This window comes from Garra rufa, chromosome 13 (genome assembly GCF_049309525.1).
Source record: "Garra rufa chromosome 13, GarRuf1.0, whole genome shotgun sequence".
NCBI classification, from domain to species: Eukaryota; Metazoa; Chordata; class Actinopteri; order Cypriniformes; family Cyprinidae; genus Garra; species Garra rufa.
Window position 1 is genome coordinate 7,941,382 of NC_133373.1, and position 144,179 is coordinate 8,085,560.

The window sequence follows — 144,179 nt, forward strand, 5'->3', positions numbered from 1 at the left end:
AAGGGCACAGAGTTCAACAAGGGTACCCAGTTCAACATGCACTAGAATGCCAGAATGCACCTGTTCATTAATAGTTTCACTTTAACCATGACGCTTCTATGCAAATCTAAAATGTATATGGCAAAATGGAAATATTTACCAAATCAGTTTCAGGATTGTCACACTCGGGACACAGCACAAACTTGCGAATGAATCCATCTAGCATGTCTTGCAGTTTGTTTGCCTCATGAGATCCATTGACGATGTAGCGGTCATTCTTGCTATCAAACTGGGTTTGGGCGCCCAACTCACAACCAAAGAATTTGGTGGGATCTAAACAGAGGTTACAGTATAATGTAAATGAAAAAATATATTTAAGGAAATTAAAGCGAAATAGCTTTTAAAAACAATGCTTACATGTTGGAGGCCTATTCAGAGCCTTGGCAACATCAACCATGTTGACTATGACGGTTTTAATTCCATTCCCCTTGCCTTCCACCTGAGAAAAACAAACATGGTTTAGGTTGCTTATGTAATCTGGAAATAAATAGGTAAATAGCGGTCAAAACTTATCAAAATAACCTTTGCAAAATTAATAAAGAGAAGTATTTTGTATAAATATATTTTAATAATAATAAACGCATAGAAGGAGAGTGATGTAACTATATCAATATCGTGGTATTGCGATAAAACTGTCTTGATATCATCATGGTCACATGACTATATGAAACGATATAGGTCTTCCTGGCAGGAAGTGAAGATTTAAATATTCTAACATAAAAGATCTTAAAAAGTTGTGTTTTGGGCCATTATGCTTAAGCATCTGTCAAACAAACTAAAACCGAAAGGAAAATTAGTTAATTCCTTCATCAAGTCTGTTTTCGCTCCACGTTTCAAAGCAAAAGCGTGCACTTTAAGACAATCAGCTCGTGATCCGGTGTTTTCCTTGCCTCAGAACAGCTCAGTTCGGAGTGAACTTGTTTATTGAATGTGCTGTGAGTTTAGCGCATTTGAGAATGCAACGTGCACATGATTACAGCATTTCACTAGATTTGTAGTGAGACGTGTTTTTGTAAGCCTGTTTTCACTGAATCTGGAGTTTTTCTTCAAAATAAAAGCTCCACTGCTATTTCTATCAAAATAAAAGCTTGAAAGCGCAATATGAATTGCTGACAGCTACTGGTTTAAATGGGTAACATTACTGCAGTCCATATTCAAAACATCTTTCAACTGTAGAAATTAGGAAAGCAGTACTGTAATTTCCCAGCTGTAGTGTAAAGACAAAATAATAGCTGTGAAATATTCAGTTATTTTACAGTGCAACTGTTTTACAATATATGCTATTACTGTCACAGGTATAACAATTATATAAAACTGCTATCTTTATATTCCAATTTGTTTGGCTTCTAAAACACCAGTGTGAATGCAATTCAGACTGAGACAGTATATCACACAAATAAAAAGAGGGTTGAGTCCCCTTTAAAAGTTCATGTACAATTCATTCAATTCACTGACTTTTTTTCTGAAGTTTTCTTAGTTAACATAACATAGGTTGGAGCTCTTAATTTTGAACTCTCAAAAGTGCATTAGATAGAATAATTTAACTTTAAAATGTACAAAATGTTCTTTGAAGTCTTCATTTGTCTTTTTTCCTTTTACTATCGCATCATGGACTTCATATCATTATATTATCATATTGTGAGATTTAGACATTACATCCCCATTCATGAATTTTTATTATTAGAAAATATCTAATATTTATGTACATACAACCAATTTACTCTATATTCATATTTATTACCAAAAAATAAAGATTAAGTCCAGAAATATACATTTACCCACCTTAGCAATGATACGGGGCATTTTATAGCGGTAGAACTGGTCTGACACGCTGCGATTGACATTGACAGACATTTTGGCTTCCCGTATGGTTTATCAGCAAGACGAGAAGATCTTGAATTGCCAATTATTAGTATCTTCTGTTTGAAGAGGAGGGGATGACATAAACGACTGCAAGAGTACTTTGTCTCTGACATGAAAAGGGTACGGCCACTGAGGCTCCAGGCTCCGTGCTCGTTGACTAAGTTCCCCCCAAACTGGTTCCGGCAGCTGCACTATAGCACTGCAAAAAGACATGAGAATGAGGATTAGGAGCAGAAAACAAGTATTGCACAGTTTGGCATCATTAGCACACTGATATCAACCACAGCAGACATTTAAATCGAGGTGTGCCCATTTTCAATAAGCTTGGCTAGTTATCTACTAGGACCACCTGTCATTGGAATATTAGGGTATGCATGTCAATGTGCCGTTTACACAAATTGCCGTTAAGAAAAGGCAAAACCAGACATTCGGGTGCAGCATTTACTTGCATGCTGATGGGATGAAACCCCAAACAGGCCTCTGTTGAGCAACCCCATGCTGCAGAGTGCGTCACACCATAGGAGGACGCCATTTTATTCGGTGCAGTATGCAACTCATTCAGATTGATGCGAACTAACAGATCTGATTAAACAAACCAACTATCGCGAGAGTAGACGCGCAAACATGAGAGAGAAAAATACACTAGAGATCACAGAAATCAACGTACCTTTCCCATCCGTAGCTCCTGTCGTCCAGGTACTCACCGTTTTCGCAAAACAAAGACATAAACACACCGCTGGTCGCCCTGAGAAGAGGTGAACTACTGGTTTCAGTTGATCGGTTTAGTTTGAAAAACGCTAGTTAGGGGTCGGGCACGGCGGTGCCTGACTGGGTTACACCTTGCAGAGCAGAGTGATAAACCCTGGAGAGAAAACTCACGACGCCCTCAATACAGGGGACCTGAAATAAAACGGCATCCGTGAGCGAAAATACACAAATATCAACATAATGCTGTTGCGAAGTAACACGACTGACGTATAAATGCTAACGTTAGTCAGCTAACATATGGCAGCATTCGCAGAAACACGCAGTATCTTCTCTAGCCTGAGTTTGAATATATTTATCAAAGTGACTACAATAAAACAATTCCTTATTCAGAAGTATTCCCTAATGAATTAGCGTAATATGTTTTCGTGAAGTTTTACTCACCTCTCGCACGCTTCTGCTCGTATGCTAAACCACAATGAGCACATAAGACCTCGTGACTTCCAATCTTAATTCGGCTACAAACTAGCCCCGCCCCCGTGTCCTAAACGGATGTTTTGATTGGCTTGCGCATCACTTGGTTCTATTTTATTTGTCAAATTTTGCTATCAATCACATTGGACACTTGGCACACCGCTTTACTTGCTAATAGGGAAATATCTCTTTTGTGGAAAATAACTTATTACTTCTGATAGTTTTTATACGTAAATGCAGATGTTTTACTTTATGTTTGACTATGGACAATCTCCAAGTCTAAAAAAAATGCCTGACCCGTACATTTTTCATTATTATGTTGTTTTTTTATTACTTTTATTACCTTTTTATCCGATTCCTGTCTGTTTTTACTGACATAACTGCCTATTTATGTTCTTTTGCAATAATATCATATATTGGATCATATTTGTCTTGATATATTGGCTATCCAATATACTGTATAGTGGTTGTAGAAAATTACAGTACTTTGGCTCAAAATGATGTTTTTTATGGTCAAAATTCAGAATTTCAGTATATGAAACAGATATAACTATATAAAGCTATATGGGCCATTCTACAGAACTGCTGTCTCACAACCAAAAAACACATTTAAGTATTCAAATCAATGTTTACTAAGATCCTTTTAATTATCTATTAAAACCCACAGTAATATTTAAAATATCAGTGAGCTTAATATAAATAAAATTATCATTTATTGAGTACTTTCAATTGGAAGGTGGCTGGCCTGAACCCTAACCCCTAATTTTCAACTTATGAAAATGACAATTTTATTCTATTGTTGTTTTTAAAATATCTTTTTGCATTTTTAAAAAAGTCAAGTTCTTTATATTTTCTTCATATTTATCTCTCTCTCTCATAGCTACTCTGTGAGTAGATAGGCCCCATCATTTTGAGGTAAATCTGTTAAAAAAAATCTGAGAAATCTGTGTAACTTTAAAGAATGTCACTACCAAACACCATTTTTCTATAATTACAGACTTTTATTGGGAGTTATTCTATAACATTTTGTTTGTGTATGTGTACAACTGTTCAGAACTGTGTTGGCTAACCATGTGCTGATAAGCATCTTTGAGCTAGGTTCAAAAGTATCTAAAATTGTCAATACCAAAACAGGTCATGACAGTCAAACATTTGGTGGAGTTTCGGTAGTGACAACTTTGTTTTTTTGGGTGTTGTCAAAATCAAATGATCAAATTTAAAAAGACAGAAATATTCCAAACAGATGCCATGATATAATTGTCTACCTTATGATTAGTTTTCTAAGATTTCCCTCTCCTTATACATATTCTGCTTTCGGAAGCATCATAAATTCCACATGTAGGCTGGGACAGTGACTGACACACAGAGTGAATTCTCTGGATGTGTTTACAAACCACTGGAACAAAAGATTCTTGGCTGAGCACATTATGATGTAGGCCAGTGGAGAGGAATGCAGAGGACAAACAGCCAGTATGGGTTCACTGGATTACCTGTGGCATTTTTAGGGTTCAGAGGGTTTACTGTTATATGCTACAGTGACAAAATCCTTTATCTGTCATGCACAAAAGAATCCTACATTTATAACATTAGAGGACACAGACACATTTTCAACATTTATTATATAAGTGAATTAAGGGTTGTGTTTTACAACAACCAAACAGGCAAATATAGCTTTATTGCAACACTGCAACTCAGCCCACTTGTCCAGAAGTGGAAACATAAATGTGATGAATGAACCTCTTGTTGGCAGTAATTTACGCATTAGATGCTTTTATCCAGTATACACTTATAAACATTTATTCTGTACACCTACAGTACAAGAATTTACTGGGATTTAAACCATGGCATTACTAACAGCATGCCCTATACTAGGAACTTGAAATACAGAAACTCTTAAAGGGATAGTTCACCCAAAAGTGAAAATGTGATGTTTATCTGCTTACCCTCAGGGCATCCAAGAGGCGACTTTGTCTCTTCAGTAGAAAACAAACAAAGATTTTTAACTCAACCTGTTGCAGTCTGTTAGTCATATAATGGCAGTGAATGCCGGAATACGCAAATGCCGGAAGCGATCTGTCGCATGTATTCGACACTCATTGTTTACACAGTGCACAGAGATTGTGGGTATAGCGGCTATTCAAAATGGTAATTACTTGCGCTTATCCTGATTGTTCAAACCGATTTAAAGCTAAAAGATGAAGTTTGCTTGCACAAACTCATCTGGGACTGTTGACTTTTCACCGATTTCCCCTTACGGCATTTGCGTATACACCAGAGTGCATACACAGGTAACACGCCTGTTGCTGAGCTCGCGTTCAGGACCGTTGGATATTGCTGTGTATCAAAGGTAAAAAAATGATATAAATGCTGTTCAGTTTCTCACAAAAACTGATATCTTTGTGTCTTAAGACATCAGTGTATTGTCACGAACCACAGGGTTTAATTTGGATTTGTCTGTGCATGTTTTGTTTTTTTTTACTTTCAAAGGTTTGGTGCCTATTCACTGCTATTATATGACTGACAGACTGCAACAGTTTGAGTTAAAAATCTTCGTTTGTGTTCTACTGAATAAACAAAGTCACCTACATCTCAGATGCCGTGTTTGGGAAGCAGATAAACATCACGTTTTCATTTTTGGGTGAACTATCCCTTTAAAGGGGATAGTCTAGCCAAAAATGAAAATCCTGTCACCGTTTATTTACCCTCATGCCATTGCAAATGACTGTTTCTTGTGTGGAAGACAAAATTAGGCATTTTGAAGAATGTCAAAACCTAAACAGTTTTGGTTCCTATTGACTTTCATTGTATTTTCATGGTTATTAACATTCTTCCAAATATCTTCTTTTGTCTTCCACAGGAAAAAGAAAGTAATTTGGAATGACATGAGGGTGAGTAAGTGATGAAAGGATTTTCATTATTGGATGTCAAAAGTGTTATAGTGTAAATATACGAAGCTGTGTAATTAATGTTAAAATATATTTTTTTCTTTAATAGCATTAAAAATTCAAATGTTAATCGAAAATAAGAGACACTTGTTATTCCTTTACTCAGTTCTGTTTGTGATTTATTTGCACATGCTCCACTGAATATTTGCTCCACCTTTGGCAAAACAGGTGGAGAACATCTGTGGATTTTCTTCAGGAGCTTATTACAGATTTCCCAATTGGATTGAAGTCAGGGCTCTATCGTAGATGTTCCAGAATAACAACCATTTTCTTGCTATTCATAGTTTTTCCCTTGTGTGCTTATCCCTGCTGATGAAATGAATGTTGCCCCTGATTACAGATCTCTGGCTGCAAGGCTTAAATAAGGGATTTGCATGTATTTTGTTCTCATGTTGTTCTCCTGCTAAAAAGCAACCCCAGCTCATTGCATGACAAAAGTAATGTTGCTACCTGGAGTTTTGTTTGGTTTTTCAGTTTTTCGTAATTTGTTCACATTGCTCTTGTTTTCTCAATCCTCAGTGTAGGTCAGCCTGATATTAGCAGCACTTCAGGTGTGCCATATGATTTCCATGCACTTCTGACTATAATCTGAACTGCTGTTTTTAGTTGTGAAACACCAGAAGGTTACATTATAATATGTAAGTAAACAAGTGGCAGAAGGGATATTTATTAAGTTATTTTATTAGATAGCAGTGGGGATGAAAACTTTATGTATAGAGTGCTTTTTTAAGACATGTCATCAATTGGCCATATTCCCTGCTAAAATAAAACAGCTAAAACCAGCCTAGGCTGGTTGGTTGGTCTTAGCTATTTAGGCTGGAAGTAGCCGGTTTTAGCTGGTCTCCCAGCCTGACCCGCCTGGCTAGGCTGGGAAAGTGGCCAAAATCCCTCTAAAACAAGCCAGCTGACCAGCTAAAACCACCCAAACAGCCTAGGCTGGTTTTAGCTATTGTTTTTCAGCAGGGTTGGCAGCAGTGAATGTAAACATTGCCACTAAACAGAACAAAACTCGCATAATTTGCTGAATATTGCTGGTCTGAAGGAATATATATTTTGTTATGGATATGTTCTATGAGAGTGGAAACATGTCTTATTAAGACGTTATGCATGTTCACAACTTTTCCATCCCCTGATGAAGAATAGTGTTAAAGCTATTCCAAATGGGCTGGTACAACTAATAAAAATGAAAACCTCTCTTTTGGAAGCAATGAAAGGATATTTCCAGAATAAAAAAATTATGGTATCGACATATTTTCTTCCTCTTGTGATAATAAAAATATTAGACAATTTTTGCAATCAAAACATAAAATCTCCCCAAGAGGTAAATTCATTTGGAATGAAAAAATGTCTGATATTAATTGGAAAACAACCTCAAATCCTTACAAATTTTGTATTTTGAATATAGTTAAAGAGGTGCAATTCAAAATACTTCACAAAATTTACAGATGGCTTTGTAAATTCATGGACATTGACAATACTTGCAGTTTCTGTAACACACGTGGAAGACTTGTGTCATTTGTTTATAATTGTGATTTGTCTCTTTTTTGGTTTGATCTTAGTGCCTTTCTATTTCTGCAAAGCAATGTTAATTAAATGCTATCTTTAAAAGATGTTATTTGTACTTATTCACATAAAAGTAAAATGATTATGTCATTAACTTTTACATTTTGCAAGGTAAATATTCATAAACGGAAATTTGTCAATTGCTTACCAAAGTGTAATTTATTTTTATCAGAAATGGAAGATTTTAAAAAGTCTCTAATGCAAATTAATAACAAAAAGAATGAAATATTGTTACATTTCATGGATTTTTTTTATGGTAATGTTCCCTCGCTGCAACATTTGAATATGTCTTAAGGAAAAAGGAAGAAATTTTGAACTATTGTTTAGTTATTTCTATGGTTTATTTATTTATTTTCTATGTGGTCATTAGTTTAATTCGTTTATCTTTTTTCTCCAATTATTCACTGTTCTACAGTTTAGGATTGCTCTTATATTTTGTGTATCTGGATTTACATTTTAATATTTTTGCAACATTCAATCCAAAAAAAGTAAGTCTATGGCCTTGCATTTGGGTAACTAACCAAGCCGTGACGTAAGAGCAAACCCTCTATTATGTTAAATAGGGCTGTTCGATTCCAAAATTTTTGGAATTGATTCCTCACTGTTGTTTTCTATTCTTGTTTTTTATATTGGAGGAAGCTAATTTAGCAATGACTGTAGGATATATAAAGGTTGTAGAAAGTAGCTTTCTCATTATATGAAGCTTCATTTGTAAAAAAAAAAAAAAAAAAAAAAAGAAAGAAAGAAAAGAAAAATTCTGTAGCTCTGACTGATTTTAAATTGTATTTTTGTCTGCATTTCCCATGAGTCATGAGTCATAACCCACAACCAAACCGTGACGTAAACCCTCTATTATGTTAAATGTCAGCTGTTAAAATTAGGTCTGTTCGATTCCGAAATTTTTGAAATTGATTCCGATTCCTGGTTCTGGAATCGCTTGGATTCGATTCCAAGAATCGATTCCTCACTGTTGTTTTCGATTCTTGTTTTTTTGGAGGAAGCTAATTTAGCAATGACTGTAGGATATAAAGGTCCTAGCAAGTAGCCCTTTCATTAAATGAAGCTTCATTTGAAAAAATAAAATAAAATAAAAAACATTTCTGTATCTCTGACTGATTTTAAATTGTATTTTTGTCTGCATTGCCCATGAAATGAGTCATAAGCAGTGGACGTGCATTATATGAATAAAACAAGACATGAAGTGTCTCAAATACATGTCTACAGTTCAGCTGAATGATGTTTGCTTAGTGCCTTTCTATTTCTGCAAAGAAATGTTAATTAAATGCTATCTTTAAAAAAATGTTATTTGTATTTTGTATTTGTATATTCATTTGAATAGGTCTCAAGGGGAAAAAAGAACATTTAAACTATTGTTTAGTTGATTCTATGTTTTATTTATTTTTATTTTTTATTCTATGTGGTTATTATTTAATTTGTGTATCTTTTTTCTCCTCTTGTTATACAGTTTAGGACTGCTCTTATTTTTTGTGTATCTGGATTTACATTTTAATACTTTTGCAATGTTCAATCCAAAAAAAGTTAGTCTATGGCGTTGCATCCGGGTAACTAACCAAACAGTGACGGAAACGCAAACCCTCTATTATGTTAAATGTCAGCTGTGAAAATTAGAGCTGTTCGTTTCCGAAATTTTTGGCGTTTGGATTCGATTCCAAGAATCGATTCCTCACTGTTGTTTTCGATTCTTGTTCTTTAGATTGGAGGAAGCTATTTTAGCAATGACTGTAGGATATAAAGGTCCTAGAAAGTAGCCCTTTCATTATATGAAGCTTCATTTGTAAAAAAAACAAACAAAAAACATTTCAGTAAGCATTGGACATGCATTTATTGTATGAATAAGACATGAAGTGTCTAAAATACATTTCTATAATTCTGAAAAGACATGTTAATTATATGCTATCTTTAAAAAATGTTGTTTGTATTTTGTATTTGTATTCTCATTTGAATATGTCTAAAGGGAAAGAACATTAAGAACATTTAAACTATTGTTTAGTTGTTTCTCTGTTTATTTTTTATTTTCTTCTATGTAGTTATTAGTTTATTTTGTTTATCTTTTTTTCTCCTCGTATTCACTGTTCTACAGTTTAAGATTGCTCTTATATTTTGTGTATCTGGATTTACAGTTGAATAATTTTGTAATGTTCAATCATTCTTCTTTAATAATAATAAAAAAGTATGTCCAATATGGCTTCGCATCCGGGTAACTAACCAAACCGTGACGCAAGTGCAAACCCTCTGTATTAAGTTGGATGTATAATTAGTAGTGTAGTTCGGTGATAAGAGAATCAGTACCTGCGCAGAAAGGTAGGAAACCAGCAGACAGAAAGACTGACAAAGACAAAATTAGAATAAAGCCCGGCAAAGACGAAGAAAATCCTGCGTAGTGACGCCCAAGTTGCTTGTTTTTGTCGGACAGGTAACGTAAAGGAAATTATGCAACCGCTATCTAAGACTCACTAATGTCAGTATTATTTACATAAAACTGACAAGACAATCGTACTGGACACATTTTTAATGCTAGCCAGGAAATTAGCAGTTTGTCAAATGTACTGCAGGTGGCAGCATAGCATTTGCTAAATTGTAATGATCTGGCCACATCAGTAAACACATTAGTAAACGCTTCACCCCCTCACTGTCTATGCTCACTGTGACGGAAACCCCCCAAATGACCGGAATAAGGTCAGAGCCCACTCTGAATTAAGACTGTTTTTCATTCGGCTGGCATCGAAACTAAAAGTGAAATAGAAACTGAAACTGTTTCCCTTTGTTCTGTGTTTTTCCACAAGCCTTTCCAGGCATCATTTAAATGCCGATCAGAGAAGTAATTTGTCAAGGGACACAAATTCCCCATGTAGGCATTTCTATATAGCATACACATTTCTTGTCATGCAATAAAATGCTTGTCATGCAACAGTATGAAATACACTGCTTGGTCATTCTACAGAAACGTCCACTTTTCTGTCCCTAGACTTTACAGAAATAGTACACATTAGGTTTACAATTTTTTTATATTTTAAAATGAAACAATATGTTATTTGAACAATTACACCTTCCTGAGCCATCAACGTAGCATAATTTTTAAAAAATTAATTATATAGAATTCCAAGTACCACAAAACTGCTTGTCCCCACAGCCATGTACAGAGGGAAAGTGCTTTATTTTAAGGTCAAAAACAGGATTTTCAACCATTTAAAATACAAAAGTCTATTCATAACTATCAAATATATCATGTAAATGGCATAAAAAAATACCGAATAAATATAAAAAATATATATAATGAAAACAGTGGTCCCCCTAAGCTGTCACTGGTGTTACCGTTTGACAAAAGTGTTTTATTTAGGAATAAAGAAATCACACTGATGGCATTACTTGACTTTCTTCTTCCTATTTCCTGAAGATCTATGAAGGCATGCCCATGTTAAGTCCACTATCTCTTTTCAATTATCAGAAATTTTCTCATTTATCTCCTGATTTCAAATGAAGCTTTTGGTTGAGGTCACTGGTGTGACCTACTTTATTGTTAGGGAATTGTAAAAAACAAAAAACTAAAAAAAAAACTAGAGTACAAATGGATAAAACTACTTAATTTAGTAAGTATACCATTATTGACAACAAGTGGTTTGGTAACTAGCAGCAGCCATTTTGTAAAATGCAATTTTTAATGAAAATTGTCACTGGTGTTACCTTCCTTACGGATAAATAAATGTAAAATAATTAAAAAAAAAATCATTAAGCTGTCGTTTATGCGTATTCATAAAGTCAAAAGGTAATCTAATAATGTGGTCTAAGTTTAAAAGTTCAAAAAAGAAATACATTTCAAGGCATCTTGCTATACCAAAAGTGGACGTTTCTGTAGAATGACCCTGCTATCAAAAGTCTGAAGTCTGGACGAATTTAAGTTTCTCCTGATCATTTGTTAATTAGCTATACAAACAGATATAAATAGAGACTAGTTCTGAGTTTCTTTACAAAACTTTAATGTTAATTATTTTTTATTGAGTAAATTAGACCTGAAGGAAAAGCAGCAAACATGTATCAAAAATCCATTAATTCTATAAAGACAGGCACTTTAAATATATAATATAAATTGAAAAGTTTAAGTTTAAGATACTATATAAAATAATATTGAATATTTAATATATGCTTTTTATTGCTGCATTTCCCATTTGCAATTGCATTGCAAATCCTATTCTTCCATTTATGCTATTTCACATTTTCAGTGACTTTTCTAAACAATGAAGTAATAGTAAGAAATGAGTTTATGTGTCCAGAATTTGGACTGTTTTGTATATTTTATTATTTAAAGAAATGAAGCAGTTCCAGTCAACTGTTGTACACTGCAAAAAATGCTTTTCTAGCTTAGATTTTTTTGTCTTGTTTCCAGCCAAGTGAAAAGAATTTTCTTGTTTTTGCTCACTTTTTTTGAACAAGCAAAATAATCTGCCAGTGGGGTAAGCAAAAAAATTGTTTCAAGCAAAAATGCACTTAATTTTGACCTTTTTTCAGATTTTCACTTCCTTCTTGATTTAAGAATTTTTAGATATTTTGGCTGGAAACAAGCATTTTTTGCAGTGTATGTTTGAAGGCCTCAAAAATCAACTGGTGGCAGTAAAGCCACTCAAGAGCATAGACTCCAGGCTCACACTTATAAATAAACAAAGATTCCTTTCAGTGATACAGTCAGTGTGAGGGAGGCTCTGTTCAGTCACAGTAAACAGGCGAGACGATGTTGTTCAGAACAACTGGAGTGGAAGAACGTCATCAAGGCTAATGAGACTGGTAATGAAGGGCTGACAGGGACAGCGAGGATGAGACAACACTGACTCATTGCATATCACAACATTACATATGCACGTGCACTGCCACCATGATGGTGTATTGCTATAATACACGTCTGACACATCAGAGAAAGGAGGTTTTGTTGAGGTCTTTTATTTAGATCTGTTTTTAAAATACAATAGCTTTCTGTTTGAGACTCAAAAAGTCTTCACATTATGTATTTGTACAAATGCATTGATTTCCTTAAACCTGCATGTAGACAACCAAACAAATCTGATTTGGCTTTAATTACAGAGTAAAATGACCAGCTTGACCACCATTCGGGCAAAAAACAATATAATATAAAAGCTAACATTCAGAATTGGGGATCTGTAAGATTTTTAAACACAGTTATATAAATATAAATAAGCATCCAGTAACTGTGCCTTGGGAAAGTATTCATACCTCTTGGGTTCATTCAGAGGGGTATGAATACTTTCGCAAGGCACTGTATATGCTACAATATGCAATTAGCATAATAAAATGTATGAAAAGTATATCAAATACAGTATTTAAAATATAAAAATAAAAATGTGATGTATTACAAAGCTAAATAAAAATACTGGTGGTTATGCAATGCCAATGCCAGCTTGACCACCATTCGAGTATAAAATTTTTTTTTTTTATATATATATATTTATATATATATAATGTAAAAACTAACATTCAGAAGTTTGTGATCCGTAAGATTTTTAAACACAATTATATAGGTTATTTCTATATTGTTGTCACAGTCAGGCGGGGTTGAGGTGTGGAGAGATGGAGGAGGAGAACCGGAGTAGATGAAAAATACAGTTTTATTAAACAAAACACTGAAACTAATACAAACAAACAAAAACCGGGAGCAAGCAATGATCACATGTAACAATACATCGACGGACACTGGGGAGTGAGCAGACACAGACTTTATACACAGAAACATGGGCGTGGTCACAAACAAGATAACGAGATGACAAGGGGGAAATACAAATATGGGCAAGACTAAACCAAAAGGACTAAACCAAAAGGGGGAGAACAAGGACTAAACCAAATGAACTAGAAACATGGGGAGAAAAACACTTGGAAAACTTTACAGAACAGGACAAAACCCTGACAATTGTAAGACTAATTCTCATATTTAGAAAAAATAAGTATTCAGTAACTGCGCTTTGCGAAAGTATTCATATCTCTTGGGTTCATTCAGAGGGATATGAATACTTTCGCAAGGCACTGTATATGCTACAATATGCGATTAGCATAATAAAATGTATGAAAAGTATATCAAATACAGTATTTAAAATATAAAAATAAAAATATGTGATGTATTACAAAGCTAAATAAAAATACTGGTGGTTATGCAATGCCAACGCCAGCTTGACCACCATTCGGGTATAAAAACTATATAATGTAAAAACTAACATTCAGAAGTTTGGGATCTGTAAGATTTTTAAACACAATTATTTAGGTTATTTCTATATTGTAAGACTAATTCTCATATTTAGAAAAAAATAAGTATTCATACCTCTTGGGTTCATTCAGAGGGGTATAAATACTTTCGCAAGGCACTGTATATGCTACAATATGCAATAAGCATAATAAAATGTATGAAAAGTATATCAAATACAGTATTTAAAATATAAAAATAAAAATATGTGATGTATTAGAAAGCTAAATTAAAATACTGGTGGTTATGCAATGCCAATGCCAGCTTGACCACCATTCTGGTAAAAAAAACGAAATAATGTAAAAACTAACATTCAGAAGTTTGGGATCTGTAAGATTTTTAAACACAATTATATAGGTTATTTCTATATTGTAAGACTAATTCTCATATTTAGAAAAAATAAGTATTCAGTAACTGTGCTTTGCGAAAGTATTCATATCTCTTGGGTTCATTCAGAGGGGTATGAATACTTTCGCAAGGCACTGTATATGCTACAATATGCGATTAGCATAATAAAATGTATATAAAGTATATCAAATACAGTATATAAAATATAAAATTTAAATATGTGATGTGTTGCAAAGCGAAATAAAAAGTACTGGTGGTTAAGCAATGCCAGTGCCAGCTTGACCACCATATGGGCGAAAAAGCAATATAATATTAAAAGTAACATTCAGAAGATTGGGATCTGTAAGATTTTTAAACACAATTAAATATGTTATTTTTATATTGCAAAACTAATTCTCATATTTAGAAAAAATAAAAATTCAGTAACTGTGCCTTGCAAAAGTATTCATACCTCTTGGGTTCAATCAGAGGGGTATGAATACTTTTGCAAGGCACTATATATGCTACAATATGTAATAACCATAAAATGTACATAAAGTATATCAAATACAGTATATTAAATATAAAAATATGTGATGTGTTACAAAGCTAAATAAAAAATACTGGTGGTTATGCAATGCCAATACATAGGTAATCACTTAACAACAAAAAAAGAGAAACCTATATGTAAATGTGTAAAATCATTTGCGAAAACTGTAAAAGAATAATATCAATGAGTTTTCATTTGTAACAGGACACACAGGTGGTATCCTGTTCGATGACTACTTTAGAGAAGAAGGACGTGGAGGACTCGGTGTTCAGTGTGCCTCTGTTTTCACTCAGACATCCTTCGATCCTGCACACATCTGAGATTGAAAGGTTGGTCTTCAGGTTTAGGAGAGCAAGAACATGCTGCTCACTAGTGGAGAATGACAGCAAAGATCATTGATGAAACAAGACACACACAGTATGCTTGATTATCAAATTCTAAACTCATTTTTCATTTTGCCAATGGCATCTATACTGATGTATGTTGTAGGTACATATTTGTATAAAGAACGAGACTGAAGATAAGATATTATGCTATCTAACAGACTCACCTAATGTCAGCATAGTCTCTTGCCAGAGTAACAATCTCAAGTTGCAAACTCCCAAGATCCTGCAGTCTCAGAATCTCTGATAGTTTGGGCAGTATTTGACAGAGCCGTTCCTCTCTGGATCCCTAGAGAAGAGAATGGTACTTGATTTCGAAAACTCTCTTGAGTGTTTAATCAGTATATCTGCAGTGCTTCTGTGCAACTGTTACATTTTGCATTCCCACAATTCATAATGCTATTACAAAGACAATAATGTAAAGAGAAAACATTGATTAGGTCCATATTTTGTCTGGGACTCAATATCATATTGTGTCTAAAACAATAGTATCAGACTGGGTCAGAAATTAACTTTTCCTTTAAGGGACAATATTTGCCCACTGGAATTGATTTCCAGAGGCTTTTTTACATTTGTTAGGGCAATTTTTATAATCACTTTATTATTATAAAAACATATACTATGTTGTCTTTAATGTCAAATATTTAAATGTAATTATTAACTGTAATCAATATTTGAAATGGTTCTCAATAACAATAGACTGTTTAAAATTGTATCTAAATGATTTTTGTTTATTTCTGTGGCATTTTTACCAAAAGCTCGTTAATTTCCGACCCTGTTACTGTACAGGTGTATCTCAATAAATTAGAATGTCATGGGAAAGTTCATTTATTTCAGTAATTCAACTCAAATTGTGAAACTTGTGTATTAAATAAATTCACTGCATGCAGACTGAAGTAGTTTAAGTCTTTGGTTCTTTTAATTGTGATGATTTGGCTCACATTTAACAAAAAACCCACCAATTAGATAAATTAGATTACTTCATAAGACCAATAAAAAACATTTTTAGTGAATTGTTGGCCTTCTGAAAAGTATGTTCATTTGTATATGTACTCAATACTTGGTAGGGACTCCTTTTGCTTTAATTACTGCCTCAGTTTGGCGTGGCATGGAGGTGATCAGTCTGTGGCACTGCTGAGGTGGTATGGAAGCTCAGGTTTCTTTGATAGTGGCCTTCAGCTCATCTGCATTTTTTGGTCTCTTGTTTCTCAGTTTCCTCTTCAGATCTGGTGAGTTTGCTGGCCAGTCAAGCACACCATCACCATGGTCATTTAACCAAATTTTGGTGCTTTTGACAGTGTGGGCATGTGCCAAATCCTGCTGGAAAATAAAATCAGCATCTTTAAAAAGCTGGTCAGCAGAAGGAAGCATGAAGTGCTCTAAAATTTCTTGGTGAACAATTGCAGTGACATTGGTTTTCAAAAAACACAGTGGACCAACACCATCAGATGACATTTCACCCCAAATCATCACAGACTATGGTAACTTAATACTGGACCTCAAGCAACTTGGCTATGAGCTTCTCCACCCTTCCTCCAGACTCTAGGACCTTGGTTTCCAAATGAAATACAAAACTTGCTCTCATCTAAACAGAGGACTTTGGACCACTGGTCCAACTCCATTTCTTCTTCTCCTTAGCCCAAGTAAGACGCCTCTGACGTTGTCTGTGGTTCAGGAGTGGCTTAACAAGAGGAATACGACAACTGAAGCCAAATTCCTTGACATGTCTGTGTGTGGTGGCTCTTGAAGTCCATTCCTTGTGAAGTTCACCTAAATTCTTGAATCGATTTTGCTTGACAAGTCTCTCAAGGCTGTGGTTCTCTCGGTTGGTTGTGCATCTTTTTCTTCCACACATTTTCCTTCCACTCAACTTTCTGTTAACATGCTTGGATACAGCACTCTGTGAACAGCCAGCTTCTTTAGCAATGAATGTTTGTGGCTTACCCTCCTTGTGAAGGGTGTCAATGATTGTCTTCTGGACAACTGTCAGATCAGCAGTCTTCCCCATGATTGTGTAGCCCAGTGAACCAAATTGAGAGACCACTTTGAAGGCTCAGGAAACCTTTGCAGGTGTTTTGAGTTGATTAGCTGATTGGCATGTCACCATATTCTAATTTGTTGAGATAGTGAATTGGTGGGTTTTTGTTAAATGAGAACCAAAGACTTAAACTACTTCAGTCGTCGTGCATTGAATTTATTTAATACACAAGTTTCATAATTTGAGTTGAATTACTGAGATAAACTTCTCCATGACATTCAAATTTATTGAGATGCACCTGTATGTTACTGGCAGCATGTCAAGCACACAAATGTTTTTGATTTACCATTATAACCAATAAACCTTAAAACAAGTAATAAACTAAAAAAAATAACCTTTAATGGTTATGTTTATTAAGCAGGGTTTAGCTTCACCAACTGTGAGGTGAGATTTGGGAACAGTGATTAAACACACACACGAACAGAATTCATTTCCTTTTTGTTTTTCTGCATTAGACTAAAAGTATGATTCAGAGAAACAGAAATGTAGAAGAGAGAAACTGGAGGTTTCTGAGATTCCAAAAAATAATGGCAACCATGTGTTACTATATGAGTCACGAATTCCAGTGGCTTTCCTGAACATTCCAGGGACAAAGCCAAGAGAATGTGTATTTGTACTCTATTCAAATGCGAATGAAAATCTGCATGGGGTATTCTGCGTGTTTTAGTCGCATGCAGTGGCGTACGGGACACCCCCGCAGCCCCCGCAGTGCGTGGGGGCCCCGCCTCTTTGGGGGCCCCCGCCGCAGGACATTCTAAAATGCATTAACAAGTACGGAGCCCCTTACATCACCTGTAGAAGAAAAATAATTAATCCGTGGGGATGGTTTTGCAATTCGTTCCCTCAGTTTATAAACCGTACTCACGAATTCTTAAACTGTTCCCTCGGTTTAACAAACCGTGCCCACGAATTTCCAATCCGTTCGCTCAGATTTTGTAACCGTACCCTCGGATTTTGAATCCGTACCCACAAAATCATAATCCGTGCGCACGCTTTCGCAATCCGTTCCCACAGCTTGTAAACTGCTCTCACGGATTTGTGATTATGCTTTTCACCCAGAGTTAGATGCATGCTGCACTATTAATGTTATTATTAAATAAGGCCTATTACATTGCATTTAGTTTGAGAGCAAAGGAATGGCAACATAACCTGTACATTATTTGTTTTGTATTGCTTTTTACCTTCTCCTCTCTAAAACTCTTTTTTTTTTTTTAATTCAGGTAATTTTATATTTTGAAAAATATTATTAAATAAAACAAAGCCGTTTGAACAGCGCTCTTCACTTATTATTTTATTTTGGTACCATGACCGCACTTACAAAACAGGCTTCTTTTAAGCGTTTATTTTACATTAATAACCAATAGGATAAAACACAAGTGTGGTGTTTTAGCAGCTAATCTATAGTTGATTAATATAAAATAAAGCTAAAAACTCTGTTCTGTCAGTGTTGCATATTCTCATATAGCCTACTGAGAAGTAAAGTTTAATAAATGCAAAACAATGCATCCAGCACTTAAACAGGTGTCCTGGTTGAATTTAGGGGCGGGGCCACAAATCCGTGAGAGCAGTTTACAAACTGTGGGAACGGATTGCGAAAGCGTGCGCACGGATTATGATTTTGTGGGTACGGATTCAAAATTCGAGGGTACGGTTTACAAAATCTGAGCGCACGGATTGGAAATTCGTGGGCACGGTTTTTTAATCCGTGAGCACGAATTGTTAACCCGAGGGAACAGTTTAAGAATTCGTGAGAACGGTTTATAAACTGAGGGAACGAATTGCAAAACCGTCGCCACGGATTAATTATTTTTCTTCTACAGGTGACGTAAGGGGCTCCGTACTACGGAGCTTCATGTGAACGGCCCCTTAAAACATTTTTTTTAAATAAGATTTAGATGTTACCACATAAAGCACATTTTAGATTATTATTAAGCTTAACGTCAAATATTGACCCACTGGTCCAGCGTGCGAGCACCCTCCCCCCACTGGGCTGTTATTGAGAAAAAAAACAAAAAACAACCGGCTAGGCTGACACTTTGCGCTTCACTTAAAGATTAATTTGCGTGGCTAAAGATGAAAAGGAAATATTTAAGTGGTGCCCAAAAAAGGCAGATAAAACAGAAGAGCATAGAAATTATTGCTAAATTAACGAAAATAACATCGTTATTCTTGCCATCACCCGTAGACAGCCCCACACCTCTTGACATGCTAGGTAAGTGTTACCGTTAGTATGAGTGTGCCGTAAGCTAAACAGACAAATACAGATCAAATCAAAAACTATTTTTATTTTTTGGCATTAATTAATTTATTTGTTTATTTATATATCTATTTATCATAAAACGCTAATTTCACCCTCTAGTTACCCAATCGGCCGTCAGCGCAGCTAATCACCAGCTCCCGGACTGTCATGCTCCTTTGACCCTGCCCAGCAACATTGAAACCAACCTAGAATCACTTTCAGAAAACGGCAGCGCTCTCAAACCAGCAAACTCTGATGGTGCGTTCACACCGGACGCGACTTGCGCGGAAAAAACGCGCTATTCGCGCGTAGTTGAACGCTTGAACATTTGAGTTTACTCGCGCCATTCGCGCGGTAAAATTCCCGTCATTCGCGCGTGACATTTTCTTCACAACAGACGCGAATTCGCGTCAAGGGAGGGGCTTCTGCCACTCGTCAGCGGGAAAGTAGTTGTAAAATAGGTGAATGAGCTCAATTTGCCAGCTTTAGCTTGCTTGTAGTCTCAATATGTATGTATATGTAGGTTAAATTGAGTAAAGAGCGTTTTTTAAAACTAACCAGATTGTCCGACCTCTTCACTCACTTTATTCCTAGCAAGATCCCTTTTATTCCTGTTTCTACAAAAGTCCAAAGATGTATCGTACAGCTCCGAGGAACCACAGACAGCAACGGTGATTTTGTCCGCAATTGTTGTTTCGGATTTCTGCCTCCGTCACTACTAGAGCAAGCTCCTGATTGGTTACCGCGGCGCGGAATTCTGCCTCATTCGCGCGTTTCGCACCGCAGGATGGCTATTCGCGTCTTTGCATTGACTTAACATGTAAATCACTCGCGCTTGCCGCTTCATTCGCGTCCGGTGTGAACGCACCTTGAGACTGAGCCTGGGGCATCACCCTGCATCGACCTGCTTCCACCTAGTAGTTCAAAATCAAAACTCACTACTCCCCCACTATCACCAGTGCCAGCGATAGCACTTGCTCTTCAGTATCCACTCCAGTACCCTGCTCACAGTATCCATCAGACAGGGCAAATTACCCAGTGGATATCGCTGATGATGAAATTAACCGATGCATTCTTAAAAATGGGCCGTGCCAGCCCGAGGGACCATTCCCCCGTGATGTAAAGAATAGATGCTTCTCCGCAGAATTTTACTACAGAACATCTAAAAAGGGTAGTAAAATTCCTCAAAGATGGCTTTGTTACTCGCCCAAAATGGATCGAGTTTACTGCGAGCCTTGCTGGCTTTTTGGAGAGAGACAGTCTGCGTGTCATAATCTCTCTTGGACTGTTGGTATAAATGACTGGCAGGGGCTTTCTCGGAAGATAAAAGAGCACAAGCTTACTCGTTCACACTTGTCTGCATGTGTGATATACGACACATGGAAACGGAACCTTACTGTTGATGCCCAAATGTCATCCGCATACGCGCAAGAGGTCAGTTTTTGGACAGAGGTTCTCACTAGAATTGTAGATGTGACACTCACACTTGCATCTTGCAACGCAGCATTTCGTGGTCATCGGGAAAAAATTGGTGAATCAAACAACGGGTTTTTTTTGTCGCTCATTGAACTTCTTGCGCGATATGATCCGGTACTGCAAAGGCTGCTTGAAAGAAAAAGCAAGATAAACTATTTGAGTCCTCGCATTCAAAACGAAATCATAACTATGCTCGCTCAAAAAGTGAAACGCCAAATTGTAAACGAAATAAAAGATGCCGACTTTTACTCCGTTATTATGGACACAACACAAGACATCTCCAAAGTAGATCAGCTGAGCCAAGTGTTCAGATACGTCACCATTGTTAAGGATCACAACGAGACACCGACTGAGATGAAAATTAATGAGAGCTTTTTGGGTTTCCTTGCAGTACATGACCAAAGTGCTTTGGGGCTAGAAAAAGAAATAGTAAAACTTTTAAAGACAGAAGACATATCTATAAACAGGTGCCGAGGTCAGGGATATGATGGTGCAAGTGCAATGAGTGGAGCATACTCTGGCGTTCAGAAACGCATTCTTGCAAGAGAACCACAAGCAATCTACATCCACTGCGCCTCCCACAACTTGAATCTGGTTCTTAACGACGCCTGCCAGAATGTGGCAGAGGTACGTGAGTATTATGACACCATACAAAAACTTTATGTCTTCTTTAGTGGGAGCATAAAGCGGTGGGAACTGTTGGAGGGACATCTCTCTGGTTCATCTGGCCGCACTTTGAAGCGACTATGTCCTACGCGTTGGGCATCCAGAAATGACGCAATTGAATCTTTGCGATTTCGCTATGTGGATGTTTTACAGGCTCTCAGTAAAATCATCCTTCTCTCCAAGAAACCTGATGAGCGTGCAGAAGCTCTGGGTTTGAAAAAAGTAATGGAAAGTTTTGAATTTGTCCTGATGACAGTAATGCAGGGCAAAATTTTGGAGACTGTAAACGTTGCCTCACGTGCCCTCCAAGACAAAAACATTGACATCATGCTGGCCAGCAAACTCCTAGGGAATGCATTAGACACACTCACCAAACTAAGAGAGCCTACAAGCCACAGCAGAAGCTTTGGCAGAATCATGGGGCATTAGGGCTTCATTTACTCACAAGCGCGCAAGGCGCATTAAGACGCACTTTGATGAGTTATGCGAAGACCAGTGTCTGCAAAACGCCAAGGATTATTTCAGGGTGTCCGTTTTTTGAGCAACAATTGACACATGTACAGGACAACTGCAACGCAGGTTCTGTGGAATGAATGAAGTGGCAACGCGTTTTGGGTTTTTGTGCCCTGGTCCGCTGCTGCGCTTCTCAGACAATGACCTGTTAAAAATGTCAAATACTTTAGCGGTTCAGTACACTGACGACCTGTCACCAGACTTTGCCATGCAATTGTATCGTTCAGAAATGAGCTGAAGCCCGAAATACAGGAGATTGAGCGTGGCTCCATTGCAGATCTTGCGCAGCTGTTGTTTATTAAACACCACTCTATCCTGCCCAGTGTCCCTGATGTTGCAACAGCTCTTAAATTGTTTCTAACTTTACCTGTAACTGTTGCAACTGCTGAAAGATCATTCTCGAAGTTAAAATTGATCAAGACATTTCTCCGAAGCACAATGTCACAAGAAAGACTGTCGAGTTTAGCTCTCCTGAGTATTGAGAATGCCCGTGCTCGCAACATTGACATTAAAGATGCAGTGAAAGACTTTGCGCATCAAAACGCGCGGAGAGCACAAAGGATTCGGTAGAGGTTTTGTTTGTCAGTTGATCGTCATTAGGCATGCGAATTTCTTTAAATGTAAAGCAGTTCTTTAAATGTAGCATATATCGTAAAGTGTAGAGTTATTCCTTTAATGTTTTTCTTTTACTGTTAATTTTCTTACTACAAAATAATTTTCTACAATTAGGCATGCTTGTGTATGCCAGCTAAGACTTGTTCTGCACCTTAGCCTACACCAATTTTATTGGGCCTGTACTGTTAAATAAAATAAGTAGACCGGAGTCTTTGTGTATTTTTATTATTAGCCTATTAAATGATCCGTCTGCTATTGATAAAATAACAATCAAATCGAGGCAGCGTCACTTTTTATTGTTTCCACGTTCAGATTTCTAAACCAGTACGCATATTTCCAAAGTTATTTAATAATAAAATGCATCAATGCAATGATAATTTTCCACATTCATTACTGTTAAATCAGTTATGTAAATGGGGAAGACGGACTCTTTTTGCAGCAGATGTAGGCTACCATAAATTTTAATTCGTGGCATGGGATCACCGCTGGTGGGAGGGGCCCCGTCGCCTTCTTTGCGGGGGGGCCTCGGGGATTTGCGGTACGCTACTGGTCGCATGTGAACGTATGTTTATATGCAGGGACTGGTTTGTATCTTACCACTTTGGCAAACACAGAGCAGATTTTATTGCTGTCATCGCAGATGAACTCAGCAGCTGCTTCCTGCTGCTCTTTGTCTTCTAGTTTCAGTTTTCTCTTCATCATTCGTCTCACATACTCAACCATTACTTCTCCATGCAGCTCAGCCAGTAGCTCCTATAAACACATAGACACACACTCTTCAGATACACATTAATTAAAACAATAAAAAAACACCACATTATAGACACCAAAGTAAGATTACACATCTAACTTTACATTCTGGTTCTGACCTCTCTGCAGTCAGGCTGGAGCTCTTTGAAATTGTCGATGTTATTCTCAAGCACCTTCACCAGGTCCTCCACAACCTCACAATGTCCAGCAAACCAAACTTGAGTCCACAGTTTACGGTACAGTGGCTGTGCAGATAAACAAGTCTGGTTAATTTTTTTAATTTATGAAATTAATAGTAAAAGAAGCATTACTAACATGGAAGTAAAGCACATTATGTGATTTATCCAAGTACAATAGGACATATATAACCCTGAAACACAAAACCAGTCATAAGGGTCAATTTTTGGAAAATTGAGATGTATAAGCAAATAACTAAATAAATAAGCTTTTCATTGTTGTATGGTTTGTTAGGATAAGACAATATTTGGCCGAGATTTTTTTAACTATTTGAAAATCTGAAATCTGAGGGTGCATATATTGAGAAAATCGCCTTTTAGCAATGCATATTACTAATCAAAAAGGAAGCTTTAATATATTTATGGTAGGAAATTTACTAAATGTTTTCATGAAACATGACCTTTACTTAACATCCTGATGATTTTTGGCATAAAAGAAAAATCGATAATTTTGACCCATACAATGTATTTTTGGCTATTTCTACAAATATACCCATGCTACTTAGGACTGGTTTTGTGGTCCAGGGTCACATACGTTTCCGTTGTTTACTAACCTTCAGTTTTGTGTGAATTTGACTGAGGAAGTATTTGTGACAAATGTTTTTGAGATCTGCTAATGTGGACCGGCAAGCTGTTCTGGTGTCCTCTGAGAAAGGATGTTCTGGTTTTTGTACATAATCCCTAAATATTTTAAAAGCATATGTAAATAATGCGAAATACATTTTGCTTTTATTTAGTACTTGAAAGGTTAAACCACTGCGATATCAATTTAACTTACCTAAATTGTTGAATGTCAACCAGATTAGCACTGAGAGTTTTAGTAATGTGTTTTTGTTTTCTTTTAACTAGTTCCTCCAGACTTTTCATATAGCTTCCATTGGGGAAAAAAAGCAAAAGCATGTCATTTTAATGGTTACAAGGCAATTCTGTAATGAGACAACATTGATTTACCTTGTTAGAAAGCCATCCAGCTGGTTTAGAAGACACCAGGCCTTATTTTCACATCTTAAAAGTGCTTTGACCTCACTTACAGTTACATTAACAAGCTATAAAACACAAACATTGACACATGTTGAACACACAAGCTAGAAAGAGAGAGAGAGAGAGAGAGGGGGGAGATACATGTTTAAAAGGGTTAGATCACCCAAAAATGAATTTACTCAAGCTCAAGCCATCCTAGGTGTATATGACTTTCTTTTTTCAGACGAATACAATCAGAGTTATATTAAAAATATTTAAAAGCTCTTCCAAGCTTTATAATGGCGGCTAATGGCTGTTGAGATTTTAAAGTCCAATAAATTGCATTTATCCATCATAAAAAGTGATGATAAACTCCACACAGCTCCAGGGAGTTAACAAAGGCCTTTTACAGCGAATCAATGTGTTGTGTAACAAAAATATCCATATTTAAAACTTTATAAACCATCATCTCTATCTTCTGCTGCCATACACGTTCATGAGAGAGTGGTGTTCCAGTGGATGTAATCATTGTTGGGTAAACTATCTCTTTAAGCAAAATGCAGTGAACCATATACTTTTCCTTCCATTGGGGTATATGGGAGTATGGGGGTATATTCACTAAATAAGACCCTTATTCCTTGCTTGGGATTGTGTAGAGCCCTTTGAAGCTGCATTGAAACTGGACCTTCAACTCATTGATGCCCATTGAAGTCCACTATATGGAGAAAAATCCTGAAACGTTTTCCTCACAAACCATAATTTCTTTTCAACTAAAAAAAGCAAGACATTAACATCTTCAATGACATGGGGGTAAATTATCAGAAAATTTTCATTCAGGAGTGAACTAATCCTTTAAGTATGAATCCCTTAAAGTAATACTTAAGTATAGTGATCAAGTATTTTACACTCCTGAGAAAATAGGTCTGACCCAATGTAATGATCCAAATGTATTACTAAAATAGATGGTTAGAGATTCAGTAGAGCTCATAACCTACCGGTAAAACATCTACAGCAAGGTTACCACAGTAGTATCCATTAATTAGCTCTGGTTGGATGCCATCACTCCATTTTTTCACTTCTTTCTCAAGAGCAGTGAATAACCACTTGCTGACTTCGTTCTAGTGAGAAAGTACAAGAAAGTAAAAATCGGGAACTACAAATTTAAACACTTTTTAAAATTATGTTTATTACTCATGCACCGATTCATCTATTTGCTAATAATGTACTGAATCACCTCTTTGTATGTGAAGTACTGTTCTTCTAATCTCTTAAGATCTTCCTCAGGTAACAGAGGTCCAAGTGATGAACTGTTGATGTGCTCCTCTAATTCTTTGTGCTTTAATACATCACTAAGAAAAAAACATTATAAGAATATTTCAGAAACTCTGAGTGTCTGAAAACATTGAATAATTTAGTTGAACATGCTTTTGAATGACAGATTTACTTTGGGTAGTAATCAACAATCCAACTCAATATATAGTGGCGGTCCTCAAAATTTATTTTAGATCTGGCAAGCTCCTGCAGTCTGATGGAAAAGGCTTGATGGTAGAGCTGGGCAGACGTCTTGCAGATGTCAAAGTCTGGTGGGTAACACTTTCTCAGATTTCGGACCACTCTGAGCAGGTCTTTCTGCACTTGTTTGCCCATTCGGCACACCTCTCTCTTTACAGAGGTAGATAGCTTGTCTGCTTTGTTCTCTTTTTCATCTGCATTCTTCATTCGTTGTTCCACAACAATCTTGAGTAGTGTCTTGATCTGTATACACTTCTCAGGACTCCATATTGGACACTCGTCCATAGCGACTTCATTCCAGCATTGGTCCTGTGCCTTCTCTTGAAGTACCGAAGTCAAAGCACTTATGAGTGTCTCCTGGTTGTCCTCACTAAAAGAGTCATGAATGGCCACCCTCAATCGCAAAATCTCATAGTCCTCATCTTCTGCCCGGGCCACTTCAGTTGAACCAGAGAGATGTTCCTCAGCTTCCACATGGTTCTGATCGAGGTTTTCTATGAAATCCAAGTTTTTTAAGTTCAACACAACAATCTTAATTCTTCTGTGCAGTAGAGGGTTTACTTTAGTTTACTTTAAATTATGAAAACATTCTGTTGTACCTGATGGAGTTTCACAGGATTTTGAATTCTTCTGCCGTTTCATGAAGAATACATTTTTAATTTTGTCAGATACTTTCATTTCGTGTTGGCGTTTCTGTCTTTCCACTTCAGAATCACCAAGCAAATCTGCTGTGACTTTAACAGTCTTAAGGTCCGCTTCTAAATTATGAGTAAGAAATTCGAAAATTATAAGAAATTAGCACTATTTTCCCAGAAGAGAAAGACTGTAAACTTGCTAATGTACTCTTGCTATATGAGCTCAACTGCTGGTGTATTGGTACTTTACCAAGTTGTCAATGCAGTATGCAAGAGGACGCTGCTCTTTAATACATGATGTAATACATGATGTAAATGTATATTTTACTGTACCTGATTCAGGAGATTTTGAATTCTTCTGATTTTTCCTGAAGTTAAAAATTTTCATTTTGTCAAATATTTTGCGTTTCTGGCGGTCCACTTTAGGATCACCAAAGAAATCTGGTATGCCTTCAGTCATCTCAAAATCCACTTCAAAAATTCAAAACAGAAATTACAAAATAATAAACTTGCTCCATTTTCCCAGAAGAGAAAGACTGGGTCATTTTATGTAAAAACAAGAAGTCCCTGGTTAAAAATGTTGATTTGTATCATTTCCTTTTTTTTTTTGGTAAAAGTAACACATGAATGAGGAAAAAATCCATAATATGAAATATTCTGGATTCATATTTACTAAGTAACACACTTTTTTGTACTGGGGGTCAAATGCCAATCTTCATGAGATTTGTAATTAAATTACTAGGAGAGATGGCAGCATCACTATTTTATTTTTACACAGAGATTGGTAGGTTTAATCAGTTGACTTTAGTAATATTTGTTGCATCATGTGCCAATGGTGACAGTCCAAAAAGTAAAAAGAAAAACACAAGATGTATTAAAGATATCTAGATATCATTTAAGATTTTGGTTTCTACAACACTTTTCTATTGGGTTATCGTTGCAGTAACGTGTAATTGCAAAACTGGGTTGTCATTGCAGAAACATGTAGTTGCAAAACTGCATATTTGAACTCTTGTCAGCTTCAGAGGCTGATAAAATGACTATCCCTTCTTCTCCATATCCCTGAAACTGATTCACAAATAGAAACTTGTTAAGTACCTCAACTTAACCATTACAATGTATTTTTGGAACTCAAACAAGTCTGTTTTCAACATTATTTATTCTTCAGATTTTCCCCCTTAAAAAGTAACAGCTGTATTTGTACAAAGTGTCCCACCTTTGGTTTTCAAGTGTTGAAAAGGGTCAAATCTAACAATTTGGACATGTAACTGTACTGAGATCAGATATCTCTTGGATTGAACCATATGTCCTTGAAAATGAAAATTGCAAGATAAATATTGAGATATTTTTAATACCTCTAGAATTAAAGGCATGCAAACATTACGAAAATAATACTTATGGCAGACAGGTGTGTTCTATACAATTGTTTTAAAACAAGATACATCAGCTGAATCTAAAGTGACCAACATTTGGTTTTTGACCACTAAATATATGTGACCCTGGACCACAAAACCAGTCATAAGGTTAAATTTTACAAAATTGAGATGTATACATCATATGAAAGCTCAGTAAATAAGCTTTCCATGGATGTATGGTTTGTTAGGATAGGACAATATTTGGCCGAGATACATCTATTTGAAAATCTGGAATCTGAGGGGGCAAAAAAATTCAAAATACTGAGAAAATCACCTTTAAAGTTGTCCAAATTAAGTTCTTAACAATGCATATAACTAATCAAAAATTACATTTTGATATATTTACAGTAGGAATTTTACCAAAAATCTTCATGGAACATGATCTTTACATAATTTCCTAATGATTTTTGGCATAAAAGAAAAATCAATAATTTTGACCCATACAAAGTATTTTTGGCTATTGCTACAAATATACCCCAGCGACTTAAGACTGGTTTTGTGGTCCAGGGTCACATATGAAAATTGAGATCCTAATATCTCTGGAATCAAATCGTATAGGGTCTTTAAAATAAGGATACCAAAAGCAACATTTATTAAACACCAAAATTTTAAATGGTATTAAGACATATTTAATACTCCTTGAGTTAGTCATGCAAACTCAAAAAGTGCTTTTCCCTATTTCTGAATGGTCACCATTGGCATATAATGCAACAAAGATGGCTAAAGTCAACAGACCTACCAATCTCTGTGTGAAAGTAAAATAATTGTGCTGTCATCTTTCTTAAGTCATTTTTGTAATATGGCACCCCCCTTTGTAATACTCAGTAAATAGTCATTAATTATTTTTTGGCTTTTATCACTATTTATGTGATTTATTTCTTTTTTTTTTTTTTTTTTTATGAAATCCAAAATTTGAGCTGGGATATTTCTGAAATTTGGTTAATTTAGTGTATAAACAATATGCTACAAATGGTTTGTTCGTAGTGCAAATCAGTGTTCATAGTAAAATACAGCACTAGTATATAATCATGAATAAAATGGTGTTTACTTACTAAAAAATTATTTACAAATTTACATCATTTTAATTTACAGTTTTGGAAAAGGTTATTGACTATTTAAAAATAAAAAGAATGAAAGAAATTCGTCCTTATTTTACCTAACAGTGGTGTTGGGGTGAGAGGAGTGTCACATTTAGATTTCCAATTGAGTTTTTCTTTCAAGAAGTTGATTTTTTTTTTTTTGGGAACTTTAATTCTGTGCCTCTGCCATTCTTCTCCAGAACAAACAGCCATGCCTTCATTACATCTGATGTCTTCAACGATTTCAATGTCTTCTTCTAAAAGGAGAGAGTAATCAGAAACAACCCTCATTAATCATCATATCTCAGTTTTGGGGGGCATGCACAGCAATCAGACTAGTGGTCAAATGCGAAAGCTGCAAATCGCTCTATACCCAATTCTTTACTTCACTGAATGGCTTCACAGCTAGGGTGTGACATGACCAATGGTTGCTGATACCATAACAATGAATGATTAATGCGGTAAGCTGAATACTACAGTACCTGCACTTACGAAAAAGACGTTTATTTAAGTGTGCTATTAGTATACTTCTTTTAAACTATATTTAAAATATGAAAGTATACTTTCAGTCTACTTTTATGTGCTTCTCAGAAATGTGCTTTATATACTTCTCAGAAATGTACTTAAAATGACATTTAGGTATACTTGACTTTCTATACTATTTGAGCTATACTTTTACTCTGAAAATCTGTGTTTGCATTGTTCTATTACACACATCCTCTGTACCGAATTTCCAAAACACAAGTGAAGAAGAAACCAAAACAACAGATGCACACTTGTAATTTAACACAGTCATCAGATATAAAACAGCATCAAAACCATTGAAAAGGAAAACTGTAAAGTTATGGAATAAAATGTCGACCCATAAAGAGGTAATAATGACTGTCAAGCTTTTTGGTGTTAATTGACTTCATCTACATTTTGATTAACATGACTTTTTTTTAGTTGTTTTTGTTCAAAATGTTGTTTATTGATTTATTCTTTTTTTTAATATACTTACCCACATTCAAGTGTTTATAAAAACGATGTTTTGTATGTTCAGCTATCCATATAACATCGTAGTATACTTAAAGTATAATGTAAAGTTCACTTAAAGAAAACTTAAAACTATAAAACTACTAAGCTTGTAGTTTACTGATACTATATTTCAAAGTTGGGCTGCAAGGTATACCGGTACTACGGTAGTATCGCGATACTAAAGCTTAAAAATACCCGCGGTGCCATTGCATTTTTGAAACGGTAGTATCGTCCACACGGTAGTACTATAAGATATGTTGTATGCACGGCAGGAACACTGTTTAAAACGTTCATTTGAACATGCATGCCAGCAGAAACATTACAAGTTGATTGCTAAAATGTCTTTCTGCTGTGCTTTGTGTAGAAGAGGCTGTCTCTACGCTTCAGTGTTTCCCGACGCTTCAGTTCAGTTTAAAATGAGAAGTTGCACGCGCACGTCGTTGTTCATGCTGCAGCTTATCTGAAGAGAGGGCCTGATTCCGACCTGTTGATGTTATTTTAAAATAGCAGCTCAAGAATCAATTATTCAACATAAAAATATTTTACAAGAAAGTATTTTTGTATTTTTATTCATTTGCCCACTCTTAGAACAAGTATAATAATTCGTTTCTGGAAGCATCTTTGCCAGCATGAATGCAATTCCATTCATTAACGTAGACAGTGGCTTTGCACTTGGTTCTTATCAATCATTGTATATATATATATATATATTTTCAACATTATAAATTAAGAAAGCTGATCTGATCTAACAAAGGGTCTCCCATCCACATCTTGACCAAGCTTGAGCCTGCTTAGCTTCAGTGAGCAACCAGACTCTGACTACTGCATTCAACAATTGAACTTGCTGGGGGCAACTTAAGAAAGCTGATCTGATCTAACGGAGAGGTAGAGTATCCTGCCAGGCTCAAAGTGGCCGGCAGATTGCGCTACCACCCCTATAAATGATGTCAAATTCATGATTGATGAAGGTGATTTCACCCCCTGCTGGCCAGACTGAAACTACCACAAGCAGCAAACTAGATTTTCAGAAAATAGCGCATCCTGTCCGGCTCACTATAGCTGGCAGTAAGCGCTACCATCTCAATGAATGATATCAAAGTCATAATTAAGGTGTGGAATTCATGACCACAGAAGGTCAGGAGGCCAGTTTGATGCCTCATCAGACGGATGCTCCTCTTTACGGTTGCCGGTTTAAGGCTTCATTAAAAAGTCACTATTTTTCGCAGTCCGAAGTTTTGGAACCACATTGTACATGTCAGAAAACGAGCACCCCCTGCTGGTTGGACTAAAACTACCTACAGCAGCAAAATAGATTTCCAAAAAGGGTCTCCCATCCACATATTGACCAAGCTTGAGCCTGCCTAGCTTTAATAAGGAACCAGTCTCTGGCTACTGCATTCAACTTGCTTGGGGCAACTTAAAAAAGCTGATCTGATCTAACGGAGAGGTAGAGTATCCTGCCAGGCTCAAAGTGGCCGGCAGATTGCGCTACCACCCCTATAAATGATGTCAAATTCATGATTGATGAAGGTGATTTCACCCCCTGCTGGCCAGACTGAAACTACCACAAGCAGCAAACTAGATTTTCAGAAAATAGCGCATCCTGTCCGGCTCACTATAGCTGGCAGTAAGCGCTACCATCTCAATGAATGATATCAAAGTCATAATTAAGGTGTGGAATTCATGACCACAGAAGGTCAGGAGGCCAGTTTGATGCCTCATCAGACGGATGCTCCTCTTTACGGTTGCCGGTTTAAGGCTTCATTAAAAAGTCACTATTTTTCGCAGTCCGGAGTTTTGGAACCACATTGTACATGTCAGAAAACGAGCACCCCCTGCTGGTTGGACTAAAACTACCTCCAGCAGCAAACTAGATTTCCACAAAGGGTCTCGCATACACATATTGACCAAGCTTGAGCCTGCTTAGGTTCAGTGAGCAACCAGACTCTCACTACTGCATTCAACAATTGAACTTGCTTTGGGCAACTTAAGAAAGCTGATCTGATCTAACGGAGGGGTAGCGTATCCTGCCAGGCTCAAAGTGGCCGGCAGATTGCGCTACCACCCCTATAAATGAGGTCAAATTCATGATTGAGGAAGGTGATTACACCCCCTGCTGGCCAGACTGAAACTACCACAAGCAGCAAACTAGATTTTCAGAAAATAGCGCATCCTGACCGGCTCATTATAGCTAGCAGTATCCGCTACCAACTCAATGAATGATATCAAAGTCATAATTAAGGTGTGGAATTCATGACCACAGAAGGTCAGGAGGCCAGTTTGATGCTTCATCAGACGGATGCTCCTCTTTACGGTTGCCGGTTTAAGGCTTCATTAAAAAGTCAATATTTTTCGCAGTCCGAAGTTTTGGAACCACATTGTACATGTCAGAAAACGAGCACCCCCTGCTGGTTGGACTAAAACTACCTCCAGCAGCAAACTAGATTTTCACAAAGGGTCTCCCATCCACATATTGACAAAGCTTGAGCCTGCTTAGCTTCAGTGAGCAACCAGACTCTGACTACTGCATTCAACAATTGAACTTGTTTGGGGCAACTTAAGAAAGCTGATCTGATCTAACGGAGGGGTAGCGTATCCTGCCAGGCTCAAAGTGGCCGGCAGATTGCGCTACCACCCCTATAAATGAGGTCAAATTCATGATTGAGGAAGGTGATTTCACCCCCTGCTGGCCAGAATGAAACTACCACAAGCAGCAAACTAGATTTTCAGAAAATAGCGCATCCTGACCGGCTCATTATAGCTAGCAGTATCCGCTACCAACTCAATGAATGATATCAAAGTCATAATTAAGGTGTGGAATTCATGACCACAGAAGGTCAGGAGGCCAGTTTGATGCCTCATCAGACGGATGCTCCTCTTTACGGTTGCCGGTTTAAGGCTTCATTAAAAAGTCAATATTTTTCGCAGTCCGAAGATTTGGAACCAAATTGTACATGTCAGAAAACGAGCACCCCCTGCTGGTTGGACTAAAACTACCTACAGCAGCAAACTAGACTTCCACAAAGGGTCTCCCATCCACATATTGACCAAGCTTGAGCCTGCTTAGCTTTAATAAGCAACCAGACTCTGGCTACTGCATTCAACTTGCTTGGGGCAACTTAAGAAAGCTGATCTGATCTAACGGAGGGGTAGCGTATCCTGCCAGGCTCAAAGTGGCCGGCAGATTGCGCTACCACCCCTATAAATGAGGTCAAATTCATGATTGAGGAAGGTGATTACACCCCCTGTTGGCCAGACTGAAACTACCACAAGCAGCAAACTAGATTTTCAGAAAATAGGGCATCCTGACCGGCTCAATATAGCAGGCAGTATGCGCTACAACCTCAATGAATGATATCAAAGTCATAATTAAGGTGGGGAATTCATGACCACAGAAGGTCAGGAGGCCAGTTTCATGCCTCATCAGACGGATGCGCCTCTTTACGGTTGCCGGTTTAAGGCTTCATGAAAAAGTCACTATTTTTCGCAGTCCGAAGATTTGGAACCAAATTGTACATGTCAGAAAACGAGCACCCCCTGCTGGTTGGACTAAAAGGACCTACAGCAGCAAACTAGATTTCCACAAAGGGTCTCCCATCCACATATTGACCAAGCTTGAGCCTGCTTAGCTTTAATAAACAACCAGACTCTGGCTACTGCATTCAACTTGCTTGGGGCCACTTAAAAAAGCTGATCTGATCTAACGGAGGGGTAGCGTATCCTGCCAGGCTCAAAGTGGCCGGCAGATTGCGCTACCACCCCTATAAATGAGGTCAAATTCATGATTGAGGAAGGTGATTACAACCCCTGCTGGCCAGACTGAAACTACCACAAGCAGCAAACTAGATTTTCAGAAAATAGGGCATCCTGACCGGCTCAATATAGCTGGCAGTATGCGCTACCACCTCAATGAACGATATCAAAGTCATAATTAAGGTGGGGAATTCATGACCACAGAAGGTCAGGAGGCCAGTTTCATGCCTCATCAGACGGATGCGCCTCTTTACGGTTGCCGGTTTAAGGCTTCATTAAAAAGTCACTATTTTTCGCAGTCCGAAGTTTTGGAACCACATTGTACATGTCAGAAAACGAGCACCCCCTGCTGGTTGGACTAAAACTACCTCCAGCAACAAACTAGATTTCCACAAATGGTCTCCCATCCACATCTTGACCAAGCTTGAGCCTGCTTAGCTTCAGTGAGCAACCAAACTCTGACTACCGCATTCAACAATTTAATTTGCTTGAAGCAACTTAAGAAAGCTGATCTGATCTAACGGAGGGGTAGCGTATGCTGCCAGGCTCAAAGTGGCCGGCAGATTGCGCTACCACCCCTATAAATGAGGTCAAATTCATGATTGAGGAAGGTGATTACACCCCCTGCTGGCCAGACTGAAACTGCCACAAGCAGCAAACTAGATTTTCAGAAAATAGCGCATCCTGACCGGCTCATTATAGCTAGCAGTATCCGCTACCAACTCAATGAATGATATCAAAGTCATAATTAAGGTGTGGAATTCATGACCACAGAAGGTCAGGAGGCCAGTTTGATGCCTCATCAGAAGGATGCTCCTCTTTACGGCTGCCGGTTTAAGGCTTCATTAAAAACTCACTATTTTTCGCAGTCCGAAGTTTTGGAACCACATGTATGTCAGAAAACGAGCACCCCCTGCTGGTTGGACTAAAACTACCTCCAGCAGCAAACTAGATTTCCACAAAGTGTCTCCCATTCACATATTGACAAAGCTTGAGCCTGCTTAGCTTCAGTGAGCAACCAAACTCTGACTACTGCATTCAACAATTGAACTTGCTTGGGGCAACTTAAGAAAGCTGATCTGATCTAACGGAGGGGTAGCGTATGCTGCCAGGCTCAAAGTGGCCGGCAGATTGCGCTACCACCCCTATAAATGAGGTCAAATTCATGATTGAGGAAGGTGATTACACCCCCTGTTGGCCAGACTGAAACTACCACAAGCAGCAAACTAGATTTTCAGAAAATAGGGCATCCTGACCGGCTCAATATAGCAGGCAGTATGCTCTACAACCTCAATGAATGATATCAAAGTCATAATTAAGGTGGGGAATTCATGACCACAGAAGGTCAGGAGGCCAGTTTCATGCCTCATCAGATGGATGCGCCTCTTTACGGTTGCCGGTTTAAGGCTTCATTAAAAAGTCACTATTTTTCGCAGTCCGAAGATTTGGAACCAAATTGTACATGTCAGAAAACGAGCACCCCCTGCTGGTTGGACTAAAACGACCTACAGCAGCAAACTAGATTTCCACAAAGGGTCTCCCATCCACATATTGACCAAGCTTGAGCCTGCTTAGCTTTAATAAGCAACCAGATTATGGCTACTGCATTCAACTTGCTTGGGGCCACTTAAAAAAGCTGATCTGATCTAACGGAGGGGTAGCGTATCCTGCCAGGCTCAAAGTGGCCGGCAGATTGCGCTACCACCCCTATAAATGAGGTCAAATTCATGATTGAGGAAGGTGATTACAACCCCTGCTGGCCAGACTGAAACTACCACAAGCAGCAAACTAGATTTTCAGAAAATAGGGCATCCTGACCGGCTCAATATAGCTGGCAGTATGCGCTACCACCTCAATGAACGATATCAAAGTCATAATTAAGGTGGGGAATTCATGACCACAGAAGGTCAGGAGGCCAGTTTCATGCCTCATCAGACGGATGCGCCTCTTTACGGTTGCCGGTTTAAGGCTTCATTAAAAAGTCACTATTTTTCGCAGTCCGAAGTTTTGGAACCACATTGTACATGTCAGAAAACGAGCACCCCCTGCTGGTTGGACTAAAACTACCTCCAGCAACAAACTATATTTCCACAAAGGGTCTCCCATCCACATATTGACCAAGCTTGAGCCTGCTTAGCTTTAATAAGGAACCAGACTCTGGCTACTGCATTCAACTTGCTTGGGGGAACTTAAAAAAGCTGATCTGATCTAACGGAGGGGTAGCGTATCCTGCCAGGCTCAAAGTGGCCGGCAGATTGCGCTACCACCCCTATAAATGAGGTCAAATTCATGATTGAGGAAGGTGATTACAACCCCTGCTGGCCAGACTGAAACTACCACAAGCAGCAAACTAGATTTTCAGAAAATAGCGCATCCTGACCGGCTCATTATAGCTAGCAGTATCCGCTACCACCTCAATGAACGATATCAAAGTCATAATTAAGGTGGGGAATTCATGACCACAGAAGGTCAGGAGGCCAGTTTCATGCCTCATCAGACGGATGCGCCTCTTTACGGTTGCCGGTTTAAGGCTTCATTAAAAAGTCACTATTTTTCGCAGTCCGAAGTTTTGGAACCACATTGTACATGTCAGAAAACGAGCACCCCCTGCTGGTTGGACTAAAACTACCTCCAGAAGGAAACTAGCTTTCCACAAAGGGTCTCCCATCCACATATTGACCAAGCTTCAGCCTGCTTAGCTTCAGTGAGCAACCAAACTCTGACTACTGCATTCAACAATTGAACTTGCTTGGAGCAACTTAAGAAAGCTGATCTGATCTAACGGAGGGGTAGCGTATCCTGCCAGGCTCAAAGTGGCCGGCAGATTGCGCTACCACCCCTATAAATGAGGTCAAATTCATGATTGATGAAGGTGATTTCACCCCCTGCTGGTCAGACTGAAACTAACACAAGCAGCAAACTAGATTTTCAGAAAATAGCGCATCCTGACCGGCTCATTATAGCTAGCAGTATCCGCTACCAACTCAATGAATGATATCAAAGTCATAATTAAGGTGTGGAATTCATGACCACAGAAGGTCAGGAGGCCAGTTTGATGCCTCATCAGACGGATGCTCCTCTTTACGGTTGCCGGTTTAAGGCTTCATTAAAAAGTCAATATTTTTCGCAGTCCGAAGATTTGGAACCAAATTGTACATGTCAGAAAACGAGCACCCCCTGCTGGTTGGACTAAAACTACCTACAGCAGCAAACTAGATTTCCACAAAGGGTCTCCCATCCACATATTGACCAAGCTTGAGCCTGCTTAGCTTTAATAAGCAACCAGACTCTGGCTACTGCATTCAACTTGCTTGGGCCAACTTAAGAAAGCTGATCTGATCTAACGGAGGGGTAGCGTATCCTGCCAGGCTCAAAGTGGCCGGCAGATTGCGCTACCACCCCTATAAATGAGGTCAAATTCATGATTGAGGAAGGTGATTACAACCCCTGCTGGCCAGACTGAAACTACCACAAGCAGCAAACTAGATTTTCAGAAAATAGGGCATCCTGACCGGCTCAATATAGCTGGCAGTATGCGCTACCACCTCAATGAACGATATCAAAGTCATAATTAAGGTGGGGAATTCATGACCACAGAAGGTCAGGAGGCCAGTTTCATGCCTCATCAGACGGATGCGCCTCTTTACGGTTGCCGGTTTAAGGCTTCATTAAAAAGTCACTATTTTTCGCAGTCCGAAGTTTTGGAACCACATTGTACATGTCAGAAAACGAGCACCCCCTGCTGGTTGGACTAAAACTACCTCCAGCAACAAACTAGATTTCCACAAATGGTCTCCCATCCACATCTTGACCAAGCTTGAGCCTGCTTAGCTTCAGTGAGCAACCAAACTCTGACTACCGCATTCAACAATTTAACTTGCTTGCAGCAACTTAAGAAAGCTGATCTGATCTAACGGAGGGGTAGCGTATGCTGCCAGGCTCAAAGTGGCCGGCAGATTGCGCTACCACCCCTATAAATGAGGTCAAATTCATGATTGAGGAAGGTGATTACAACCCCTGCTGGCCAGACTGAAACTACCACAAGCAGCAAACTAGATTTTCAGAAAATAGCGCATCCTGACCGGCTCATTATAGCTAGCAGTATCCGCTACCAACTCAATGAATGATATCAAAGTCATAATTAAGGTGTGGAATTCATGACCACAGAAGGTCAGGAGGCCAGTTTGATGCCTCATCAGACGGATGCTCCTCTTTACGGTTGCCGGTTTAAGGCTTCATTAAAAAGTCAATATTTTTCGCAGTCCGAAGATTTGGAACCAAATTGTACATGTCAGAAAACGAGCACCCCCTGCTGGTTGGACTAAAACTACCTACAGCAGCAAACTAGATTTCCACAAAGGGTCTCCCATCCACATATTGACCAAGCTTGAGCCTGCTTAGCTTTAATAAGCAACCAGACTCTGGCTACTGCATTCAACTTGCTTGGGCCAACTTAAGAAAGCTGATCTGATCTAACGGAGGGGTAGCGTATCCTGCCAGGCTCAAAGTGGCCGGCAGATTGCGCTACCACCCCTATAAATGAGGTCAAATTCATGATTGAGGAAGGTGATTACAACCCCTGCTGGCCAGACTGAAACTACCACAAGCAGCAAACTAGATTTTCAGAAAATAGGGCATCCTGACCGGCTCAATATAGCTGGCAGTATGCGCTACCACCTCAATGAACGATATCAAAGTCATAATTAAGGTGGGGAATTCATGACCACAGAAGGTCAGGAGGCCAGTTTCATGCCTCATCAGACGGATGCGCCTCTTTACGGTTGCCGGTTTAAGGCTTCATTAAAAAGTCACTATTTTTCGCAGTCCGAAGTTTTGGAACCACATTGTACATGTCAGAAAACGAGCACCCCCTGCTGGTTGGACTAAAACTACCTCCAGCAACAAACTAGATTTCCACAAATGGTCTCCCATCCACATCTTGACCAAGCTTGAGCCTGCTTAGCTTCAGTGAGCAACCAAACTCTGACTACCGCATTCAACAATTTAACTTGCTTGCAGCAACTTAAGAAAGCTGATCTGATCTAACGGAGGGGTAGCGTATGCTGCCAGGCTCAAAGTGGCCGGCAGATTGCGCTACCACCCCTATAAATGAGGTCAAATTCATGATTGAGGAAGGTGATTACAACCCCTGCTGGCCAGACTGAAACTACCACAAGCAGCAAACTAGATTTTCAGAAAATAGCGCATCCTGACCGGCTCATTATAGCTAGCAGTATCCGCTACCACCTCAATGAACGATATCAAAGTCATAATTAAGGTGGGGAATTCATGACCACAGAAGGTCAGGAGGCCAGTTTCATGCCTCATCAGACGGATGCGCCTCTTTACGGTTGCCGGTTTAAGGCTTCATTAAAAAGTCACTATTTTTCGCAGTCCGAAGTTTTGGAACCACATTGTACATGTCAGAAAACGAGCACCCCCTGCTGGTTGGACTAAAACTACCTCCAGAAGGAAACTAGCTTTCCACAAAGGGTCTCCCATCCACATATTGACCAAGCTTCAGCCTGCTTAGCTTCAGTGAGCAACCAAACTCTGACTACTGCATTCAACAATTGAACTTGCTTGGAGCAACTTAAGAAAGCTGATCTGATCTAACGGAGGGGTAGCGTATCCTGCCAGGCTCAAAGTGGCCGGCAGATTGCGCTACCACCCCTATAAATGAGGTCAAATTCATGATTGATGAAGGTGATTTCACCCCCTGCTGGTCAGACTGAAACTAACACAAGCAGCAAACTAGATTTTCAGAAAATAGCGCATCCTGACCGGCTCATTATAGCTAGCAGTATCCGCTACCAACTCAATGAATGATATCAAAGTCATAATTAAGGTGTGGAATTCATGACCACAGAAGGTCAGGAGGCCAGTTTGATGCCTCATCAGACGGATGCTCCTCTTTACGGTTGCCGGTTTAAGGCTTCATTAAAAAGTCAATATTTTTCGCAGTCCGAAGATTTGGAACCAAATTGTACATGTCAGAAAACGAGCACCCCCTGCTGGTTGGACTAAAACTACCTCCAGCTGCAAACTAGATTTCCACAAAGTGTCTCCCATTCACATATTGACAAAGCTTGAGCCTGCTTAGCTTCAGTGAGCAACCAAACTCTGACTACTGCATTCAACAATTGAACTTGCTTGGGGCAACTTAAGAAAGCTGATCTGATCTAACGGAGGGGTAGCGTATCCTGCCAGGCTCAAAGTGGCCGGCAGATTGCGCTACCACCCCTATAAATGAGGTCAAATTCATGATTGAGGAAGGTGATTTCACCCCCTGCTGGTCAGACTGAAACTACCACAAGCAGCAAACTAGATTTTCAGAAAATAGCGCATCCTGACCGGCTCATTATAGCTAGCAGTATCCGCTACCAACTCAATGAATGATATCAAAGTCATAATTAAGGTGTGGAATTCATGACCACAGAAGGTCAGGAGGCCAGTTTGATGCCTCATCAGACGGATGCTCCTCTTTACGGTTGCCGGTTTAAGGCTTCATTAAAAAGTCAATATTTTTCGCAGTCCGAAGATTTGGAACCAAATTGTACATGTCAGAAAACGAGCACCCCCTGCTGGTTGGACTAAAACTACCTACAGCAGCAAACTAGATTTCCACAAAGGGTCTCCCATCCACATATTGACCAAGCTTGAGCCTGCTTAGCTTTAATAAGCAACCAGACTCTGGCTACTGCATTCAACTTGCTTGGGGCAACTTAAGAAAGCTGATCTGATCTAACGGAGGGGTAGCGTATCCTGCCAGGCTCAAAGTGGCCGGCAGATTGCGCTACCACCCCTATAAATGAGGTCAAATTCATGATTGAGGAAGGTGATTACACCCCCTGTTGGCCAGACTGAAACTACCACAAGCAGCAAACTAGATTTTCAGAAAATAGGGCATCCTGACCGGCTCAATATAGCAGGCAGTATGCGCTACAACCTCAATGAATGATATCAAAGTCATAATTAAGGTGGGGAATTCATGACCACAGAAGGTCAGGAGGCCAGTTTCATGCCTCATCAGACGGATGCGCCTCTTTACATTTGCCGGTTTAAGGCTTCATGAAAAAGTCACTATTTTTCGCAGTCCGAAGATTTGGAACCAAATTGTACATGTCAGAAAACGAGCACCCCCTGCTGGTTGGACTAAAAGGACCTACAGCAGCAAACTAGATTTCCACAAAGGGTCTCCCATCCACATATTGACCAAGCTTGAGCCTGCTTAGCTTTAATAAGCAACCAGATTATGGCTACTGCATTCAACTTGCTTGGGGCCACTTAAAAAAGCTGATCTGATCTAACGGAGGGGTAGCGTATCCTGCCAGGCTCAAAGTGGCCGGCAGATTGCGCTACCACCCCTATAAATGAGGTCAAATTCATGATTGAGGAAGGTGATTACAACCCCTGCTGGCCAGACTGAAACTACCACAAGCAGCAAACTAGATTTTCAGAAAATAGGGCATCCTGACCGGCTCAATATAGCTGGCAGTATGCGCTACCACCTCAATGAACGATATCAAAGTCATAATTAAGGTGGGGAATTCATGACCACAGAAGGTCAGGAGGCCAGTTTCATGCCTCATCAGACGGATGCGCCTCTTTACGGTTGCCGGTTTAAGGCTTCATTAAAAAGTCACTATTTTTCGCAGTCCGAAGTTTTGGAACCACATTGTACATGTCAGAAAACGAGCACCCCCTGCTGGTTGGACTAAAACTACCTCCAGCAACAAACTAGATTTCCACAAATGGTCTCCCATCCACATCTTGACCAAGCTTGAGCCTGCTTAGCTTCAGTGAGCAACCAAACTCTGACTACCGCATTCAACAATTTAACTTGCTTGCAGCAACTTAAGAAAGCTGATCTGATCTAACGGAGGGGTAGCGTATGCTGCCAGGCTCAAAGTGGCCGGCAGATTGCGCTACCACCCCTATAAATGAGGTCAAATTCATGATTGAGGAAGGTGATTACACCCCCTGCTGGCCAGACTGAAACTACCACAAGCAGCAAACTAGATTTTCAGAAAATAGCGCATCCTGACCGGCTCATTATAGCTAGCAGTATCCGCTACCAACTCAATGAATGATATCAAAGTCATAATTAAGGTGTGGAATTCATGACCACAGAAGGTCAGGAGGCCAGTCTGATGCCTCATCAGACGGATGCTCCTCTTTACGGTTGCAGGTTTAAGGCTTCATTAAAAAGTCACTATTTTTCGCAGTCCGAAGTTTTGGAACCACATTGTACATGTCAGAAAACGAGCACCCCCTGCTGGTTGGACTAAAACTACCTCCAGAAGCAAACTAGCTTTCCACAAAAGGTCTCCCATCCACATATTGACCAAGCTCCAGCCTGCTTAGCTTCAGTGAGCAACCAAACTCTGACTACTGCATTCAACAATTGAACTTGCTTGGAGCAACTTAAGAAAGCTGATCTGATCTAACGGAGGGGTAGCGTATCCTGCCAGGCTCAAAGTGGCCGGCAGATTGCGCTACCACCCCTATAAATGAGGTCAAATTCATGATTGATGAAGGTGATTTCACCCCCTGCTGGTCAGACTGAAACTACCACAAGCAGCAAACTAGATTTTCAGAAAATAGCGCATCCTGACCGGCTCATTATAGCTAGCAGTATCCGCTACCAACTCAATGAATGATATCAAAGTCATAATTAAGGTGTGGAATTCATGACCACAGAAGGTCAGGAGGCCAGTCTGATGCCTCATCAGACGGATGCTCCTCTTTACGGTTGCCGGTTTAAGGCTTCATTAAAAAGTCACTATTTTTCGCAGTCCAAAGTTTTGGAACCACATTGTACATGTCAGAAAACGAGCACCCCCTGCTGGTTGGACTAAAACTACCTACAGCAGCAAACTAGATTTCCACAAAGAGTCTCCCATCCACATATTGAACAAGCTTGAACCTGCTTAGCTTCAGTGAACAACCAGTCTCTGACTACCGCATTCAACAACTGAACTTGCTTGCAGCAACTTAATAAAGCTGATCTGATCTAACGGAGGGGTAGCGTATCCTGCCAGGCTCAAAGTGGCCGGCAGATTGCGCTACCACCCCTATAAATGAGGTCAAATTCATGATTGAGGAAGGTGATTACACCCCCTGCTGACCAGACTGAAACTACCACAAGCAGCAAACTAGATTTTCAGAAAATAGGGCATCCTGACCGGCTCAATATAGCTGGCAGTATGCGCTACCACCTCAATGAATGATATCAAAGTCATAATTAAGGTGGGGAATTCATGACCACAGAAGGTCAGGAGGCCAGTTTGATGCCTCATCAGACGGATGCTCCTCTTTACGGTTGCCGGTTTAAGGCTTCATTAAAAAGTCACTATTTTTCGCAGTCTGAAGTTTTGGAACCACATTGTACATGTCAGAAAACGAGCACCCCCTGCTGGTTGGACTAAAACTACCTACAGCAGCAAAATAGATTTCCACAAAGGGTCTCCCATCCACATATTGACCAAGCTTGAGCCTGCCTAGCTTTAATAAGGAACCAGTCTCTGGCTACTGCATTCAACTTGCTTGGGGCAAGTTAAAAAAGCTGATCTGATCTAACGGAGGGGTAGCGTATCCTGCCAGGCTCAAAGTGGCCGGCAGATTGCGCTACCACCCCTATAAATGAAGTCAAATTCATGATTGAGGAAGGTGATTACACCCCCTGCTGGCCAGACTGAAACTACCACAAGCAGCAAACTAGATTTTCAGAAAATAGCGCATCCTGACCGGCTCATTATAGCTAGCAGTATCCGCTACCAACTCAATGAATGATATCAAAGTCATAATTAAGGTGTGGAATTCATGACCACAGAAGGTCAGGAGGCCAGTCTGATGCCTCATCAGACGGATGCTCCTCTTTACGGTTGCCGGTTTAAGGCTTCATTAAAAAGTCACTATTTTTCGCAGTCCGAAGTTTTGGAACCACATTGTACATGTCAGAAAACGAGCACCCCCTGCTGGTTGGACTAAAACTACCTACAGCAGCAAACTAGATTTCCACAAAGGGTCTCCCATCCACATATTGAACAAGCTTGAACCTGCTTAGCTTCAGTGAGCAACCAGTCTCTGACTACCGCATTCAACAACTGAACTTGCTTGCAGCAACTTAATAAAGCTGATCTGATCTAACGGAGGGGTAGCGTATCCTGCCAGGCTCAAAGTGGCCGGCAGATTGCGCTACCACCCCTATAAATGAGGTCAAATTCATGATTGAGGAAGGTGATTACACCCCCTGCTGACCAGACTGAAACTACCACAAGCAGCAAACTAGATTTTCAGAAAATAGGGCATCCTGACCGGCTCAATATAGCTGGCAGTATGCGCTACCACCTCAATGAATGATATCAAAGTCATAATTAAGGTGGGGAATTCATGACCACAGAAGGTCAGGAGGCCAGTTTGATGCCTCATCAGACGGATGCTCCTCTTTACGGTTGCCGGTTTAAGGCTTCATTAAAAAGTCACTATTTTTCGCAGTCCGAAGTTTTGGAACCACATTGTACATGTCAGAAAACGAGCACCCCCTGCTGGTTGGACTAAAACTACCTACAGCAGCAAAATAGATTTCCAAAAAGGGTCTCCCATCCACATATTGACCAAGCTTGAGCCTGCCTAGCTTTAATAAGGAACCAGTCTCTGGCTACTGCATTCAACTTGCTTGGGGCAACTTAAAAAAGCTGATCTGATCTAACGGAGAGGTAGAGTATCCTGCCAGGCTCAAAGTGGCCGGCAGATTGCGCTACCACCCCTATAAATGATGTCAAATTCATGATTGATGAAGGTGATTTCACCCCCTGCTGGCCAGACTGAAACTACCACAAGCAGCAAACTAGATTTTCAGAAAATAGCGCATCCTGTCCGGCTCACTATAGCTGGCAGTAAGCGCTACCATCTCAATGAATGATATCAAAGTCATAATTAAGGTGTGGAATTCATGACCACAGAAGGTCAGGAGGCCAGTTTGATGCCTCATCAGACGGATGCTCCTCTTTACGGTTGCCGGTTTAAGGCTTCATTAAAAAGTCACTATTTTTCGCAGTCCGAAGTTTTGGAACCACATTGTACATGTCAGAAAACGAGCACCCCCTGCTGGTTGGACTAAAACTACCTACAGCAGCAAAATAGATTTCCAAAAAGGGTCTCCCATCCACATATTGACCAAGCTTGAGCCTGCCTAGCTTTAATAAGGAACCAGTCTCTGGCTACTGCATTCAACTTGCTTGGGGCAACTTAAAAAAGCTGATCTGATCTAACGGAGAGGTAGAGTATCCTGCCAGGCTCAAAGTGGCCGGCAGATTGCGCTACCACCCCTATAAATGATGTCAAATTCATGATTGATGAAGGTGATTTCACCCCCTGCTGGCCAGACTGAAACTACCACAAGCAGCAAACTAGATTTTCAGAAAATAGCGCATCCTGTCCGGCTCACTATAGCTGGCAGTAAGCGCTACCATCTCAATGAATGATATCAAAGTCATAATTAAGGTGTGGAATTCATGACCACAGAAGGTCAGGAGGCCAGTTTGATGCCTCATCAGACGGATGCTCCTCTTTACGGTTGCCGGTTTAAGGCTTCATTAAAAAGTCACTATTTTTCGCAGTCCGGAGTTTTGGAACCACATTGTACATGTCAGAAAACGAGCACCCCCTGCTGGTTGGACTAAAACTACCTCCAGCAGCAAACTAGATTTCCACAAAGGGTCTCGCATACACATATTGACCAAGCTTGAGCCTGCTTAGGTTCAGTGAGCAACCAGACTCTCACTACTGCATTCAACAATTGAACTTGCTTTGGGCAACTTAAGAAAGCTGATCTGATCTAACGGAGGGGTAGCGTATCCTGCCAGGCTCAAAGTGGCCGGCAGATTGCGCTACCACCCCTATAAATGAGGTCAAATTCATGATTGAGGAAGGTGATTACACCCCCTGCTGGCCAGACTGAAACTACCACAAGCAGCAAACTAGATTTTCAGAAAATAGCGCATCCTGACCGGCTCATTATAGCTAGCAGTATCCGCTACCAACTCAATGAATGATATCAAAGTCATAATTAAGGTGTGGAATTCATGACCACAGAAGGTCAGGAGGCCAGTTTGATGCTTCATCAGACGGATGCTCCTCTTTACGGTTGCCGGTTTAAGGCTTCATTAAAAAGTCAATATTTTTCGCAGTCCGAAGTTTTGGAACCACATTGTACATGTCAGAAAACGAGCACCCCCTGCTGGTTGGACTAAAACTACCTCCAGCAGCAAACTAGATTTTCACAAAGGGTCTCCCATCCACATATTGACAAAGCTTGAGCCTGCTTAGCTTCAGTGAGCAACCAGACTCTGACTACTGCATTCAACAATTGAACTTGTTTGGGGCAACTTAAGAAAGCTGATCTGATCTAACGGAGGGGTAGCGTATCCTGCCAGGCTCAAAGTGGCCGGCAGATTGCGCTACCACCCCTATAAATGAGGTCAAATTCATGATTGAGGAAGGTGATTTCACCCCCTGCTGGCCAGAATGAAACTACCACAAGCAGCAAACTAGATTTTCAGAAAATAGCGCATCCTGACCGGCTCATTATAGCTAGCAGTATCCGCTACCAACTCAATGAATGATATCAAAGTCATAATTAAGGTGTGGAATTCATGACCACAGAAGGTCAGGAGGCCAGTTTGATGCCTCATCAGACGGATGCTCCTCTTTACGGTTGCCGGTTTAAGGCTTCATTAAAAAGTCAATATTTTTCGCAGTCCGAAGATTTGGAACCAAATTGTACATGTCAGAAAACGAGCACCCCCTGCTGGTTGGACTAAAACTACCTACAGCAGCAAACTAGACTTCCACAAAGGGTCTCCCATCCACATATTGACCAAGCTTGAGCCTGCTTAGCTTTAATAAGCAACCAGACTCTGGCTACTGCATTCAACTTGCTTGGGGCAACTTAAGAAAGCTGATCTGATCTAACGGAGGGGTAGCGTATCCTGCCAGGCTCAAAGTGGCCGGCAGATTGCGCTACCACCCCTATAAATGAGGTCAAATTCATGATTGAGGAAGGTGATTACACCCCCTGTTGGCCAGACTGAAACTACCACAAGCAGCAAACTAGATTTTCAGAAAATAGGGCATCCTGACCGGCTCAATATAGCAGGCAGTATGCGCTACAACCTCAATGAATGATATCAAAGTCATAATTAAGGTGGGGAATTCATGACCACAGAAGGTCAGGAGGCCAGTTTCATGCCTCATCAGACGGATGCGCCTCTTTACGGTTGCCGGTTTAAGGCTTCATGAAAAAGTCACTATTTTTCGCAGTCCGAAGATTTGGAACCAAATTGTACATGTCAGAAAACGAGCACCCCCTGCTGGTTGGACTAAAAGGACCTACAGCAGCAAACTAGATTTCCACAAAGGGTCTCCCATCCACATATTGACCAAGCTTGAGCCTGCTTAGCTTTAATAAACAACCAGACTCTGGCTACTGCATTCAACTTGCTTGGGGCCACTTAAAAAAGCTGATCTGATCTAACGGAGGGGTAGCGTATCCTGCCAGGCTCAAAGTGGCCGGCAGATTGCGCTACCACCCCTATAAATGAGGTCAAATTCATGATTGAGGAAGGTGATTACAACCCCTGCTGGCCAGACTGAAACTACCACAAGCAGCAAACTAGATTTTCAGAAAATAGGGCATCCTGACCGGCTCAATATAGCTGGCAGTATGCGCTACCACCTCAATGAACGATATCAAAGTCATAATTAAGGTGGGGAATTCATGACCACAGAAGGTCAGGAGGCCAGTTTCATGCCTCATCAGACGGATGCGCCTCTTTACGGTTGCCGGTTTAAGGCTTCATTAAAAAGTCACTATTTTTCGCAGTCCGAAGTTTTGGAACCACATTGTACATGTCAGAAAACGAGCACCCCCTGCTGGTTGGACTAAAACTACCTCCAGCAACAAACTAGATTTCCACAAATGGTCTCCCATCCACATCTTGACCAAGCTTGAGCCTGCTTAGCTTCAGTGAGCAACCAAACTCTGACTACCGCATTCAACAATTTAATTTGCTTGAAGCAACTTAAGAAAGCTGATCTGATCTAACGGAGGGGTAGCGTATGCTGCCAGGCTCAAAGTGGCCGGCAGATTGCGCTACCACCCCTATAAATGAGGTCAAATTCATGATTGAGGAAGGTGATTACACCCCCTGCTGGCCAGACTGAAACTGCCACAAGCAGCAAACTAGATTTTCAGAAAATAGCGCATCCTGACCGGCTCATTATAGCTAGCAGTATCCGCTACCAACTCAATGAATGATATCAAAGTCATAATTAAGGTGTGGAATTCATGACCACAGAAGGTCAGGAGGCCAGTTTGATGCCTCATCAGAAGGATGCTCCTCTTTACGGCTGCCGGTTTAAGGCTTCATTAAAAACTCACTATTTTTCGCAGTCCGAAGTTTTGGAACCACATGTATGTCAGAAAACGAGCACCCCCTGCTGGTTGGACTAAAACTACCTCCAGCAGCAAACTAGATTTCCACAAAGTGTCTCCCATTCACATATTGACAAAGCTTGAGCCTGCTTAGCTTCAGTGAGCAACCAAACTCTGACTACTGCATTCAACAATTGAACTTGCTTGGGGCAACTTAAGAAAGCTGATCTGATCTAACGGAGGGGTAGCGTATGCTGCCAGGCTCAAAGTGGCCGGCAGATTGCGCTACCACCCCTATAAATGAGGTCAAATTCATGATTGAGGAAGGTGATTACACCCCCTGTTGGCCAGACTGAAACTACCACAAGCAGCAAACTAGATTTTCAGAAAATAGGGCATCCTGACCGGCTCAATATAGCAGGCAGTATGCTCTACAACCTCAATGAATGATATCAAAGTCATAATTAAGGTGGGGAATTCATGACCACAGAAGGTCAGGAGGCCAGTTTCATGCCTCATCAGATGGATGCGCCTCTTTACGGTTGCCGGTTTAAGGCTTCATTAAAAAGTCACTATTTTTCGCAGTCCGAAGATTTGGAACCAAATTGTACATGTCAGAAAACGAGCACCCCCTGCTGGTTGGACTAAAACGACCTACAGCAGCAAACTAGATTTCCACAAAGGGTCTCCCATCCACATATTGACCAAGCTTGAGCCTGCTTAGCTTTAATAAGCAACCAGATTATGGCTACTGCATTCAACTTGCTTGGGGCCACTTAAAAAAGCTGATCTGATCTAACGGAGGGGTAGCGTATCCTGCCAGGCTCAAAGTGGCCGGCAGATTGCGCTACCACCCCTATAAATGAGGTCAAATTCATGATTGAGGAAGGTGATTACAACCCCTGCTGGCCAGACTGAAACTACCACAAGCAGCAAACTAGATTTTCAGAAAATAGGGCATCCTGACCGGCTCAATATAGCTGGCAGTATGCGCTACCACCTCAATGAACGATATCAAAGTCATAATTAAGGTGGGGAATTCATGACCACAGAAGGTCAGGAGGCCAGTTTCATGCCTCATCAGACGGATGCGCCTCTTTACGGTTGCCGGTTTAAGGCTTCATTAAAAAGTCACTATTTTTCGCAGTCCGAAGTTTTGGAACCACATTGTACATGTCAGAAAACGAGCACCCCCTGCTGGTTGGACTAAAACTACCTCCAGCAACAAACTATATTTCCACAAAGGGTCTCCCATCCACATATTGACCAAGCTTGAGCCTGCTTAGCTTTAATAAGGAACCAGACTCTGGCTACTGCATTCAACTTGCTTGGGGGAACTTAAAAAAGCTGATCTGATCTAACGGAGGGGTAGCGTATCCTGCCAGGCTCAAAGTGGCCGGCAGATTGCGCTACCACCCCTATAAATGAGGTCAAATTCATGATTGAGGAAGGTGATTACAACCCCTGCTGGCCAGACTGAAACTACCACAAGCAGCAAACTAGATTTTCAGAAAATAGCGCATCCTGACCGGCTCATTATAGCTAGCAGTATCCGCTACCACCTCAATGAACGATATCAAAGTCATAATTAAGGTGGGGAATTCATGACCACAGAAGGTCAGGAGGCCAGTTTCATGCCTCATCAGACGGATGCGCCTCTTTACGGTTGCCGGTTTAAGGCTTCATTAAAAAGTCACTATTTTTCGCAGTCCGAAGTTTTGGAACCACATTGTACATGTCAGAAAACGAGCACCCCCTGCTGGTTGGACTAAAACTACCTCCAGAAGGAAACTAGCTTTCCACAAAGGGTCTCCCATCCACATATTGACCAAGCTTCAGCCTGCTTAGCTTCAGTGAGCAACCAAACTCTGACTACTGCATTCAACAATTGAACTTGCTTGGAGCAACTTAAGAAAGCTGATCTGATCTAACGGAGGGGTAGCGTATCCTGCCAGGCTCAAAGTGGCCGGCAGATTGCGCTACCACCCCTATAAATGAGGTCAAATTCATGATTGATGAAGGTGATTTCACCCCCTGCTGGTCAGACTGAAACTAACACAAGCAGCAAACTAGATTTTCAGAAAATAGCGCATCCTGACCGGCTCATTATAGCTAGCAGTATCCGCTACCAACTCAATGAATGATATCAAAGTCATAATTAAGGTGTGGAATTCATGACCACAGAAGGTCAGGAGGCCAGTTTGATGCCTCATCAGACGGATGCTCCTCTTTACGGTTGCCGGTTTAAGGCTTCATTAAAAAGTCAATATTTTTCGCAGTCCGAAGATTTGGAACCAAATTGTACATGTCAGAAAACGAGCACCCCCTGCTGGTTGGACTAAAACTACCTACAGCAGCAAACTAGATTTCCACAAAGGGTCTCCCATCCACATATTGACCAAGCTTGAGCCTGCTTAGCTTTAATAAGCAACCAGACTCTGGCTACTGCATTCAACTTGCTTGGGCCAACTTAAGAAAGCTGATCTGATCTAACGGAGGGGTAGCGTATCCTGCCAGGCTCAAAGTGGCCGGCAGATTGCGCTACCACCCCTATAAATGAGGTCAAATTCATGATTGAGGAAGGTGATTACAACCCCTGCTGGCCAGACTGAAACTACCACAAGCAGCAAACTAGATTTTCAGAAAATAGGGCATCCTGACCGGCTCAATATAGCTGGCAGTATGCGCTACCACCTCAATGAACGATATCAAAGTCATAATTAAGGTGGGGAATTCATGACCACAGAAGGTCAGGAGGCCAGTTTCATGCCTCATCAGACGGATGCGCCTCTTTACGGTTGCCGGTTTAAGGCTTCATTAAAAAGTCACTATTTTTCGCAGTCCGAAGTTTTGGAACCACATTGTACATGTCAGAAAACGAGCACCCCCTGCTGGTTGGACTAAAACTACCTCCAGCAACAAACTAGATTTCCACAAATGGTCTCCCATCCACATCTTGACCAAGCTTGAGCCTGCTTAGCTTCAGTGAGCAACCAAACTCTGACTACCGCATTCAACAATTTAACTTGCTTGCAGCAACTTAAGAAAGCTGATCTGATCTAACGGAGGGGTAGCGTATGCTGCCAGGCTCAAAGTGGCCGGCAGATTGCGCTACCACCCCTATAAATGAGGTCAAATTCATGATTGAGGAAGGTGATTACAACCCCTGCTGGCCAGACTGAAACTACCACAAGCAGCAAACTAGATTTTCAGAAAATAGCGCATCCTGACCGGCTCATTATAGCTAGCAGTATCCGCTACCAACTCAATGAATGATATCAAAGTCATAATTAAGGTGTGGAATTCATGACCACAGAAGGTCAGGAGGCCAGTTTGATGCCTCATCAGACGGATGCTCCTCTTTACGGTTGCCGGTTTAAGGCTTCATTAAAAAGTCAATATTTTTCGCAGTCCGAAGATTTGGAACCAAATTGTACATGTCAGAAAACGAGCACCCCCTGCTGGTTGGACTAAAACTACCTACAGCAGCAAACTAGATTTCCACAAAGGGTCTCCCATCCACATATTGACCAAGCTTGAGCCTGCTTAGCTTTAATAAGCAACCAGACTCTGGCTACTGCATTCAACTTGCTTGGGCCAACTTAAGAAAGCTGATCTGATCTAACGGAGGGGTAGCGTATCCTGCCAGGCTCAAAGTGGCCGGCAGATTGCGCTACCACCCCTATAAATGAGGTCAAATTCATGATTGAGGAAGGTGATTACAACCCCTGCTGGCCAGACTGAAACTACCACAAGCAGCAAACTAGATTTTCAGAAAATAGGGCATCCTGACCGGCTCAATATAGCTGGCAGTATGCGCTACCACCTCAATGAACGATATCAAAGTCATAATTAAGGTGGGGAATTCATGACCACAGAAGGTCAGGAGGCCAGTTTCATGCCTCATCAGACGGATGCGCCTCTTTACGGTTGCCGGTTTAAGGCTTCATTAAAAAGTCACTATTTTTCGCAGTCCGAAGTTTTGGAACCACATTGTACATGTCAGAAAACGAGCACCCCCTGCTGGTTGGACTAAAACTACCTCCAGCAACAAACTAGATTTCCACAAATGGTCTCCCATCCACATCTTGACCAAGCTTGAGCCTGCTTAGCTTCAGTGAGCAACCAAACTCTGACTACCGCATTCAACAATTTAACTTGCTTGCAGCAACTTAAGAAAGCTGATCTGATCTAACGGAGGGGTAGCGTATGCTGCCAGGCTCAAAGTGGCCGGCAGATTGCGCTACCACCCCTATAAATGAGGTCAAATTCATGATTGAGGAAGGTGATTACAACCCCTGCTGGCCAGACTGAAACTACCACAAGCAGCAAACTAGATTTTCAGAAAATAGCGCATCCTGACCGGCTCATTATAGCTAGCAGTATCCGCTACCACCTCAATGAACGATATCAAAGTCATAATTAAGGTGGGGAATTCATGACCACAGAAGGTCAGGAGGCCAGTTTCATGCCTCATCAGACGGATGCGCCTCTTTACGGTTGCCGGTTTAAGGCTTCATTAAAAAGTCACTATTTTTCGCAGTCCGAAGTTTTGGAACCACATTGTACATGTCAGAAAACGAGCACCCCCTGCTGGTTGGACTAAAACTACCTCCAGAAGGAAACTAGCTTTCCACAAAGGGTCTCCCATCCACATATTGACCAAGCTTCAGCCTGCTTAGCTTCAGTGAGCAACCAAACTCTGACTACTGCATTCAACAATTGAACTTGCTTGGAGCAACTTAAGAAAGCTGATCTGATCTAACGGAGGGGTAGCGTATCCTGCCAGGCTCAAAGTGGCCGGCAGATTGCGCTACCACCCCTATAAATGAGGTCAAATTCATGATTGATGAAGGTGATTTCACCCCCTGCTGGTCAGACTGAAACTAACACAAGCAGCAAACTAGATTTTCAGAAAATAGCGCATCCTGACCGGCTCATTATAGCTAGCAGTATCCGCTACCAACTCAATGAATGATATCAAAGTCATAATTAAGGTGTGGAATTCATGACCACAGAAGGTCAGGAGGCCAGTTTGATGCCTCATCAGACGGATGCTCCTCTTTACGGTTGCCGGTTTAAGGCTTCATTAAAAAGTCAATATTTTTCGCAGTCCGAAGATTTGGAACCAAATTGTACATGTCAGAAAACGAGCACCCCCTGCTGGTTGGACTAAAACTACCTACAGCAGCAAACTAGATTTCCACAAAGGGTCTCCCATCCACATATTGACCAAGCTTGAGCCTGCTTAGCTTTAATAAGCAACCAGACTCTGGCTACTGCATTCAACTTGCTTGCAGCAACTTAAGAAAGCTGATCTGATCTAACGGAGGGGTAGCGTATGCTGCCAGGCTCAAAGTGGCCGGCAGATTGCGCTACCACCCCTATAAATGAGGTCAAATTCATGATTGAGGAAGGTGATTACACCCCCTGCTGGCCAGACTGAAACTACCACAAGCAGCAAACTAGATTTTCAGAAAATAGCGCATCCTGACCGGCTCATTATAGCTAGCAGTATCCGCTACCAACTCAATGAATGATATCAAAGTCATAATTAAGGTGTGGAATTCATGACCACAGAAGGTCAGGAGGCCAGTCTGATGCCTCATCAGACGGATGCTCCTCTTTACGGTTGCAGGTTTAAGGCTTCATTAAAAAGTCACTATTTTTCGCAGTCCGAAGTTTTGGAACCACATTGTACATGTCAGAAAACGAGCACCCCCTGCTGGTTGGACTAAAACTACCTCCAGAAGCAAACTAGCTTTCCACAAAAGGTCTCCCATCCACATATTGACCAAGCTCCAGCCTGCTTAGCTTCAGTGAGCAACCAAACTCTGACTACTGCATTCAACAATTGAACTTGCTTGGAGCAACTTAAGAAAGCTGATCTGATCTAACGGAGGGGTAGCGTATCCTGCCAGGCTCAAAGTGGCCGGCAGATTGCGCTACCACCCCTATAAATGAGGTCAAATTCATGATTGATGAAGGTGATTTCACCCCCTGCTGGTCAGACTGAAACTACCACAAGCAGCAAACTAGATTTTCAGAAAATAGCGCATCCTGACCGGCTCATTATAGCTAGCAGTATCCGCTACCAACTCAATGAATGATATCAAAGTCATAATTAAGGTGTGGAATTCATGACCACAGAAGGTCAGGAGGCCAGTCTGATGCCTCATCAGACGGATGCTCCTCTTTACGGTTGCCGGTTTAAGGCTTCATTAAAAAGTCACTATTTTTCGCAGTCCAAAGTTTTGGAACCACATTGTACATGTCAGAAAACGAGCACCCCCTGCTGGTTGGACTAAAACTACCTACAGCAGCAAACTAGATTTCCACAAAGGGTCTCCCATCCACATATTGAACAAGCTTGAACCTGCTTAGCTTCAGTGAACAACCAGTCTCTGACTACCGCATTCAACAACTGAACTTGCTTGCAGCAACTTAATAAAGCTGATCTGATCTAACGGAGGGGTAGCGTATCCTGCCAGGCTCAAAGTGGCCGGCAGATTGCGCTACCACCCCTATAAATGAGGTCAAATTCATGATTGAGGAAGGTGATTACAACCCCTGCTGGCCAGACTGAAACTACCACAAGCAGCAAACTAGATTTTCAGAAAATAGGGCATCCTGACCGGCTCAATATAGCTGGCAGTATGCGCTACCACCTCAATGAACGATATCAAAGTCATAATTAAGGTGGGGAATTCATGACCACAGAAGGTCAGGAGGCCAGTTTCATGCCTCATCAGACGGATGCGCCTCTTTACGGTTGCCGGTTTAAGGCTTCATTAAAAAGTCACTATTTTTCGCAGTCCGAAGTTTTGGAACCACATTGTACATGTCAGAAAACGAGCACCCCCTGCTGGTTGGACTAAAACTACCTCCAGCAACAAACTATATTTCCACAAAGGGTCTCCCATCCACATATTGACCAAGCTTGAGCCTGCTTAGCTTTAATAAGGAACCAGACTCTGGCTACTGCATTCAACTTGCTTGGGGGAACTTAAAAAAGCTGATCTGATCTAACGGAGGGGTAGCGTATCCTGCCAGGCTCAAAGTGGCCGGCAGATTGCGCTACCACCCCTATAAATGAGGTCAAATTCATGATTGAGGAAGGTGATTACAACCCCTGCTGGCCAGACTGAAACTACCACAAGCAGCAAACTAGATTTTCAGAAAATAGCGCATCCTGACCGGCTCATTATAGCTAGCAGTATCCGCTACCACCTCAATGAACGATATCAAAGTCATAATTAAGGTGGGGAATTCATGACCACAGAAGGTCAGGAGGCCAGTTTCATGCCTCATCAGACGGATGCGCCTCTTTACGGTTGCCGGTTTAAGGCTTCATTAAAAAGTCACTATTTTTCGCAGTCCGAAGTTTTGGAACCACATTGTACATGTCAGAAAACGAGCACCCCCTGCTGGTTGGACTAAAACTACCTCCAGAAGGAAACTAGCTTTCCACAAAGGGTCTCCCATCCACATATTGACCAAGCTTCAGCCTGCTTAGCTTCAGTGAGCAACCAAACTCTGACTACTGCATTCAACAATTGAACTTGCTTGGAGCAACTTAAGAAAGCTGATCTGATCTAACGGAGGGGTAGCGTATCCTGCCAGGCTCAAAGTGGCCGGCAGATTGCGCTACCACCCCTATAAATGAGGTCAAATTCATGATTGATGAAGGTGATTTCACCCCCTGCTGGTCAGACTGAAACTAACACAAGCAGCAAACTAGATTTTCAGAAAATAGCGCATCCTGACCGGCTCATTATAGCTAGCAGTATCCGCTACCAACTCAATGAATGATATCAAAGTCATAATTAAGGTGTGGAATTCATGACCACAGAAGGTCAGGAGGCCAGTTTGATGCCTCATCAGACGGATGCTCCTCTTTACGGTTGCCGGTTTAAGGCTTCATTAAAAAGTCAATATTTTTCGCAGTCCGAAGATTTGGAACCAAATTGTACATGTCAGAAAACGAGCACCCCCTGCTGGTTGGACTAAAACTACCTACAGCAGCAAACTAGATTTCCACAAAGGGTCTCCCATCCACATATTGACCAAGCTTGAGCCTGCTTAGCTTTAATAAGCAACCAGACTCTGGCTACTGCATTCAACTTGCTTGGGCCAACTTAAGAAAGCTGATCTGATCTAACGGAGGGGTAGCGTATCCTGCCAGGCTCAAAGTGGCCGGCAGATTGCGCTACCACCCCTATAAATTAGGTCAAATTCATGATTGAGGAAGGTGATTACAACCCCTGCTGGCCAGACTGAAACTACCACAAGCAGCAAACTAGATTTTCAGAAAATAGGGCATCCTGACCGGCTCAATATAGCTGGCAGTATGCGCTACCACCTCAATGAACGATATCAAAGTCATAATTAAGGTGGGGAATTCATGACCACAGAAGGTCAGGAGGCCAGTTTCATGCCTCATCAGACGGATGCGCCTCTTTACGGTTGCCGGTTTAAGGCTTCATTAAAAAGTCACTATTTTTCGCAGTCCGAAGTTTTGGAACCACATTGTACATGTCAGAAAACGAGCACCCCCTGCTGGTTGGACTAAAACTACCTCCAGCAACAAACTAGATTTCCACAAATGGTCTCCCATCCACATCTTGACCAAGCTTGAGCCTGCTTAGCTTCAGTGAGCAACCAAACTCTGACTACCGCATTCAACAATTTAACTTGCTTGCAGCAACTTAAGAAAGCTGATCTGATCTAACGGAGGGGTAGCGTATGCTGCCAGGCTCAAAGTGGCCGGCAGATTGCGCTACCACCCCTATAAATGAGGTCAAATTCATGATTGAGGAAGGTGATTACAACCCCTGCTGGCCAGACTGAAACTACCACAAGCAGCAAACTAGATTTTCAGAAAATAGCGCATCCTGACCGGCTCATTATAGCTAGCAGTATCCGCTACCAACTCAATGAATGATATCAAAGTCATAATTAAGGTGTGGAATTCATGACCACAGAAGGTCAGGAGGCCAGTTTGATGCCTCATCAGACGGATGCTCCTCTTTACGGTTGCCGGTTTAAGGCTTCATTAAAAAGTCAATATTTTTCGCAGTCCGAAGATTTGGAACCAAATTGTACATGTCAGAAAACGAGCACCCCCTGCTGGTTGGACTAAAACTACCTACAGCAGCAAACTAGATTTCCACAAAGGGTCTCCCATCCACATATTGACCAAGCTTGAGCCTGCTTAGCTTTAATAAGCAACCAGACTCTGGCTACTGCATTCAACTTGCTTGGGCCAACTTAAGAAAGCTGATCTGATCTAACGGAGGGGTAGCGTATCCTGCCAGGCTCAAAGTGGCCGGCAGATTGCGCTACCACCCCTATAAATGAGGTCAAATTCATGATTGAGGAAGGTGATTACAACCCCTGCTGGCCAGACTGAAACTACCACAAGCAGCAAACTAGATTTTCAGAAAATAGGGCATCCTGACCGGCTCAATATAGCTGGCAGTATGCGCTACCACCTCAATGAACGATATCAAAGTCATAATTAAGGTGGGGAATTCATGACCACAGAAGGTCAGGAGGCCAGTTTCATGCCTCATCAGACGGATGCGCCTCTTTACGGTTGCCGGTTTAAGGCTTCATTAAAAAGTCACTATTTTTCGCAGTCCGAAGTTTTGGAACCACATTGTACATGTCAGAAAACGAGCACCCCCTGCTGGTTGGACTAAAACTACCTCCAGCAACAAACTAGATTTCCACAAATGGTCTCCCATCCACATCTTGACCAAGCTTGAGCCTGCTTAGCTTCAGTGAGCAACCAAACTCTGACTACCGCATTCAACAATTTAACTTGCTTGCAGCAACTTAAGAAAGCTGATCTGATCTAACGGAGGGGTAGCGTATGCTGCCAGGCTCAAAGTGGCCGGCAGATTGCGCTACCACCCCTATAAATGAGGTCAAATTCATGATTGAGGAAGGTGATTACAACCCCTGCTGGCCAGACTGAAACTACCACAAGCAGCAAACTAGATTTTCAGAAAATAGCGCATCCTGACCGGCTCATTATAGCTAGCAGTATCCGCTACCACCTCAATGAACGATATCAAAGTCATAATTAAGGTGGGGAATTCATGACCACAGAAGGTCAGGAGGCCAGTTTCATGCCTCATCAGACGGATGCGCCTCTTTACGGTTGCCGGTTTAAGGCTTCATTAAAAAGTCACTATTTTTCGCAGTCCGAAGTTTTGGAACCACATTGTACATGTCAGAAAACGAGCACCCCCTGCTGGTTGGACTAAAACTACCTCCAGAAGGAAACTAGCTTTCCACAAAGGGTCTCCCATCCACATATTGACCAAGCTTCAGCCTGCTTAGCTTCAGTGAGCAACCAAACTCTGACTACTGCATTCAACAATTGAACTTGCTTGGAGCAACTTAAGAAAGCTGATCTGATCTAACGGAGGGGTAGCGTATCCTGCCAGGCTCAAAGTGGCCGGCAGATTGCGCTACCACCCCTATAAATGAGGTCAAATTCATGATTGATGAAGGTGATTTCACCCCCTGCTGGTCAGACTGAAACTAACACAAGCAGCAAACTAGATTTTCAGAAAATAGCGCATCCTGACCGGCTCATTATAGCTAGCAGTATCCGCTACCAACTCAATGAATGATATCAAAGTCATAATTAAGGTGTGGAATTCATGACCACAGAAGGTCAGGAGGCCAGTTTGATGCCTCATCAGACGGATGCTCCTCTTTACGGTTGCCGGTTTAAGGCTTCATTAAAAAGTCAATATTTTTCGCAGTCCGAAGATTTGGAACCAAATTGTACATGTCAGAAAACGAGCACCCCCTGCTGGTTGGACTAAAACTACCTACAGCAGCAAACTAGATTTCCACAAAGGGTCTCCCATCCACATATTGACCAAGCTTGAGCCTGCTTAGCTTTAATAAGCAACCAGACTCTGGCTACTGCATTCAACTTGCTTGCAGCAACTTAAGAAAGCTGATCTGATCTAACGGAGGGGTAGCGTATGCTGCCAGGCTCAAAGTGGCCGGCAGATTGCGCTACCACCCCTATAAATGAGGTCAAATTCATGATTGAGGAAGGTGATTACACCCCCTGCTGGCCAGACTGAAACTACCACAAGCAGCAAACTAGATTTTCAGAAAATAGCGCATCCTGACCGGCTCATTATAGCTAGCAGTATCCGCTACCAACTCAATGAATGATATCAAAGTCATAATTAAGGTGTGGAATTCATGACCACAGAAGGTCAGGAGGCCAGTCTGATGCCTCATCAGACGGATGCTCCTCTTTACGGTTGCAGGTTTAAGGCTTCATTAAAAAGTCACTATTTTTCGCAGTCCGAAGTTTTGGAACCACATTGTACATGTCAGAAAACGAGCACCCCCTGCTGGTTGGACTAAAACTACCTCCAGAAGCAAACTAGCTTTCCACAAAAGGTCTCCCATCCACATATTGACCAAGCTCCAGCCTGCTTAGCTTCAGTGAGCAACCAAACTCTGACTACTGCATTCAACAATTGAACTTGCTTGGAGCAACTTAAGAAAGCTGATCTGATCTAACGGAGGGGTAGCGTATCCTGCCAGGCTCAAAGTGGCCGGCAGATTGCGCTACCACCCCTATAAATGAGGTCAAATTCATGATTGATGAAGGTGATTTCACCCCCTGCTGGTCAGACTGAAACTACCACAAGCAGCAAACTAGATTTTCAGAAAATAGCGCATCCTGACCGGCTCATTATAGCTAGCAGTATCCGCTACCAACTCAATGAATGATATCAAAGTCATAATTAAGGTGTGGAATTCATGACCACAGAAGGTCAGGAGGCCAGTCTGATGCCTCATCAGACGGATGCTCCTCTTTACGGTTGCCGGTTTAAGGCTTCATTAAAAAGTCACTATTTTTCGCAGTCCAAAGTTTTGGAACCACATTGTACATGTCAGAAAACGAGCACCCCCTGCTGGTTGGACTAAAACTACCTACAGCAGCAAACTAGATTTCCACAAAGGGTCTCCCATCCACATATTGAACAAGCTTGAACCTGCTTAGCTTCAGTGAACAACCAGTCTCTGACTACCGCATTCAACAACTGAACTTGCTTGCAGCAACTTAATAAAGCTGATCTGATCTAACGGAGGGGTAGCGTATCCTGCCAGGCTCAAAGTGGCCGGCAGATTGCGCTACCACCCCTATAAATGAGGTCAAATTCATGATTGAGGAAGGTGATTACACCCCCTGCTGACCAGACTGAAACTACCACAAGCAGCAAACTAGATTTTCAGAAAATAGGGCATCCTGACCGGCTCAATATAGCTGGCAGTATGCGCTACCACCTCAATGAATGATATCAAAGTCATAATTAAGGTGGGGAATTCATGACCACAGAAGGTCAGGAGGCCAGTTTGATGCCTCATCAGACGGATGCTCCTCTTTACGGTTGCCGGTTTAAGGCTTCATTAAAAAGTCACTATTTTTCGCAGTCCGAAGTTTTGGAACCACATTGTACATGTCAGAAAACGAGCACCCCCTGCTGGTTGGACTAAAACTACCTACAGCAGCAAAATAGATTTCCAAAAAGGGTCTCCCATCCACATATTGACCAAGCTTGAGCCTGCCTAGCTTTAATAAGGAACCAGTCTCTGGCTACTGCATTCAACTTGCTTGGGGCAACTTAAAAAAGCTGATCTGATCTAACGGAGAGGTAGAGTATCCTGCCAGGCTCAAAGTGGCCGGCAGATTGCGCTACCACCCCTATAAATGATGTCAAATTCATGATTGATGAAGGTGATTTCACCCCCTGCTGGCCAGACTGAAACTACCACAAGCAGCAAACTAGATTTTCAGAAAATAGCGCATCCTGTCCGGCTCACTATAGCTGGCAGTAAGCGCTACCATCTCAATGAATGATATCAAAGTCATAATTAAGGTGTGGAATTCATGACCACAGAAGGTCAGGAGGCCAGTTTGATGCCTCATCAGACGGATGCTCCTCTTTACGGTTGCCGGTTTAAGGCTTCATTAAAAAGTCACTATTTTTCGCAGTCCGAAGTTTTGGAACCACATTGTACATGTCAGAAAACGAGCACCCCCTGCTGGTTGGACTAAAACTACCTACAGCAGCAAAATAGATTTCCAAAAAGGGTCTCCCATCCACATATTGACCAAGCTTGAGCCTGCCTAGCTTTAATAAGGAACCAGTCTCTGGCTACTGCATTCAACTTGCTTGGGGCAACTTAAAAAAGCTGATCTGATCTAACGGAGAGGTAGAGTATCCTGCCAGGCTCAAAGTGGCCGGCAGATTGCGCTACCACCCCTATAAATGATGTCAAATTCATGATTGATGAAGGTGATTTCACCCCCTGCTGGCCAGACTGAAACTACCACAAGCAGCAAACTAGATTTTCAGAAAATAGCGCATCCTGTCCGGCTCACTATAGCTGGCAGTAAGCGCTACCATCTCAATGAATGATATCAAAGTCATAATTAAGGTGTGGAATTCATGACCACAGAAGGTCAGGAGGCCAGTTTGATGCCTCATCAGACGGATGCTCCTCTTTACGGTTGCCGGTTTAAGGCTTCATTAAAAAGTCACTATTTTTCGCAGTCCGGAGTTTTGGAACCACATTGTACATGTCAGAAAACGAGCACCCCCTGCTGGTTGGACTAAAACTACCTCCAGCAGCAAACTAGATTTCCACAAAGGGTCTCGCATACACATATTGACCAAGCTTGAGCCTGCTTAGGTTCAGTGAGCAACCAGACTCTCACTACTGCATTCAACAATTGAACTTGCTTTGGGCAACTTAAGAAAGCTGATCTGATCTAACGGAGGGGTAGCGTATCCTGCCAGGCTCAAAGTGGCCGGCAGATTGCGCTACCACCCCTATAAATGAGGTCAAATTCATGATTGAGGAAGGTGATTACACCCCCTGCTGGCCAGACTGAAACTACCACAAGCAGCAAACTAGATTTTCAGAAAATAGCGCATCCTGACCGGCTCATTATAGCTAGCAGTATCCGCTACCAACTCAATGAATGATATCAAAGTCATAATTAAGGTGTGGAATTCATGACCACAGAAGGTCAGGAGGCCAGTTTGATGCCTCATCAGACGGATGCTCCTCTTTACGGTTGCCGGTTTAAGGCTTCATTAAAAAGTCAATATTTTTCGCAGTCCGAAGTTTTGGAACCACATTGTACATGTCAGAAAACGAGCACCCCCTGCTGGTTGGACTAAAACTACCTCCAGCAGCAAACTAGATTTTCACAAAGGGTCTCCCATCCACATATTGACAAAGCTTGAGCCTGCTTAGCTTCAGTGAGCAACCAGACTCTGACTACTGCATTCAACAATTGAACTTGTTTGGGGCAACTTAAGAAAGCTGATCTGATCTAACGGAGGGGTAGCGTATCCTGCCAGGCTCAAAGTGGCCGGCAGATTGCGCTACCACCCCTATAAATGAGGTCAAATTCATGATTGAGGAAGGTGATTTCACCCCCTGCTGGCCAGAATGAAACTACCACAAGCAGCAAACTAGATTTTCAGAAAATAGCGCATCCTGACCGGCTCATTATAGCTAGCAGTATCCGCTACCAACTCAATGAATGATATCAAAGTCATAATTAAGGTGTGGAATTCATGACCACAGAAGGTCAGGAGGCCAGTTTGATGCCTCATCAGACGGATGCTCCTCTTTACGGTTGCCGGTTTAAGGCTTCATTAAAAAGTCAATATTTTTCGCAGTCCGAAGATTTGGAACCAAATTGTACATGTCAGAAAACGAGCACCCCCTGCTGGTTGGACTAAAACTACCTACAGCAGCAAACTAGACTTCCACAAAGGGTCTCCCATCCACATATTGACCAAGCTTGAGCCTGCTTAGCTTTAATAAGCAACCAGACTCTGGCTACTGCATTCAACTTGCTTGGGGCAACTTAAGAAAGCTGATCTGATCTAACGGAGGGGTAGCGTATCCTGCCAGGCTCAAAGTGGCCGGCAGATTGCGCTACCACCCCTATAAATGAGGTCAAATTCATGATTGAGGAAGGTGATTACACCCCCTGTTGGCCAGACTGAAACTACCACAAGCAGCAAACTAGATTTTCAGAAAATAGGGCATCCTGACCGGCTCAATATAGCAGGCAGTATGCGCTACAACCTCAATGAATGATATCAAAGTCATAATTAAGGTGGGGAATTCATGACCACAGAAGGTCAGGAGGCCAGTTTCATGCCTCATCAGACGGATGCGCCTCTTTACGGTTGCCGGTTTAAGGCTTCATGAAAAAGTCACTATTTTTCGCAGTCCGAAGATTTGGAACCAAATTGTACATGTCAGAAAACGAGCACCCCCTGCTGGTTGGACTAAAAGGACCTACAGCAGCAAACTAGATTTCCACAAAGGGTCTCCCATCCACATATTGACCAAGCTTGAGCCTGCTTAGCTTTAATAAACAACCAGACTCTGGCTACTGCATTCAACTTGCTTGGGGCCACTTAAAAAAGCTGATCTGATCTAACGGAGGGGTAGCGTATCCTGCCAGGCTCAAAGTGGCCGGCAGATTGCGCTACCACCCCTATAAATGATGTCAAATTCATGATTGATGAAGGTGATTACAACCCCTGCTGGCCAGACTGAAACTACCACAAGCAGCAAACTAGATTTTCAGAAAATAGCGCATCCTGTCCGGCTCACTATAGCTGGCAGTAAGCGCTACCATCTCAATGAATGATATCAAAGTCATAATTAAGGTGTGGAATTCATGACCACAGAAGGTCAGGAGGCCAGTTTGATGCCTCATCAGACGGATGCTCCTCTTTACGGTTGCCGGTTTAAGGCTTCATTAAAAAGTCACTATTTTTCGCAGTCCGAAGTTTTGGAACCACATTGTACATGTCAGAAAACGAGCACCCCCTGCTGGTTGGACTAAAACTACCTACAGCAGCAAAATAGATTTCCAAAAAGGGTCTCCCATCCACATATTGACCAAGCTTGAGCCTGCCTAGCTTTAATAAGGAACCAGTCTCTGGCTACTGCATTCAACTTGCTTGGGGCAACTTAAAAAAGCTGATCTGATCTAACGGAGAGGTAGAGTATCCTGCCAGGCTCAAAGTGGCCGGCAGATTGCGCTACCACCCCTATAAATGATGTCAAATTCATGATTGATGAAGGTGATTTCACCCCCTGCTGGCCAGACTGAAACTACCACAAGCAGCAAACTAGATTTTCAGAAAATAGCGCATCCTGTCCGGCTCACTATAGCTGGCAGTAAGCGCTACCATCTCAATGAATGATATCAAAGTCATAATTAAGGTGTGGAATTCATGACCACAGAAGGTCAGGAGGCCAGTTTGATGCCTCATCAGACGGATGCTCCTCTTTACGGTTGCCGGTTTAAGGCTTCATTAAAAAGTCACTATTTTTCGCAGTCCGGAGTTTTGGAACCACATTGTACATGTCAGAAAACGAGCACCCCCTGCTGGTTGGACTAAAACTACCTCCAGCAGCAAACTAGATTTCCACAAAGGGTCTCGCATACACATATTGACCAAGCTTGAGCCTGCTTAGGTTCAGTGAGCAACCAGACTCTCACTACTGCATTCAACAATTGAACTTGCTTTGGGCAACTTAAGAAAGCTGATCTGATCTAACGGAGGGGTAGCGTATCCTGCCAGGCTCAAAGTGGCCGGCAGATTGCGCTACCACCCCTATAAATGAGGTCAAATTCATGATTGAGGAAGGTGATTACACCCCCTGCTGGCCAGACTGAAACTACCACAAGCAGCAAACTAGATTTTCAGAAAATAGCGCATCCTGACCGGCTCATTATAGCTAGCAGTATCCGCTACCAACTCAATGAATGATATCAAAGTCATAATTAAGGTGTGGAATTCATGACCACAGAAGGTCAGGAGGCCAGTTTGATGCCTCATCAGACGGATGCTCCTCTTTACGGTTGCCGGTTTAAGGCTTCATTAAAAAGTCAATATTTTTCGCAGTCCGAAGTTTTGGAACCACATTGTACATGTCAGAAAACGAGCACCCCCTGCTGGTTGGACTAAAACTACCTCCAGCAGCAAACTAGATTTTCACAAAGGGTCTCCCATCCACATATTGACAAAGCTTGAGCCTGCTTAGCTTCAGTGAGCAACCAGACTCTGACTACTGCATTCAACAATTGAACTTGTTTGGGGCAACTTAAGAAAGCTGATCTGATCTAACGGAGGGGTAGCGTATCCTGCCAGGCTCAAAGTGGCCGGCAGATTGCGCTACCACCCCTATAAATGAGGTCAAATTCATGATTGAGGAAGGTGATTTCACCCCCTGCTGGCCAGAATGAAACTACCACAAGCAGCAAACTAGATTTTCAGAAAATAGCGCATCCTGACCGGCTCATTATAGCTAGCAGTATCCGCTACCAACTCAATGAATGATATCAAAGTCATAATTAAGGTGTGGAATTCATGACCACAGAAGGTCAGGAGGCCAGTTTGATGCCTCATCAGACGGATGCTCCTCTTTACGGTTGCCGGTTTAAGGCTTCATTAAAAAGTCAATATTTTTCGCAGTCCGAAGATTTGGAACCAAATTGTACATGTCAGAAAACGAGCACCCCCTGCTGGTTGGACTAAAACTACCTACAGCAGCAAACTAGACTTCCACAAAGGGTCTCCCATCCACATATTGACCAAGCTTGAGCCTGCTTAGCTTTAATAAGCAACCAGACTCTGGCTACTGCATTCAACTTGCTTGGGGCAACTTAAGAAAGCTGATCTGATCTAACGGAGGGGTAGCGTATCCTGCCAGGCTCAAAGTGGCCGGCAGATTGCGCTACCACCCCTATAAATGAGGTCAAATTCATGATTGAGGAAGGTGATTACACCCCCTGTTGGCCAGACTGAAACTACCACAAGCAGCAAACTAGATTTTCAGAAAATAGGGCATCCTGACCGGCTCAATATAGCAGGCAGTATGCGCTACAACCTCAATGAATGATATCAAAGTCATAATTAAGGTGGGGAATTCATGACCACAGAAGGTCAGGAGGCCAGTTTCATGCCTCATCAGACGGATGCGCCTCTTTACGGTTGCCGGTTTAAGGCTTCATGAAAAAGTCACTATTTTTCGCAGTCCGAAGATTTGGAACCAAATTGTACATGTCAGAAAACGAGCACCCCCTGCTGGTTGGACTAAAAGGACCTACAGCAGCAAACTAGATTTCCACAAAGGGTCTCCCATCCACATATTGACCAAGCTTGAGCCTGCTTAGCTTTAATAAACAACCAGACTCTGGCTACTGCATTCAACTTGCTTGGGGCCACTTAAAAAAGCTGATCTGATCTAACGGAGGGGTAGCGTATCCTGCCAGGCTCAAAGTGGCCGGCAGATTGCGCTACCACCCCTATAAATGAGGTCAAATTCATGATTGAGGAAGGTGATTACAACCCCTGCTGGCCAGACTGAAACTACCACAAGCAGCAAACTAGATTTTCAGAAAATAGGGCATCCTGACCGGCTCAATATAGCTGGCAGTATGCGCTACCACCTCAATGAACGATATCAAAGTCATAATTAAGGTGGGGAATTCATGACCACAGAAGGTCAGGAGGCCAGTTTCATGCCTCATCAGACGGATGCGCCTCTTTACGGTTGCCGGTTTAAGGCTTCATTAAAAAGTCACTATTTTTCGCAGTCCGAAGTTTTGGAACCACATTGTACATGTCAGAAAACGAGCACCCCCTGCTGGTTGGACTAAAACTACCTCCAGCAACAAACTAGATTTCCACAAATGGTCTCCCATCCACATCTTGACCAAGCTTGAGCCTGCTTAGCTTCAGTGAGCAACCAAACTCTGACTACCGCATTCAACAATTTAATTTGCTTGAAGCAACTTAAGAAAGCTGATCTGATCTAACGGAGGGGTAGCGTATGCTGCCAGGCTCAAAGTGGCCGGCAGATTGCGCTACCACCCCTATAAATGAGGTCAAATTCATGATTGAGGAAGGTGATTACACCCCCTGCTGGCCAGACTGAAACTGCCACAAGCAGCAAACTAGATTTTCAGAAAATAGCGCATCCTGACCGGCTCATTATAGCTAGCAGTATCCGCTACCAACTCAATGAATGATATCAAAGTCATAATTAAGGTGTGGAATTCATGACCACAGAAGGTCAGGAGGCCAGTTTGATGCCTCATCAGAAGGATGCTCCTCTTTACGGCTGCCGGTTTAAGGCTTCATTAAAAACTCACTATTTTTCGCAGTCCGAAGTTTTGGAACCACATGTATGTCAGAAAACGAGCACCCCCTGCTGGTTGGACTAAAACTACCTCCAGCAGCAAACTAGATTTCCACAAAGTGTCTCCCATTCACATATTGACAAAGCTTGAGCCTGCTTAGCTTCAGTGAGCAACCAAACTCTGACTACTGCATTCAACAATTGAACTTGCTTGGGGCAACTTAAGAAAGCTGATCTGATCTAACGGAGGGGTAGCGTATGCTGCCAGGCTCAAAGTGGCCGGCAGATTGCGCTACCACCCCTATAAATGAGGTCAAATTCATGATTGAGGAAGGTGATTACACCCCCTGTTGGCCAGACTGAAACTACCACAAGCAGCAAACTAGATTTTCAGAAAATAGGGCATCCTGACCGGCTCATTATAGCTAGCAGTATCCGCTACCAACTCAATGAATGATATCAAAGTCATAATTAAGGTGTGGAATTCATGACCACAGAAGGTCAGGAGGCCAGTTTGATGCCTCATCAGACGGATGCTCCTCTTTACGGTTGCCGGTTTAAGGCTTCATTAAAAAGTCAATATTTTTCGCAGTCCGAAGATTTGGAACCAAATTGTACATGTCAGAAAACGAGCACCCCCTGCTGGTTGGACTAAAACTACCTACAGCAGCAAACTAGACTTCCACAAAGGGTCTCCCATCCACATATTGACCAAGCTTGAGCCTGCTTAGCTTTAATAAGCAACCAGACTCTGGCTACTGCATTCAACTTGCTTGGGGCAACTTAAGAAAGCTGATCTGATCTAACGGAGGGGTAGCGTATCCTGCCAGGCTCAAAGTGGCCGGCAGATTGCGCTACCACCCCTATAAATGAGGTCAAATTCATGATTGAGGAAGGTGATTACACCCCCTGCTGACCAGACTGAAACTACCACAAGCAGCAAACTAGATTTTCAGAAAATAGGGCATCCTGACCGGCTCAATATAGCTGGCAGTATGCGCTACCACCTCAATGAATGATATCAAAGTCATAATTAAGGTGGGGAATTCATGACCACAGAAGGTCAGGAGGCCAGTTTGATGCCTCATCAGACGGATGCTCCTCTTTACGGTTGCCGGTTTAAGGCTTCATTAAAAAGTCACTATTTTTCGCAGTCCGAAGTTTTGGAACCACATTGTACATGTCAGAAAACGAGCACCCCCTGCTGGTTGGACTAAAACTACCTACAGCAGCAAAATAGATTTCCAAAAAGGGTCTCCCATCCACATATTGACCAAGCTTGAGCCTGCCTAGCTTTAATAAGGAACCAGTCTCTGGCTACTGCATTCAACTTGCTTGGGGCAACTTAAAAAAGCTGATCTGATCTAACGGAGAGGTAGAGTATCCTGCCAGGCTCAAAGTGGCCGGCAGATTGCGCTACCACCCCTATAAATGATGTCAAATTCATGATTGATGAAGGTGATTTCACCCCCTGCTGGCCAGACTGAAACTACCACAAGCAGCAAACTAGATTTTCAGAAAATAGCGCATCCTGTCCGGCTCACTATAGCTGGCAGTAAGCGCTACCATCTCAATGAATGATATCAAAGTCATAATTAAGGTGTGGAATTCATGACCACAGAAGGTCAGGAGGCCAGTTTGATGCCTCATCAGACGGATGCTCCTCTTTACGGTTGCCGGTTTAAGGCTTCATTAAAAAGTCACTATTTTTCGCAGTCCGGAGTTTTGGAACCACATTGTACATGTCAGAAAACGAGCACCCCCTGCTGGTTGGACTAAAACTACCTCCAGCAGCAAACTAGATTTCCACAAAGGGTCTCGCATACACATATTGACCAAGCTTGAGCCTGCTTAGGTTCAGTGAGCAACCAGACTCTCACTACTGCATTCAACAATTGAACTTGCTTTGGGCAACTTAAGAAAGCTGATCTGATCTAACGGAGGGGTAGCGTATCCTGCCAGGCTCAAAGTGGCCGGCAGATTGCGCTACCACCCCTATAAATGAGGTCAAATTCATGATTGAGGAAGGTGATTACACCCCCTGCTGGCCAGACTGAAACTACCACAAGCAGCAAACTAGATTTTCAGAAAATAGCGCATCCTGACCGGCTCATTATAGCTAGCAGTATCCGCTACCAACTCAATGAATGATATCAAAGTCATAATTAAGGTGTGGAATTCATGACCACAGAAGGTCAGGAGGCCAGTTTGATGCCTCATCAGACGGATGCTCCTCTTTACGGTTGCCGGTTTAAGGCTTCATTAAAAAGTCAATATTTTTCGCAGTCCGAAGTTTTGGAACCACATTGTACATGTCAGAAAACGAGCACCCCCTGCTGGTTGGACTAAAACTACCTCCAGCAGCAAACTAGATTTTCACAAAGGGTCTCCCATCCACATATTGACAAAGCTTGAGCCTGCTTAGCTTCAGTGAGCAACCAGACTCTGACTACTGCATTCAACAATTGAACTTGTTTGGGGCAACTTAAGAAAGCTGATCTGATCTAACGGAGGGGTAGCGTATCCTGCCAGGCTCAAAGTGGCCGGCAGATTGCGCTACCACCCCTATAAATGAGGTCAAATTCATGATTGAGGAAGGTGATTTCACCCCCTGCTGGCCAGAATGAAACTACCACAAGCAGCAAACTAGATTTTCAGAAAATAGCGCATCCTGACCGGCTCATTATAGCTAGCAGTATCCGCTACCAACTCAATGAATGATATCAAAGTCATAATTAAGGTGTGGAATTCATGACCACAGAAGGTCAGGAGGCCAGTTTGATGCCTCATCAGACGGATGCTCCTCTTTACGGTTGCCGGTTTAAGGCTTCATTAAAAAGTCAATATTTTTCGCAGTCCGAAGATTTGGAACCAAATTGTACATGTCAGAAAACGAGCACCCCCTGCTGGTTGGACTAAAACTACCTACAGCAGCAAACTAGACTTCCACAAAGGGTCTCCCATCCACATATTGACCAAGCTTGAGCCTGCTTAGCTTTAATAAGCAACCAGACTCTGGCTACTGCATTCAACTTGCTTGGGGCAACTTAAGAAAGCTGATCTGATCTAACGGAGGGGTAGCGTATCCTGCCAGGCTCAAAGTGGCCGGCAGATTGCGCTACCACCCCTATAAATGAGGTCAAATTCATGATTGAGGAAGGTGATTACACCCCCTGTTGGCCAGACTGAAACTACCACAAGCAGCAAACTAGATTTTCAGAAAATAGGGCATCCTGACCGGCTCAATATAGCAGGCAGTATGCGCTACAACCTCAATGAATGATATCAAAGTCATAATTAAGGTGGGGAATTCATGACCACAGAAGGTCAGGAGGCCAGTTTCATGCCTCATCAGACGGATGCGCCTCTTTACGGTTGCCGGTTTAAGGCTTCATGAAAAAGTCACTATTTTTCGCAGTCCGAAGATTTGGAACCAAATTGTACATGTCAGAAAACGAGCACCCCCTGCTGGTTGGACTAAAAGGACCTACAGCAGCAAACTAGATTTCCACAAAGGGTCTCCCATCCACATATTGACCAAGCTTGAGCCTGCTTAGCTTTAATAAACAACCAGACTCTGGCTACTGCATTCAACTTGCTTGGGGCCACTTAAAAAAGCTGATCTGATCTAACGGAGGGGTAGCGTATCCTGCCAGGCTCAAAGTGGCCGGCAGATTGCGCTACCACCCCTATAAATGAGGTCAAATTCATGATTGAGGAAGGTGATTACAACCCCTGCTGGCCAGACTGAAACTACCACAAGCAGCAAACTAGATTTTCAGAAAATAGGGCATCCTGACCGGCTCAATATAGCTGGCAGTATGCGCTACCACCTCAATGAACGATATCAAAGTCATAATTAAGGTGGGGAATTCATGACCACAGAAGGTCAGGAGGCCAGTTTCATGCCTCATCAGACGGATGCGCCTCTTTACGGTTGCCGGTTTAAGGCTTCATTAAAAAGTCACTATTTTTCGCAGTCCGAAGTTTTGGAACCACATTGTACATGTCAGAAAACGAGCACCCCCTGCTGGTTGGACTAAAACTACCTCCAGCAACAAACTAGATTTCCACAAATGGTCTCCCATCCACATCTTGACCAAGCTTGAGCCTGCTTAGCTTCAGTGAGCAACCAAACTCTGACTACCGCATTCAACAATTTAATTTGCTTGAAGCAACTTAAGAAAGCTGATCTGATCTAACGGAGGGGTAGCGTATGCTGCCAGGCTCAAAGTGGCCGGCAGATTGCGCTACCACCCCTATAAATGAGGTCAAATTCATGATTGAGGAAGGTGATTACACCCCCTGCTGGCCAGACTGAAACTGCCACAAGCAGCAAACTAGATTTTCAGAAAATAGCGCATCCTGACCGGCTCATTATAGCTAGCAGTATCCGCTACCAACTCAATGAATGATATCAAAGTCATAATTAAGGTGTGGAATTCATGACCACAGAAGGTCAGGAGGCCAGTTTGATGCCTCATCAGAAGGATGCTCCTCTTTACGGCTGCCGGTTTAAGGCTTCATTAAAAACTCACTATTTTTCGCAGTCCGAAGTTTTGGAACCACATGTATGTCAGAAAACGAGCACCCCCTGCTGGTTGGACTAAAACTACCTCCAGCAGCAAACTAGATTTCCACAAAGTGTCTCCCATTCACATATTGACAAAGCTTGAGCCTGCTTAGCTTCAGTGAGCAACCAAACTCTGACTACTGCATTCAACAATTGAACTTGCTTGGGGCAACTTAAGAAAGCTGATCTGATCTAACGGAGGGGTAGCGTATGCTGCCAGGCTCAAAGTGGCCGGCAGATTGCGCTACCACCCCTATAAATGAGGTCAAATTCATGATTGAGGAAGGTGATTACACCCCCTGTTGGCCAGACTGAAACTACCACAAGCAGCAAACTAGATTTTCAGAAAATAGGGCATCCTGACCGGCTCAATATAGCAGGCAGTATGCTCTACAACCTCAATGAATGATATCAAAGTCATAATTAAGGTGGGGAATTCATGACCACAGAAGGTCAGGAGGCCAGTTTCATGCCTCATCAGATGGATGCGCCTCTTTACGGTTGCCGGTTTAAGGCTTCATTAAAAAGTCACTATTTTTCGCAGTCCGAAGATTTGGAACCAAATTGTACATGTCAGAAAACGAGCACCCCCTGCTGGTTGGACTAAAACGACCTACAGCAGCAAACTAGATTTCCACAAAGGGTCTCCCATCCACATATTGACCAAGCTTGAGCCTGCTTAGCTTTAATAAGCAACCAGATTATGGCTACTGCATTCAACTTGCTTGGGGCCACTTAAAAAAGCTGATCTGATCTAACGGAGGGGTAGCGTATCCTGCCAGGCTCAAAGTGGCCGGCAGATTGCGCTACCACCCCTATAAATGAGGTCAAATTCATGATTGAGGAAGGTGATTACAACCCCTGCTGGCCAGACTGAAACTACCACAAGCAGCAAACTAGATTTTCAGAAAATAGGGCATCCTGACCGGCTCAATATAGCTGGCAGTATGCGCTACCACCTCAATGAACGATATCAAAGTCATAATTAAGGTGGGGAATTCATGACCACAGAAGGTCAGGAGGCCAGTTTCATGCCTCATCAGACGGATGCGCCTCTTTACGGTTGCCGGTTTAAGGCTTCATTAAAAAGTCACTATTTTTCGCAGTCCGAAGTTTTGGAACCACATTGTACATGTCAGAAAACGAGCACCCCCTGCTGGTTGGACTAAAACTACCTCCAGCAACAAACTATATTTCCACAAAGGGTCTCCCATCCACATATTGACCAAGCTTGAGCCTGCTTAGCTTTAATAAGGAACCAGACTCTGGCTACTGCATTCAACTTGCTTGGGGGAACTTAAAAAAGCTGATCTGATCTAACGGAGGGGTAGCGTATCCTGCCAGGCTCAAAGTGGCCGGCAGATTGCGCTACCACCCCTATAAATGAGGTCAAATTCATGATTGAGGAAGGTGATTACAACCCCTGCTGGCCAGACTGAAACTACCACAAGCAGCAAACTAGATTTTCAGAAAATAGCGCATCCTGACCGGCTCATTATAGCTAGCAGTATCCGCTACCACCTCAATGAACGATATCAAAGTCATAATTAAGGTGGGGAATTCATGACCACAGAAGGTCAGGAGGCCAGTTTCATGCCTCATCAGACGGATGCGCCTCTTTACGGTTGCCGGTTTAAGGCTTCATTAAAAAGTCACTATTTTTCGCAGTCCGAAGTTTTGGAACCACATTGTACATGTCAGAAAACGAGCACCCCCTGCTGGTTGGACTAAAACTACCTCCAGAAGGAAACTAGCTTTCCACAAAGGGTCTCCCATCCACATATTGAACAAGCTTCAGCCTGCTTAGCTTCAGTGAGCAACCAAACTCTGACTACTGCATTCAACAATTGAACTTGCTTGGAGCAACTTAAGAAAGCTGATCTGATCTAACGGAGGGGTAGCGTATCCTGCCAGGCTCAAAGTGGCCGGCAGATTGCGCTACCACCCCTATAAATGAGGTCAAATTCATGATTGATGAAGGTGATTTCACCCCCTGCTGGTCAGACTGAAACTAACACAAGCAGCAAACTAGATTTTCAGAAAATAGCGCATCCTGACCGGCTCATTATAGCTAGCAGTATCCGCTACCAACTCAATGAATGATATCAAAGTCATAATTAAGGTGTGGAATTCATGACCACAGAAGGTCAGGAGGCCAGTTTGATGCCTCATCAGACGGATGCTCCTCTTTACGGTTGCCGGTTTAAGGCTTCATTAAAAAGTCAATATTTTTCGCAGTCCGAAGATTTGGAACCAAATTGTACATGTCAGAAAACGAGCACCCCCTGCTGGTTGGACTAAAACTACCTACAGCAGCAAACTAGATTTCCACAAAGGGTCTCCCATCCACATATTGACCAAGCTTGAGCCTGCTTAGCTTTAAAAAGCAACCAGACTCTGGCTACTGCATTCAACTTGCTTGGGCCAACTTAAGAAAGCTGATCTGATCTAACGGAGGGGTAGCGTATCCTGCCAGGCTCAAAGTGGCCGGCAGATTGCGCTACCACCCCTATAAATGAGGTCAAATTCATGATTGAGGAAGGTGATTACAACCCCTGCTGGCCAGACTGAAACTACCACAAGCAGCAAACTAGATTTTCAGAAAATAGGGCATCCTGACCGGCTCAATATAGCTGGCAGTATGCGCTACCACCTCAATGAACGATATCAAAGTCATAATTAAGGTGGGGAATTCATGACCACAGAAGGTCAGGAGGCCAGTTTCATGCCTCATCAGACGGATGCGCCTCTTTACGGTTGCCGGTTTAAGGCTTCATTAAAAAGTCACTATTTTTCGCAGTCCGAAGTTTTGGAACCACATTGTACATGTCAGAAAACGAGCACCCCCTGCTGGTTGGACTAAAACTACCTCCAGCAACAAACTAGATTTCCACAAATGGTCTCCCATCCACATCTTGACCAAGCTTGAGCCTGCTTAGCTTCAGTGAGCAACCAAACTCTGACTACCGCATTCAACAATTTAACTTGCTTGCAGCAACTTAAGAAAGCTGATCTGATCTAACGGAGGGGTAGCGTATGCTGCCAGGCTCAAAGTGGCCGGCAGATTGCGCTACCACCCCTATAAATGAGGTCAAATTCATGATTGAGGAAGGTGATTACACCCCCTGCTGGCCAGACTGAAACTACCACAAGCAGCAAACTAGATTTTCAGAAAATAGCGCATCCTGACCGGCTCATTATAGCTAGCAGTATCCGCTACCAACTCAATGAATGATATCAAAGTCATAATTAAGGTGTGGAATTCATGACCACAGAAGGTCAGGAGGCCAGTCTGATGCCTCATCAGACGGATGCTCCTCTTTACGGTTGCAGGTTTAAGGCTTCATTAAAAAGTCACTATTTTTCGCAGTCCGAAGTTTTGGAACCACATTGTACATGTCAGAAAACGAGCACCCCCTGCTGGTTGGACTAAAACTACCTCCAGAAGCAAACTAGCTTTCCACAAAAGGTCTCCCATCCACATATTGACCAAGCTCCAGCCTGCTTAGCTTCAGTGAGCAACCAAACTCTGACTACTGCATTCAACAATTGAACTTGCTTGGAGCAACTTAAGAAAGCTGATCTGATCTAACGGAGGGGTAGCGTATCCTGCCAGGCTCAAAGTGGCCGGCAGATTGCGCTACCACCCCTATAAATGAGGTCAAATTCATGATTGATGAAGGTGATTTCACCCCCTGCTGGTCAGACTGAAACTACCACAAGCAGCAAACTAGATTTTCAGAAAATAGCGCATCCTGACCGGCTCATTATAGCTAGCAGTATCCGCTACCAACTCAATGAATGATATCAAAGTCATAATTAAGGTGTGGAATTCATGACCACAGAAGGTCAGGAGGCCAGTCTGATGCCTCATCAGACGGATGCTCCTCTTTACGGTTGCCGGTTTAAGGCTTCATTAAAAAGTCACTATTTTTCGCAGTCCAAAGTTTTGGAACCACATTGTACATGTCAGAAAACGAGCACCCCCTGCTGGTTGGACTAAAACTACCTACAGCAGCAAACTAGATTTCCACAAAGAGTCTCCCATCCACATATTGAACAAGCTTGAACCTGCTTAGCTTCAGTGAACAACCAGTCTCTGACTACCGCATTCAACAACTGAACTTGCTTGCAGCAACTTAATAAAGCTGATCTGATCTAACGGAGGGGTAGCGTATCCTGCCAGGCTCAAAGTGGCCGGCAGATTGCGCTACCACCCCTATAAATGAGGTCAAATTCATGATTGAGGAAGGTGATTACACCCCCTGCTGACCAGACTGAAACTACCACAAGCAGCAAACTAGATTTTCAGAAAATAGGGCATCCTGACCGGCTCAATATAGCTGGCAGTATGCGCTACCACCTCAATGAATGATATCAAAGTCATAATTAAGGTGGGGAATTCATGACCACAGAAGGTCAGGAGGCCAGTTTGATGCCTCATCAGACGGATGCTCCTCTTTACGGTTGCCGGTTTAAGGCTTCATTAAAAAGTCACTATTTTTCGCAGTCCGAAGTTTTGGAACCACATTGTACATGTCAGAAAACGAGCACCCCCTGCTGGTTGGACTAAAACTACCTACAGCAGCAAAATAGATTTCCACAAAGGGTCTCCCATCCACATATTGACCAAGCTTGAGCCTGCCTAGCTTTAATAAGGAACCAGTCTCTGGCTACTGCATTCAACTTGCTTGGGGCAAGTTAAAAAAGCTGATCTGATCTAACGGAGGGGTAGCGTATCCTGCCAGGCTCAAAGTGGCCGGCAGATTGCGCTACCACCCCTATAAATGAAGTCAAATTCATGATTGAGGAAGGTGATTACACCCCCTGCTGGCCAGACTGAAACTACCACAAGCAGCAAACTAGATTTTCAGAAAATAGCGCATCCTGACCGGCTCATTATAGCTAGCAGTATCCGCTACCAACTCAATGAATGATATCAAAGTCATAATTAAGGTGTGGAATTCATGACCACAGAAGGTCAGGAGGCCAGTCTGATGCCTCATCAGACGGATGCTCCTCTTTACGGTTGCCGGTTTAAGGCTTCATTAAAAAGTCACTATTTTTCGCAGTCCGAAGTTTTGGAACCACATTGTACATGTCAGAAAACGAGCACCCCCTGCTGGTTGGACTAAAACTACCTACAGCAGCAAACTAGATTTCCACAAAGGGTCTCCCATCCACATATTGAACAAGCTTGAACCTGCTTAGCTTCAGTGAGCAACCAGTCTCTGACTACCGCATTCAACAACTGAACTTGCTTGCAGCAACTTAATAAAGCTGATCTGATCTAACGGAGGGGTAGCGTATCCTGCCAGGCTCAAAGTGGCCGGCAGATTGCGCTACCACCCCTATAAATGAGGTCAAATTCATGATTGAGGAAGGTGATTACACCCCCTGCTGACCAGACTGAAACTACCACAAGCAGCAAACTAGATTTTCAGAAAATAGGGCATCCTGACCGGCTCAATATAGCTGGCAGTATGCGCTACCACCTCAATGAATGATATCAAAGTCATAATTAAGGTGGGGAATTCATGACCACAGAAGGTCAGGAGGCCAGTTTGATGCCTCATCAGACGGATGCTCCTCTTTACGGTTGCCGGTTTAAGGCTTCATTAAAAAGTCACTATTTTTCGCAGTCCGAAGTTTTGGAACCACATTGTACATGTCAGAAAACGAGCACCCCCTGCTGGTTGGACTAAAACTACCTACAGCAGCAAAATAGATTTCCAAAAAGGGTCTCCCATCCACATATTGACCAAGCTTGAGCCTGCCTAGCTTTAATAAGGAACCAGTCTCTGGCTACTGCATTCAACTTGCTTGGGGCAACTTAAAAAAGCTGATCTGATCTAACGGAGAGGTAGAGTATCCTGCCAGGCTCAAAGTGGCCGGCAGATTGCGCTACCACCCCTATAAATGATGTCAAATTCATGATTGATGAAGGTGATTTCACCCCCTGCTGGCCAGACTGAAACTACCACAAGCAGCAAACTAGATTTTCAGAAAATAGCGCATCCTGTCCGGCTCACTATAGCTGGCAGTAAGCGCTACCATCTCAATGAATGATATCAAAGTCATAATTAAGGTGTGGAATTCATGACCACAGAAGGTCAGGAGGCCAGTTTGATGCCTCATCAGACGGATGCTCCTCTTTACGGTTGCCGGTTTAAGGCTTCATTAAAAAGTCACTATTTTTCGCAGTCCGAAGTTTTGGAACCACATTGTACATGTCAGAAAACGAGCACCCCCTGCTGGTTGGACTAAAACTACCTACAGCAGCAAAATAGATTTCCAAAAAGGGTCTCCCATCCACATATTGACCAAGCTTGAGCCTGCCTAGCTTTAATAAGGAACCAGTCTCTGGCTACTGCATTCAACTTGCTTGGGGCAACTTAAAAAAGCTGATCTGATCTAACGGAGAGGTAGAGTATCCTGCCAGGCTCAAAGTGGCCGGCAGATTGCGCTACCACCCCTATAAATGATGTCAAATTCATGATTGATGAAGGTGATTTCACCCCCTGCTGGCCAGACTGAAACTACCACAAGCAGCAAACTAGATTTTCAGAAAATAGCGCATCCTGTCCGGCTCACTATAGCTGGCAGTAAGCGCTACCATCTCAATGAATGATATCAAAGTCATAATTAAGGTGTGGAATTCATGACCACAGAAGGTCAGGAGGCCAGTTTGATGCCTCATCAGACGGATGCTCCTCTTTACGGTTGCCGGTTTAAGGCTTCATTAAAAAGTCACTATTTTTCGCAGTCCGGAGTTTTGGAACCACATTGTACATGTCAGAAAACGAGCACCCCCTGCTGGTTGGACTAAAACTACCTCCAGCAGCAAACTAGATTTCCACAAAGGGTCTCGCATACACATATTGACCAAGCTTGAGCCTGCTTAGGTTCAGTGAGCAACCAGACTCTCACTACTGCATTCAACAATTGAACTTGCTTTGGGCAACTTAAGAAAGCTGATCTGATCTAACGGAGGGGTAGCGTATCCTGCCAGGCTCAAAGTGGCCGGCAGATTGCGCTACCACCCCTATAAATGAGGTCAAATTCATGATTGAGGAAGGTGATTACACCCCCTGCTGGCCAGACTGAAACTACCACAAGCAGCAAACTAGATTTTCAGAAAATAGCGCATCCTGACCGGCTCATTATAGCTAGCAGTATCCGCTACCAACTCAATGAATGATATCAAAGTCATAATTAAGGTGTGGAATTCATGACCACAGAAGGTCAGGAGGCCAGTTTGATGCCTCATCAGACGGATGCTCCTCTTTACGGTTGCCGGTTTAAGGCTTCATTAAAAAGTCAATATTTTTCGCAGTCCGAAGTTTTGGAACCACATTGTACATGTCAGAAAACGAGCACCCCCTGCTGGTTGGACTAAAACTACCTCCAGCAGCAAACTAGATTTTCACAAAGGGTCTCCCATCCACATATTGACAAAGCTTGAGCCTGCTTAGCTTCAGTGAGCAACCAGACTCTGACTACTGCATTCAACAATTGAACTTGTTTGGGGCAACTTAAGAAAGCTGATCTGATCTAACGGAGGGGTAGCGTATCCTGCCAGGCTCAAAGTGGCCGGCAGATTGCGCTACCACCCCTATAAATGAGGTCAAATTCATGATTGAGGAAGGTGATTTCACCCCCTGCTGGCCAGAATGAAACTACCACAAGCAGCAAACTAGATTTTCAGAAAATAGCGCATCCTGACCGGCTCATTATAGCTAGCAGTATCCGCTACCAACTCAATGAATGATATCAAAGTCATAATTAAGGTGTGGAATTCATGACCACAGAAGGTCAGGAGGCCAGTTTGATGCCTCATCAGACGGATGCTCCTCTTTACGGTTGCCGGTTTAAGGCTTCATTAAAAAGTCAATATTTTTCGCAGTCCGAAGATTTGGAACCAAATTGTACATGTCAGAAAACGAGCACCCCCTGCTGGTTGGACTAAAACTACCTACAGCAGCAAACTAGACTTCCACAAAGGGTCTCCCATCCACATATTGACCAAGCTTGAGCCTGCTTAGCTTTAATAAGCAACCAGACTCTGGCTACTGCATTCAACTTGCTTGGGGCAACTTAAGAAAGCTGATCTGATCTAACGGAGGGGTAGCGTATCCTGCCAGGCTCAAAGTGGCCGGCAGATTGCGCTACCACCCCTATAAATGAGGTCAAATTCATGATTGAGGAAGGTGATTACACCCCCTGCTGACCAGACTGAAACTACCACAAGCAGCAAACTAGATTTTCAGAAAATAGGGCATCCTGACCGGCTCAATATAGCTGGCAGTATGCGCTACCACCTCAATGAATGATATCAAAGTCATAATTAAGGTGGGGAATTCATGACCACAGAAGGTCAGGAGGCCAGTTTGATGCCTCATCAGACGGATGCTCCTCTTTACGGTTGCCGGTTTAAGGCTTCATTAAAAAGTCACTATTTTTCGCAGTCCGAAGTTTTGGAACCACATTGTACATGTCAGAAAACGAGCACCCCCTGCTGGTTGGACTAAAACTACCTACAGCAGCAAAATAGATTTCCAAAAAGGGTCTCCCATCCACATATTGACCAAGCTTGAGCCTGCCTAGCTTTAATAAGGAACCAGTCTCTGGCTACTGCATTCAACTTGCTTGGGGCAACTTAAAAAAGCTGATCTGATCTAACGGAGAGGTAGAGTATCCTGCCAGGCTCAAAGTGGCCGGCAGATTGCGCTACCACCCCTATAAATGATGTCAAATTCATGATTGATGAAGGTGATTTCACCCCCTGCTGGCCAGACTGAAACTACCACAAGCAGCAAACTAGATTTTCAGAAAATAGCGCATCCTGTCCGGCTCACTATAGCTGGCAGTAAGCGCTACCATCTCAATGAATGATATCAAAGTCATAATTAAGGTGTGGAATTCATGACCACAGAAGGTCAGGAGGCCAGTTTGATGCCTCATCAGACGGATGCTCCTCTTTACGGTTGCCGGTTTAAGGCTTCATTAAAAAGTCACTATTTTTCGCAGTCCGGAGTTTTGGAACCACATTGTACATGTCAGAAAACGAGCACCCCCTGCTGGTTGGACTAAAACTACCTCCAGCAGCAAACTAGATTTCCACAAAGGGTCTCGCATACACATATTGACCAAGCTTGAGCCTGCTTAGGTTCAGTGAGCAACCAGACTCTCACTACTGCATTCAACAATTGAACTTGCTTGGGGCCACTTAAAAAAGCTGATCTGATCTAACGGAGGGGTAGCGTATCCTGCCAGGCTCAAAGTGGCCGGCAGATTGCGCTACCACCCCTATAAATGAGGTCAAATTCATGATTGAGGAAGGTGATTACACCCCCTGTTGGCCAGACTGAAACTACCACAAGCAGCAAACTAGATTTTCAGAAAATAGGGCATCCTGACCGGCTCAATATAGCAGGCAGTATGCGCTACAACCTCAATGAATGATATCAAAGTCATAATTAAGGTGGGGAATTCATGACCACAGAAGGTCAGGAGGCCAGTTTCATGCCTCATCAGGCGGATGCGCCTCTTTACGGTTGCCGGTTTAAGGCTTCATGAAAAAGTCACTATTTTTCGCAGTCCGAAGATTTGGAACCAAATTGTACATGTCAGAAAACGAGCACCCCCTGCTGGTTGGACTAAAACGACCTACAGCAGCAAACTAGATTTCCACAAAGGGTCTCCCATCCACATATTGACCAAGCTTGAGCCTGCTTAGCTTTAATAAGGAACCAGACTCTGGCTACTGCATTCAACTTGCTTGGGGGAACTTAAAAAAGCTGATCTGATCTAACGGAGGGGTAGCGTATCCTGCCAGGCTCAAAGTGGCCGGCAGATTGCGCTACCACCCCTATAAATGAGGTCAAATTCATGATTGAGGAAGGTGATTACAACCCCTGCTGGCCAGACTGAAACTACCACAAGCAGCAAACTAGATTTTCAGAAAATAGCGCATCCTGACCGGCTCATTATAGCTAGCAGTATCCGCTACCACCTCAATGAACGATATCAAAGTCATAATTAAGGTGGGGAATTCATGACCACAGAAGGTCAGGAGGCCAGTTTCATGCCTCATCAGACGGATGCGCCTCTTTACGGTTGCCGGTTTAAGGCTTCATTAAAAAGTCACTATTTTTCGCAGTCCGAAGTTTTGGAACCACATTGTACATGTCAGAAAACGAGCACCCCCTGCTGGTTGGACTAAAACTACCTCCAGAAGCAAACTAGCTTTCCACAAAGGGTCTCCCATCCAAATATTGACCAAGCTTCAGCCTGCTTAGCTTCAGTGAGCAACCAAACTCTGACTACTGCATTCAACAATTGAACTTGCTTGGGGGAACTTAAAAAAGCTGATCTGATCTAACGGAGGGGTAGCGTATCCTGCCAGGCTCAAAGTGGCCGGCAGATTGCGCTACCACCCCTATAAATGAGGTCAAATTCATGATTGATGAAGGTGATTTCACCCCCTGCTGGTCAGACTGAAACTAACACAAGCAGCAAACTAGATTTTCAGAAAATAGCGCATCCTGACCGGCTCATTATAGCTAGCAGTATCCGCTACCAACTCAATGAATGATATCAAAGTCATAATTAAGGTGTGGAATTCATGACCACAGAAGGTCAGGAGGCCAGTTTGATGCCTCATCAGACGGATGCTCCTCTTTACGGTTGCCGGTTTAAGGCTTCATTAAAAAGTCACTATTTTTCGCAGTCCGAAGATTTGGAACCAAATTGTACATGTCAGAAAACGAGCACCCCCTGCTGGTTGGACTAAAACGACCTACAGCAGCAAACTAGATTTCCACAAAGGGTCTCCCATCCACATATTGACCAAGCTTGAGCCTGCTTAGCTTTAATAAACAACCAGACTCTGGCTACTGCATTCAACTTGCTTGGGGCCACTTAAAAAAGCTGATCTGATCTAACGGAGGGGTAGCGTATCCTGCCAGGCTCAAAGTGGCCGGCAGATTGCGCTACCACCCCTATAAATGAGGTCAAATTCATGATTGAGGAAGGTGATTACAACCCCTGCTGGCCAGACTGAAACTACCACAAGCAGCAAACTAGATTTTCAGAAAATAGGGCATCCTGACCGGCTCAATATAGCTGGCAGTATGCGCTACCACCTCAATGAACGATATCAAAGTCATAATTAAGGTGGGGAATTCATGACCACAGAAGGTCAGGAGGCCAGTTTCATGCCTCATCAGACGGATGCGCCTCTTTACGGTTGCCGGTTTAAGGCTTCATTAAAAAGTCACTATTTTTCGCAGTCCGAAGTTTTGGAACCACATTGTACATGTCAGAAAACGAGCACCCCCTGCTGGTTGGACTAAAACTACCTCCAGCAACAAACTAGATTTCCACAAATGGTCTCCCATCCACATGTTGACCAAGCTTGAGCCTGCTTAGCTTCAGTGAGCAACCAAACTCTGACTACCGCATTCAACAATTTAACTTGCTTGAAGCAACTTAAGAAAGCTGATCTGATCTAACGGAGGGGTAGCGTATGCTGCCAGGCTCAAAGTGGCCGGCAGATTGCGCTACCACCCCTATAAATGAGGTCAAATTCATGATTGAGGAAGGTGATTACACCCCCTGCTGGCCAGACTGAAACTGCCACAAGCAGCAAACTAGATTTTCAGAAAATAGCGCATCCTGACCGGCTCATTATAGCTAGCAGTATCCGCTACCAACTCAATGAATGATATCAAAGTCATAATTAAGGTGTGGAATTCATGACCACAGAAGGTCAGGAGGCCAGTTTGATGCCTCATCAGAAGGATGCTCCTCTTTACGGCTGCCGGTTTAAGGCTTCATTAAAAACTCACTATTTTTCGCAGTCCGAAGTTTTGGAACCACATGTATGTCAGAAAACGAGCACCCCCTGCTGGTTGGACTAAAACTACCTCCAGCAGCAAACTAGATTTCCACAAAGTGTCTCCCATTCACATATTGACAAAGCTTGAGCCTGCTTAGCTTCAGTGAGCAACCAAACTCTGACTACTGCATTCAACAATTGAACCTGCTTGGGGCAACTTAAGAAAGCTGATCTGATCTAACGGAGGGGTAGCGTATGCTGCCAGGCTCAAAGTGGCCGGCAGATTGCGCTACCACCCCTATAAATGAGGTCAAATTCATGATTGAGGAAGGTGATTACACCCCCTGTTGGCCAGACTGAAACTACCACAAGCAGCAAACTAGATTTTCAGAAAATAGGGCATCCTGACCGGCTCAATATAGCAGGCAGTATGCTCTACAACCTCAATGAATGATATCAAAGTCATAATTAAGGTGGGGAATTCATGACCACAGAAGGTCAGGAGGCCAGTTTCATGCCTCATCAGATGGATGCGCCTCTTTACGGTTGCCGGTTTAAGGCTTCATTAAAAAGTCACTATTTTTCGCAGTCCGAAGATTTGGAACCAAATTGTACATGTCAGAAAACGAGCACCCCCTGCTGGTTGGACTAAAACGACCTACAGCAGCAAACTAGATTTCCACAAAGGGTCTCCCATCCACATATTGACCAAGCTTGAGCCTGCTTAGCTTTAATAAGCAACCAGATTATGGCTACTGCATTCAACTTGCTTGGGGCCACTTAAAAAAGCTGATCTGATCTAACGGAGGGGTAGCGTATCCTGCCAGGCTCAAAGTGGCCGGCAGATTGCGCTACCACCCCTATAAATGAGGTCAAATTCATGATTGAGGAAGGTGATTACAACCCCTGCTGGCCAGACTGAAACTACCACAAGCAGCAAACTAGATTTTCAGAAAATAGGGCATCCTGACCGGCTCAATATAGCTGGCAGTATGCGCTACCACCTCAATGAACGATATCAAAGTCATAATTAAGGTGGGGAATTCATGACCACAGAAGGTCAGGAGGCCAGTTTCATGCCTCATCAGACGGATGCGCCTCTTTACGGTTGCCGGTTTAAGGCTTCATTAAAAAGTCACTATTTTTCGCAGTCCGAAGTTTTGGAACCACATTGTACATGTCAGAAAACGAGCACCCCCTGCTGGTTGGACTAAAACTACCTCCAGCAACAAACTAGATTTCCACAAATGGTCTCCCATCCACATCTTGACCAAGCTTCAGCCTGCTTAGCTTCAGTGAGCAACCAAACTCTGACTACTGCATTCAACAATTGAACTTGCTTGGGGGAACTTAAAAAAGCTGATCTGATCTAACGGAGGGGTAGCGTATCCTGCCAGGCTCAAAGTGGCCGGCAGATTGCGCTACCACCCTTATAAATGAGGTCAAATTCATGATTGAGGAAGGTGATTACAACCCCTGCTGGCCAGACTGAAACTACCACAAGCAGCAAACTAGATTTTCAGAAAATAGGGCATCTTGACCAGCTCAATATAGCTGGCAGTATGCGCTACCACCTCAATGAACGATATCAAAGTCATAATTAAGGTGGGGAATTCATGACCACAGAAGGTCAGGAGGCCAGTTTCATGCCTCATCAGACGGATGCGCCTCTTTACGGTTGCCGGTTTAAGGCTTCATTAAAAAGTTACTATTTTTCGCAGTCCGAAGTTTTGGAACCACATTGTACATGTCAGAAAACGAGCACCCCCTGCTGGTTGGACTAAAACTACCTCCAGAAGCAAACTAGCTTTCCACAAAGGGTCTCCCATCCAAATATTGACCAAGCTTCAGCCTGCTTAGCTTCAGTGAGCAACCAAACTCTGACTACTGCATTCAACAATTGAACTTGCTTGGAGCAACTTAAGAAAGCTGATCTGATCTAACGGAGGGGTAGCGTATCCTGCCAGGCTCAAAGTGGCCGGCAGATTGCGCTACCACCCCTATAAATGAGGTCAAATTCATGATTGATGAAGGTGATTTCACCCCCTGCTGGTCAGACTGAAACTACCACAAGCAGCAAACTAGATTTTCAGAAAATAGCGCATCCTGACCGGCTCATTATAGCTAGCAGTATCCGCTACCAACTCAATGAATGATATCAAAGTCATAATTAAGGTGGGGAATTCATGACCACAGAAGGTCAGGAGGCCAGTTTGATGCCTCATCAGACGGATGCTCCTCTTTACGGTTGCCGGTTTAAGGCTTCATTAAAAAGTCAATATTTTTCGCAGTCCGAAGATTTGGAACCAAATTGTACATGTCAGAAAACGAGCACCCCCTGCTGGTTGGACTAAAACTACCTACAGCAGCAAACTAGATTTCCACAAAGGGTCTCCCATCCACATATTGACCAAGCTTGAGCCTGCTTAGCTTTAACAAGCAACCAGACTCTGGCTACTGCATTCAACTTGCTTGGGGCAACTTAAGAGAGCTGATCTGATCTAACGGAGGGGTAGCGTATCCTGCCAGGCTCAAAGTGGCCGGCAGATTGCGCTACCACCCCTATAAATGAGGTCAAATTCATGATTGAGGAAGGTGATTACACCCCCTGTTGGCCAGACTGAAACTACCACAAGCAGCAAACTAGATTTTCAGAAAATAGGGCATCCTGACCGGCTCAATATAGCAGGCAGTATGCGCTACAACCTCAATGAATGATATCAAAGTCATAATTAAGGTGGGGAATTCATGACCACAGAAGGTCAGGAGGCCAGTTTCATGCCTCATCAGGCGGATGCGCCTCTTTACGGTTGCCGGTTTAAGGCTTCATGAAAAAGTCACTATTTTTCGCAGTCCGAAGATTTGGAACCAAATTGTACATGTCAGAAAACGAGCACCCCCTGCTGGTTGGACTAAAACGACCTACAGCAGCAAACTAGATTTCCACAAAGGGTCTCCCATCCACATATTGACCAAGCTTGAGCCTGCTTAGCTTTAATAAGGAACCAGACTCTGGCTACTGCATTCAACTTGCTTGGGGGAACTTAAAAAAGCTGATCTGATCTAACGGAGGGGTAGCGTATCCTGCCAGGCTCAAAGTGGCCGGCAGATTGCGCTACCACCCCTATAAATGAGGTCAAATTCATGATTGAGGAAGGTGATTACAACCCCTGCTGGCCAGACTGAAACTACCACAAGCAGCAAACTAGATTTTCAGAAAATAGCGCATCCTGACCGGCTCATTATAGCTAGCAGTATCCGCTACCACCTCAATGAACGATATCAAAGTCATAATTAAGGTGGGGAATTCATGACCACAGAAGGTCAGGAGGCCAGTTTCATGCCTCATCAGACGGATGCGCCTCTTTACGGTTGCCGGTTTAAGGCTTCATTAAAAAGTCACTATTTTTCGCAGTCCGAAGTTTTGGAACCACATTGTACATGTCAGAAAACGAGCACCCCCTGCTGGTTGGACTAAAACTACCTCCAGAAGCAAACTAGCTTTCCACAAAGGGTCTCCCATCCAAATATTGACCAAGCTTCAGCCTGCTTAGCTTCAGTGAGCAACCAAACTCTGACTACTGCATTCAACAATTGAACTTGCTTGGGGGAACTTAAAAAAGCTGATCTGATCTAACGGAGGGGTAGCGTATCCTGCCAGGCTCAAAGTGGCCGGCAGATTGCGCTACCACCCCTATAAATGAGGTCAAATTCATGATTGATGAAGGTGATTTCACCCCCTGCTGGTCAGACTGAAACTAACACAAGCAGCAAACTAGATTTTCAGAAAATAGCGCATCCTGACCGGCTCATTATAGCTAGCAGTATCCGCTACCAACTCAATGAATGATATCAAAGTCATAATTAAGGTGTGGAATTCATGACCACAGAAGGTCAGGAGGCCAGTTTGATGCCTCATCAGACGGATGCTCCTCTTTACGGTTGCCGGTTTAAGGCTTCATTAAAAAGTCACTATTTTTCGCAGTCCGAAGATTTGGAACCAAATTGTACATGTCAGAAAACGAGCACCCCCTGCTGGTTGGACTAAAACGACCTACAGCAGCAAACTAGATTTCCACAAAGGGTCTCCCATCCACATATTGACCAAGCTTGAGCCTGCTTAGCTTTAATAAACAACCAGACTCTGGCTACTGCATTCAACTTGCTTGGGGCCACTTAAAAAAGCTGATCTGATCTAACGGAGGGGTAGCGTATCCTGCCAGGCTCAAAGTGGCCGGCAGATTGCGCTACCACCCCTATAAATGAGGTCAAATTCATGATTGAGGAAGGTGATTACAACCCCTGCTGGCCAGACTGAAACTACCACAAGCAGCAAACTAGATTTTCAGAAAATAGGGCATCCTGACCGGCTCAATATAGCTGGCAGTATGCGCTACCACCTCAATGAACGATATCAAAGTCATAATTAAGGTGGGGAATTCATGACCACAGAAGGTCAGGAGGCCAGTTTCATGCCTCATCAGACGGATGCGCCTCTTTACGGTTGCCGGTTTAAGGCTTCATTAAAAAGTCACTATTTTTCGCAGTCCGAAGTTTTGGAACCACATTGTACATGTCAGAAAACGAGCACCCCCTGCTGGTTGGACTAAAACTACCTCCAGCAACAAACTAGATTTCCACAAATGGTCTCCCATCCACATGTTGACCAAGCTTGAGCCTGCTTAGCTTCAGTGAGCAACCAAACTCTGACTACCGCATTCAACAATTTAACTTGCTTGAAGCAACTTAAGAAAGCTGATCTGATCTAACGGAGGGGTAGCGTATGCTGCCAGGCTCAAAGTGGCCGGCAGATTGCGCTACCACCCCTATAAATGAGGTCAAATTCATGATTGAGGAAGGTGATTACACCCCCTGCTGGCCAGACTGAAACTGCCACAAGCAGCAAACTAGATTTTCAGAAAATAGCGCATCCTGACCGGCTCATTATAGCTAGCAGTATCCGCTACCAACTCAATGAATGATATCAAAGTCATAATTAAGGTGTGGAATTCATGACCACAGAAGGTCAGGAGGCCAGTTTGATGCCTCATCAGAAGGATGCTCCTCTTTACGGCTGCCGGTTTAAGGCTTCATTAAAAACTCACTATTTTTCGCAGTCCGAAGTTTTGGAACCACATGTATGTCAGAAAACGAGCACCCCCTGCTGGTTGGACTAAAACTACCTCCAGCAGCAAACTAGATTTCCACAAAGTGTCTCCCATTCACATATTGACAAAGCTTGAGCCTGCTTAGCTTCAGTGAGCAACCAAACTCTGACTACTGCATTCAACAATTGAACCTGCTTGGGGCAACTTAAGAAAGCTGATCTGATCTAACGGAGGGGTAGCGTATGCTGCCAGGCTCAAAGTGGCCGGCAGATTGCGCTACCACCCCTATAAATGAGGTCAAATTCATGATTGAGGAAGGTGATTACACCCCCTGTTGGCCAGACTGAAACTACCACAAGCAGCAAACTAGATTTTCAGAAAATAGGGCATCCTGACCGGCTCAATATAGCAGGCAGTATGCTCTACAACCTCAATGAATGATATCAAAGTCATAATTAAGGTGGGGAATTCATGACCACAGAAGGTCAGGAGGCCAGTTTCATGCCTCATCAGATGGATGCGCCTCTTTACGGTTGCCGGTTTAAGGCTTCATTAAAAAGTCACTATTTTTCGCAGTCCGAAGATTTGGAACCAAATTGTACATGTCAGAAAACGAGCACCCCCTGCTGGTTGGACTAAAACGACCTACAGCAGCAAACTAGATTTCCACAAAGGGTCTCCCATCCACATATTGACCAAGCTTGAGCCTGCTTAGCTTTAATAAGCAACCAGATTATGGCTACTGCATTCAACTTGCTTGGGGCCACTTAAAAAAGCTGATCTGATCTAACGGAGGGGTAGCGTATCCTGCCAGGCTCAAAGTGGCCGGCAGATTGCGCTACCACCCCTATAAATGAGGTCAAATTCATGATTGAGGAAGGTGATTACAACCCCTGCTGGCCAGACTGAAACTACCACAAGCAGCAAACTAGATTTTCAGAAAATAGGGCATCCTGACCGGCTCAATATAGCTGGCAGTATGCGCTACCACCTCAATGAACGATATCAAAGTCATAATTAAGGTGGGGAATTCATGACCACAGAAGGTCAGGAGGCCAGTTTCATGCCTCATCAGACGGATGCGCCTCTTTACGGTTGCCGGTTTAAGGCTTCATTAAAAAGTCACTATTTTTCGCAGTCCGAAGTTTTGGAACCACATTGTACATGTCAGAAAACGAGCACCCCCTGCTGGTTGGACTAAAACTACCTCCAGCAACAAACTAGATTTCCACAAATGGTCTCCCATCCACATCTTGACCAAGCTTCAGCCTGCTTAGCTTCAGTGAGCAACCAAACTCTGACTACTGCATTCAACAATTGAACTTGCTTGGGGGAACTTAAAAAAGCTGATCTGATCTAACGGAGGGGTAGCGTATCCTGCCAGGCTCAAAGTGGCCGGCAGATTGCGCTACCACCCTTATAAATGAGGTCAAATTCATGATTGAGGAAGGTGATTACAACCCCTGCTGGCCAGACTGAAACTACCACAAGCAGCAAACTAGATTTTCAGAAAATAGGGCATCTTGACCAGCTCAATATAGCTGGCAGTATGCGCTACCACCTCAATGAACGATATCAAAGTCATAATTAAGGTGGGGAATTCATGACCACAGAAGGTCAGGAGGCCAGTTTCATGCCTCATCAGACGGATGCGCCTCTTTACGGTTGCCGGTTTAAGGCTTCATTAAAAAGTTACTATTTTTCGCAGTCCGAAGTTTTGGAACCACATTGTACATGTCAGAAAACGAGCACCCCCTGCTGGTTGGACTAAAACTACCTCCAGAAGCAAACTAGCTTTCCACAAAGGGTCTCCCATCCAAATATTGACCAAGCTTCAGCCTGCTTAGCTTCAGTGAGCAACCAAACTCTGACTACTGCATTCAACAATTGAACTTGCTTGGAGCAACTTAAGAAAGCTGATCTGATCTAACGGAGGGGTAGCGTATCCTGCCAGGCTCAAAGTGGCCGGCAGATTGCGCTACCACCCCTATAAATGAGGTCAAATTCATGATTGATGAAGGTGATTTCACCCCCTGCTGGTCAGACTGAAACTACCACAAGCAGCAAACTAGATTTTCAGAAAATAGCGCATCCTGACCGGCTCATTATAGCTAGCAGTATCCGCTACCAACTCAATGAATGATATCAAAGTCATAATTAAGGTGGGGAATTCATGACCACAGAAGGTCAGGAGGCCAGTTTGATGCCTCATCAGACGGATGCTCCTCTTTACGGTTGCCGGTTTAAGGCTTCATTAAAAAGTCAATATTTTTCGCAGTCCGAAGATTTGGAACCAAATTGTACATGTCAGAAAACGAGCACCCCCTGCTGGTTGGACTAAAACTACCTACAGCAGCAAACTAGATTTCCACAAAGGGTCTCCCATCCACATATTGACCAAGCTTGAGCCTGCTTAGCTTTAACAAGCAACCAGACTCTGGCTACTGCATTCAACTTGCTTGGGGCAACTTAAGAGAGCTGATCTGATCTAACGGAGGGGTAGCGTATCCTGCCAGGCTCAAAGTGGCCGGCAGATTGCGCTACCACCCCTATAAATGAGGTCAAATTCATGATTGAGGAAGGTGATTACACCCCCTGTTGGCCAGACTGAAACTACCACAAGCAGCAAACTAGATTTTCAGAAAATAGGGCATCCTGACCGGCTCAATATAGCAGGCAGTATGCGCTACAACCTCAATGAATGATATCAAAGTCATAATTAAGGTGGGGAATTCATGACCACAGAAGGTCAGGAGGCCAGTTTCATGCCTCATCAGGCGGATGCGCCTCTTTACGGTTGCCGGTTTAAGGCTTCATGAAAAAGTCACTATTTTTCGCAGTCCGAAGATTTGGAACCAAATTGTACATGTCAGAAAACGAGTACCCCCTGCTGGTTGGACTAAAACGACCTACAGCAGCAAACTAGATTTCCACAAAGGGTCTCCCATCCACATATTGACCAAGCTTGAGCCTGCTTAGCTTTAATAAGGAACCAGACTCTGGCTACTGCATTCAACTTGCTTGGGGGAACTTAAAAAAGCTGATCTGATCTAACGGAGGGGTAGCGTATCCTGCCAGGCTCAAAGTGGCCGGCAGATTGCGCTACCACCCCTATAAATGAGGTCAAATTCATGATTGAGGAAGGTGATTACAACCCCTGCTGGCCAGACTGAAACTACCACAAGCAGCAAACTAGATTTTCAGAAAATAGCGCATCCTGACCGGCTCATTATAGCTAGCAGTATCCGCTACCACCTCAATGAACGATATCAAAGTCATAATTAAGGTGGGGAATTCATGACCACAGAAGGTCAGGAGGCCAGTTTCATGCCTCATCAGACGGATGCGCCTCTTTACGGTTGCCGGTTTAAGGCTTCATTAAAAAGTCACTATTTTTCGCAGTCCGAAGTTTTGGAACCACATTGTACATGTCAGAAAACGAGCACCCCCTGCTGGTTGGACTAAAACTACCTCCAGAAGCAAACTAGCTTTCCACAAAGGGTCTCCCATCCACATATTGACCAAGCTTCAGCCTGCTTAGCTTCAGTGAGCAACCAAACTCTGACTACTGCATTCAACAATTGAACTTGCTTGGAGCAACTTAAGAAAGCTGATCTGATCTAACGGAGGGGTAGCGTATCCTGCCAGGCTCAAAGTGGCCGGCAGATTGCGCTACCACCCCTATAAATGAGGTCAAATTCATGATTGATGAAGGTGATTTCACCCCCTGCTGGTCAGACTGAAACTAACACAAGCAGCAAACTAGATTTTCAGAAAATAGCGCATCCTGACCGGCTCATTATAGCTAGCAGTATCCGCTACCAACTCAATGAATGATATCAAAGTCATAATTAAGGTGTGGAATTCATGACCACAGAAGGTCAGGAGGCCAGTTTGATGCCTCATCAGACGGATGCTCCTCTTTACGGTTGCCGGTTTAAGGCTTCATTAAAAAGTCAATATTTTTCGCAGTCCGAAGATTTGGAACCAAATTGTACATGTCAGAAAACGAGCACCCCCTGCTGGTTGGACTAAAACTACCTACAGCAGCAAACTAGATTTCCACAAAGGGTCTCCCATCCACATATTGACCAAGCTTGAGCCTGCTTAGCTTTAATAAGCAACCAGACTCTGGCTACTGCATTCAACTTGCTTGGGGCAACTTAAGAAAGCTGATCTGATCTAACGGAGGGGTAGCGTATCCTGCCAGGCTCAAAGTGGCCGGCAGATTGCGCTACCACCCCTATAAATGAGGTCAAATTCATGATTGAGGAAGGTGATTACAACCCCTGCTGGCCAGACTGAAACTACCACAAGCAGCAAACTAGATTTTCAGAAAATAGGGCATCCTGACCGGCTCAATATAGCTGGCAGTATGTGCTACCACCTCAATGAACGATATCAAAGTCATAATTAAGGTGGGGAATTCATGACCACAGAAGGTCAGGAGGCCAGTTTGATGCCTCATCAGACGGATGCTCCTCTTTATGGTTGCCGGTTTAAGGCTTCATTAAAAAGTCACTATTTTTCGCAGTCCGAAGTTTTGGAACCACATTGTACATGTCAGAAAACGAGCACCCCCTGCTGGTTGGACTAAAACTACCTCCAGCAGCAAACTAGATTTCCACAAAGGGTCTCCCATCCACATATTGACCAAGCTTGAGCCTGCTTAGCTTTAATAAGCAACCAGACTCTGGCTACTGCATTCAACTTGCTTGGGGCAAGTTAAAAAAGCTGATCTGATCTAACGGAGGGGTAGCGTATCCTGCCAGGCTCAAAGTGGCCGGCAGATTGCGCTACCACCCCTATAAATGAAGTCAAATTCATGATTGAGGAAGGTGATTACACCCCCTGCTGGCCAGACTGAAACTACCACAAGCAGCAAACTAGATTTTCAGAAAATAGCGCATCCTGACCGGCTCATTATAGCTAGCAGTATCCGCTACCAACTCAATGAATGATATCAAAGTCATAATTAAGGTGTGGAATTCATGACCACAGAAGGTCAGGAGGCCAGTCTGATGCCTCATCAGACGGATGCTCCTCTTTACGGTTGCCGGTTTAAGGCTTCATTAAAAAGTCACTATTTTTCGCAGTCCGAAGTTTTGGAACCACATTGTACATGTCAGAAAACGAGCACCCCCTGCTGGTTGGACTAAAACTACCTCCAGAAGCAAACTAGCTTTCCACAAAGGGTCTCCCATCCAAATATTGACCAAGCTTCAGCCTGCTTAGCTTCAGTGAGCAACCAAACTCTGACTACTGCATTCAACAATTGAACTTGCTTGGGGGAACTTAAAAAAGCTGATCTGATCTAACGGAGGGGTAGCGTATCCTGCCAGGCTCAAAGTGGCCGGCAGATTGCGCTACCACCCCTATAAATGAGGTCAAATTCATGATTGAGGAAGGTGATTACACCCCCTGCTGACCAGACTGAAACTACCACAAGCAGCAAACTAGATTTTCAGAAAATAGGGCATCCTGACCGGCTCAATATAGCTGGCAGTATGCGCTACCACCTCAATGAATGATATCAAAGTCATAATTAAGGTGGGGAATTCATGACCACAGAAGGTCAGGAGGCCAGTTTGATGCCTCATCAGACGGATGCTCCTCTTTACGGTTGCCGGTTTAAGGCTTCATTAAAAAGTCACTATTTTTCGCAGTCCGAAGTTTTGGAACCACATTGTACATGTCAGAAAACGAGCACCCCCTGCTGGTTGGACTAAAACTACCTACAGCAGCAAAATAGATTTCCACAAAGGGTCTCCCATCCACATATTGACCAAGCTTGAGCCTGCCTAGCTTTAATAAGGAACCAGTCTCTGGCTACTGCATTCAACTTGCTTGGGGCAACTTAAAAAAGCTGATCTGATCTAACGGAGAGGTAGAGTATCCTGCCAGGCTCAAAGTGGCCGGCAGATTGCGCTACCACCCCTATAAATGATGTCAAATTCATGATTGATGAAGGTGATTTCACCCCCTGCTGGCCAGACTGAAACTACCACAAGCAGCAAACTAGATTTTCAGAAAATAGCGCATCCTGTCCGGCTCACTATAGCTGGCAGTAAGCGCTACCATCTCAATGAATGATATCAAAGTCATAATTAAGGTGTGGAATTCATGACCACAGAAGGTCAGGAGGCCAGTTTGATGCCTCATCAGACGGATGCTCCTCTTTACGGTTGCCGGTTTAAGGCTTCATTAAAAAGTCACTATTTTTCGCAGTCCGGAGTTTTGGAACCACATTGTACATGTCAGAAAACGAGCACCCCCTGCTGGTTGGACTAAAACTACCTCCAGCAGCAAACTAGATTTCCACAAAGGGTCTCGCATACACATATTGACCAAGCTTGAGCCTGCTTAGGTTCAGTGAGCAACCAGACTCTCACTACTGCATTCAACAATTGAACTTGCTTTGGGCAACTTAAGAAAGCTGATCTGATCTAACGGAGGGGTAGCGTATCCTGCCAGGCTCAAAGTGGCCGGCAGATTGCGCTACCACCCCTATAAATGAGGTCAAATTCATGATTGAGGAAGGTCATTACACCCCCTGCTGGCCAGACTGAAACTACCACAAGCAGCAAACTAGATTTTCAGAAAATAGCGCATCCTGACCGGCTCATTATAGCTAGCAGTATCCGCTACCAACTCAATGAATGATATCAAAGTCATAATTAAGGTGTGGAATTCATGACCACAGAAGGTCAGGAGGCCAGTTTGATGCCTCATCAGACGGATGCTCCTCTTTACGGTTGCCGGTTTAAGGCTTCATTAAAAAGTCAATATTTTTCGCAGTCCAAAGTTTTGGAACCACATTGTACATGTCAGAAAACGAGCACCCCCTGCTGGTTGGACTAAAACTACCTCCAGCAGCAAACTAGATTTCCACAAAGGGTCTCCCATCCACATATTGACAAAGCTTGAGCCTGCTTAGCTTCAGTGAGCAACCAGACTCTGACTACTGCATTCAACAATTGAACTTGTTTGGGGCAACTTAAGAAAGCTGATCTGATCTAACGGAGGGGTAGCGTATCCTGCCAGGCTCAAAGTGGCCGGCAGATTGCGCTACCACCCCTATAAATGAGGTCAAATTCATGATTGAGGAAGGTGATTTCACCCCCTGCTGGCCAGACTGAAACTACCACAAGCAGCAAACTACATTTTCAGAAAATAGGGCATCCTGACCAGCTCAATATAGCTGGCAGTATGCGCTACCACCTCAATGAATGATATCAAAGTCATAATTAAGGTGGGGAATTCATGACCACAGAAGGTCAGGAGGCCAGTTTGATGACTCATCAGACGGATGCTCCTCTTTACGGTTGCCGGTTTAAGGCTTCATTAAAAAGTCACTATTTTTCGCAGTCCGGAGTTTTGGAACCACATTAGCCGCGTTTCCACTGTTGGGCCAAAAGCGGGCGTGCTAGTGCGTGCCAGAGCCAGTCGCGTTTCCACTGTCACTTCCGGGGCTTGATCGTGCCTCGTCGGTGCTTCCTCAGGGCCAATGGCCCGGATTTTTCGGCCCGACGAAAACCTTGGGCCAAAGCGGGCCAGCCGGGGCTTGAGGCGTGGTCAAAGTGAAAGGCGGAGTGTGTCTGCGGTACGATGCGCATTTCGCTGTATTACTAATACAGGGCTCTTCTATGTATTTGGGCCGAGGACAATATACAACGCCAGTTTGACGGCGTCTGCAGAAACAAAGACGTGATAAAATACATCGTTGCTGGACTCGCAAAGCTAAATATCCAGCGCACCACAGTGCAAGTTCGAGACAAGTTGAATAAATTGCGGGCGCAGTACAAAGCCATAAAAACGCACAATGGACAAAGCGATGCCCGGAGAAGACACTTACATTAGGCAGATATTTTATGGAAATGCATACAAAATTATACTAGAAGTACAACTGTGTAGTTATTTTTTGCAGTAGTGTGTAGATAATATGCAACATTTAGTTTAATGTAATACCAAGTTAGACGAAAGACTTCTGTGTCGGTCATAAAAACAAAGCTTCTTTTCAAGTGATTTATTAATGTAATATATTACAAATATTGCTGCTGCATAAACAACTGTTGCAGAGCACTTCTTGCATCAGAACAGACATCACCAACATTAGACGTTTCTGCATTCGCTGTATCCGGCTTCCACGTCGCTTTATTGTTCTTTTTCGCCTTGCAGCTAAGCTTTCGCCGTAAACGCTGCTGAGCCTCCGTCTTCGCATCTTGTTTTCGCTGCCTCATCTTCCACCAAGAAAACACCGAAAGGAGCAAACAGCCGCTTCGGCTCTCTTCCTTCGATAATCACACTACGGTGACTTACTTTCAATCTCCCCGCTGAAAGGGGAGAGGTTTTGTGACGTTTGATTGAAAGAGGTGTGTAAAGGGCGGGCTTTAGGTTTGCGCAGCGAGGCTACTGGCTCGATAGTGGAAACGCAGCTTACTTTTGGTCTTGGTGCTTGCGACTCGAGGCCATTGGCCCCGCCCGGCACGCTCTTAGCACTGGCTCGCACTGGCCCGACAGTGGAAAAGCGGCTAATGTACATGTCAGAAAACGAGCACCCCCTGCTGGTTGGACTAAAACTACCTCCAGCAGCAAACTAGATTTCCACAAAGGGTCTCGCATCCACATATTGACCAAGCTTGAGCCTGCTTAGGTTCAGTGAGCAACCAGACTCTGACTACTGCATTCAACAATTGAACTTGCTTGGGGCAACTTAAGAAAGCTGATCTGATCTAACGGAGGGGTAGCGTATCCTGCCAGGCTCAAAGTGGCCGGCAGATTGCGCTACCACCCCTATAAATGAGGTCAAATTCATGATTGAGGAAGGTGATTACACCCCCTGCTGGCCAGACTGAAACTACCACAAACAGCAAACTAGATTTTCAGAAAATAGGGCATCCTGACCGGCTCAATATAGCTGGCAGTATGCGCTACCACCTCAATGAATGATATCAAAGTCATAATTAATATTTTTAAATATACAAGCTGACAACTTGGAAATTTCAAGATATGCGAGCAAAATATGCTCCTGACAGTTCAGCACGATGAGCAAGACAAGCAAAATATGTTTTAGTTTCGTTTCTGTGTTCGAATCCGAATCCGTGTTTGGTTTGGGCGAATCACTGATTCACTAAGCCATTCATAAAAACAGTTATTTGATTCACTCCTGAATGATTCAGCCGTTTTGAAAGAATCGTTTGAACGACTCAGTGATTCAATCAATGAACATCGCTGCCACCTGCTGGCGGTTTTAAGTTTCCCATCACATTCTTTTCCAACAAATTTCTAGATTCAGAGTTTTGTATTTAAAACAATAATCTTATAACATTATTTATGCAATTATAAGTACATCTACATGTATAAATACCACATCTAAATGTCACTAGCTTCTGTGCAGTGCTCAGATGAGTTTTGTTTACATGATTTGATTTTTAATGGATAACAGTAGCCAGTCATTCATTCACATTGATGAAGTATTTAGAGATAAATCTTGTCTGTTTTCATTTCCATCTTTTTATTTATGAAATTGATTCATTTTGTAGAATTGAATTTTAAATGAACGAATACTACTTGGTATCGTGATTATGATACTTCAACTGGTATAGTATCGTAAGTCATTTTTATGGTATTGTGACAACCCTACTTCAAAGTGTACTAAAAATGCATAAAAAGTATTTACTTAGTCAGTTATCAGTATACCTATAAGTTCACTTTCAGTAGACTTGCAGTACAAACTAAAAACATAGATGTAAACTAGTTGTGTACTCAAAGTTTACTACTATTATACTTAAAGTATACTTAAAAGTGAGCCATAGAGTACTGAAATAGTACACTTAAAAGTATACTAGTACACTGATATTTGTACTTACTACATAAAGTATACTTAAAATATACTTGAACCTTACTTTAAGTATACCTCTATTTGGTAAGGGTGTTGCAAAACTGTCTTCTCTTATTAAACAGATTTTTCTTCATTGTAAATCAAAATATACCCATACGTGGTTGTTACATAACTGCTACGTGACTGGATCAACTTTCACTCCCCACTTAGAAGTAGGCTACTTTTTTCTTCACAAAAAGACTACATACTTTTAGCCAGGGCATAGTTGGCGAATTGCTACTTACACAGTGAGATAACAGCTGTTTCCCGCTTTGATTCGGTTAAAATATTTTACCATCATTTCATGTTTCCGTTTGACTCAGAGTTCTCCTAAAACAGCACCGTAATTTTTAGGAAAGAAATGTGCGTAAATCACAGTCTAATGTTTCAAGAAATGAAGAAATGACCAAACATATACAGCAAGAAAGAAGAGAAACTGAAATGGAATGGAATGCCATATTTCTATACAAGCTGGGTAGACTGTTTGAAGACCATTTTGCCAGCTAGCAAGTTGATGCTCACTCTTTCAAAGTGTTTTTCTTTATTATTATTTGTCGTTTTTTCATGTTGAAAAAGTTTAATTATGTCGTTTCAAATGATCGCCATGTCGCATATAGTGGTAAATCACCCGCGTTGTTTTTCTTTTAAAGCTTAAATACTTTATGTGCGAATATCTCTCTCTCTCTCTCTCTCTCTCTCTCTCTATATATATATATATATATATATATATATATATATATATATATATATATATATATATATATATCTGCATTCAGGATCTGCTTAAAATTAGTAATATACGTCGGAATTATGTGTCTTACCTTTTACATTCCTGAAGGCCATTATGCAAAAGTGAGATCAGACTCGTCTTTCAGCTTTTAGCTGTACGAGACCCACGGAGATTTTAGGGGGCGTCGAAATGTGGGAGTATAGGATTTGCTTTTAGGAAACCCAACAGCCCACCGACAACGACAGCAAAACACGAACAAATCATTCTTAGCATCAAAAAGTGGCAACAAAGTAATAGGCAAACTCTACATTTCATTATACCTGCTTCATTGCATTTATACTGGAACTGGAGTTAATACAAACAATATTTTACCATTAGCACTTAAAACACAGTAGCAAACTTTTATTAGCCACAATAGCAGGATGAGAATAATTAGTTTTACTGCATAAATTAATCAGTTTTTAAATTTTGGTTAAAGTGATACAATTCAGTTTCTATTTGCAATAATGGATTATTCTCTCTGACAAATGTAAGCATTTTATTTACTGTAGGGAAATGAAAGACACCTACAGTTAAAGTCAAAAGTTTACATGCACCTTGCAGAATCTGCAGAAAGGTAAATTATTTTACTATCATACAAACTGCATGTTGTTTTTTTTATTTAGTACTGACCTGAATAAGATATTTTAAATAAAATATGTTTACATATAGCCCACAAGAGAAAATAGTTGAATTTATATTTAAAAAAATGGCCCCGTTCAAAAGTTCACATCCCCTTGATTCTTAATAGTGTGTTGTTATCTTAATGATCCACAGCTGTGTTTCTTGTTTAGTGATAGTTGTTCATGAGTCTCTTGTTTGTCTTGAACAGTTAAACTGCCAGCTGTTCTTCAGAAAAATCCTTCAGTTCCCACAAATTATTTGGTTTTTCAGCATTTTTGTGTATTTCCACCCTTTCCAACAATGACTGTAGGATTTTGAAATCCATCTTTTCACACTGAGGACAACTGAGAGATTCATATGCAGCTATTACAGAAGGTTCAATCACTCACTGATGCTCCAGAAGGAAAAAAAATATGCATTAAGAGCCAGGGGTGTAAACCTTTGAACAACATGAAGATGTGTAAACATATTTTATGTGATATATCTTATTTAGGTCAGTACTAAATAAAAAATACAATGCATTTTGCATGATCCCTCTTATTTTGGTCAAATAAATAAAATTTCGCAGATTCTGCAAGGTGTATGTACATTTTGACTTCAACTGTACATTGACAGCAAAAGTAAAACAAAACAAAATGCTATTTTCTGAGCAGCCCTAAGTCTCTTTAGTTTAAAATAACATTTACTGTAGATACTGTATTGTGAACCAAGGCTTGCTGCATAATGAAACATTAAGTGCATTACATCAGAATGTTTAAATAGTTTTTGAAAATAAGTCTTTATTTTCAGAGCTATGAACATGCATTAAAATAAAGCTAAAACACTTTACATTAGAATAAATATATGCACCTTTTTTCACATTTAATGTACCATTTAGATTGTTGACATTTCACAGGTTTTCTCAACTGGTTTTACACAAATTCATTGCTGAAAAAAAACATTTCACCATATTCAAAAATGTCACTGATTAAATAAAAAAAAATGTGTTATTTACCTTAACTTTGGAGAATAGTTTAAAATCAGTTGAGAAAAACTGTAACAGAACAATCAAACTATATTAATAAAAATTACATGACATAATACTGGCCATGCGTTTAGGGTATCTCCCACTGGAATAGACTCCAGCTCCTGGTGATCCTGCAGAGGTTAAAGTGGTATGGAAATAACACTGATTGAATACTGAATGGATGAATAATACTGATTTTGTATCACAGTTTGTATCACAGTTGTTTAACATTGTAGCTCTAGATGTAACATGGTATTCAGATGATTTTTCTTGTGATAAGTGCTTTAGAAGACGTAAGTAGAGGACACAGTGTCCAGTAGACTTTAGCTTTGGAGAACAAAGCCAAATCAGTTGAGAAGAACAGAGTAATATCACTAAGTTTTCTTAATTGTAAGTATTACATCACACAATACTGATTATGTATCACAGTGTGAAACACAGTTGTTTAACATAGCTATAGATGTATCAGGGCATTAAGGTGATTTTCCGTTTGACGACTACTTTAGAGAAGAAGGACGTAGAGGACTCGGTGTCCAGTGTGCCTCTGTTTTCACTCAGACACCCTTTGATCTTTCGCAGATCTGAGCTTGAAAGGTTGGTCTTCAGGTTTAGGAGAGCAAGAACATGCTGCTCACTAGTAGAGAATGACAACAACAATCATTGATGAGACGACACAAATATTGTATTATTGATTATCTTTCATTTCGCTATATCTATACTGAAACTATAGGTTCTAAGTAGATATTTGTATAAAGAATGAGACTGAAAATAAGAAATTGCTTTAGTTTCTATAGTTCAGACTCACCTAATGTCAGGATAGTCTCTTGCCAGAGTAACGATCTCAAGTTGCAAACTCCCAGGATCCTGCAGTTTCAGAATCTCTGATAATTTGGGCAGAATTTGGCAGAGCCATTCCTCTCTGGATCCCTAGAGAAGAGAATGGTACTTGATTTAGAAAACTCAGTTTGTGTTACATAGTAATTTACCCTCTGCTTTCCCACAATTCATTATAGGCTCTTTCAAACAGAGAATATAATAGGGACATAACTCATTGTCATATTGTTTAAAATAATGGTACCAGATGACTGTGTGTTCCTGTCAGCATGTCAAGCACATAAACCGCAAAACTAGTCATAAAGGTCAGTTTTTACATTTAAACATTGTCTGAAAACTGAATAAATAAGTTTCACATTGATATATGTGACCCTGGACCACAAAACCAGTCATGAGGTAAAATTTTACAAAACTGAGATGTATACATCATATGAAAGCTCAATAAATAAGCTTTCTATTGTATGGTTTGTTAGGATAGGACAATATTTGTCCGAGATACAACTATTTGAAAATCTGGAATCTGAAGGTGCAAAAAAATCAAAATACTGAGAAAATCACCTTTAAAGTTGTCCAAATTGAGCTCTTAACAATGCATATTACTAATCAAAAATTACATTTTGATATGTTTATAGTAGGAATTTTACAAAAAATCTTCATGGAACATGATCTTTACGTAATTTCCTAATGATTTTTGGCATATTTATTTATTTATTTATTTATCTGGATCCCCATTAGCCACTACAAAAGTAGTGGCTATTCTTCCTGGGGTCCATCATACACACAACAAAACTACATTAATCCACAACAACAAAAACCACTACAAAAACATAAAAACCCAAATTTCATACATAACATCAAGACCAACAATCCACTCAGTACTGTGCAATTAAATATTTTTTCAACAATTTTTTAAACCTCACTTTACTTTCTAAAAAACATGTAATGTTCAATGGCAATTCGTTCCATGTTTTCATTCCTCTATACATTACAGTCCTTTGCTTTGCATTAGTTTTTGAAACCGGAAGCAAGAAATATCCTTTTGATGCAAGCCTGGTGTTAAAATTATGACTAGCATTACTATACAAAAGTTGACAATACAATACACTTGGAACTCGTGATACAGAAATATTTCTTATAAAACACAGAAGAGAAACAATTACCCTATCCTTTACCAATAGCCAACCTAGAGTTGTGTGCATTTTCATAATATTAACCCTTCTATTGCAGTGCAAAATTAATCGTGCAGCTCTGTTCTGGACTAACTGCAATTTTCCTAAATCTTTATTTGATGCACTCGACCATACCACCGGACAGTAATCCAGATAATTAAGAACCATTGCCTGCACAATTTTAGAGATACAATATTGTGGCAAAAATTTTACACATCTCTTAATAACTGATAAACCTCTTCCCATAACAATTACCATATTATCGATCTGTTTTGACCACTTTAGCCTACTATCAAGAATAACTCCAAGAAGCCTAATTTCCTCTACTTGTTCAATAGGCACACTATTTACAGACAACTTTAATTGTGGTTTACATTTTAGTTTAAAATTTGATCCAAACACAATACTTTTGGTTTTAGTCAAATTTAAAACCATCTTATTATTCCGTACCCAATTTACCACTAATTGTAACTCCTCATCTAAATCCGCAGACAATTTTTCAATTGATGTCGCTGGTAGATATAATGTTGTATCATCTGCATACATAACTGCCCTTGCATTCTTTAAAACCAAAGGAAGATCATTGGTAAAAATAGAAAATAACAATGGTCCTAGACAGCTTCCTTGAGGCACACCACATTGCAACTCTTTTACTTCTGAAAAACTTCCATTGAAAAATACACATTGCCTCCTACTAGTCAGATAACTTTTAAACCAGTGCACAGTGTGAGAAGTAAATTTATACCATTTCAGTTTTTCCAGCAATAAATTATGGTCCAGTACATCAAAAGCAGAGCTAAAATCCAACAATACTGTTCCTACTAAATTACTATCATCAATCTGAACTAAACAATCATCAATTATCTGTGTTAATGCTGTTCCTGTTGAATGTCCTACTCGATAAGCATGTTGAAAATCAGAGAATAAACTATTTTCCTTAAAGAATAATTGAATTTGTTCACAGACTATCGTTTCAAACACTTTACTAAGAACTGGCAATAAACTTATTGGTCGACTATTAGCACCACTAAAACTCAGTGCTGCATTTTTCTGTAAAGGAATGACCTTTGCTTCTTTCCAAGCTGAAGGGAAAATCCCTTCTTTAATACTCACATTAAAAATGTGACAAACTGGTCCTGCCAAACAACTGGCTGTTAATTTTACAAGACGTCCATCTAAGTTATCCATTCCCGATGGTTTATCTATATTTATCATTAATAATTTTTGTTCCACTTGTTGTACATTTAATTCATTCAATTTAAAACATAGGGCTGGGTTATCACTTACCATATTTTCAATTTGCTTTTCACTTGATGTAACATTATCAATTGACATTTCTTCTCTAAGCTTATTCACTTTATTTATAAAAAAGTCATTAAAATAATTGGCAATTTCATCTGATTTGGTTAAAAATAATTCCCCTGTCTCAATAAAAAAAGGAGTTTGACCTGATTTCCTACCCATTATCTCATTAATAATATTCCACAGTTTTTTTCCATCATATTTATTTTCATTTATTTTTACTTTATAAAATGTTCTTTTCTTTTTTCTTTTTTCTATTAATCTTAGTTACTTGCATAAAAGAAAAGTCAATAATTTTGACCCATACAATGTATTTTTGGCTATTACTACAAATATACCCCAGCGACTTAAGACTGGTTTTGTGGTCCAGGGTCACATATGGTTTGTTAGGATAGGATAGGAGGATTTTCAACATTTTGAAAATCTGTAATCTGATGGTCCAAAAAAATCTAAATATTAAGAAAATCATATTTAAAGTTGTTTAGATTTTTGGCATAAAAAAGGATCAATACTTTTGAGCCATACAATGTATTTTTGGCTATTGCTACAAATACACTTGTGTGATTTATGACTGGATTTGTGGTCCAGGTTTTCCAAACCATTTGAATGAATTAACCCCACAGTCTCACCATGTGAACAACTGTGATGAAAACACATAAAACACAAACATATTTACACCAAAACTTTACTAAAAGAAGATAAAACATTGATCAAGGCAATAGTTCACCCAAAAATTTGCTCACCAATGGATCCTCCGCCGTAAATGTAATTTTAAATAATCGCTTCTGATCAAAATATAAATCCATAATCCATAATAAGGCTTCCTCCAGTTAAAAGGTCTTTGTCGTCCTCTCAAGTCCACTGACATATTTGTTTAGGACTGTTTTCATTTGTAAATGGTGCTTGATCCGTTCATATTTCTCTCCTGATTCAGATGAGACAGCTTTTTTTACTGGAGAAAGCAATATTATGGATAGAAGAGCCAGAAACAATGGTTTGAAGTTAAAAACATCTTATTGATGGAACATTTGTATATTAACTCAATATTTGTGAACATCTTGGATGGCAAAGCGGTGAGTGAATTATCTGTAAATTTTTGTTCCGGAAGTGAACTAATCCTTTAACTACCTAAACCTTAGGAGTTTATTGAGGCAAAAGTCGTAGTTTATGGTTTGTTAATACTGAGAATTGGACCTTAAAATAAAGTGTGACCTTCAGATTACACTTCAGAGAACCGAAATGTAAAGTTTTTTGAGAACCGAAAAGATAATGACAACCACGTGTGTGACTAAGAGCCAGGAGTCTTTCCAAATGGTTTCAGAAGTAGGAATCCAAGGAAGGCAAAAGCCAAGAGATTATTTTTTTCAAAATGTTTAAATGTACATGAAAACTCCACTATGCACATTTTGGTCGCACGTTAGTATATGTTTATATGCATGTGTTGGTCTGAATCTTACCTCCTTGGCAAACACAGAGCAGATTTTATTGCTGTCATCGCAGATGAACTCAGCAGCTGCTTCCTGCTGCTCTTTGTCCTTCAGTTTCAGTTTTCTCTTCATCATTCGCCTCACATACTCAACTATTACTTCTCCATGCAGATCAGCCAGTAGCTCCTATAAACACACAGACACACACTCTTCAGAGACCCATAATTGTAAAATAATACCAAAAATACCACATTAGTAACAAATCTGAGAGTATACATGTTTACAAGGTTTTTTTAGAATTTGTTTTGTTTTTGTTTTTTAAATTACATTTTTTAAATGCTAACTTGCCATGTTACAGTTCTGAAAGAAAGATATTTGCTTCAAAAGTGGTTCTGACCTCTCTGCAGTCAGGCTTGAGCTCTTTGAAGTTGTTCATGTTATTCTCAAGCGCCTTCACCAGCTCCTCCACAACCTCACAATGTCCAGCAAACCAAGCTTGAGTCCACAGCTTACGGTACAGCGGCTGTGCAGAAAAACATTTTAGTTAGGCCTATTTCCAAAATGTAAGATTTAATTTAAGAAGTTAATATTAAAAGAAAGTAGAGCACATTATTTATATAAATGAGGACATCTGTGTTGGCCCTGGAAAGACATTCCTATAATAAAATCAAAAGCCAAGTCATCTGAGAGAAATTTTAAAGTTAAAGGTTTAAAAAAGTTTGTAACTTCAATTGTTTTTGATATTGACAATGTTTTAGACATTGTTCTGTTTTATGTTACAGGTCAGAAGGACATGACAAGGAGTCCACTCCCTGCAATACAAAGTCAATGGAGAGCGTTGGTTTGACCCGCCCCCCACCCCTGGTATGGGCGTTGCCTAAATGCGCTCTGCCTCTGAAGCTAAGTGTCTCAGTCATCTGACTCCTCCTCTTTATTATAACATCGTTAAGGGCACTGACATCACCATGATTGAGAAGATTGAAACAAGATTGTTTAAGTGAGCAGCTACAGTACTTCAGACAGCGTTGTTGCGCTCTGCCATTTCACACTATTAAAAAATAAACAAAACTTGGCGTGCCGTGGGGAATGTGCATTGATACACCTTTATTAAATATGTTACGTGGTTTATTTTGATAGGTTAACTTTTTTGTGGTGTTCAGAGAAAGCACTTCCCCAGTACTACTGAGTGTGTGCACTTAGGGCACAAATTCCAAATATGAATCACCACCACACCATACCACATGTCATGTTCTTTCCTTCCTTCCTTCCTTAATGCAACCTCTGAGTCTTGATAAAAAGTCTATATTCCACATTGGTGCTGTTCCGTGCCATGCAAAATTGTTGATGCTGATTTCATTTTACTGGTAACTTATTCTTCCTGATTGTATCTTCATATTTTAAATGATTTGTGTAATTAAAATGTTTGATAAAACTTTATAAAACTAAATTTTTTTGGCACACACTATGAAATGCATTTACTAAAGTTAAAAAAAGGCATTACAAAGGTCGGGTCAAATATCATCTTATAATGGGAAGGTTAATTTCTGTCATTGAAGGTGTTCCTATTTTTTTAAGTAGTAGAAGCATTAGTGCCCCTAAAAGTATGCCACTGGCCATTTTCACCACTTTTTCTAGCCTTCTGTATCTTTAGTTTGTGTTCGGTCTTGCTGCTAAATACTGGTTTGTGTATTCCTTTTAGCTACATTTCATTAAAAGTGTTTTGAGATTGTTATGAGATGGAAAATGTTGTTTGGGACTGTACTATCCAGAAACAGTCAGGGTTTGTTTAGAGGTTTTACTGAAACACGGCACTGGAACAACGGGAGTAATCAAAATAAAAGGTTTTTATTTCAGAATTCCGAGTCTCATAACGACATCAAAGCAGACAGCAAAAAGACTGATATTGCATCAGCTCTCTAAGCCCCAGCAGCCAATACAGGCCACACCCCATTACTTTTGTAACCAATTACAGGCTTTGAACATTAACAGCCAAGTATCATTTACTATCCACTACATTTGGAATTTCCCTAAAGCTAACAGAGTATTCTTGTGAACTAAAACAACTAAAACTCTTGCTAAGGGTGAACAAACACCACAGGGACAGTATCTTCAGGTAAATAAGTAAAGTAACCATACCTTTAGGTCTGTGTGAATACGGCTGAGGAAGTATTTGTGACTAATGTTTTTGACATATGCTAATGTGGACAGGCAAGCTGTTCTGGTGTCCTCTGATAAAGGATGTTCTGGTTTTCGTACATAATCCCTGAGGATTTAGAGAAATAATAGTTGGTAAAGTTTAAGTGTAATAAGGACAGAAGACTTGTAACATGTTAACAGTTAACACAGAGCTCTAGTTTATATGAAATAAAATGTATGTACACTTTTTAGAACTGCTGCAATAAGGGAAAAAAAACACATTTCTCAGTCAACCATTCAAACTTACCTAAACTGGAAAATATTGACCAGAGTCGCACTAACAATTTTAGGAATGTTTTCTTGTTTTTTGTGTTTGTTGATAAGTTCCTCCAGACTAGTCTTATGGCTGCCATTGAAAAAAAAAGGAGAAAGCATGTCAGTCTTACGATTGTACTTAAGTGAGAATGTGACAATAGCTGCGTTTCCATTACCCCTAAATTGCGCAAAATAAAATTGCGAATTGAAAATATGCCTAATGGAAACGGGTCAATTGCGCAAAAACTCCCATATGTCGCAAAAAAGTTTTCGCGCTCGCGTGAGGTGGTTTTTCTGGCAATTCGAAAAAGGAATATTTCACAAAACAGCGATGGAAATTTTTTTTCTTCCAAATTTACAGGTCACATTTGATTAAATATAGCCAAAATTGTACAAAAATCTATTGCCTTGACTTATCGCGAGGAAAAATTTACGTTTTAGTCGCATAACATTGGTTAATGGAAATGCCGTTATTTCGCAATACTTCTTAATCGACATTTATAAAATATCACCAGTTTTGCGCAAATCTGTAATGGAAACACGCCTAATGATAGTGACTAGTTATCCACCTAAGAAGAAAGCTGTCCAGCTGGTTTAGAAGATTCCAGGCTTTACCTTCACAGCTCAAAAGTGTGTTGACATCTTTTACAGCCCCATCAAGAAGCTATAAGAAAAATGCTTGAGACTCAGTTTGAGGATCGTAACTTGTAATAATCTTAGAGAGTCTGTAGAGCTCATAACCTACTGGTAAAACATCTACAGCAAGGTTACTGAAGTAGTATCCATCCATTAGCTCTGGTTCGATGCCGTCAATCCATTTTTTCTCTTCCTTCTCAAAAGCAGTGCATAACCACTTTCTAACCTCGTTCTGATGAGAGAAAACAAGCAACAGGAATTATAAACTAAAACATGAGAAGAACATCAACATTGTATCTACACCAGATATGAATCACCTCTTTGTAAGAGAAGTACTGTTCCTCTAATCTCCGAAGATCTTCTTCAGGTAACAGAGGTCCAAGTGATGAACTGTTGATGTGCTCCTCAAGCTCTTTATGCTTTAATACATCTCTGGGAAAAAAAAAAAAACATTACAGAAAATTAACATTTCTGAAACTTCTGAAACATGATTTGGAAAAACAAATGTCATTTACTAGCCCTTACTTTGGGTAGTACTCCACAATCCAACTCAATATGTAGAGGCAATCTTCACAACTGATTTCAGATCTGACAAGCTCTTGGAGTCTGGTGGAAAAGGCTTGATGGTAGAGCTGAGCATACGTCCTGCAGATGTCAAAGTCTGGTGGGTAACACTCTCTCAGATTTCGGACCACTCTGAGCAGGTCTTTCTGCACTTGTTTGCCCATTCGGCACACCTCTTTCTTTAAGGAGGTAGACAGGTTGTCTGCTTTATTCTCCTTTTCATCTGCATTTTTCATTCGTCCCTCAACGATAATCTTGAGTGATGTGTCATGGATGTGTCTGCACCTTGTAGGCCTCCATATGGGACGTTGATCCACTTCCGCCCAGCGTCTGTCCTGTGCCTCCTCTTTAAGTATCGAAATCAAAGCACTCTTGAGTGTCTCCTTGTTGTCCTCACTAAAAGAGTCATGGATGACGAATCTCAGTCGCAAAATAAAGATCTCATAGTCTGTATTCAGCTTGTCTTCCTCATCTTCTGCCCAGTCCACTTCTTTTAAATTGTAGAGACGTTCCTCAGCTTCCATCAGCTGCTGCTGTGCTTCAGCCAAACGATTCTGCTCAAGGTTCCCATTGAAATCCAGCTCCACTACATTATATAATTACATTATATTAACTTAATTTTTTTAACTGATTCTTAGCTCCTGCTAATTCTCATGTGTATAGTATAGCAACCTTTAATATAGTGACATATATCAGCTGCATTATACATTTTCATATTTAAAGATCCATTTGTGACCATGGACCACACAACCAGTCCTAAGAAGTACAAGTATATTTGTAGCAATCGTAGTAGTTATCAATTTTTCTTTTATGCAAAAAAGTATTTGAATATTAATTTAAGATCATGTTCCATGAAGATATTTTCTAATTTTCTTTCATAAATACATCAAAACTTAGTAATATGCATTGCTAAGAACTTCATTTAGACAACTTTAAATGCAATCTTCTCAATATTTTGGATTTTTTTTTGCACCCTCAGATTCCAGAATTTTAAATAGTTGTATCTTGTCCAAATATTGTCCTATCCTAACAAACCATATCAATGCAAAACTAATTCTGAAAAAGGGTCCCTTATGACTGTTTTTTTGTGGTCCAGGGTCACATTTAAACGTTGAGAGGAACATATCAAGCATGAAATAAAAACCAAATGTATTAATTGCATTTACACTGTCATTGTTCTAATTGTAAAACAAATTATTACAAACAAATAATTGACTTTTTTATGTTTAGAGTACTTTTTTTCTACCAACTGTACTTTACCTGATGGAGTTTCAGCGGATTTTGGATTCTTCTGCCGTTTCTTGAAATCAAGAATTTTCATTGTTTCTGATAATTTGACTCTGATTTTTTGTTTCACACATTCTGCTTCAGGATCAGGAGAATCTGCTATGCCTTCAATGGCATCGAGGTTCACTTCTAAAGTAAAAATCAGAAATTGGAAGATAATAAGAAACTTGTTTTCTTTCATTTACAAGCATTACAATTTACAACACACTGTGATATTTTACCTAACAGTTTTTCAGTGATGAGAGAAGCTTCAGATTTTGAATTCTTTCTGTGTTTTACAACGTTTTTCATTTTAATATTTTTTGGTATTTTCACTTTGTGCTTTTGTTTCTGACATTGTTCCTTGGGCTCTTCATCAGCTGTGCCTTGAATGCCAATGACTTCTTCACAGATTTCTTCATCGAGGCCTTCTGAAAGCAGAAAGTAATCAGAAACATATATTAAAATATTATTCTTATGAAATAAATAAATCATCATATCTGAATATTGGGATGGGACAAAGCCTCCTACAATGCTGTCCTGGTATTAAAGTGTTACCACAGATAAGGTTAGGTGACAATGCCAAGATTCATCAGGCTCAAATTGTGAAAGACTGGCAACCACAGAGTCCTTAACCCCATTTAGAGTCTTTATGAGATGCTGGAGTTATTTGTTAGACTGCCTTTAGCATTGATAACTTTGTGAATTTGTTTTGGAACTTGTTCAACAACTTTATGCAGCATCACATTTATTTTCATTAAGAGTTGCATTGATTTTTAAACATGGTGCTGGTAAAATCGATTCCAGGACATCCAAAAAGCTTTACATAAGGGTTGAGATCTGGAATGCATGTGTGAAAATGATTCCTCATGCTCGCTGAATTGCTCTTTCACAATCTGAGCCCAGTGAACCTTGGCATTAAAATAAAGGAATATGGATATGGTTGTCTTTCAACATGGTTTTTGAAAAAGAATCATCAGTGAGGGTTTAAAGAACTATTACAAAACATAACATGCCAAAAGCATTAATCACTGCAATAATGATCCAATCCTAAACTTTTCTTTTTATTTGCTTATTAAAATTCAATCTAATTACACTGCTCTATCACACAGATGTAAGTATTACCTAGTATTATTTTCTTTCTAAGAGTAACTTACCCAACACTGATGAGGACACATAGGAAGTGTCCCAGTAAACCATGTTTATGTTATCATTTCAAGCACGTGCGCGCGCGCTCACACACACACACACACACACACACACACACACACACACACACACACACACACACACACACACACACACACACACACACACACACACACACACAGTTTTGGCTCAACAGAATGGAAAAACAGTTTCCAGCTCTCTAACCAGATTGCACATACTATGGCAAGCCATTTTAACATTTAAACTTAAACCAAACTAGTATCTATTTTCACTTCATCCTACTAGTACTTTAAAAAAAATAATATCAGTATCTTTTCTATTAAGTAGTACTTATTCATTAGTTACTATAGTGCTTATTCTTAGGTATTAGTGTCTATTTGTAAAGTTACTAGTACTTATTCGTTAGATGCTAGTTCTTATTTATTAGATATCAGTAATTATTCCAGTAGTGACTAGTATTTAAGTATACTTTATTTGTTAAAATTAGAACTAGTACTTATTTTAGTACTTATTTATTAGATACTGGTATTTATTAAGAGTCTAGTACCTGTTTAATAGATACTAGTAGATATTCAATATGTACAAGTATTTATTTATTAGACACTATCTTTTGTGATTACTAGTAGTAACTGTTCTTATCTTACTAGTCAGATCTGCTTTTTTACTCGTCTTATGTTATGACTAGTCCGAATGGCCACAGTAGAGTTAAATTAAACATTTTACTACTAAAATAAAAACTCTTGCTAGTAACATTTCAGGTAAGTCCTAGTATTTATTAAATGTGTGCTAGTATCTATGTAATGAATGAGTAATACTATCTAATAAATAAGAACTACGGAGTACCTAATGAATAAGTACTAGTATCTAATAATAACTAGTATCTAAATAATATGTAATAAATACGAACTAGTATTAATTTAATAGGTAAGCATGTCTAATAAAAATACTATTATCTAATGATTAAGTACTAGTATCTAATAATAGGTACTAGTATCTAAAAAATAAGTACTAGTACCTAATGAATATCTACTAGTACATAGAAATACTAGTGCATACTAGTCAAATCTGAATAGGTGATCTTAATGACAGATCCCCATAGAAGTAAATGGCAAAAACGTTACTAGTAACAATAACATAAGTACTAGTCACTATTGAAACAAGTAGTAGTATTTAATAAATAAGTAGTATCTATTTAATAGGTACTAGTATCTAACAAATTAGTACCAGTATCTAATAAGTACAGTATCTATCTCATGATAAGTACTAGTATCTAATGAATAACTACTAGTACATAAAAATACTAGTACATACTAGTCAAAACTGAATAGCTGATCTTAATGACAGATCCCCATAGAAGTAAATGGCAAAAACGTTACTAGTAACAATAACATAAGTTCTAGTCACTATTAAAAGAAGTAGTAGTATTTATTAAATAAGTAGTATCTATTTAATAGGTACTAGAATTTAACAAATTAGTACCAGTATCTAAAAAGTACAGTATCTATCTCATGATAAGTACTAGTATCTAATGAATAACTACTAGTACATAAAAATACTAGTACATACTAGTCAAAACTGAATAGCTGACATGTCAAATACAGATCCCCACAGAAGTTAATGGCAAAAATTAATATTTACTAATTACAATATAATAGTTAGTAGTCACTATTGAAATATGTACTTTTATCTAATGAATAAGTACTAAGCCCATCTATTTAATAGGTACTAATATCTAATAATAAGAACTAGCCTAGTATCTAATGAATATGTAGGCCTAGTAGTATCTATTTAAGCACTAGTAGCTAATGAATAAGTTGCCTTTTAGTAACGTCACTTAATGGAAAAGATACGAGTATCCAGGGAGCAATTTGTGAAAAAAGCAGAGGGGGGTGCTTTTGAAAACTTTTTTCTCTCTCCATAGGCGGAGTTTGACAAAACTCCAATAAGGCTATAGCCTAAGTAACCTAATCTCTTAACAACGCACATTATTGCTGTGTTCCAGGCAGGTTTTTGAGCCTGTAAATCATTACTTCAAACCAGGACTCACGAGTTTGTAGCATTCCAGGCAAGTCACGCTAAACTGCCTGAGCGCATTTTTTATTATTATTATTATATTATTATTAATTTGATTGCAACGTAGTCAATTTTTTCACCGTGTACCACTAGCATAAACACCGCATTCGTAAAGGCTGTCGTTGTTTCGCGGGCTATTTGACGTCAGAGCGCGGAACTGGGAGTACATCGATCTAGTAGGAGTTCACGAGTGGGAAGTCACGGGTTTGACTGCTGTTCAGGTGCACTTTCACGGGTAGAAGGTTGGAAAAACACGGGTAACGGGTCGCCTAGAACGCGGCATATATACCTGTCTTTTCAGGCGTACCAGATAATGATAGTCATGTCATTAAATGTTTTTAATACGAAGGAAACTTTGTCTAACGTGATCACAATTTCATAAAAACATTGTTAGGCCTAATAATTGTAATAATGTCATTTTAAACAACTTATAAATTAATTAGAGAAAGCGAATAAAGAATGGAGATTTTTGAATCTTCGAATCAGTACACCACTGCATCACAAAATGATTCACTGTTTCGAAGCGCTCCAATCGAATTGCAAATCATTTGATTCAAAACGGGAATTCAAAGCGTCTATGGTGAATCATTTGATTCAAAACGGGACTTTAAAGCGTGTATCGCAAATCATTTGATTCAGAACGGGACTATAGCGGGTTAGCGGGATGTTTTTATTCCCACCGGGGATAAGTAAATATATACTAGTACTGGTGAAAAAAACAGCTAAACCCAGCCTAGGCTGGTTGGCTGGTTTTAGCTGGTCAACCAGCCTGGTTTTAGCTGGTCATAGCTGGTCGGCAGGCTGGTTTTAGAGGGGTTTTGTCAATTTTTCTAGCCTGGCCAGGCTGGTCAGGCTAGTCTTAGCTGGTCAGGCTGGGAAACCACCAGCTAAAACCAGCCTGACCAGCCTGGGAGACCAGCTAAAACCAGCCACTTCCAGCTTAAACCAGCTAAGACCAGCCAACCAGCCTAGGATGGAATTAGCTGGTTTTTTCAGCAGGGTTATAGATTTAATGTTAAAACGGTTTGCCATACAAATACGTCGTTTTTTTCTTTCCCTTTTTCCCGAAGCTATGGCACCAACAAAGTTCCTATCTTCTCCCTTGGCAATTTGGCGGATACCGCTGGCTCGACAGACGGTACATTATACTGCCTACTGTAGGCGAAATGGCGCTGGGAAGGCAAAATCGCGGACCGGGGGCACATAGACCGGACCGCAAGGACACTTTGCCGTTGGACCTCAAAGGGGCAGAGGCTCTGAACTCCTATACAGAGTACCGACCTGAAAATATCTTGCAGTCACATTGGACTTTACGTTTTAACTGCAGCACAGTTAAAAATACCATTCGATTTTGTGTTGAAGCAAGTAACCGGTCTAAAGTGTTAAGATCAGTGGTGTTAACCCGTTTTCTCTTTCTAGTTGCTATGGCAATGATGATGACGACATGGCGGTGAGAAAGCTTGCAAATGCTATTTTAATACGTGGAATGCAGACCACTAAAATAAACTGGTTACATGGCGTTTAACGTTTAGCCTCCGTAGTTTGTTTTCTTATGTGCCACATTTCAGTCATAGCAGAGTTAAAAGGCTGTTGTCCACACAACTTTTAAGTCATTGTGCTGACGCCGATCATAGCAATACGATTTCGTGAATTCCTAAATATAAGTGTGACATATACATTTGGGGAACACAACAAAAGTTTTAATTCATGTCTATTTTTAAAAAGACTCTAAACAGCCAGGCTATAAGAGTGCGGTCAACAGAACAACCCAGTGTCATGCTATATATTGTCTTACCTTTTCTCGTTTTGCTAAAAGGCATTATCCAGAATTAAAGGCAGCTCAAAAGTGTCCCAGTACTTTCTTCAAGCTTTCAGTTGTGAGAGCCCTTCACAGCTTCATTTATATACTGCTGCTGGTGTGCTCCAGAAAAGCTGTTGCATCATGTGATCTAGTGAAGAAGAGGCACACCCTATGTTTGGACTGTTAATTTTTCTGTTTGCAAACATCCAGCTTTTATTTTTCTATCTTGATTGCTAAAACTAATCTACCTCCTGGTTGTTGACTATGCAGTGAATGCTGATAATGATAATTAATCATCTGACTCATTCATGACTCATATCTGATTTGTGGGAAATCTAGTAAAACAAAACAAGAGGTCCAGTATGATTTTGTTTAGGGATTATTTTATAGAAAACAAAAGCATTGATAACGCACATCCCATTTTCAATGAGGGTGGGTTGTCAAAATGACAAAACTGGATTGTTTTTTTTTTAATCCAGGAATTGTGTGTGTGTCTGTGTGTGCAGCACACATGGTCAGCGTTTGGAAATAGCCTGTGGGTTGGTCTACTTACTCTATTGTAAGTAGCATTACAATTATACTGCAAATGTATTGTCAGTTTGGGTTGCAATCTAACATAGACATAATTTTGTTGATGCATTAACAATGAAAAAGATTGCAAACGTTCAATAGTCAGAGGAGATGGATGTATGACTGAATCTGTATAGTCAGTTTACTTCTATTTTAGTTTTGGTTATAAGGATGCAATCTTTAATTGCAATAGGATTTCCTTGATAAATTGCAACTCACTTTATTTAGCTAACGTAGGGAAAGGACATTGTCAGCAAAAGCTAGATTCTCAGCCCTTATTTTCCTAGTTTAAAATGGCAAGCCAAATAGAAGCACTCTGAAGATGGGATTTGTTTATAAATGCTTACCCATTTGTATTTATGTCTTACAGTGACAGTTTGTTGTTGTAAAGCAAGGCCTGCTGCATAGTCAAGCATAAATGCTTTATGTCAGAACTTTTGAATAATTATCTTGGCCTATGGAGCTGTCTTTAGTCACCAGTGTTTTCCTTTAAGCCACGTGGTTTCTCTCTTGCTCGCTGAATATCTTCTTATAGCCACTTCCAAAAAGATCAGCTGCTCTGCTGCAGCTGCACCCCACACATAAATTCGAATGAAGTGAAGCCTCAAACACTGTGCACTGAGACAAAATAATAGCTTATTTGAAAATAAATAAATAAATCCCCAGTTCAAAATTTTATTGATTCTTAATTAGATTTTTGTCCAGTGTCCTGGTTTCCCTCATTTCTGTCATCAATTTTGCCCTGCGGCATCATAGTTTCTCGGAAACCTTGTGATTTCTCACTTTCTCCAGAAATCCTCTCACTGCTGCCTCCATTCGTTCTCCAAGAGAATTTATGCTTAAATACAAAAGTGTAGAATATTAAGACAGCTAACTGTTATTTTTGTACTTAAAAAAACAACAACAAAAAACAATCAAAAAAATAAAAAGACTTTCCAAGTTTTTATTTCCGTAGGAGTGGGCGTGGCCATTTGTAAGCATTTTATGGGTGTGGCTTCCGATCTTATCTGCGTCCAGCTGTTTTTAGCTGTACAAAACAGCTCATTTTGCTGCTTGATATTGGAAATTGCTGTGTCTCACCATATTATTTCAATGTATTATCTTAATTATGAGCACACTGGTTTGTAGTGCTAAGAGATTTAACATTCAATGCAGGTTTTTATTTTTCATATTTTCCTTATGGCAGATAATAAACCAGAAGTCTCATCCATAGGCTTACTTCCACATTAAGGAAGAAGATGGATATTTGACATTGCATTAATTATATATTAGAATTGTCATATATACTCAGTATGGTAGGAGTTCTTTCTTGGCACTGGATTGTATTTAGAAAAGTAAATAAGATGAGAAATAATGAAATAATGGCTAGTTGTTCATAAATGAACTCTGCTAGATGTTGCCTCAGTTGGACACTGACATCTAGTGGAATTAAAGTGTTATTTTAGTTTTACGTTTTACTTTTTATTTAAGTGCATGAGGTTACTATGTTCACATCAAAACGTGCAATTATTTAAATTATCAGTGGTAACAAACATATTTTTTATGTTTTTAACCCTTGTGCGTAATGCAACAAAAATGTCCATGTCCATAAAAATATGATTTATTAATATTTTTTTCCACTTTCACTGATGTTGATTTTTTAAACCAGCATCTGTTTTTTTTTTAAGGAAATGAGGTTGAAATATTAAAATTTCAATAAAAATAAACACCTGAGGCAAAATGTATGCAGTAACAAAAAACAAAACGGACAATAATGTCCATAAGGTCGAGCAAGGGTTAAAGGAATGAAGTTGAGGGTCCCATACTGTTTACATAGCAGTTATGCCAGTATTTCAGTTTACTGTAGTTTCTGACTCTCCACTTCATTGCAATTGCATGTTGTAAGAGAATAATCTAAAGACACTAAAGACAATGGTTTCTCATCCATTTTTTCAAGTCAAACTGTAAAAATAAAGTAAGCTTGTATGCACTGTTACAGTTAATAAAACAATTAATTAATAAGCATGTGTCCTAAACTCCTGAAACATTTGCAGTCAATGCAATTTGGAAAAGCAAATCAATTAAATCTGTGTGTGTGTGTGTGTGTGTGTGTGTGTGTGTGTGTGTGTGTGTGTGTGTGTGTGTGTGTGTGTGTGTGTGTACCTGGTATTCATCACGTTGTGGGGACCAAATGTCCCCACAAGGATAGGAATACCAGTAGATTTTGACCTTGTGGGGACATTTCTCAGGTCCCCATGAGGAAACAGGCTTATAAATCATGCACAATGAGTTTTTTTGAGGAAGTAAAAGTGTGCACAATCTCCTGTGAGGGCTAGGTTTAGGTGTAGGGTAGGTGTAGGGCGATAGAAAGTACAGTTTGTACAGTATAGAAACCATTAGGATTTTTTAATGAATAAAAAAGAAAGAAAAAACAGCATTTATTTAAAATGGAAATCTTTTCTAACAATTTAAGTCTTTGCTATTACTTTTTTTAATATAAATTTAACACATCCTTGCTGAATAAAATATATTAATTTCTGAAAAAAATAAGAAAAGATTTCTATTTTGAATAAACACTGTTCTTTTAAACATTTAATTTATCAATAAATCCTGAAAAAAGGATTAAGGATTAAATTTAAGCAGCTCAACTCTTTCTAACACTGATCATAAATCAGCATTTTAAAATGATTTCTAAAGGATCATGTGACACCGAAGACTGGAGTAATGATGCTGAAAATTCTGCTTTTCTTCACAGAAATAAATTATATTGGAAAGTATATTACAATTGAAAACTAAATTAAATTGCAATAATGTTTTTTAAAAAAATGTAATTTTTGATCAAGATACAGCCTTGATAAGAAACTTCTGAACTTAAAAATCATAAACAATCTTACTAATCCCAAACTTTTGAATGGCAGTGTATGTTCAGTATGGACTTTTTTTATTATTATTAAATGTATTCAAACTTTATACTTTCCTGGTCCACATTTAAACCTTTGTGTTAAGGCACTTTTTGCTTTAATACTTTTACTCAGAATGAATCAAAAGCGACAGTAAATACTTTTATAATTTTATAAAAGATTTCTATCTCAAATGCTGTTCTTTTACATTTTTGAGTGTTGTTCTTTCTATTCATCATAGAATCCTGAGGATTTTTTTAACCCTAATAATAATTCACTTGTGCACCAGATCAAAATGATTTCTAAAGGATCATGTGACACTGACTAGAGCAATGGCTGCTGAAAATTCAGCTTTGCCATTACAAAAAATAAACAGCATCATAAACAGCATTATAACTTTTTTCAATAATTATTTACGACATTGAGTATTGGTCAAAAACATTAAAAGCTCTCATCTAAAAGATCTTACCCACTCAAAACTTTTGAATGGTAGTGTATAGCCTATATAATGAATACAATAATAGTTGTTGCTGAATAAACTAGACTCCACAGTAACAATTCAACAGTGACATCTAGTGGATAAAAGTGTATTTATTTTATGTTGTCATACCACAAGAGGTCACTAGGTCACTTCAAAATAACACTATCATGTGAAGATGTAATTGTGATCAAAACAAGTTTGTATAAACTGTGTTGAAGTGCTTTAGTAAAACAACAAATCAAGTCAAAGTATTAGCAGTTTTTGTATTTGTTACTTAAATGCATAGTTATACACTATTCCATAACGTTAGATTTTAAAAACTCTGCTTTCATGTGGTTACCACATGTCAAGTCAAGTCACGTGTATTTGTGACCCAGTCATGAGAGTAAAGTTTTTGAAAATGAGATTATACATTATTATACATTATCTGAAAGCTGAATAATAAGCTTTCCATTGATGTATGGATTGATTTGTTAGGATAGGACAATATGTGGCCAAGATACAACTATGAAAATCTGGAATGTGAATCTAACAATGCATATTACTAATCAAAAATTAAGTTTTTATATATTTACAGTAGGAAATGTAGAAAATATCTTCATGGAACATGATCTTTACTTAATATCCTAATGGTTTTTGGCATAAAAGATCAAATAAATCGATCATTTTGACCCATACAATGTATTTTTGGCTGTTGTTACAAATATTCCTGTGCTACTTAAAGGAGTAGTTCACTTTCAGAACAAAAATGTACAGATAATGTACTCACCCCCTTGTCATACAAGATATTCATGTTTTTCTTTCTTCAGTCGTAAAGAAATTGTGTTTTTTAAGGAAAACATTTCAGGATTTCTCGTCATATTATGGACTCCTATGGTGCCCCCAAGTTTGAACTTCCGAAATGCAGCTTCAGAGGGCTCTAAACGATCACAGCCAAGGAAGAAGGGTCTTATCTAGTGAAATGATCAGTTATTTTCTAAAAACATTTAAAACTTATATACTTTTTAATCTCAAACGCTTGTCTTGCCAAGCTAGACAAGACAAGCATTTGAGGTTAAAAAGTATATAACTTGTAATGATTTTTTTATAATATATAATAACCCAAAATATATTATATTTTTATAATATATAATAACCCATCGTTTTTCTAGTTAAGAGCCCTTTTTTCCTTGGCTGTGATTGTTTAGAGCCATTTGAAGCTGCATTTTGGAAGTTCAAACTGGGGGGCACCATAGAAGTCCATAATATGAAGAGAATTCTTGAAATGTTTTACTCAAAAAACATAATTTCCGTATGACTGAAGAAAGGAAGACATGAAAATCTTGGATGACAAGGGGGTAAGTACATTATCTGTAGATTTTTGTTCTGAAAGTGAACTACTCCTTTAAGACTGGTTTTGTGGTCCAGGGTCACATTTATATAGCGCTTTATACAATAAAGATTGTGTCAAAGCAGCTTTAAAGTGTCAAGCAGGAAAACAGTTTGTCAATAATGCAAAAGTTTTTCAGTTAAAGTCAGTTCATCATCCAGTACAGCTCTCTTCCAATAGTGTCCGTGCATTCAGTGTCAAAAAGACACTGTTAAAGGAGAAGTTCAGATCCAGAACAAAAATTTACAGATAATTTACTCACTCCTTTGTCATCCAAGATGTTCATGTCTTTCTTTCTTCAGCCGTAAAGAAATTATGTTTTCTGAGGAAAACATTTCAGGATTCCTCTCCATATAGTGGACTTCTACGGTGCTCATGAGTTTGAACTTGCAAAATGCAGTTTAAATGCAGCTTCAAAGGGAAGAAGAATCTTATCTATAGCAAAACGATCTGTTGTTTTCTTTTTTAAAAAATGACAATTTATATTATTTTTAACCTCAAATGTTCGACTCGTCTAGCTCTGCATGTACTCTGTGTATTCCAGTTCAAGACAGGGTAGGTCTAAAAACTCCTATCTCATTTTCTCCTCCAACTTCAAAATTATCTTACATCGCTGCAGAAAACCAACCCAGTGTTTACAAAGTGAACATGCAAAGAAGAACAAATGCCCTTTACACACACAAAAAAAGGTAAAACAGCAATTTAGGATGATTTTGAAGTTGGAGGAGAAAATAAGATGGGAGTTTTTCGGCATACTCTGTCTTAAAGGGGTCATAGGATGCCCATTTTCCACAAGTTAATATGATGCTTTAGGGTCCTAATGAAAAGTTTGTAATATACTTTGATTAAAAATTCTCTATGGTAGTGTAAAAAACCACTAATTTTACCTGGTAAAAAACGCCTCTGTTCTCAGCAAGCGATATCAGTACCTGGCCCTTTAAATAATGTGAACCTCTGCTCACCCCGCCCCTCAGTTCTGTGGGGCGTGTCCTTACATGTTGCCTAGACAACAGTTGGGGGTATAGTTGTATAGTTTTGGGAAAAATGACACTGGGGGAGCTTTGAAGACACTGTACAACCCCATCCATTTAAAATTTAATTTAAAAACAGGAGTTGGAACCGAAACAAGACGACACCCGCAAAATAGTTCAGCAATTACGGCTTATACTGGATGTGTCTGAATGGTTAGTAAACTTAATGTCACTTTGATTTATTTTTGTATAAGGGTATGTCAGGGTAGAGTACTGAGACAGATATGAACGCGATGTGTTTACTGAGGTATAGCTGATTAAATGAGAGCAAAATGTGATCGGTTAACATAACTTACCCCGTCGTAATATTGAAATACATAAATGTGAGTGTTATGGTCTTTACTCATATGCAGTTGCGGGCTGTAAACACTATTTTGCAGGTATTGCGTTAATGTTACCATTCTTAATGCAGTTATAACTGATCCAAAACAATTTAAAATAATTGTACATGACATCTTAATCATTAACAGACACCGTTTTAAACCATCTAGCGTTACAAAGCTAAGCTTAATGTAGTTTTACTACAATGTACACAGTTTGTAACTAGACAATCACCTTAATGCATTGTTCATTATAAACATGCGATTATGAATTATATTGAGACCGATGTACATAGAGAAGACGACATAACCATGTTCTCTGAACGTGTAAGTTACAGTACACTTTAGCCGCATTCATCGTGAAACACGCTAACTTCAGCACATTATTTAATAGGTGATTAGCAAAGATTCATATAAGAAATTCCACTCACTTCTTCTGGTGGAGATGAAGCAAGAACACGAATAGTTACAGACCCATTTTTCAGCAGCAGCTTTGCAAAAACTGCTTTATACTAACCCTTGTTTTTAAAGCAGTATGGTGAGAAATGATTCGCGTAAACATGAACCCATTTAGGTAGATCGGCGGCCACATTCCCTCAGTGCCGTCAGTTTACTTCTCACTCGGGGCGGGTCTATGCTAAAACACTACTGTCTATCAACTATCGCAGGAGCGGCCTCTGTCTGTGTTACGCCACAACGACAGGCATCTGAGAACGGCTCGATATGAGAAGGGGCTAATTATTTTACTTAATTAAAACACACACTCCCAACACACATTTCAGTTCAAACAGCTTGTAAAAGTGCATGTGGCACCGGATGACCCCTTTAAAAGGGTCATCGGATGCAAAACTAACTTTTACATGTTGTTTGAACATTAATGTGTGTTGGCAGTGTGTGTACACAACCACCCTACAATGATAAAAGTCCACCCAGTGGTATTTTTTTAATCTTTAAAAGTAATATCCGCTTTTTAAAATATGTTCATTCTTAGCTTCTTGTCTTGTGACGAAACACATTTGATTGACATGAGTGTCTTACCTTAGACCCGCCCTCACCGAGCTGAAACAGTCCGAATACGATCGCCATTGTGTGACTCAGGTGCAGAGGAAGACTCTAATTGAGCGATTGAGGTGTTCTGTTGTTGGATGTAATAATGAACATAGCAGTAGTCATTTACTGCCGACATCTGAGCAACTGAAGATGCAGAGGTTTAGCGTTACTTTCGTTTTTAAATGGAAAGTGCTGATCCCGATCTACATATGCATCTATGTTAGTTATCAGTATACCTATAAGTTCACTTTTAGTAGACTTGCAGTACAAACTAAAAACATAGATGTAAACTAGTTGTGTACTCAAAGTTTACTACTATTATACTTAAAGTATACTTAAAAGTGAGCCATAGAGTACTGAAATAGTACACTTAAAAGTATACTAGTACACTGATATTTGTATACTTACTACATAAAGTATACTTAAAATATACTTGAACCTTACTTTAAGTATACCTCTATTTGGTAAGGGTGTTGCAAAACTGTCTTCTCTTATTAAACAGATTTTTCTTCATTGTAAATCAAAATATACCCATACGTGGTTGTTACATAACTGCTACGTGACTGGATCAACTTTCACTCCACACTTAGAAGTAGGCTACTTTTTTCTTCACAAAAAGACTACATACTTTTAGCCAGGGCATAGTTGGCGAATTGCTACTTACACAGTGAGATAACAGCTGTTTCCCGCTTTGATTCGGTTAAAATATTTTACCATCATTTCATGTTTCCGTTTGACTCAGAGTTCTCCTAAAACAGCACCGTAATTTTTAGGAAAGAAATGTGCGTAAATTACAGTCTAATGTTTCAAGAAATTAAGAAATGACCAAACATACAGCAAGAAAGAAGAGAAACTGAAAAGAATGGAATGCCATATTTCTATACAAGCTGGGTAGACTGTTTGAAGTCCATTTTGCCAGCTAGCAAGTTGATTGCTCACTCTTTCAAAGTGTTTTTCTTTATTATTATTTGTCGTTTTTTCATGTTGAAAAAGTTTAATTATGTCGTTTCAAATGATCGCCATGTCGCATATAGTGGTAAATCACCCGCGTTGTTTTTCTTTTAAAGCTTAAATACTTTATGTGCGAATATCTCTCTCTCTCTCTCTCTCTCTCTCTCTCTCTCTCTCTCTCTCTCTATATATATATATATATATATATATATATATATATATATATATATATATATATATCTGCATTCAGGATCTGCTTAAAATTAGTAATATACGTCGGAATTATGTGTCTTACCTTCTACATTCCTGAAGGCCATTATGCAAAAGTGAGATCAGACTCGTCTTTCAGCTTTTAGCTGTATGAGACCCACGGAGATTTTAGGGGGCGTCGAAATGTGGGAGTATAGGATTTGCTATTAGGAAACCCAACAGCCCACCGACAACGACAGCAAAACAACACGAACAAATCATTCTTAGCATCAAAAAGTAGCAACAGTACATTTCATTATACCTGCTTCATTGCATTTATACTGGAACTGGAGTTAATACAAACAATATTTTACCATTAGCACTTAAAACACAGTAGCAAACTTTTATTAGCCACAATAGCAGGATGAGAATAATTAGTTTTACTGCATAAATTAATCAGTTTTTAAATTTTGGTTAAAGTGATACAATTCAGTTTCTATTTGCAATAATGGATTATTCTCTCTGACAAATGTAAGCATTTTATTTACTGTAGGGAAATGAAAGACACCTACAGTTAAAGTCAAAAGTTTACATGCACCTTGCAGAATCTGCAGAAAGGTAAATTATTTTACTATCATACAAACTGCATGTTATTTTTTTTATTTAGTACTGACCTGAATAAGATATTTTAAATAAAAGATGTTTACATATAGCCCACAAGAGAAAATAGTTGAATTTATATTTAAAAAAATGGCCCCGTTCAAAAGTTCACATCCCCTTGATTCTTAATAGTGTGTTGTTATCTTAATGATCCACAGCTGTGTTTCTTGTTTAGTGATAGTTGTTCATGAGTCTCTTGTTTGTCTTGAACAGTTAAACTGCCAGCTGTTCTTCAGAAAAATCCTTCAGTTCCCACAAATTATTTGGTTTTTCAGCATTTTTGTGTATTTCCACCCTTTCCAACAATGACTGTAGGATTTTGAAATCCATATTTTCACACTGAGGACAACTGAGAGATTCATATGCAGCTATTACAGAAGGTTCAATCACTCACTGATGCTCCAGAAGGAAAAAAAATATGCATTAAGAGCCAGGGGTGTAAACCTTTGAACAAAATGAAGATGTGTAAACATATTTTATGTGATATATCTTATTTAGGTCAGTACTAAATAAAAAATACAATGCATTTTGCATGATCCCTCTTATTTTGGTCAAATAAATAACATTTCGCAGATTCTGCAAGGTGTATGTACATTTTGACTTCAACTGTACATTGACAGCAAAAGTAAAACAAAACAAAATGCTATTTTCTGAGCAGCTCTAAGTCTCTTTAGTTTAAAATAACATTTACTGTAGATACTGTATTGTGAACCAAGGCTTGCTGCATAATGAAACATTAAGTGCATTACATCAGAATGTTTAAATAGTTTTTGAAAATAAGTCTTTATTTTCAGAGCTATGAACATGCATTAAAATAAAGCTAAAACACTTTACATTAGAATAAATATATGCACCTTTTTTCACATTTAATGTACCATTTAGATTGTTGACATTTCACAGGTTTTCTCAACTGGTTTTACACAAATTCATTGCTCAAAAAAACCATTTCACCATATTCAAAAATGTCACTGATTAAATAAATAAAAAAAAAATGTGTTATTTACCTTAACTTTGGAGAATAGTTTAAAATCAGTTGAGAAAAACTGTATCAGAACAATCAAACTATATTAATAAATATTACATGACATAATACTGTAATACTGGCCATGCGTTTAGGGTATCTCCCACTGGAATAGACTCCAGCTCCTTGTGATCCTGCAGAGGTTAAAGTGGTATGGAAATAACACTGATTGAATACTGAATGGATGGATAATACTGATTTTGTATCACAGTTTGCATCACAGTTGTTTAACATTGTAGCTCTAGATGTAACATGGCATTCAGATGATTTTTCTTGTGACAAGTGCTTTAGAAGACGTAAGTAGAGGACACAGTGTCCAGTAGACTTTAGCTTTGGAGAACAAAGCCAAATCAGTTGAGAAGAACAGAGTAATATCACTAAGTTTTCTTAATTGTAACTATTACATCACACAATACTGATTATGTATCACAGTGTGAAACACAGTTGTTTAACATAGCTATAGATCTATCAGGGCATTTCCGTTTGACGACTACTTTAGAGAAGAAGGACGTAGAGGACTCGGTGTCCAGTGTGCCTCTGTTTTCACTCAGACACCCTTTGATCTTTCGCAGATCTGAGCTTGAAAGGTTGGTCTTCAGGTTTAGGAGAGCAAGAACATGCTGCTCACTAGTAGAGAATGACAACAACAATCATTGATGAGACGACACAAATATTGTATTATTGATTATCTTTCATTTCGCTATATCTATACTGAAACTATAGGTTCTAAGTAGATATTTGTATAAAGAATGAGACTGAAAATAAGAAATTGCTTTAGTTTCTATAGTTCAGACTCACCTAATGTCAGGATAGTCTCTTGCCAGAGTAACGATCTCAAGTTGCAAACTCCCAGGATCCTGCAGTTTCAGAATCTCTGATAATTTGGGCAGAATTTGGCAGAGCCATTCCTCTCTGGATCCCTAGAGAAGAGAATGGTACTTGATTTAGAAAACTCAGTTTGTGTTACATAGTAATTTACCCTCTGCTTTCCCACAATTCATTATAGGCTCTTTCAAACAGAGAATATAATAGGGACATAACTCATTGTCAAATTGTTTAAAATAATAGTACCAGATGACTGTGTGTTCCTGTCAGCATGTCAAGCACATAAACCGCAAAACTAGTCATTTACATTTACATTTACATTTATTCATTTAGCCGACGCTTTTATCCAAAGCGACTTACAATTGGGAATACAACAAGTGATTCATCCTAAGGAGGCAGATCAACATAGGAAGTGTTAAAAAATACCATATATCAGGCGTTGTTAGAAGAGTGCAGGCTAGAAGGAGAAGATCAAGAAAGAGAGGAAAAACAGGCTAGAAGGGAGGATTTTTTTTTTTTTTTTTTTTTTTTTTTTTATTGAGTCAGATAGTGTCGAAAAAGATGGGTTTTCAGCAGTCGTTTGAAAGCTGTTAAGGAGTCTGCATTCCGGATAGGGGTGGGAAGATCATTCCACCAGGCAGGGACATTGAACGAGAATGTTCTGGACAGTGATTTAATACCTCTCTGTGGTGGTACAATGAGGCGTCTTTCACTAGAGGATCTCAGTCTTCTGGAAGGAGTGTAGATGTGTAGTAGTGAATGGAGGTAGGCAGGTGATGATCCGGTGGCTGTCCTATATGCCAGCATCAGTGTCTTGAATTTGATGCGTGCTGTAACTGGTAGCCAGTGCAGGGATATGAAGAGAGGTGTAACATGGGCCTTTTTGGGCTCATTGAAGACCAGTCGTGCTGCTGCATTCTGAATCATTTGTAGAGGCTTGGTTGTACATGCTGGAAGACCAGCTAAAAGAGCATTGCAGTAGTCCAGCCTGGAAATGACCAGGGCCTGGACGAGGAGTTGTGTAGCATGCTCTGTTAGGAAGGGCCTGATCTTTCTGATGTTGTACAATGCAAACCTGCAAGATCGAGCGGTCTTAGCTATGTGGTCTTAGTCATAAAGGTCAGTTTTTACATTTAAGTCTGAAAACTGAATAAATAAGTTTTACATTGATATATATGGTTTGTTAGGATAGGATAGAAGGATAGGAGATACAACATTTTGAAAATCTGCAATCTGATGGTCCAAAAAAATCTAAATATTTAGAAAATCATCTTTAAAGTTGTTCAAATTTTTGGCATAAAAAAGGATCAATACTTTCGAGCCATACAATGTATTTTTGGCTATTGCTACAAATACACTTGTGTGATTTACGACTGGATTTGTGGTCCAGGGTCATAGCCTATATTTTCAATTTTCCAAACCATTTGAATGAATTAACCCCACAGTCTCACCATGTTAACAACTGTAATGAAAACACATAAAACACAAACATAATTACACCAAAACTTTATTAAAAGAAGATAAAACATTGATCAAGGCAATAGTTCACCCAAAAATTTGCTCACCAATGGATCCTCCGCAGTAAATGTTATTTTAAATAATCGCTTCTGATCAAAATATAAATCCATAATCCATAATAAGGCTTCCTCCAGTGAAAAGGTCTTTGTCGTCCTCTCAAGTCCACTGACATATTTGTTTAGGACTGTTTTCATTTGTAAATGGTGCTTGATCCGTTCATATTTCTCTCCTGATTCAGATGAGACAGCTTTTTACTGGAGAAAGCAATATTATGGATAGAAGAGCCAGAAACAATGGTTTGAAGTTAAAAACATCTTATTGATGGAACATTTGTATATTAACTCAATATTTGTGAACATCTTGGATGGCAAAGCGGTGAGTGAATTATCTGTAAATTTTTGTTCCGGAAGTGAACTAATCCTTTACAGGGTTTCCGCGGGGTCTTAAAAAGTCTTAAAAAGTCTAAAATTTAAAAATCAAAATTTTAGGCCTTAAAAAGTCTTAAATTCGCTGTTCTAGGTCTTAAATAATTTTACACAGGTCTTATTTTTCCGATGTCCATGTAACGCTACCTCTAATGCTCATTTAAATTCTCTTTTTGTTGTTTCCGTGGTGTTGTAGTTCTTTATTTCACTATTCCAAATATAATTTGCTGAATTTAAACTACAAATGAGACCAGCATGCAATAGCCAATCAGCTTTCTGTTATTGGCGCGAGTCTCTCTCGGATTGTACCGCAGAAGTCAAATGGATTTAACTTTTTAGCTATGAGGAAGTGCAAGTTTAGCGATACTGGGCTTGGAAAAACTGAATATAGGGCTTGGCTAAGGCCAGTTGCTAACAACTGTAGATTTTTTTCTCCCTCTGTGGAAGTTACTGCGTCTAATATATATATTTATAAATCAATAAATGTATTTAAAACATTAATCTCACTTTTAATTTTGCAGTGTAAATTATGTAATCTCACTGCTAACAGCCATTTAGAATTTATTGATAAATTCATAAAATAAATTTCAAAGGTACGCATACATTTCAAAAGTAAAAAAAAAAAATCGCTTCAGAATTTTTTTTTTTACATCAGATATTTCTAGTGGTCTTTTATGGGGATATTTTGTGTGGAAAAGTATCTGCTGATATGGAAAGTTCACTGTATATCGTAGTAATAAATTTAATTTATGACAGCCATGAAATTTTGTTTACTTTTTACATTAAACACATTAAATATCACATATGCATGTAATATAATATCTATTTCCATTACAGGTTTAGGTCTTAAATTTCATATAAGGTGGTCTTAAAAAGGTCTTAAAAAGTCTTAAATTTCACTTGTTCATATCTGCAGAAACCCTGCTTTAACTACCTAAACCTTAGGAGTTTATTGAGGCAAAAGTCGTAGTTTATGGTTTGTTAATACTGAGAATTGGACCTTAAAATAAAGTGTGACCTTCAGATTACACTCCAGAGAACAGAAATGTAAAGTTTTTTGAGAACCGAAAAGATAATGACAACCTTATGACTAAGAGCCAGGAGTCTTTCCAAATGGTTTCAGAAGTAGGAATCCAAGGAAGGCAAAAGCCAAGAGATTATTTTTTTCAAAATGTTTAAATGTACATGAAAACTCCACTATGCACGTTAGTATATGTTTATATTAGGGGTGGGCATAGATTAATTTTTTTAATCTAGATTAATCTAGATTAAATCTTGGAATTAATCTAGATTAATCTAGATTAAAATGGCTAATTTGAATTCTGCTGAAGGCATTCAGAATATGTGTGCTACCCAAATAATGACTTAAAGTCTGGATCATAAAGCTCATAAAGCTGTTCTATGATAATTTGTTGATGAAAATAAATTAGATGTACTTGTGTTTACTAACTAACTAACAATGAAATTATTTTTTCTACCTATTAGATTGTGTTTTTTTAACGTCAACACCTACCCAGCCCATTACATGTTACACCGTACTTTTATTTTGACAGGTTGCCGTGAAGTTTCTGTGTATACAGTATGATATGATGCTAGTTTTCTCAAATGAAACGGTAAAAGTGACACTCACAGCAGTTTGGGAGATTGAGTTTATCTGTTCATGTGAGATGAAAATGCCAAAAATTACCGGGAGCGTCACGTGTGTTTCAGTATGCGTGTAGTAAAAGCTCCTCTCTGCAATGCATACATACAGCTAGGCAAACGGAACATATCGGATTCATATTAAAACGGTCTTTTTGCATTTCAGTTTTCACATACACTAGTCCATATCGCGATTTGAATTAAGTGACTGACCAACATTTGATTTATGAATCCAAAAAACGACGAATTTACGTGGCATTTCGCGCTATAGTAGATTCGGTTTTTATGAATGGAGGACGACTCGATCCCGTCTGTGTTTTGGCGGAGGAGACTTAAACGCGCGACCATATTCTATAGTCTTCGGTATACATCCGCGTTAAACTATCAAGGTGAAAGTCACCATAGCTTGCGTAGTTTACACCCAGCTCCCAACCCAAATTTGAGAATAGATTAACGGCGATATTTTTTTTATCGCACGATAAGAGTTTCACGTTAACGCAGCACGTTAACGCCGATAACGGCCCACCACTAGTTTATATGCATGTGTTGGTCTGAATCTTACCTCCTTGGCAAACACAGAGCAGATTTTATTGCTGTCATCGCAGAGGAACTCAGCAGCTGCTTCCTGCTGCTCTTCGTCCTTCAGTTTCAGTTTTCTCTTCATCATTCGCCTCACATACTCAACTATTACTTCTCCATGCAGATCAGCCAGTAGCTCCTATAAACACACAGACACACACTCTTCAGATACCCATAATTGTAAAACAATACCAAAAATTCCACATTAGTAACAAATCTGAGAGTATACATGTTTACAAGGTTTTTTTTAGAATTTGTTTTGTTTTTGTTTTTTAAATTACATTTTTTAAATGCTAACTTGCCATGTTACAGTGCTGAAAGAAAGATATTTGCTTCAAAAGTGGTTCTGACCTCTCTGCAGTCAGGCTTGAGCTCTTTGAAGTTGTTCATGTTATTCTCAAGCGCCTTCACCAGCTCCTCCACAACCTCACAATGTCCAGCAAACCAAGCTTGAGTCCACAGCTTACAGTACAGCGGCTGTGCAGAAAAACATTTTAGTTAGGCCTATTTCCAAAATGTAAGATTTAATTTAAGAAGTTAAAGGGATAGTTCACCCAAAAATGAAAATTTGATGTTTATCTGCTTACCCCCAATGCATCCAATATGTAGGTTACTTTGTTTCCTCAGAAAAACACAAACGAAGATTTTTAACGAAAACCGGTGCAGTCTGCCAGCCTTATCATGGTAGTGAATGGGCACCAGACCTTTAAAAGTAAACAAAAACATGCACAGACAAATCCAAATTACACCCTATGGCTTGTGATGATACATTGATGTCCTAAGACACGAAACGATCGGTTTTTGTGAGAAACTGAACAGTATTTATATCATTTTTTACCTTAGATACACAGCCACGTCCATCTGTCATGTGCATCAGTCACGTCCATGGTCACGTCACATTAGCACGCGCTCTGGCGTAGAATACGCAAACGTCGTAAGGGGAAATCAGTGAAAAGTCCCGGATGAGTTTGCGCAAACTAACGTAATCTTTTAGCTTTAAATCGGTTTAAACAATCAGGATACGCGCAAGTAATTACCATTTTGAATAGCCGCTATACACACACAATCTCTGTGCACTGTGTAAACAATGAGTGTCGTATACATGCGACAGATCTCTTACGCCGTTTGCGTATTCTACGCTAGAGCGCGTGCTCATTTGACGTGACTGATGCCAAACTCGTGCACATGACAGATGGACGTGGCTGTGAATCAAAGGTAAAAAATGATATAAATACTGTTCAGTTTCTCACAAAAACCGATCGTTTCGTGTCTTAAGACATCAATGTATCATCACGAGCCGCGGGGTGTAATTTGGATTTGTCTGTGCATGTTTTTGTTTACTTTTAAAGGTCTGGTGCCCATCCAGGTCAATGATAAGGCTGGCAGACTGCACCGGTTTTCGTTAAAAATCTTCGTTTGTGTTTTTCTGAGGAAACAAAGTAACCTACATCTTGGATGCATTGGGGGTAAGCAGATAAACATCAAATTTTCATTTTTGGGTGAACTATCCCTTTAATATTAAAAGAAAGTAGAGCACATTATTTAGATAAATGAGGACTGTGTTGGCCCTGGAAAGACATTCCTATAATAAAATCAAAAGCCAAGTCATCTGAGAGAAATTTTAAAGTTAAAGGTTTAAAAAAGTTTGTAACTTCAATTGTTTTTGATATTGACAATGTTTTAGACATTGTTCTGTTTTATGTTACAGGTCAGAAGGACATGACAAGGAGTCCACTCCCTGCAATACAAAGTCAATGGAGAGCGTTGGTTTGACCCGCCCCCCACCCCTGGTATGGGCGTTGCCTAAATGCGCTCTGCCTCTGAAGCTAAGTGTCTCAGTCATCTGACTCCTCCTCTTTATTATAACATCGTTAAGGGCACTGACATCACCATGATTGAGAAGATTGAAACAAGTAAGATTGTTTAAGTGAGCAGCTACAGTACTTCAGACAGCGTTGTTGCGCTCTGCCATTTCACATTATTAAAAAATAAATAAAACTTGGCGTGCCGTGGGGAATGTGCATTGATACACCTTTATTAAATATGTTACGTGGTTTATTTTGATAGGTTAACTTTTTTGTGGTGTTCAGAGAAAGCACTTCCCCAGTACTACTGAGTGTGTGCACTTAGGGCACAAATTCCAAATATGAATCACCACCACACCATACCACATGTCATGTTCTTTCCTTCCTTCCTTCCTTAATGCAACCTCTGAGTCTTGATAAAAAGTCTATATTCCACATTGGTGCTGTTCCGTGCCATGCAAAATTGTTGATGCTGATTTAATTTTACTGGTAACTTATTCTTCCTGATTGTATCTTCATATTTTAAATGATTTGTGTAATTAAAATGTTTGATAAAACTTTATAAAACTAAATTTTTTGGCACACACTATGAAATGCATTTACTAAAGTTAAAAAAAGGCATTACAAAGGTCGGGTCAAATATCATCTTATAATGAGAAGGTTAATTTCTGTCATTGAAGGTGTTCCTATTTTTTTAAGTAGAAGCATTAGTGCTCCTGAAAAGTATGCCACTGGCCATTTTCACCACTTTTTCTAGCCTTCTGTATCTTTAGTTTGTGTTCGGTCTTGCTGCTAAATACTGGTTTGTGTATTCCTTTTGGCTACATTTCATTAAAAGTGTTTTGAGATTGTTATGACATGGAAAATGTTGTTTGGGACAGTATCTTCAGGTAAATAAGTAAAGTAACCATACCTTTAGGTCTGTGTGAATACGGCTGAGGAAGTATTTGTGACAAATGTTTTGGACATCTGCTAATGTGGACAGGCAAGCTGTTCTGGTGTCCTCTGATAAAGGATGTTCTGGTTTTCGTACATAATCCCTGAGGATTTAGAGAAATAATAGTTGGTAAAGTTTAAGTGTAATAAGGACAGAAGACTTGTAACATGTTAACAGTTAACACAGAGCTCTAGTTTATATGAAATAAAATGTATGTACACTTTTTAGAACTGCTGCAATAAGGGAAAAAAACACATTTCTCAGTCAAACTTACCTAAACTGGAAAATATTGACCAGAGTTGCACTAAGAATTTTATAAATGTTTTCTTGTTTTTTGTGTTTGTTGATAAGTTCCTCCAGACTTGTCTTATGGCTGCCATTGAAAAAAAAAAGAGAAAGCACGTCAGTCTTACGATTGTACTTAAGTGAGAATGTGACAATAGCTGCGTTTCCATTACCCCTTAAACTGCGCAAAATAAAATTGCGAATTGAAAATATGCCTAATGGAAACGGGTCAATTGCGCAAAAACTCCCATATGTCGCAAAAAAGTTTTCACGCTCGCATGAGGTGGTTTTTCTGGCAATTCGAAAAAGGAATATTTCGCAAAACAGCGATAGAATTTTTTTTCTCCCAAATTTACAGGTCACATTTGATTAAATATAGCCAAAATTGTCCAAAAATCTATTGCCTTGACTTATCGCAAGGAAAAATTTACGTTTTAGTCGCATAACATTGGTTAATGGAAATGCCGTCATTTCGCAATACTTCTTAATCGACATTTATAAAATATCACCAGTTTTGCGTAAATCTGTAATGGAAACACGCCTAATGATAGTGACTAGTTATCCACCTAAGAAGAAAGCTGTCCAGCTGGTTTAGAAGATTCCAGGCTTTACCTTCACAGCTCAAAAGTGTGTTGACATCTTTTACAGCCCCATCAAGAAGCTATAAGAAAAATGCTTGAGACTCAGTTTGAGGATCGTAACTTGTAATAATCTTAGAGAGTCTGTAGAGCTCATAACCTACTGGTAAAACATCTACAGCAAAGTTACTGAAGTAGTATCCATCCATTAGCTCTGGTTCGATGCCGTCAATCCATTTTTTCTCTTCCTTCTCAAAAGCAGTGCATAACCACTTTCTAACCTCGTTCTGATGAGAGAAAACAAGCAACAGGAATTATAAACTAAAACATGAGAAGAACATCAACATTGTATCTACACCAGATATGAATCACCTCTTTGTAAGAGAAGTACTGTTCCTCTAATCTCCGAAGATCTTCTTCAGGTAACAGAGGTCCAAGTGATGAACTGTTGATGTGCTCCTCAAGCTCCTTATGCTTTAATACATCTCTAAGAAAAAAAACCCATTACAGAACATTAACATTTCTGAAACTTCTGAAACATGATTTGGAAAAACAAATGTCATTTACTAGCCCTTACTTTGGGTAGTACTCCACAATCCAACTCAATATGTAGAGACAATCTTCACAACTGATTTCAGATCTGACAAGCTCTTGGAGTCTGGTGGAAAAGGCTTGATGGTAGAGCTGAGCATACGTCCTGCAGATGTCAAAGTCTGGTGGGTAACACTCTCTCAGATTTCGGACCACTCTGAGAAGGTCTTCCTGCACTTGTTTGCCCATTCGGCACACCTCTTTCTTTAAGGAGGTAGACAGGTTGTCTGCTTTATTCTCCTTTTCATCTGCATTTTTCATTCGTCCCTCAACGATAATCTTGAGTGATGTGTCATGGATGTGTCTGCACCTTGTAGGCCTCCATATGGGACGTTGATCCACTTCCGCCCAGCGTCTGTCCTGTGCCTCCTCTTTAAGTATCGAAATCAAAGCACTCTTGAGTGTCTCCTTGTTGTCCTCACTAAAAGAGTCATGGATGATCAATCTCAGTCGCAAAATAAAGATCTCATAGTCTGTATTCAACTTGTCTTCCTCATCTTCTGCCCAGTCCACTTCTTTTAAATTGTAGAGACGTTCCTCAGCTTCCATCAGCTGCTGCTGTGCTTCAGCCAAACGATTCTGCTCAAGGTTCCCACTGAAATCCAGCTCCACTACATTATATAATTACATTATATTAACTTAATTTTTGAAAACTGATTCTTAGCTCCTGCTAATTCTCATGTGTATAGTATAGCAACCTTTAATATAGTGACATATATCAGCTACATTATACATTTTCATATTTAAAGATCCATTTGTGACCCTGGACCACACAACCAGTCCTAAGTAGTACAAGTATATTTGTAGCAATCGTAGTAGTTATCAATTTTTCTTTTATGCAAAAAAGTATTTGAATATTAATTTAAGATCAAGTTCCATGAAGATATTTTCTAATTTTCTTTCATAAATACATCAAAACTTAGTAATATGCATTGCTAAGAACTTCATTTAGACAACTTTAAAGGCAATCTTCTCAATATTTTTGATTTTTTTTTTGCACCCTCAGATTCCAGAATTTTAAATAGTTGTATCTTGTCCAAATATTGTCCTATCCTAACAAACCATATCAATGCAAAACTAATTCAGAAAAAGGGTCCCTTATGACTGTTTTTTTGTGGTCCAGGGTCACATTTAAACGTTGAGAGGAACATATCAAGCATGAAATAAAAACCAAATGTATTAATTGCATTTACACTGTCATTGTTCTAATTGTAAAACAAATTATTACAAACAAATAATTGACTTTTTTATGTTTAGAGTACTTTTTTTCTACCAACTGTACTTTACCTGATGGAGTTTCAGCGGATTTTGGATTCTTCTGCCGTTTCTTGAAATCAAGAATTTTCATTGTTTCTGATAATTTGACTCTGATTTTTTGTTTCACACATTCTGCTTCAGGATCAGGAGAATCTGCTATGCCTTCAATGGCATCGAGGTTCACTTCTAAAGTAAAAATCAGAAATTGGAAGATAATAAGAAACTTGTTTTCTTTCATTTACAAGCATTACAATTTACAACACACTGTGATATTTTACCTAACAGTTTTTCAGTGATGAGTGAAGCTTCAGATTTTGAATTCTTTCTGTGTTTTACAATGTTTTTCATTTTAATATTTTTTGGTATTTTCACTTTGTGCTTTTGTTTCTGACATTGTTCCTTGGGCTCTTCATCAGCTGTGCCTTGAATGCCAATGACTTCTTCACAGATTTCTTCATCGAGGCCTTCTGAAAGCAGAAAGTAATCAGAAACATATATTAAAATATTATTCTTATGAAATAAATATATCATCATATCTGAATATTGGGATGGGACCAGGGCCGGAGTGGGACTCCTTTTCAGCCCTGGAGTTTCAAGCCTTAGACCGGCCCACTTTAGTTCACGACTGACTATATTAAAATGACGTCATTTCCAATTCAGTGCAAATACAGTAGCCTAATTGTTGCTTCACAGTGAAGATTTATTTGAACAGTTAACACAATGTAATGTTTAACAGTATCAGTATCTATTTTCTGTTAGAATTAGTGCTCATAAATATCCAAACCTTGAAATGAAAAAATATCAAATAAATACAAATATATATTAAGCTATATGTATAAAATAAAGATTAAAATAAAATGTATTAAACTTTCTAATGACACTATCATGTCTTTTTCAAATAAACAGCTGCTTTATAAGTTCAAATATTTTTCATAAATGAGAACATTAAAGGGTAAATCTCCAACACTATTCTTTTAAACATCACAATGTCCTTCTCTGCAATATCTGAATATATATTCTGTGCAAAATTGTTCACAGATATCCAGTCCTTAAACACAAATAAAGAATAGAACAAGTATTGCACTGTCCTACCTGCCCATTCTAGTGTGTTGGGCTCATGACTGGTGCTTGGTAATGTTACGGGGCCTGGCTCTTCACTGTTAGCAGCAAACTGGACTAGAGGCTGCTGCTGCTGAAGAGCAACCGTACAAGAAAAAGTTTGATACATAAACATGAACGGTGATTTGCAGACATCGTTGTTTTGCACTGCTCCTAACTAGCTTGACGTTAACCAGGGGTGGACTGGGACAAAATTTCAGGCCGGGAAATCTCACACTTATCCAGGCCATCCCACACCAAAATTTGAAACCCTGGACAACAATATTTTTCATCATCACATAAAGAAAAGTTGAAATCAACTGGGTAAAATAATTAAATGCTATCTCTTGAACTTCCAATTTGCCTTTTAATCTCTTTTAATCTCTCTGTCTCTCATGTGTGTTTACTTTTTAAACTAATTTTCTTGTATCTGTCACTTTTGTCATAAACACATCTCCACCTTTACAACCAGCTATACAGTACAGATCTAAGGTTGGTCTTTTTTAAAGAAGACAATCAGCAGATTATTGCAGAAATACTGAGACCTTTTTAAAGACATGTTTTTGTCAAGATTGTAAAAAGTTGTGATTTTGTAAAATGACACTTGACATTGCTGCTAAGGGGGAGGAGACAGCCACCAGGATGGTTCTTTAGCTTCTAAGATTTCAAAATTATATATAATTTATGATTAGTACTAAAACATTTGATAGAGAAAAGGGCAACAGAAAAAAAGAGGGCCACTACATTAGGACCATGTGTTTTTTATTGTCGTAATGTTAAAATTAAAACAAAAATTAGCTACATCTTGAATATATCTTTATTTAAAAATCTTAAAACTAAACATGTTTTGCATTATCATGGGTCATGTTTGGCCCAAAGGAAAATTAACCATGATATTATTGAGCCTATGGTAAACATTGTAACCATGTTTTTTTTTTTTTTTTTTAGGATTGATTCCCATTAGTATAATCACAATTTTATACCATGGTGAAACTATAGTGTAGCAAAACCATTGTATAACTATAGTAAACATGTTTTGTAAAACCACAGTTAATTTTTAATAAGGGTAGCTCCCTAAACCTGTTTTAAAACGATATTTTTTATAGATTAACATTTGTTAGCAGTTCAATACTTAAGTAAACGAAGACAAAACTACAATAGTCTGTTTACAGATGTAACTGACCTGCACTTTAGGTCCTAAACAGGACAGATTTGTCTCTCTGCTCCACCTGGGCACTTCTACTTCAGTCTCGCGTCGTTTTGGCGGACGCGCGGATGCGCGGAGCGCGCGCGAGATGAAACGCGTGCCAGTTAAAACTAACCGATTTATGATTTATTAGAGTTTTATTATTGAATGGCTAATTCTGAAATAACCACTTTAGTACATTAGGCCGGCAACAAAAACAATAACAACAACAATATTAAATAATAATAATAAAAATTGGAGGGTAGCGGGCCAAAAATTCTCCCGATGGACAGTCCGCCCCTGGCGACTGCTGTGAGTGCAGGCAGCTAGGGACACCGGCCCTCGCGGCCAAAAAAACGGACCGGCCCACCGGGAATTCTCCCGGTCCTCCCGATTAGCCAATCCGGGCCTGGATGGGACAAAGCGTCCTACAGTGCTGTCCTGGTATTAAAGTGTTACCACAGATAAGGTTAGGTGACAATGCCAAGATTCATCAGGCTCAAATTGTGAAAGACTGGCAACCACAGAGTCCTTAACCCCATTTATAGTCTTTTTGAGATGCTGGAGTTATTTGTTAGACTGCCTTTAGCATTGATAACTTTGTGAATTTGTTTTGGAATTGTTTCAACAACTTTATGCAGCATCACATTTATTTCCATTAAGAGTTGCATTGATTTTTAAACATGGTGCTGGTAAAATCGATTCCTGGGGCCTCATTTATAAAGACTTGCGTAGAAACCATCCTTGATTTTATCTAAGAACTTTTCTGATTTGATCGTAAGAGCGATTCAGAGAAAACGAACGTACCACGAAATCCATGCATAGCCTACGCCAGTCATTCGGTTATAAATCACAAATAATCGTGGAATTGTGTGCAGCTGAATGTTCCGCCGTCGAAACGCCCCTGCTTAATTAATTAACATATAAAATGAGCTCATTCCTAAAGCAAAAACTCTGTGACAATGGCAAGTAAAAAGGAGCGCAAGAAATCAAATTATAGTGAGGCTGAACTATCTGCAATACCAGGCATTACCACAAGGAAACGGTCGTACGCCAAGCTGGAACCTGACGTGGAGATAAGTACTTTCCCACGTCAAAGACGGTTTTTATAAATCTGTACTTTGACGTGGATTTGATCGTACGAACACTCTAAGATCAAATCAGTGCGTAAGAAAGTTTTATAAATAAGGCCCCAGGACATCCAAAAAGCTTTACATAAGGGCTGAGATCTGGAACGCATCTGTGAAAATGATTCCTCATGCTCGCTGAATTGCTCTTTCACAATCTGAGCCCAGTGAACCTTGGCATTAAAATAAAGGAATATGGATATCAGGATATGGTTGTCTTTCAACATGGTTTTTGAAAAATAAAAATCATCTGTTAGGGTTTAAAGAACTATTACAAAACATAACATGCCAAAAGCATTAATCACTCCAATAATGATCCAATCCTAAACTTTTCTTTTTATTTGCTTATTGAAATCCAATCTAATTACACTGCTGTATCACACAGATGTAAGTAATACCTAGTATTATTTTCTTTCTAAGAGTAACTTACCCAACACTGATGAGGACACATAGGAAGTGTCCCAGTAAACCATGTTTATGTTATCATTTCAAGCACGCACACACACACACACACACACACACACACACACACACACACACACACACACACAGAGAGAGAGAGAGAATTTAGTTGTTTTGGCTCAACAGAATGGAAAAACTGTTTCCAGCTATCTAACCAGATTGCACATACTATGGCAAGCCATTTTAACATTTAAACTTAAACCAAACTAGTATCTATTTTCACTAGGGCTGTAATCAACCAAAGAAAATCTTGGTCGACTGAAGTCCTGAAACTTTCGACTAAAAATCGACTAAAAAAGACGTTGTGGAGAAAAAAAAAAACGTACGTTACATTAATTAGATACGCACTGTGCTCAGTACTTGGTAGCCTTGTTGTCTGCCTAAATTAATTTTAAATAAACATAAAAAACTAATAGGCTATTTGCAGTATATTAAATCGTTTTTGACCTAATTATTTTGCACTGAAATGAGTCTGACACACCAGTCTGTCGTCTCTGACAGCGGTGCATCACGTGCACCTGCGCAATATCATAGTACTGTTTTCAGAAATCACAGGCTATGTTGTCAACTAGTGATATCACAAAAACTTTTGAGGAATGTGCAACATAATTTAGAAAATTATTTTTGTCATATGTTATAAGTATAACTGTCAGACACTATCATTTCAGCCGCTCTGCGCAGCTCGCACAGAACGAGGCTGAACATAAGAGCTCAGCTTCGCGGCTGAGAAAGCTTTTACTAGTGTTGGGCGATATGCTCAATTTTCATATCGCCCTATCGTCAGTCTGAGAGATCGCCGATACACGATACTATGGTGCTAATTTAATTAATTATCTATGTACTAAATTCCTTATTCGTTTTGTAAAGGTAGACCTGCTATTGGCATATGATTAAGTTGTGCGTGTACAGAGCGCTGACTGGAGTTGCCGGAGTTGTTTAAGTTACTTTCGGTTTCATTCTCTGCTATCGTCAGTTTGTGAGTTGTAAATGTGCGTGCATGAATGTAAATGAATGAATCTTTCTTTACCCGTCATACTGCAATAATGTTACCGCTGTATGTCTGACCGTTGTCATCAGGTGATGTTGTAGTTCAGTTCATATTGAATGCGGAGAAGTGATGCGCGTGTAATTCACGTGCGTATGTTTGGCGCCATTTGATCGCATCGTAATTCTGATTAACGCATATAGATGTTACAGAGGTGAATGTTTATGTTTCCTATATACAGAATGATTATGATACATCGTAATTAATTCAGCCTGAACCACGTTTTTCTACCTCTGTTATCCTAATGACTGCAATGCTAATATAATATAACACAATTAGTGCTTTCCACCTGATGAAATGAGCGCGGCAAAAAAAATCGACCAATCAGAATTTTGGTCGAACCAGACCGTATCGACCAATTAATCGACTAATCGACTGGGACGTTACAGCCCTAATTTTCACTTTATCCTATAGTACTTTAAAAAAAAAAAAAATCAGTATCTTTTCTATTAAGTAGTACTTATTCATTAGTTACTACAGTGCTTATTCTTAGGTATTAGTGTCTATTTGTAAAGTTACTAGTACTTATTCGTTAGCAGTAACTACTCACGTTACTGTAATTAAGTACATTTTTTGGGTATTTGTACTTTCATGAGTATAATTTTAAGTCTGTAATTTTACTTGTACTTGAGTACAAATTAACCTGAGTAATTTACTTAATTACTTTTAAAATCACAATTCGTTACAGAGTACTGCAATTTGAATATTATATTTTAACCACTGACCGGCATTTCGGTAGCCAATAAAAATATCTCTTCTTAACGGACCAATGAAAGCCTGGTATAGTATTTGAACCGAAAAACAAGTTCCGTTTGTTTTTATTTATTTTTTCCGGCGCGCTATTGATAAGATAATCATCCCTAGAACTAGGGCTGGGCGATAAATCCATTTTATATCGATTAACTCGAATGTGTAGTTTACATCGATTTGTTTGAATGAAATTCTCTTTAATATCCGCTGACGCTCCTCTCTGGGCTCCAGCTGTTCCGAATGGGCTCAGAACCTCCCCCCGCGCATTCACCATATTAGAAACACTGATATATTTGTTTTCAGAAAGGCACGGAAAAAAATAATGTGAGCCACTAAACTGACTAAAGGGATATGATTAGCTTCTTGTTAGCCGGACCCGATCAGCATATTTGTGTTTGCGCTCAGGGGATCTTCAAAGGTTTCTACGTGTTTTTACAACGTAGAGTAATATATCACGGACATATCTGACGAATCCTTTCAGAAACAAAGTGTAGAGAGAGTGTAAATAAGAGACTGATTGTACAGTATAGCGAGCGTTGTTGATTATAATAGAGCTTTGTGATATTGCGATCCAAGATGAGTAACAGCTTTTAATATTTTTTAAGGCAGTTAAAAAAGAAGTTATTGTCTGACTATAACACTATTGCCTAATTTTGCTCTATTTCGTGGTCAAAAGTAGCCTGAAAAAAGTCACATCTGAGCCTCTGAGCGTTTATGAATGAACGTGCGTTTTTAAACGAATCTAGTGAAATGATTCAATTTCCCATTCATAAAAACAGCTCACTTATTCTGAGTGAACCAGCGGTTCGAACGAATCAAATTAATGATATAATTCTTGCTGCCACCTGCTGGCAGATCGTTTCAGTTATTTAAATAATTTAATTCTGTATTCAAATATTAATATTTTTATATACGATATAACTGCAAGAGAAAAGCATGGAAATATATATTTTCCTCCCACCGCATATTTATTTGTCTTACAAACATTTACTGTTTCCAGTATAATAAGAATGGGGACTGGTGGAAAGCGATCACTGATGCAGTTGCAATGTATATTGCAAAATATATGGTGTCCATATGTTGTGGAAAAGCTGGGGTTTCTTTACATGCTAAATGTCTTAGGGGGGGAAAATCTATTTAAATCGTAAATCGGATTTTTTGTGAAAAAATGCAATCTAAAAAAATGCAAATCTATTGTCATTGTAATACAGACTGTATTAATTAATTCCTAATTTGTTTATTTGTTCTTATTGCATTGCTTACTGTGTACTTGTTTTAATATCTTAAATATATATATATATATATATATATATATTAGTAAGGCATACTGTTTTTTTCTGCTTATTGTATGTAATGAATG

At 40.3% G+C, this 144,179-nt stretch overlaps 4 protein-coding genes across 4 annotated transcripts in view; all 4 read right to left on the bottom strand.

Moving 5' to 3' along the window:
- eif5 (eukaryotic translation initiation factor 5) overlaps positions 1-3,125 on the bottom strand; it is an 8,598-nt gene extending 5,473 nt beyond the window's left edge. The window contains exons 1-5 of the mRNA XM_073853222.1: positions 3,052-3,125; positions 2,570-2,802; positions 1,822-2,101; positions 397-478; positions 140-312 (exon numbers count right to left, since the gene is read on the bottom strand). Coding sequence (XP_073709323.1) covers positions 140-312; positions 397-478; positions 1,822-1,893 — 327 coding nt within the window. The 5' untranslated portion in view covers positions 1,894-2,101; positions 2,570-2,802; positions 3,052-3,125. The remainder of the gene's footprint in view (positions 1-139; positions 313-396; positions 479-1,821; positions 2,102-2,569; positions 2,803-3,051) is intronic.
- A 9,394-nt stretch (positions 3,126-12,519) lies between these two features.
- On the bottom strand, positions 12,520-99,997 carry LOC141283519 (tumor necrosis factor alpha-induced protein 2-like). The gene is made up of 14 exons (XM_073816804.1): positions 99,919-99,997; positions 29,320-29,499; positions 27,082-27,219; positions 26,713-26,871; positions 26,046-26,607; positions 25,836-25,950; positions 25,597-25,719; positions 24,593-24,687; positions 24,420-24,512; positions 24,196-24,322; positions 23,525-23,650; positions 23,253-23,408; positions 15,276-15,397; positions 12,520-15,094 (listed from the first exon to the last, which is right to left on the bottom strand). Exons 1-14 carry the CDS (start codon positions 99,938-99,940, stop codon positions 14,917-14,919), a joined length of 2,196 nt encoding a protein of 731 aa, XP_073672905.1. The 5' UTR covers positions 99,941-99,997; the 3' UTR covers positions 12,520-14,916.
- Positions 99,998-101,249: 1,252 nt separating this feature from the next.
- Positions 101,250-116,323, bottom strand: LOC141283111 (tumor necrosis factor alpha-induced protein 2-like). Its single transcript, XM_073816387.1, has 13 exons — positions 116,184-116,323; positions 111,388-111,576; positions 111,140-111,295; positions 109,841-110,465; positions 109,633-109,747; positions 109,425-109,547; positions 109,249-109,343; positions 108,672-108,770; positions 108,365-108,491; positions 106,626-106,751; positions 106,259-106,414; positions 102,302-102,423; positions 101,250-102,130 (listed from the first exon to the last, which is right to left on the bottom strand). The coding sequence occupies exons 1-13, from the start codon at positions 116,206-116,208 to the stop codon at positions 101,962-101,964; spliced, it is 2,127 nt and encodes a 708-aa protein (XP_073672488.1). The 5' UTR covers positions 116,209-116,323; the 3' UTR covers positions 101,250-101,961.
- A 10,082-nt stretch (positions 116,324-126,405) lies between these two features.
- On the bottom strand, positions 126,406-136,443 carry LOC141283364 (tumor necrosis factor alpha-induced protein 2-like). The gene is made up of 10 exons (XM_073816645.1): positions 135,881-136,443; positions 135,676-135,790; positions 135,468-135,590; positions 135,292-135,386; positions 134,715-134,813; positions 134,417-134,543; positions 132,050-132,175; positions 131,682-131,837; positions 127,509-127,630; positions 126,406-127,337 (listed from the first exon to the last, which is right to left on the bottom strand). Exons 1-10 carry the CDS (start codon positions 136,441-136,443, stop codon positions 127,130-127,132), a joined length of 1,734 nt encoding a protein of 577 aa, XP_073672746.1. The 3' UTR covers positions 126,406-127,129.
- Positions 136,444-144,179: the final 7,736 nt, after the last annotated feature.

What these genes read in the sequence shown, in the direction of transcription:
- LOC141283519 (XM_073816804.1), bottom strand. Translation starts at nt 99,940, where the DNA reads ATGGCCTTCAGGAATGTAAAAG. An exon ending in GTTGACATTCAACAATTTAG is followed by an intron (nt 24,323 to 24,419) that starts GTAAGTTAAATT and finishes TAAAATATTTAG; the next exon opens with GGATTATGTACAAAAACCAG. An exon ending in GCTCTGTGTTTGCCAAAGTG is followed by an intron (nt 15,398 to 23,252) that starts GTAAGATACAAA and finishes TCTCTTCTCTAG; the next exon opens with GGATCCAGAGAGGAACGGCT.
- LOC141283111 (XM_073816387.1), bottom strand. Translation starts at nt 116,208, where the DNA reads ATGCCTTTTAGCAAAACGAGAAAAG. An exon ending in TTTTAGCAAAACGAGAAAAG is followed by an intron (nt 111,577 to 116,183) that starts GTAAGACAATAT and finishes TTCTGCTTTCAG; the next exon opens with AAGGCCTCGATGAAGAAATC. An exon ending in ATCCGCTGAAACTCCATCAG is followed by an intron (nt 110,466 to 111,139) that starts GTAAAGTACAGT and finishes TATATAATGTAG; the next exon opens with TGGAGCTGGATTTCAATGGG.
- LOC141283364 (XM_073816645.1), bottom strand. Translation starts at nt 136,443, where the DNA reads ATGGAAGCTGAGGAACGTCTCTACAATTTAAAAGAAGTGGACTGGGCA. An exon ending in AGTACTTCTCTTACAAAGAG is followed by an intron (nt 135,591 to 135,675) that starts GTGATTCATATC and finishes TTCTCTCATCAG; the next exon opens with AACGAGGTTAGAAAGTGGTT. An exon ending in TCAAGCCTGACTGCAGAGAG is followed by an intron (nt 131,838 to 132,049) that starts GTCAGAACCACT and finishes GTGTGTTTATAG; the next exon opens with GAGCTACTGGCTGATCTGCA.